This window comes from Salvia miltiorrhiza, chromosome 5, assembly GCF_028751815.1.
Source record: "Salvia miltiorrhiza cultivar Shanhuang (shh) chromosome 5, IMPLAD_Smil_shh, whole genome shotgun sequence".
In the NCBI taxonomy this organism is placed as follows: Eukaryota; Viridiplantae; Streptophyta; class Magnoliopsida; order Lamiales; family Lamiaceae; genus Salvia; species Salvia miltiorrhiza.
The window spans coordinates 7437855-7582033 of NC_080391.1; the positions used below are offsets into that span (position 1 = coordinate 7437855).

The 144179-nt window shown below is 34.4% G+C and overlaps 10 protein-coding genes and 2 long non-coding RNA genes across 19 annotated transcripts in view; 8 read left to right on the forward strand and 4 right to left on the reverse strand.

Moving 5' to 3' along the window:
• The first annotated feature begins 10637 nt into the window (after positions 1-10637).
• LOC130985644 (NAD(P)H dehydrogenase (quinone) FQR1-like) lies at positions 10638-12433 on the forward strand. Its single transcript, XM_057908714.1, has 4 exons — positions 10638-10872; positions 11453-11546; positions 11631-11893; positions 11968-12433. The coding sequence occupies exons 1-4, from the start codon at positions 10640-10642 to the stop codon at positions 12197-12199; spliced, it is 822 nt and encodes a 273-aa protein (XP_057764697.1). The 5' UTR covers positions 10638-10639; the 3' UTR covers positions 12200-12433.
• Positions 12434-14785: 2352 nt separating this feature from the next.
• On the reverse strand, positions 14786-17358 carry LOC130985645 (transcription factor bHLH112-like). Of its 2 annotated transcripts, none has more exons than XM_057908716.1 (7): positions 16838-17358; positions 16223-16613; positions 16032-16142; positions 15862-15927; positions 15708-15773; positions 15548-15601; positions 14786-15345 (listed from the first exon to the last, which is right to left on the reverse strand). In XM_057908716.1, the coding sequence occupies exons 1-7, from the start codon at positions 17080-17082 to the stop codon at positions 15202-15204; spliced, it is 1077 nt and encodes a 358-aa protein (XP_057764699.1). In that variant the 5' UTR covers positions 17083-17358; the 3' UTR covers positions 14786-15201. The 2 variants fall into 2 exon arrangements, with proteins under 2 accessions (XP_057764699.1, XP_057764698.1); XM_057908715.1 differs by having other exon boundaries at positions 16032-16145.
• Positions 17359-24061: 6703 nt separating this feature from the next.
• On the forward strand, positions 24062-25525 carry LOC130985646 (uncharacterized). The gene is made up of 2 exons (XR_009089040.1): positions 24062-24222; positions 25186-25525. It is a non-coding gene; the product is annotated as an uncharacterized LOC130985646 (long non-coding RNA).
• A 17246-nt stretch (positions 25526-42771) lies between these two features.
• On the forward strand, positions 42772-44870 carry LOC130985649 (DAG protein, chloroplastic-like). Its single transcript, XM_057908718.1, has 5 exons — positions 42772-43232; positions 43900-43997; positions 44105-44170; positions 44269-44452; positions 44626-44870. The coding sequence occupies exons 1-4, from the start codon at positions 42895-42897 to the stop codon at positions 44436-44438; spliced, it is 672 nt and encodes a 223-aa protein (XP_057764701.1). The 5' UTR covers positions 42772-42894; the 3' UTR covers positions 44439-44452; positions 44626-44870.
• A 1101-nt stretch (positions 44871-45971) lies between these two features.
• LOC130985647 (uncharacterized) lies at positions 45972-47439 on the forward strand. Its single transcript, XM_057908717.1, has one exon. The coding sequence runs from the start codon at positions 46119-46121 to the stop codon at positions 47082-47084; it is 966 nt and encodes a 321-aa protein (XP_057764700.1). The 5' UTR covers positions 45972-46118; the 3' UTR covers positions 47085-47439.
• A 2171-nt stretch (positions 47440-49610) lies between these two features.
• LOC130985650 (uncharacterized) lies at positions 49611-51372 on the forward strand. Of its 3 annotated transcripts, none has more exons than XM_057908720.1 (3): positions 49611-50139; positions 50651-51090; positions 51172-51372. In XM_057908720.1, exons 1-3 carry the CDS (start codon positions 50054-50056, stop codon positions 51213-51215), a joined length of 570 nt encoding a protein of 189 aa, XP_057764703.1. In that variant the 5' UTR covers positions 49611-50053; the 3' UTR covers positions 51216-51372. The 3 variants fall into 3 exon arrangements, with proteins under 3 accessions (XP_057764703.1, XP_057764704.1, XP_057764702.1); XM_057908721.1 differs by having other exon boundaries at positions 49613-50139; positions 50656-51090; XM_057908719.1 differs by lacking the exon at positions 49611-50139 and having other exon boundaries at positions 50253-51090.
• Positions 51373-57567: 6195 nt separating this feature from the next.
• LOC130985651 (transcription factor DYT1-like) lies at positions 57568-58978 on the reverse strand. Of its 2 annotated transcripts, XM_057908724.1 has the most exons (5): positions 58897-58978; positions 58442-58653; positions 58194-58367; positions 57934-58116; positions 57568-57794 (listed from the first exon to the last, which is right to left on the reverse strand). In XM_057908724.1, exons 2-5 carry the CDS (start codon positions 58613-58615, stop codon positions 57723-57725), a joined length of 603 nt encoding a protein of 200 aa, XP_057764707.1. In that variant the 5' UTR covers positions 58616-58653; positions 58897-58978; the 3' UTR covers positions 57568-57722. The 2 variants fall into 2 exon arrangements, with proteins under 2 accessions (XP_057764707.1, XP_057764706.1); XM_057908723.1 differs by lacking the exon at positions 58897-58978 and having other exon boundaries at positions 58442-58849.
• Positions 58979-67166: 8188 nt separating this feature from the next.
• On the reverse strand, positions 67167-69928 carry LOC130985652 (uncharacterized). Its single transcript, XM_057908725.1, has 3 exons — positions 67956-69928; positions 67711-67869; positions 67167-67575 (listed from the first exon to the last, which is right to left on the reverse strand). The coding sequence occupies exons 1-3, from the start codon at positions 68683-68685 to the stop codon at positions 67178-67180; spliced, it is 1287 nt and encodes a 428-aa protein (XP_057764708.1). The 5' UTR covers positions 68686-69928; the 3' UTR covers positions 67167-67177.
• Positions 69929-111005: 41077 nt separating this feature from the next.
• LOC130985653 (uncharacterized) lies at positions 111006-112384 on the reverse strand. Of its 3 annotated transcripts, XR_009089043.1 has the most exons (4): positions 111905-112361; positions 111472-111742; positions 111305-111356; positions 111006-111192 (listed from the first exon to the last, which is right to left on the reverse strand). It is a non-coding gene; the product is annotated as an uncharacterized LOC130985653 (long non-coding RNA). The 3 variants fall into 3 exon arrangements; XR_009089042.1 differs by having other exon boundaries at positions 111305-111742; positions 111905-112362; XR_009089041.1 differs by having other exon boundaries at positions 111006-111742; positions 111905-112384.
• A 2830-nt stretch (positions 112385-115214) lies between these two features.
• Positions 115215-117894, forward strand: LOC130985654 (exo-alpha-bergamotene synthase-like). Its single transcript, XM_057908726.1, has 8 exons — positions 115215-115429; positions 115551-115660; positions 115742-115997; positions 116095-116470; positions 116536-116754; positions 116833-116971; positions 117053-117298; positions 117377-117894. Exons 2-8 carry the CDS (start codon positions 115577-115579, stop codon positions 117668-117670), a joined length of 1614 nt encoding a protein of 537 aa, XP_057764709.1. The 5' UTR covers positions 115215-115429; positions 115551-115576; the 3' UTR covers positions 117671-117894.
• Positions 117895-124433: 6539 nt separating this feature from the next.
• On the forward strand, positions 124434-127039 carry LOC130985655 (exo-alpha-bergamotene synthase-like). 2 transcript variants are annotated; one of them, XM_057908727.1, is made up of 8 exons: positions 124434-124590; positions 124711-124816; positions 124905-125175; positions 125255-125630; positions 125696-125914; positions 125991-126129; positions 126214-126459; positions 126552-127039. In XM_057908727.1, exons 2-8 carry the CDS (start codon positions 124733-124735, stop codon positions 126843-126845), a joined length of 1629 nt encoding a protein of 542 aa, XP_057764710.1. In that variant the 5' UTR covers positions 124434-124590; positions 124711-124732; the 3' UTR covers positions 126846-127039. The 2 variants fall into 2 exon arrangements, with proteins under 2 accessions (XP_057764710.1, XP_057764712.1); XM_057908729.1 differs by having other exon boundaries at positions 124453-124590; positions 124720-124816.
• Positions 127040-143349: 16310 nt separating this feature from the next.
• The window catches only part of LOC130985656 (exo-alpha-bergamotene synthase-like), an 8455-nt gene continuing 7625 nt past the window's right edge, over positions 143350-144179 (forward strand). Inside the window, exons 1-2 of the mRNA XM_057908730.1 lie at positions 143350-143713; positions 143897-144158. Coding sequence (XP_057764713.1) covers positions 143633-143713; positions 143897-144158 — 343 coding nt within the window. The 5' untranslated portion in view covers positions 143350-143632. The remainder of the gene's footprint in view (positions 143714-143896; positions 144159-144179) is intronic.

Genomic DNA, 144179 nt, shown 5'->3' on the forward strand with positions numbered 1-144179 from the left:
TGGCGATTAGCGGCGGCCGATTGCCGCCGGTAAATACTGACGGCAAATGCCGTCGGTAATAAATAATATATATGTATATTAATATATATTTAAATTAGCGACGGCGTAACCGCCGCTAATTAGCGGCGGCCATTTTGCCGTCGGTAATTCGCCGGTAATAGTCAAAAGGCGGGTCGCCGTTTTTGCCGCCGCCGTGCCGTCGGTAATTGCCGGCGGCGGCGCCGCCGTCGGTAGTTTTCGTCGCTATTTGCGCGTTTTTTTGTAGTGAGAAGAACATGATACGTTATTGATAATACTCACTTTCATATGTTTTTAATGATCATATGATGTTAATTAATTTTGTAAAGAATAGAGTGTTTGAAAGTTGTTTTGTGCTTGAATTGCCTTAAATTATCTTGTCAAATGTGATACTTACTCGCACTTTGGTTAAATTTTAAAAATATTGAGGTTGAATTAGGTTGAGTGATCTGAATGAAAATTGTAGATCATCTCGATATGAGTTCGTAGGTGCAAATGGATCGCAAATCAGAGTTTGAACGAGTGAGATATGACCGAAATAAGAAAGTCGCATGTAGTATTGAATAGTGGTCGTGGAGATTTTCAGTCTTTTGCGAGATTTTATCAATATTTTCGAGTTATGTGTTGTAGTTACCCCATGTGTCTATATATAGGTCATTTTATTGGTCTATTAGACACATCTCTTATCCATCTTTTCATATACATTTACAGTTTTTAGCTTTAGAATTTATTTTTATTTCTTTCATAGTTTATAGTTCTTAAATTTATTTTCTACAAGATTGAAGATTTCAACTGTTATTCCGAATTATTTTCGAATTTTATTTATTTTAGTCTTTTTAATCATGTCTTCTATTTATTTATCTATGCCCGGTTAGTTTCGTTTCTAATTTTAGGGTTTATATGTAGTTGATTGAATTTGTGTGTTTGATTTATTAATACTCAATTTGCCCTCCAGTTCCTGATTCATGATGCTTGATTTCTTGTGAATTATCTGATCAATAATTTGCATGTTTAGCTGTTTAGTTTAAGACTTATATGTGATAATTGTTCAGTTGATTCAAGAATGCATGATGGTCGTCGTATACCACCAAATAATACCTGCAATACTATCAAGAATTAAGTGAGTATAATGATAAGCAGGGTCGAACCACAGATAACAGATAAAATCATCAAATTCCCCAAAGACCTAATTTTTTGATGTAGGCCACCACGCCTTAAGTTGAGAGAAATATTAATTGACTAAGAAAACAAAAAAAATCAACAAAAATAACTCTAAAAAAATAATCAATGAAAAGTAAATCGGCTCGAATAAATCCATACCAATTTAATAACTCTGTTCATCGACGCAAAGATAAATTAATCCCTATCAACCAACCAGTTATAGGATACCGTGAATGCAACGGACGTACCACAATCCCTACTTACTGTGTCGATAAACTGCTGGAGATACGCCAGATATGCTTATTTCCCATATTAAAATGCCAAACATAGATTTAATAAAGATGAATGAACCCAATTTAGACCAATTATCTTAGATACACTAGTAATAATTAATCCACCAATTTATTCTTACTACGAACACGGTAGCTTTATCACTAATCAGCCATATTCCAACAATTACGGATTGGGGGAACCAATTGACTGTAATCCAATTTAACCTAAGTTGACCAGACTTAAATTAAATTAGAACTATCTTTAAACACAAGGAACAAATCGAAATCAATAGGAATCAATTATATGAACAATTAGATCTCACAGATATTAAATCAGTATTTCATTATTCTCGCCGAATTAAGAATTTAGCTACTCATAATTAAATTAACAATAATCAAATAAATAAAAGCAATCATAAACTAATCGAACAAAAGAATTAAATTGCAAGAATAACAAAAAGTCACCACTATGGAATTAAAGAAGAAAAATCGCCTGCCAAGTATTTCCAAGCTAGCCGCCACCTTCCAAGCAAAATTGAAAAGAGTAATTAAAACTTAAAACCCTAAGCTTAGAAAATAAGTCAAACGTGTATATAAGAAACTAACTAATCCTATATATATATTTAAAAATTGGCAGCTACCAAACCAAGGGAATTGATTCCCACAAAACACAAACAGTCGGCTACTCCAAAATGGGCTGCCAAAATTCGAACAAAAAGCCCAAATACATAATTAATCAAAAGATTATAGTTTAATTAAAATAGAGCAAATATTCCAATCCCAAGTCCTCTTCCATCTTCACGAGTCATCCAAACTTCATCAAAATTCTCAACTTTTATCATCTTTCATCATCTCCCGACATCTACTAGCATTCATCTCCAATCCATCTAATTTCTGCGTCAAATACCAACAGCTTGGATAATGTCAAGGCAAAACCAACAACAAACGACACGAAAATGGATAACTAAATTACACACATCAATGCATGATATAGTTTTACATTCAGACTTGAATGTGATAGCTAGGTGGGCTAGATGAAGCTATTCTCCATGAGCTATTGTGAGTTAATTTATTCTCTTGAGAATTGAATGTGCATGATTGAGAATTTATTAATGTACTTTCATAGTTGTTCATTAGAGAAAATTATGAATAATACCATGATTTTTCATCGGGTTTGAATAAATTGGTAATTGAGTCAATATGTTAAATGTATAGGTTTAATTAACATCAATACATTTCCTTGGATCAGTATTTTTATTATTTATTTATTTTATTTTATTTTGCATTAGTTGAGTCCAGTTTTAGTTATTTATCATATTTTTGTTTGCTTGCTGATAACACTCATTTTTTCATGGTTTTTAGTGTTCATATAATGTCATTTTTATAAGGAATTGAGTGTTGGATGATTGTTTTGTGCTTTTATTGCTTTATCTTGTGAACTATGTTACTTTCTCGAACTTTGATGGATTTTACAGGATTTTTGAGATGGAATTTGGAAACGTTGTCAGAAATAGAAGTTTTAGTTCGTCTCAAGAGGAGTTCGTGAGTGCAAACGGATCGTAAATCGGAGTTCGGACGAAAAAGTTATGGCCAAAACAAGAAAGTCGCACGCAGCAGTGAATAGTGTTGATGGAAATTTCCGAATTTTCGGGAATTTTCGGGTTTTTTATATTTTCTCAGTATTTTCGAGTTCTACACTGTATTTATCTCCTGTGCCTATATATAGGTCCTTTCCCTGACCTATTAGAAACATCTTTTCACATCTCTTCACCTCCTTTCTTTTTCTTTTTTTTTTTCAGTTTTACATTCAGTTTTCATAGATTAGATTTATTTCTGCAGATACAAGCTGTTCATCCAGAATTTCTTCCGGGTTTTATCTATTTCATTTATTTTAATTGCTTTCTTTTTATTTATGCTTTTGATTTATTTCAGTATGTCTGGCTAGTTCGTTAATCTGAACCTAGGGTTTGTACATAGCTGATTAATTATGTGTGTATGATTTACTGATATCAATTTGCCCTCCAACTTGTGATTCATGATTCCTGGTGCTTAATTTCTTGTGAATTATTTGGCCAATAATTTACATGTCTAGTTGTTCGATTTGAAGACTTGAATGCGATAATTGTTCAGCCGATTCAGGAATGCATGTTATAGTAGTATATAGGCTTGACACTTGAATGGGATAGGTGAAACTATAGGGAGCTATTCTTTGTGTACGCTTGGGAGTTAATTTATTCCTTGGAGTCTTGAATGTGAAGGGGGATAAATTAATCTACTTTCATAGGTGTTCGTTAGAGAAGCTTGTGAATAGTTTTGTGATCTCTCATCAGGGTTGGATTAAATTGGTAATTGAATCAATAGATTAAATGCATGTAGTTAATTAGTAAAAGTACATCCCTAGGATCAGAGTCTTTTAATATTTGATTTATTTATCATTGTTTTTCTGCTGTTTAGATTTTATTTTATTAAGTTGAGTATTTGATTCACCGTCTTATTTGCTTTGCCTGTCTACTGTCAGTGTCTGTTTAGGGAATAGTTAGAGTAATTTCGTTTATCAGTCCCTGTGGATACGATACTCGGTTACCAATTTTTGCTACAATTGCACTGTGTTAATTGCGGTATTTTGTTGCTAATAAATTAGTGATCACTTGCCTAAATATTGACTTAGAAATTTATTAGGATTATTCATAGTATTTTTAATTATTCAGTCCATGTGGATTTAATATTTTGCTTACTACTTGCTATTAATTAGTTGTACCGTTTAATTACAATATGATTACTAGTATTTTAGTGACCAATCATGATCAAATGAAACCTCTAGACTTTTTACGGGGTGAACAAACCTTATTCAAACCTGCCCGTGTTCCTATTGACCAAAAAACGAATGTTGATCGCCGCGTTACACGAAGTACCTCGTAGGATTCGACGTTAAGCACTGACAACCACTTGGTGTCGAATATTGACAAAACGGGAGTCAGACGTTGTTAAAGAGAGACTTAAACATGCTAACGATGCAGGTCGTAGACCATGAGACTTTGTGATTAAATCAGATGATTCCGTCAATATACGCACTATGTCTCGCGTTGCTATTAAATGATTGGCAGACGAAATGGAAATGGAAAAAGCCGTTGTTCCATGAATATTTTAGTTTGGAACATCTGCGGTCTGATAGACGAGTATAAGCTTGTTCTTAGAGAACATGTTCGTTCATTTTCTCCCATGATTACTGGTTGCAGAGTCATAACTTCTGTTTGGCGGTTGTTTCACATATTATCAGAGAGGGAAATATTCCCGCGAATATCATGACAAGTCCGCACACGCCGAATGTTGGGGGATTCGACGCTTTCTCTTTTTTGCTTTGCATGGCATTCATCAAACAAGTTTCATGTTTGGATTTTTCCACACTCAGACTATGATTCCGACTTCATGGTTGTTGTTTGATTGTCTGTTTTATGTGGATTGATGAACAGACCTCAGAATGAGGGGCTTGAGGGTGTTCAACTTCTGTTTTTGGTTCGGCATTGTGCAAGACTTGTACGTTTGTTTGGCATTTCCATCAAGCTTTTTCTTTTTTGGAGCTTTCGTGTTTCGTGGGTCTCGCGCTTGAGTTTTATGTCCAGTAATGATTTTAATGGGAGTCATGCATGGGATTCTTGCTTTAATCCACCTACTTAATTTATTATGTTGATTAGATGGTTTTGGCTTCGTTTTTAAAATACATGTTCCATGGGGAGGGCTAGTGTATAAACACTTCCTAACATATAAAATACGAATTAGTTAAAATGTATGAATTCTATGTAGAACATGTGTGAATTTGTTGTGTAACTATATGAATTGCGAAAAATAATTTTTTTGCTACTTATGAAATTTGAACTAGGAACCATGAATTCATCCAATAAAGTGATGAATCAACCGTAGATTTTGATGATCTAAGTGCTGAAAATGATTTCTATTTTATATTCTAAGAGGTATTTTTATTTTAACCCCTCCCCTCCCCACACACATACAAACATATATATATATATATAGAGAGAGAGAGAGAGAGAGAGAGAGAGATTTACAGTGTGACCTTTACTTCACTTATAACACTATTAAATAGTACTCCCTCCGTCCCAATAAAAGTGGCCACTTTTATTTGGGCACGGAGATTAAGAAAGGATTGTTATGCTTTAATTAATTATAGTTCATCAAAATTAATGAGTTAATTCCTTCAACTTAACTTCTTCTTCTTCAACCCAACTTCTCACTGCATCTGGCCGGCGGCGACGTTGGCACCGGCGACGACGACGTCGGCACCGGCGCCGGCGACAGCGGTCGCCCCTCACCCAAACCAGACTTCACCTTCCTCCCTCTCTCTCTCAAACCAACCTTCCTCACCTAAACCAAACTTCACCTTCCTCGATCTCTCTCTCTCAAACCACCGATCTGCCAACAACCACCACAAACCAACTCTCCGTCGCCGGCGACCACCGATCTGCCAACAACCACCACAAACCTCTCTTTGAATTGAACAAAAAAACGAAAAAACCAGAACAAAAAAACGAAAAGAAAAAGGAATCTGCCGGCTCCCAAACCACCACCACCCTTAGATTCAGGAGCACCGGCCACCGCTCCTTCACCTTCACAGGCGAGCGTCGGCTCCCATCAAAAGCCCTAGCCCCCAAATCGGCCGCGGCGGCAAAGAGCGATTCGAGGAAAACCCAGAACGAGCGGCGGTGACATCAACGATCTACGCCTCGCTGTGTGCAATCTGTTTCAGAGAGAAGAAGAGGGAGGTTGAGGGAGATGACCGGCGGCATCACCACCGCCGGCAGAGATGAGAGACCGAGAGAGAGAGAGAGGGGTGAGCCGGCGGCTGGTTGCTGGCTGGGGAAAGGGCGGCGCCGTGGCTGGGGAAAGGGAATCAGGAGGCGGGGCGGCGGCGGGCGGCCGGCGCTGGCTGTCGTTCGCCGGAGAAGAAGAGAGAAGGGGGAGAAGATGAGAGAGAGGGGGGGAAGAAGGGAGGGCGACTCAGTGTGAGTGTGTGTGTTTTGTGTGTATTTGGTTAAAGAGGGTTAATTAATTAAACTTAATTAAATACTAAATATTTCTATTTTAGGAAAGTGATCACTTTTAATGGGACGCCCAAAAAGGAAATGTGGCCACTTTTATTGGGACGGAGGGAGTAGTATTTTATTAAAATTTGTGTTATATATAATATGACAAATTTTCCTAGAAAAACGGAAAAAAAATATTATGGAAGAGCAAGAATACACTATGCAAGCATCATCATTATCTATGCAAAATCATTTAAATTAGAAATACTCCATCCGTCTCATAAAAATATGCATTTTTTACCTTTTTCGTCCGTCCTATAAAAACATGCTTAGTCCATTTATAGTAATAATTTTTCCACTAAACATCACAATCAATATGCGTGGAACCATTTCTCCACTAACACTATATTTTATAGGATTTTTTAAAACTCGTGTCGTCCCAAATTATGCATATTTTTATGGGACGAGGGCAGTATCATGTAAGAACTTGTTTGGTTGAAGTTTTACTCGTTCAAATTCTTTGCCAACCATGCACTTAAAAGTTAAAATTAATACCGAGAGTGTTATAATGGGTAGGCTCAATTAATTAACGATAATCAAATTTAAGATCTAACTTTAGTTTTAGACAATACACCTAGCTAATTTACTAGCTAGAGGTGTAGTATTCGATAGTATAGGGGGAGAGGTTCGTTCAGTTCTATGGTCTTTTATTGACTAAGTGGCTGTAATGGAAAAAGTCGTTCGAATAGGGTATATTATATTTATAGTCTAAATTTTAATAAAATTGAATTTGACTTATTTTTTTATATGATCTGAACTTTAAAAGTTATTGAAGTATGACCACAATCACGTCAAAATTAAAGTTATAGTTGTTCTTTCTCAAAATTACACTTAAAACGGTGATTGATCGTCACGACAGTATATTCTATTATAAAGGAAATTCGAACGGTAGGTAATTAAATGACATTGGACCACCGATGTGATTGGGAGTCCCACTTGAAAGATGACTATATATTGCACTAATTTTTAGATGCGATTCTGCTCATACTGATGGTCCAATGATGATAAACTATCTACAATTGAAAATCCCTCTTAGTATAAAATACATGAGACCGCTGATTTTGTGAGGATCTATTACTCCCTCCGTCCCGCTTCAAATGACCCTAAATTTTTCGACACGAAGATTAAGGAATATGTGATAAAAGTGTAAAGTGGTGGTGGGATCATCCAAAAAGTAGTGTTAAATATTTGTAAATTTGGGTTGGGTCATTTGAAGTGGGACAACCCAAAATAGAAATAAGGTCATTTGAAGCAGGTTGGAGGGAGTATAATTTTGACAAAAAAAAAATAATTAGTGCAAAATGTGATTTTAATCATAATTAAACAATTTCTTAAAATTCGAAACAAATACTAAAAAATAATTTGAAACTAAAGCTATAAACTAAATTTCAGGCTATAACTAAGAACTAATTGTGACGGCCGGGGACGAAGTGCGGAGTCGTTGACGGTGCAAAAGAGGCACGGACAAGGAGCGGCTCCGATTAAGACTTCCAAGCGGAGGGGCGCAGGGATGAACCGAAACACACCCGAACGAGAGGGATTATGAGAATATGCAGGTATGGGACTGCATATTCGAGGAGAACTTAAATGATTTGATAGGTGCTACTCATATCAACAAGGTGCATCTTCTTTTTTGGTGCCCACATGAAAAAAACTCTAAGGTTAAGCGTGTTTGGCTTGGAGCAATTTCAGAATGGGTGACCCCCTGGGGAGTTTATCGGAGAGCGTACTAGTGAGGACAAAATACGCTAGAAAAGAATCATGTTGGTCTGTGGGGACAGTCGTCAAGTCTGGAGCCAGACTGTTACACTAATTTTCATACACTATTTGATATTGACGCTTTGTTTTATCTATTAGATTTAGATTTGTAGTTAGGAATATGTTTAATTGACATATTCACGAGAAAATAATGAAAACTAACATTGTGCATAAATAAATATGTAGATTTCTTTTTTTCTTTTTTGATTTGGAGGAGTTGGAGAGGGAGTAATGGGGTTTGAATCTGGAATCTCACTGTTCACATATAGGAGGTCGCACCGCTTGATATCCCCTAATAAAGTAAAAAAGTTATTTAAGATAATATCTCAATCCTAATTTTCTAAGTGTTATTCAGTTGTCCACAAGGGGACACCAAGCGATGTGAACTCCTGTCTACGAACAGTGAGGTCCAGGGATCAAATCCCACTGCTCCCCTCTCCAAAGTAAAAAAATATATATATTATTCAGTTTTCTCATATTAGAGGAAGAGAAAATGGGTTGTTCGATCAGTGGTGGCAGGAGGCGGCGTCGGCGGTGGTGGCAGCGATGGGTGGGGGGAGGGGAATTAGGGTTTGGGAGTGGGGAATGTTGGGGAAGATGATGATGTGGGTTGTTTTTTTTTTTTCACATGTAATAAATATGTTTAGGTGTCAATTCCGGTTACCACCGTGCCATTTTTGGTGCCGGCGTAAGAAAAAATCGGTCACGGACAAATTTGAGATAAAAACAAAAGATTTTGAATTTAAAAATAGAGCTTTAAAATTAGAAGCAAAAACTAATTTTGGATAAATGTTGTGGATTTACGGGCAATTACCCCTATACATTAGGTAACAAATTTAACTTTTTAAAATTTCTACAGTAAAAGACAACAAATGCTAAGGGTGCCTCCAACAATGATCCCAGTTTCTAGTTTCTAAATTGCCACATCACTGCCACGTCAGCTTTAGAAACCCACCTACTTTTTTCTCTCACATCTCCTCCAACAATAAACCAGTTTCTTACTTTTTCAGGGTCCCACCATAATACACACTCCCTCTATATATCTATATATATATTTCTCAATTCATTTTATTTGTATTATTATTTATATAGTTTAATTATATTTTTAAATTAAAATTCTACATTTTAATTATCGAATTTAATAAAATAAATTAAATTTAAAATTCGAAATTATAATTAAAATTACATTAATAAAATTAAAATTACATTGCAAAGAAATTAAAATTCGAAATTATGTCAGCTGAAGAAAACAATAAATGAAAAAGAATAAAAAGAAATAAATATGAAAGCTTTGAAATCAGTTGAAAACAAAATAAGAAAATAAAATAAAAAAGAAAAAGGTTGAAGGAGGGCCCGCACATGTCAGCAGAAGCTGGGTGCAAGAATGCACCTAGTTCCTTCGATTTCCGAGCCGCACCCAGTTCTTCAATTCTCCAACGGTGGTTCCCAAAATAAGAAACTAGAATTTGGTGCCGTTGGAGGCACCCTAACTAAACTAAAAATCAATGATAAACCGTAAATTAAGAGATAGAACGTTCGTGATTTGATGAGATTTATTATAATATTCATTATTAGTGATTTTTAGAACAATAACAATTTTTGGAGCAATTATACAGTTATTTATTAATGTGAATTAATGATGTATTTTGAAATGATAAAAAAATTAAATTTACATAAAAAATTAAATTTTTGAAGAATAATAAAAAGATTTTACCATTATATCACTCTGAATTAATATTCAACATCGACGAAGGCGATGTTGGCGGCGGATGTATTGAGTTTATGGATGCATTTCTTAAAATATTGATACTCACCGGGATCTTCCCCCTTGCCTAAGTTGCCTTCTCATTCATCTCCATCTCGGTTAGTCAAAGTCAACTTATAAGATGGTTCTTGATAAAAATGATGACGGCTACTGAGCATCAGTATTATGTATGCAAAGTCATTCACTAATTGTTTTGGATTAATTTAGATAGCTGAGCTTTACAAGCTTCATCAGCCAATGATAGTGTAAGTCTTTTTTTAACTGTGTACAAATATTAAAAACAATAATATTCATATTAACCGTAGTTCATAGTAATAATTTATTCTTAATGACATACTAATGTTTTAGTGGAAAATATAAAAAAATATAATGATGAGAATTAACGAGGGTAATTTTGATATCAAAATTTAAAACATCATTTAAAAAATAAATGAGTAAAAATTACTACTACAAAAAAGACTTGCATTGGAGTAATAAACTTAGGAATTCATCCGGAATTAGTAAAGTAATAATTGCAGCGATCATGATGACGATAAGCGTGACATCAACATCCGAGCATCTTGAGCAACATGTTAATTCAGAAATTCAAATTTGAGGAAAGACGAAGAATTAAATTTAGGCTTCGAGATCCAGAGTGTAGTCCTCTAGGCAAAGCCGAACAACACGACAAGCTTAGTTTGGTCAACGGCTGCTCATCCATTACACTTACATTTACAAATTATATATACCGCCCTTTCTTCTCATTATTCATATTCACCAAAAACACACCCTTCATTGCAATGGCGGTCAAGGTCTACATAGTGTATGTATCTCTGCATCTGCGATTCTCACTTTTCTCATATATATAAATATATGGAGTATTTATTTCAGTTCGATTCTTTGCCCAACTCTCCGTTTCCTGCAATTTATCTGTGCAATGTAATTTTTTATCGATCCACACTTACCAACTACTCCTACTTTGATACATGCTCTGTTATTTGACTTTCTCACTTAGTAAACATGTTAATTCTATCCAGAAATGAGTAATTACCAATGTTCTGCATATGTAAATCCGGGATCAAATGTGTTTAATTTGCCTTGGATATATACTGTAATATCAAGATTCTGAAATCTTTCTACAATGCATCCTGCTGTCAAGATCTTCACCTATTACCTAATGGTATCAGAAACAGTATTAAATGAATTAATCTACAATTATCAGCCAAAACCATGTTAACTTTTGAGCTACTTCATATATGGTCATATTCCAGTAGCATTTACTTATTAATCAGATAATGAGAGGCCTGCCAATTCTTTTTGTTTAAGTAATTTATGGACTTATCATATGGAAAGATTGAGAATCAAACTTAGCAACAAAATATAAAATCATGGTACATGTACAGTTACTATTCCACATACGGGCATGTGGAGAGACTCGCGGAGGAGATCAAGAAAGGAGCAGAATCTGTGGAAGGAGTGGAGGCTAAACTGTGGCAGGTTTGTGAAGAGCCTCATTCATTACTTATCCAATATGATTGCTATATGACTCAATTTGAGTGTTGTGTTGCATGAATTGAACAGGTTCCAGAAACTCTTTCGGGCGAGATTCTTGCAAAGATGAGCGCCCCACCAAAGAGTGATGTGGCAGTGATCACCCCAGATCAACTTCCTGAAGCTGATGGCCTCATATTTGGTTTCCCAACTAGATTTGGAATGATGGCTGCTCAATTCAAGGCCTTCTTCGATGCAACCGGAGGTTTGTGGAGGACTCAGGCGTTGGCTGGCAAACCTGCAGGCATCTTTTACTGCACCGGAAGTCAAGGAAGCGGACAAGAAACTACAGCGTATAGTTCTTGTATCTCTCTTCACTTGTATTAACACTCAAAATGGTTTGTTCATGTTTGATCATGTTATGCAGTTTGACAGCCATTACTCAGCTCACTCATCACGGCATGATTTTCGTCCCCATTGGTTACACGTTTGGAGCTGGTATGTTTGAGATGGAGCAGGTTAAGGGCGGTAGCCCCTACGGTGCTGGAACCTTTGCTGGAGACGGCTCCAGACAGCCCTCGGAGCTTGAATTGGGGCAGGCTTTCCACCAAGGAAAGTACATCGCCACCATCACAAAGAAGCTCAAAGCATCTGCCTGATTTCCTCATCTCATCAACTGTCAAAACTTGTTCTTCATAATTCTGTTTATGCTATATCTACGTGGTCATCGAATCAGTGTCGTGTGGTTACGTAGTATACTTCATTATTGTCATGTTTAGTCAGAAAACATGGAATTCTTACTGTATACTTCATTGGTTGCACCAATTGATTGTTACATTATCCTTATATATGTTGGAGATCATCTTAGATTAATAAAGTTTGTTTTAACCACAGATATCTAGCTCCGTCTTTCTTCGAAATGTGGAGTACTGATCATCAAAGATTGGGTACATATCCTAATCGTATTACTATATTACAAGTAGCATTATGATCTGCTAAACTTCCACTGATAACAGAAATAATAACTAGAGAAATTAATTTCACAAATATTCATGAATAAGTTACAATCATAATTCATATGTACTGATACAATTAATTTCTGAGTTAGTATATGATCATTTTCCGTAATACTATGATTGTAACAACTAGCAATGGGTTGGAAAATTTTATGCGTGGCTCGGGGCAAGGTTAAAACCAACATTGATGTAAGTTTTATCAAAGAAAAAGTGAGTATAAAGTTTGATATAAGATTTCACACTCTGCAAACTTCACAAAGAAGTCAAATAATGTGGTATGATTACCCAAAACAGCTGAAGCATTAATCAAGCTAAGTACCTAAGTAAGAAAGCAGGTACAGGAAAGTCTTGCATGCCTTGTTTTCTTTTATTTCTGCTTCACAATGACGCCTCAATGCTTTTACTTTTTAGGATTCTTTCCTTTTTTTTCTCCTGCATCATAAAGTAAAACATGCTCTATCTTATTCGAGTTAAAAATCTCCCAATAAGATTGAGAGTTCAATTTTTTGTTTTTACTTATTGAGAATTCAATTCTTTTGAGCAGAAAACGTAAGCTTATCTGTGATGCTTCTTGGTATGGTATTTTTTTGATCAGTAAAATTAAATTTTTATTGAGATGAAAAGCAAGGCACCAGAGATGCCAATCAAAACAAGAATGAAAGATTGAAACCCTTTGAGCACCACATGGTGAAAGGGATTCTCAACTCCAAAACTTTATAAACCTCATTCCAACTCCAAAGTCTACCCTTGATCTGTAAAACAAGTCTATCAATATTCCAAATCTTTCCTTGAAAACGACTCTGGTTTCTTTTTTCCCAAAGCGTCCAAACCGTTCCCACCCATAACGCATTTAGCAATCTGCTTCTTGGTATGGTATAATGCTGTCAATCAATCATATTTAAGTCGATCACAAAAAAGATTAGAAAGCACATGCCAGAGATACCACCAATAAAAGTTTGGTACCGTCAAAGTTTTATACCTTTTGAATGATAGTTTCAAAGCAAAGTCTCATTCACAAGAAAAAAAAGAATACACAAAAGGATTACTTGTCTTAAATCGTTGTGTTTTTTAAATTTTAGAGTCGCCGAGGTCTTACTAGGATAAACTTTTTTCATGTGTAGAGTTTACCAATATTACTTTAAAAAAGCATCCAGCATCACGTTCTTATGCAATTTGATTAGGCGAATAATGTGAAGCTCTGATAATTTTTTTTTTTCTTTTTGATAGGAGAAATAAATATTTTAAAAGACCGTGTGAAGGTGGATTCGAACTTAGAGACTTTTAACTTCAATCATTAACCACATTAACAGTGGTAGGCCAAGGCACGCACACTATTTATTTTCTGATTACATGCAGTCTGAAATGTTATGCAACACATGCCAAAGCTCTTTGTTGGACAAAGTACTAAAACTGTACTTTTAAGAATGAACATCGATCGATCCTCCACTAGATTAGAATCAGCATATGATTAGTTTACAATTTACTTTAAATTATATAAAAAATTAAGCAATTTTTTTTTTTTTTTTTCATGAAAGCTATTGAGAGCTAGATACCATGAGAACAAATCAATAAACAACAAAAATAGAATGAAACAGATGGCGTAGATCAGGAAATGTTCTATTCGGATAAAAAGTAATCAAAGGCGGATAATTTGACCCTGACATTTTCATTTATTCTTGTTTACATCCATCACTTCCATGGATACATCATTTCTTCTTTGTTTTTTGGTCAATGAACCTTCTTTTGTCTGAACGACCGAAACTCATACATGAGCTCTCAGCGCTGTTATGCAATCTGCAGAAATTTACTTTTTATGCTTAATTATAAACTATATAATCACAAGATTAAAAAAAAATGAAAAAAAAAACTATATGGGTTCTACACATATAGTATAATAAATTAATATATGGAGTATGAAGGTGTGATATCTTATAATGGGATTGTAGGTATAATCAGAGCCTACCCCATCATCTCAATGATGTTGGAAAAATCCTAAAGGCGTGGTATGCTGGGATGCTATCTATCTAACTCCCTTTACAGCCTCCACTAATAAATAGAACCAACTTAAATAATTAAATACAAACTCTTTGCTTGTCAACTCAATACATAAATTACTCTCTATATTCTCTTCTTTCAGTAGTGTTCAGCTTTTGCATAAACTAAGAGCTAGCTGGTGGATGATGCCCAACATATATAAATAATAAAACAAAGAAACAAGAACAGAACCTCTTAATAATTAACTAAGCTGCTAAATTCACCTCAAACCGATCGATAATGCACATCAATTATCTTCTAAAAAACTACTCCATATAAAGTACTAGACTAAAAGCTAAATTTAGCATCTGTTCTAGTTCCTTTTTCCTTAACCTCCTCTTGATGAATTGTAATACAAGTATTTTATTACAATTTCATGAAAATGTTACATTAATTAGTTCTATGCTATCATATTGGTTGTCTTTCTTTCCAAGATGTGGCCCAGCATGCGCTGCGCTGTCTTCCTTGGACAGTCACTTCGTTTTTTTTTTTTCTCCTTTTTCTCGCTTTCCCTTTTTCTTGCTTTTCTTCAATACATGTATATCACTGCCTTCATTCTTGCCGTATCCATATCTTACATTATTGTTTTTTTTTTTTTTGATGAAATATATCTATCTGAAGCTTCCACCGAATGTTGGTGTCCAGAAATCTGAGGTAGTCTCGGCTGCAACGGGGAAGGTGCTCGATATAGGGACGAGGCACAGTCCTCGAGTTTTGAGGTCCTTTTCTTCATCCTTATCTTTGTCTCCTGCAGCCTGCGTCAAAACTGCGATTATTCTATGTTCCCTTTTTGTTGGCACTAACACCAAATCCATCTTCTAACATTCCATTACCATGACAAAAAGTTTGTTTGAATAGAGTGTCCTATTATACTAGTACAATGCTAACTAACTTTTGCTAATTATTTTACAGGCCTCGTGAACATATGTAATCGCAATTAATTAATTTGGGGCGTACCTGCTGGCGCTGCACCGGTGGAGCTCCGTATTTCAAGTATGGCGTGCTTAATGCCTGAAATTAAATCACAGAAACATAATTAATTACATAAAATTCTGATAAAGATTTGATGATTTATAAATGCATGAGATTGGGCTTAAGTCTCAACTAATTAACATACATTGACTTGATCGTGGAGAAACTTGATGTACTCGATAGCTTCGTGGAGGACCGATGCAGTATCAGTCTGAAAGGGTAATTCACAAAGCTTAGTATAAAAACTTTCATAATGATGAAGAAATTTATTAATTTATTTATTTTCCAATTTAATTTACCTTTCCGAAAGGTGAAACTAACTGCTGTAGGGCGGTGATTCTATCACCAAGTTTTTCTTTTCGGACCTGTTGAAGAGAAAGATAAAAGCTATCATCCGTTTCTTTTGCACAGATGAAAATTAAGGCCAACTAAAACAATTATTCACAAAGCTTAATAGATCGAGTTGTACCTTAAAGGTTGGCAACGGGGACGGAGTTTCGATTCGTGGACGTTTAAATGCGGGTTCGTTGTTTGCTTTCTTCACCACCGTGGCGGCTAAGTCCTTGCTGCCTTGTTCATGCTGCTTTTTTTCAATTAATTAATTCAGCTGGAAAACCCAAAATCTGAATGATACGAATGCAAGCATTGTATATGTATTACCTTAGTAGCGATGCTGTGAATCTGATTGGTGAGAGATGACGGAAAGAAGTGATCAGATGGTGGGAAAGTGGGAGATGCATTCCATAAGCGATTAGCAGTGGGAGAGGGTTTAGGCAAGAATCCATTTGAATTAATCTGATGAGCATCTGCGGCAGCAACCGAGGAGTAACTCAATGCCGTTTGATGATCTAATAAAGATGGGTGGGGTTGAGAATCTGTATCGAACAGAGTCTGCAACAAGGATGAAGCGTAGCTATAGGATTCAGCTGAACCAAAACATTGATTCGCTTGCTTCATGGATGAATCTTCTCCACTGAAATTCTTTATTTGAGTGGTGGTTGAATCGAGCAACAAGTTAGAATAGTTGTCCTCTGATCTTCCGCTATCTCGGCTGCAACACGACAAGTAGAAAAATATGAGTCTCTTGCATAATTTCCATCTCCTTTTCCGGGTGATATATAACAAGTCCAAAAACACTCCGCTTTTTGAGTGCACCGCTGAATTTTCTATTAGGGTTAGCCATCCATTATTAGTGGGACAACACTACACCTTCAGGCTTCATCAATCACAAATTTTTACTAAAGAAAAGACAGAAAATTAAATATTACTACTCACAGCAAATCTTGATTCCAGGCGTCCGAGGGTGAAAGACCGAGTCCCATCATGGCGGCGTCGGGAGGCGGCTGGTGATCTTGTATTACTAGGGAGCTGCTTCCGTCGGAGGCGGCGGATTCATCGCTTGAGCGTACACTTGTGGTCGGCCAGCCGTCGTTGGACGCCAACGAGCATGGCGACCAACTGAAGAGATTTCGCGGCGAATTCCACCAGCTTACTCCCCCTTGGAGGAACTCTTCTGCCATATTGCCAACTGATTGAAATTTCGTCTTCCTTCTCACTAAAATTGAAATCTTGAGTTGGGCAGTGAATTGTATGGCTTGTGATGTGTGGCTCTATTATATATATATATATGTTGTAGGTACGGACGGCTGACTCAAACTAGCGGATGGAATCCGGTCCCGACACTTTAATCCTACTGGTTTTGATAGGCAATGCATATTAATGAGGAAATACATTCCCAGTGGTTGGTTTTCAGATTAGAAAATTCTGTATAACATTATTAATTAAAGAGAATTTCGGGTAGAATTCTTTGTCTGAATATGGTATTTTAGTAAGTGCATTTATTATTCATTTCTTTTTAATTTTTTTAGGTATTGTGTGTAGCGCGCGTTAAACATTCCAAGTTGCTTATGTGTATAAAGAAAGGGATATGGTTTGAGGGTAAAATTTTGAGCTCACTTGTCACGTCACTGTTAGGACGAATAACGTACTTTTCTTCCTTCTGCTACAATAGTTTGGTTCAATATCCTTCTTATTTTTATTTTTACTATTATTTATAGTTTTAACTGTGCATCTTATGTTGCCTAAAAAAATTCACATAATAAAACAAAAGGAGGGGTATATATCTCATGCGAACGTACGGACTAGATCAACTATTTACATATTCTAATAAAATATTTACATGAATTTTATTAAAATATGTGAATGGTTCTTACACACACGGACAATCACTCTGGAAATTTTGTGTACAATAAAAATCTTGTTTCGATTATTTTATTATTATTAATAATAGAAGTCATGGGGCAAGAAATATTACGTGACCAAACCCGATTTTCATGACCATTATACATGTCAATCAGGTCAACTTATTCGATTTAGGTTAATTTCGATTCAAATTAATTGAATTTTTTGTTTTTCGAGCTAAAATATTTTAACTGTAATTCTAGCTCACTCGATTTCTGACCAGCCCATCGGGACCGTAATTTTACGAATGTTTCAAATTTTAGCGTATTATATAAATATCCTAAATTTTTATTTTATTACTTTTGTAAAAAAATTCAAAAACTTCCAGTATTCATCACAAATTATCCCATTATACAAAACTCGGCAACATAAAGATGACTCATCTCATCACAAAATATCCCATTAACGAAGAAGTCTTGAATGATGGTGGTGTATGATTCACAACTTGACTCAATCAGTTTTGACAATATTCATCTTTCTGTTATTGAATTTTGTATATCGGAACATTTTATGGAAAACTCTAAAAGTTTGAAATTTCTTAAGGAGAAAATAAAAATTCGAAACATTTTATAGAAAACGTTGAAAATTCGGGACATAAAATACTATTCATTCTTATTTCAATAATATTTAGAATAAAAGTAAACAATATTATAATGTAATGAGACATTAATTAATTAAGCAAGTTCGGAGTTAAAAAAAAGTATATATTCTGATTATGAAACAACTAATTCTAACAATCAATTATTAATTTAGAATTAAAAACTACTTAAATGCTAAATAATAATAGTAATAATAATAATAATAATAATAATAATAATAATAATAATAATAATAATAATAATAATAATAATAATAATAATAATAATAATAAATTATTCTATTAATAAATGCACCCTAATTGACAATTGATGAAAAAGTGAGTACATTAATAATTTCGTTATGTCGTAACTACAAGTCAACATGATCAGTACTAGTTTAGGTACTTAATTTTGTATTATTCATAATATATGTGATTAGAAATGGACTTTTGTCCTAATAAGATATGCTCAATTGAGTCATTGACTAATTAGATTAGCCAAAGTGACACAATATTGCCTAATTGACGTGTACCTGCGTTGTCCCTGTCCTATTAGCAGTTCTGAGACCAAAGGTTTCTGGTTCGTATTGTCAATTAATTTTTTTTAATACAATTTTCTAAAACATTTATTTTTCTTAGGAAAAAAATCTAATTGACGGAGTGGCATGCTTAATTATATAATTTCCTAATTGATAGCATAGATATATGTACGTGTGTGTGTATATACGTATGTACGTATATACTTGTATACTAAATAATAATCAATCTAATTTTTTTTAATAAAGGTAGTAAACATTTGGACCCATTTAGGTAAAGAGTCAACTATTTTGTTGACCAAGAAACCATGCATTCTTTATAATGTCAAATATCTTAATCAGCAACACGTTTTTCGGTATTTCTTTTTTAAGACCATCGTTAACGTCTTTACTGGTACTTTGAAGCAATGGAGATGGAATTGGCTGAGGCTAATTATATATCGTGTATGACTTGTCCATACAAGTAAAATATTTCAAAGGCAAGTTAGGTCAGTTTCATAAATCGCAATTTTCTTTTCCTCAAAAAATTTAGGAAAGCGATGCATGTCTCTGATTATCTTATTACCTTGTTCGTGATTAGTGATTACTAATAGAATCATCTTTGCTCATAATTCAACTCGGAGGCTTGGAGCGTTGTGATTGACTTCCTTATGTACATAATCCAACATATGTATATATATATATATGGTCAGATTTATGTAGAATCATGTTCACAAAAAATTTGTCGTAATTTTATTTGAATTCATTCAAATTTCTTTATCATTTTTATTTATATATAATAGTAGGATCCACACAACTCTACACACATTTAAAGTGAGACCTTTAACTTTACTCCGCTCATAATTCTACTTACATTAATTTTATTAAAACTAATGTCGTTCATAATTAATATGCCATTTTTTTGTGAATTGAGGGAGTATATAGTAGTATTAAATTTGGATCACACATAATATACATGTAGACTATTTAGATTGTGTTATGTGAAATCACATATATTATTTCTATTTAATTATTAAATAAAGGGCAAACTCATAATTGGATAATTGCTTCAGCCATACCTAGCTACCGTCTTTCTTTCTCACTTCCTAACTCGTGCGCCAGTCATCAATGCATCTGTGCAGGCAGCATCGCCACGTTAATCGTGAGACGGCAAAAAATGATAAATGTTTATATTTTTTTGAGACAGGGGGAGTATTATTTAATATTTGAGCATTGCATGCATTGATTTCATTAATTGCTTAATATTTTACAGTAATTTGTTATATTAGTTTTTTAAATTTGAAGTATTTATTTTTGTCCCTTTTCGTTTTCTTAATTAATTTTCAATGCTGAATTTGAATCAACCCTCTAATTAAAGTAAGATTATGAACTAAAAATTAGTTTATTTTTGTAAAAGATGAAATAATTTTGTAAAAAAAAACATACAAGCCGCTCTTTAGGTATTTTCAATGTACCGGTTATTGAATCAATTTATAGGTAGCTCTTTGCTATATTATTCACTTTACTATACATCCCCTTTTTGTGTGTTGGTTCCTTCGCTCGTTTAGAGTGTTGACGTTTTTTGGGCGATGGCTTGTCTGAAGTTCAATTTTCGTTGTTGCTCGAGTCACGCTTGTAGCTTGAGATATGATCGTTTCCGCTTCTCTCATTTTTTTTTTAGGTTTGATACTGTCTGTTTCAATTGTATTTGACTCGTGATATGCATTTCTTTTACTGAAAATATTATTTGACACTTCTCTCCTGAATGACTGAATTTTTCTATATGGATTTTGTAATCGCCACAACAGCCATTTTTTCAGAGGGCTTCTTTGTATTTTGTTATTTCTCTCGTTGTGGTATCTATCTTGTTGAACTCAAATTTTGTGCTTTGCCACCCCAGAGATCCTTTCAAGTCCACTGCTGCCATGGTCGTTGCAGATTCGTCGCCAAGCGTGTTTTCGGAGTGTTTCTGGTGAGCTTGGCAAAGAAGAAAGGTGTGGGTCCCACCACCAATGAAATAAATTAAAAAATAAAATACTTAACAGAGTTAAACAACCGTTAGGGATAATGGTGTAATTGAACAAATTTGAGATTTTAGGGGTTTAGTTGAACCAAAGTCTAGTTTAAAAAGCCAGATGTGAAAAATGTGTCAATATTAGGAATGAATTTGATACTGATGAGGAGTGATAGATGCGGAGCAGAGGAATAAACACAGACAAGGGAATCACCAGAGTCAGAGGAACGGACCTCGCCAGAGGAATGACCACCATCAGAGGAATGGCTCTCGCCAGAGAAGTCACTAAAGAACAGAAGGGCGATTTGCCCATGCGCCAGAGCAGAGGAATCGCCCGCCTGTGAGAAAATTTACTATTATGCCCTCGACCACGCGGGGAGCATGTTTTTGGAGATGAAGTTACTATTTTATCCCTAGCATGTAATCTATAAATACTCATGCACTCGTATCTTGTAAGGACACGCTCTCTCTCTTAATACTGCAGCAATTTTCTTCAATTCTCAAGCAATGCAACCTTTTCTTTCGCTTCTCACGATCAAACGCTAGGTAAAACTTGTGGTTTAGATTAGGTGTTGATAAAATATTTTATCAGATACTTAATCCTTAAATAAAAGAAATCTAAAAAATAAAGAAAGAGAGAGAAAAGAAGTTGTTGCACGTTTCTAATACTGAAACACAATTGATGTTGTCATTTGCTACTTGCAAATAGCAAAAACATTTCATTGTATAGTGTACGTATACAAATAAAGGATCCATAGCTAAAATGGGCAAGGCGGCTGTAAGGGACGCCGTATGAGTGGGGTGGTGGGTCGGGGTCCCGCACGGGGCACGCGCAGCATGAGCATGAGTCACATATCGGGGCCCGGGTCAAAACCGACAGTTACAAAATTGATTACTAATTTAGTTATTACTACTTAATAAAACTTTGCAAGAAATCATCTTATCATATAAAAAGGGTAAATATCACATGAAAATGAAATTCTTAATTATATTTGTTATATCAAAAATATAATGAACTATAAGAAATATCATCTAAGACCACAAATTATTAAGTTCGTATCGAAAATATCCCGCGTCAAGTTTCAATTACCAGAAATGTGATGTGGCTCGTCAGATATCATATTATAATTTATATTATATTTTTTTAAATGACATAGCATAAAACGTTACGCCATATTATTTAAAAAAATTAAAAATCTACATTGAAATTTGAATACAATTGTGATTAAACAAAAAAAATGCAAGCTGATCAGTTTAAAGATCACACCACCTCATCTTCAACGCCAAATAAAAAATTACAGTAAATAGACGACAATACCTCGTGCGTGTAGTTCTTGAGAGGGACAGTATAGGCCCTCTCGAGACCGAGATCAACGATCTTAAGTGTCTCATTCTCCTTATCAAGAAACAGATTATGCGGCCTGAAATCGCAATGGAGAACGCTGTGGTTGCGGTAGTGCGCCACCCCCTTGTAGAGCTGGTACAGGAAGCTCTGGAACAGCTGCGACGACAAGGAGGGCCTAAGGTTGGGCCCCTTGTGGTGGGAATCAATGTTTTTCTTGATATCGGTGTTGAGATACTAGAAGACGAGGTAGATGAGCGGCTTGTCGTTCTTGTTCTCGACGTGGAGAAGGCAAACGACGTAGAGCGATTAAGAGAGCATCTGGAGGAGAGAGACCGCACGGTTTCGTCTGCGTTTTTGGGGCTGATATATCTTCTTGCATTTTTTTGTTCAATCACAGTTTAGTTCAAATTTCAGCGTGGATTTTAATTTTATAAAATAACATGGTACAAAACGACAACGTTTTATGCCGTGTCATTTAAAAAATAAATATAAGTTACACTATGGCATCCGGCGAGCCACATCTTGTTTCTGGTAATTGGAAAATGGACGCGAGATATTTTTGATACGAACTTAATAGTTTGGGGTTTTAGACGATATTTCTTATAGTTCTGGGTATTTTTGATAAAACGGGTATATATAGTTCAGGGTTTAATATGATATTTACCCTATAAAAAATGTGTTCATAAAATGTATGATCTTTTTATTTATTTTTTTATAATAATTATTATATTTAATTTTATTTTGACACATATATTTTTAACTACATTTATTCAATATTTACAAAAGATTTTCTCACAAACTATTTATTTCTTTGGTCCACGAAACATTTTCCGAATTTTTCATTTTCTTCTGTCTACAAAACATGTTTTTATTCATTTCTTGGACATAATCTCATTAATTAGCATTTTTAAAATTTGCACATATTTACATATATCATCATTAATGGACTCACATAAATCTACTATCACCAAAAAAAAAAAAATCAATTTTTTGGGAATCCTTCTCCACTAATCAGATATACACAACTAACTTTTTTTAAAACCCGTGTCCACTTTACCGATGAAGATGTTTGGTGGACGGATGATATTAATTGTCTAACAAATCAATTTTTATAGCTCATTTTATACATATATATATATATATATATATATATATAGGGTGTGGTTCTAGAGAGAACTACATTATTTGTGAGAACGGGAGAACCATCAAATCTAATTCATCCACTGTAAAAATTAATGCATTCGCTGTTAAAATTAATGCACTAAAAAAATAAAAATAAAATGCTCCCTTCAGGATTCGAACCCAGGATCTGCATTCCTCCAACAAGATGATGCATCCACCGTAGATCTTGATGATCGAATGGCTGAAAATGGTTCTCCGATCTTTTTTTATTTATGGTTCTTTCTTGAACCTCTCCATATATATATATATATATATATATATATATATATATATATATATATATATATATATAGGGTGAGGCTACCATGAAAACACTCTTAAGTGTATAAAATATGGATGAAATCCATCCATCCATTACAGTTAAATCAACGGCCCAGATGTTAGATTTAGAAGATTGATTATTCTTTGTGTTTACATTAATAATTCGTAATGTTATTAGAAATAAGGGTATAATTGTAAAACTTAAAACTTGACCTTCCGTCTCTAACTATCTTTTCCTATTCTCTTGGCAGTACATATGGAAATATTTAAGTTCCATATCATAAATGCTTTTTAGTGGGATTGAGCAAATTAATAGTAATCAACAAATTGAAGATCGGATATTTTAAATTAGGAGAAGATAACATTAACTCTTTTTAATTCTGAATTTTCAACTATATTTCTTTGATATTATCGAAAAGTATCTCTCTCTCTTAATTGAAAAGTATCTCTCTCTCGACATTGTGAAGGCACTAAAGTCAGGGGTTTGCAGAGACGCAATGGCAAAGACGAAGGGTGGTTCTGGAGGTTCGTAGCGGTGGATTACTTCTTGGTCTTTTTTTTTACGATTCGTAAGAGGGTTTTTTATTTTTTTTTTGTGATACACATCTTAAATCTCAAAAAAAATCGTAAGATTCTTCGATTTTTGTAAAAAATCGTTTGATCAGTTGAAGTATTAGTTAGTTTTTGCAAAGTTCACATTCTCTTTAAACTTTTTTGGGGTTTTTTTGAAATCTAGGAGTAGAGTTTCACGATTTCTGTTACGAATTTTTTTGGTACTTGTCGTGTGTATGTGGAATGTGTGGGGTTTACGAATTGTGGAACCCATCTTCAATCTCTAAAAATCTCTTAAGGTTATTCGATTTTTGTCAAGAAGTGGTTGAGTAGTTGTAGAATTAGTTAGATTTTTGAAAGTTCACAGTGTCTTTAAACGATTGTGGCGAATTTTGAGATTTAGGGGTGTAGTTTTGACGTTTCTGTTACGAATTTGTCATAGTAATCTGAAATATTTTTTGATTTTGAATGTGGGATTATCTGCGAAAATTGGGTGCGAATGTGGGATTATCTTCACAAATTGGGTGCGAATGTGGGATTATCTGCACTCTTTCTGTCACTTGTAAATTTCTTGAATTGTTATGAGAAAAATCGATTTCCTATGTGAAGAATCTGTTAGATTTTTATAGGGTTTTTGTGTATGCATTCGATTTTTTTTAATGCTTTACAAGAATCTCTTACGAATTTTTAAGTTTGTATTACGAATGACATGGTGATGCATAGTTCTAAGAATGTCAAACCGTAGATTACGAATTTTTGAATGTGTCGTGTGTATGAAAAATGAGTAGTTGTATTTATCACGAATGTTTTAGCAAACTGTTGCGATTTTTTTTGGATATGTTGTGAATTAGAACTCATTTGTTACGAATTATTTTTGGGTAATGTTGAATGGTAGTTGGAACGAATTTTTATGTATTTGTTACGAAATTTTAGCAGGCCTTAGTATATTGTGTGTGAAACATGAGCATCTATCGAATTTGTTGCAACTGAGTTTTTTGGCTATGTATTGAGGTCTCGAGGCCGTCGCCATCGGCAAAGTTGGCGAAGATGGTGGAGGTTTATGTGAAGAATAGTGATGATATACTACGTTTTATAAACTCAGTTGATGTTGCGCTACTTGAGGATCATATGCTGCGTTTTATAAACTCAGTTGATGCTACGCTACTTGAGGATGAATGTTTCATATTATAAACTCAGTTGATGCTGAAACATTTGATTTGTACTGAATAAATGAGTTTTTGTTAATTATTGGTGGTTGATTGTTTTATATTGATTCCTACTGAAACAATGAAGGTTATTTTATTATTTCAAACGGTGAAAATTATTCCATAATATTGTGGCTTTGAGCAGTTAATGAGATTATTCATTTTTACTAGGCTGTGAGTTGCAGTATAAATTATACGTCATGTTACGAATTACGCTATATTATGTAAATAATTTTACGAATGGTTTGTTAGACTAAATTATTTGGTACTTGTGTTTCCTGTAAACAGCTCAAGTAATATGTGATAATTATTTTAATAAGTGTTACGAATTTCAAATGTTTTTGTACGAATTGGTATGATAATGTAACATAATTAAAATTACTGTTGTATCTTGTCAAACGAACTCCATGACTATAGAACTATAAATCGACATAGTATAAATCAAAACAATATAACTACTAAAAATCGATATTCATAGTAGTAAATAAACAATTATAGAATTTATAAGCAATTAGTATATAACTCCATGACATAAAAATGCCAAGAGAACTCCATGACTTAGTCAATTTCCATGAATTAAAAATGTCAAAAGAACTCCAAATAAAATTCAAATCACATGAAAAACTTAAAAATTCGAGAATCAAATTGGCAAGATTTGTTTCTCGTCATGGAGGTGCGAAGTTGTTAATTTTATTATAATTCATGAAATTTTTTAATTCTATGCACGAATTGGAAGTATTTTTGTTACGAATTTAATTAAATTTAATACTTTGCAAATTTAAGTTATGTTGTAATCATGAATTATAAGTACTTTTGTTACGAATTGAACGAAAATTTTTGTCGTGAATTCGTGCATAGAACGAATTTTTTTGTTACGAATTGAAAGTACTTTTGTTACGAATTATATTTCCATTTAATAAGGAAATTTATCGTTCTATGCACGAATTATTTTTCATGTTTGATATTCAAAGAAAACTTTGATTAATGGTGTTTCACCTTTTTTGTACTTTGACAATATGAAAGATTGTGCTTTAGTTTTATTATAGTTTTACGTTTATTGTTAAAGATTAAAGATTTGATTAGATATGGAAAGATCTTTTATATTAATTAAATAGATACTAAATTTTGTGAATTACTATGCTATCCTTCAATATTGCAGACGTGATTTTGGAGTCTTTAATTTAGGATGATTACAGACCATTAGATCTTGTATATCCAATGGATGAGATTTGTCCATATTTTATACACTTAAAAGTGTTTTTATTATAGCCCTCCCCTATATATATATATATATATATAGGGTTGGGCTAGGGTGAAAACACCCTTAAGTGTTTAAAATAGGAATGGATCATAACCCTTGGATTATCTAATCTAACGGTGTGGATTTAATATTATTGTAATATTCAATTCTAATCTAAACTGCTGCTAATTCACGCATATGCATCGAAAATGGGCTAATTGGTCATTTTAATTTTGGTTGTATATCTTCAATTCTTTAATTGAAACGGACGCTGAGATTCATGATGAATAGAAAAGGAAGCAGATCTTTAAATCATTTAATAGGAGAGAAGGCGGCACCTAAAAAGATTTCTCCCTTCCAATCAAAATTAATTAAAAAATTAGACAAAATGGAATGAACCCAATAGAGTAGGGTTAATTTTATTGTTTGCCCATTCTCATTGTCTTGTCTCACTTCATCGGTGTAATTTCTGGACTCTCTCAAACTAGGGCAGAAATTGTAACCCAGAAATTATATGAACCACAGTACCTATAGCATGAATCGTATGAACCACGTTGTGCGAGTATGATTCATTCTGTATTGTCGTATGAATCGTGGCCGCATAAGATGATTTATATGTATGAATCAATTGGTTTCCGTATGACCCAAAATGTATGTGTGAATCAGTTATAATATTGTATGAACCAAAATAATGTATAGCATGCATCTTTTATATTAATTCTATGAATTCATATGTGGTAAATAACAATATCATTATCTAACGTTATGAAATTTCATGTGAATTGTAGCGTATATTGCACATAATACGGGAAAATGTATAACCATTGGCAAGAGAAACGATGATGCCGATGAAAATAGAAGGAAAGAAGGTTTCAATCAAAATATCATGTATTAATTTTTATATTTTTAAGCGTAGTAAGAAATACAATTGTTCGTCTTGCTGCAGCACAGACAAATCATAGAAATGATGAATTCCTGAAGGATATGAAGCGTGCTATGATGGAAAGTATGTTACAAGGTATGTAAACACATAATTTTAATTTGCAAAGATTAATGTATAATAGCATTGCTGGAATTTTGAATTGGCCTTCCTTATGATTTAGGGGTCTTGAATAAGAGGAAGAAAATAGATGTTGTGGAGAATTCTGAGCAGGAGACGTCAGATGATTCGATAGAGAATGGTAGGTCTCCTGTTGTTGTCGTCAAAAAGACTAGGTATGAGAAACGCAAGGCATGGATGGTGAACTACAAAGAATGGGTTGTCAGACCGTATGAGGATTATCCGACATTGTTCACAAGGACCACTCCTTCTGTGTTGGTGAAAGCTGTGGAACAGATGAACGAGCAACAAAAGCATGAATCACATAGTTCATTGCATGAATTATTTTACATGATTCGGAATTCATACATTTGATTCGTGTTGTATCAACGATTGATTCATGCAATGTATTTTTGATTTGTACAATATCAAAACATAATTCATGCAGTTTACTGTGTATGAATCCAGACTTTGTTGATTCGTAGTATTTTTGTTCACGAGAAATATTATATATCTATCCCATATTACATGTTACTAATTGAACGTTCTTTCTCCCCAAGTAAAATAATGATGAACTAATTATTTGAATGAATCCAAACACTTATTACAGAAGCAAGTTTTTGTATTCAATTCTATGTGATGTTGTCGAATTAATCTGGAAAGCAAATAAGTAGACATGGATAGTTAGAAGAGAGAATTGAGGAGATTAACATACTAGACAACTCCATGCGAAGCTGAAAAATTACGAATTGATTTCTGGATTCAAAAGTGTTCTGTAATTTGCGTGTATGGAAAAGATAATCTCAAAAATAAGTAGGTATTTTACGTGTAGGTTAGGATTCAATTTGCAAAGATACATTCTAATCTTTTTGATGATGTAAGGATATGTTTTGATAAGGAAGAAAATAATGAATATATGGTAACTGATTATGATAACTTAAAATGACAAAATAATCCTCTCATCTAATAGGCGTTAGTTTTAAGGCTTATATCTAGGATGAAATCAAGCCATATGATCTAGGAAAATGAAAGGGTGAGATCCATTTTTATTTTATACAAAAAAATCTGTTTTTATTTTAGCCCACCTCTATATATATATATATATATATATATATATATATATATATATATATATATATATCTCCCAACTAATTATTACTAGTAAAAAAGCCTTCAAACTACAACACACTGTTAATGCACGGATTAAATATTTATATTAAAATCTAAATCTATATTTGATAATATGTTGTTAATTTTTGTATCCTGATTTGGTACTATGTGAAAGATCTCGTCGGAGGTCGGACGAGCATGCACAAGACTGTGCCATTAATTATTAATTTGTCTTTAGCATATAATTATATCTTGCTTCGCTCCATCAAATAGAACTGTAATTATGATGACCGCAAGGATTTAATATGAATTGAAAATTCATTTGGAAATATAGGATCCTAAGCCTCTCGCCGTTGAGCAAACATATCATCTTAATCCTTATCTAACGACCTTTACGACGCATAATTATGCTCCTGGTTTCTTAATTAGGCGCAATGCGTACCAGGATTTGGATAGACATAAATTCTTTCTTTCTGTTAGGGTTAAATGCAGAAAAAAAATCCGTGTAAATCTCGGCGTATAAAAAATAAGCTCCGAAATCAGGAGAATTTCCAACCATTAATCTAAATTAGTAATGGTCGATGCATAATGAAGAGCACACTGAATACAATTATAGACTCGCGCAATTTTATTTTATTTTCGAGAAGGACTGGCACAATTTTTAAAGAGTTTTTTTAGTTTTTTTTAGGATAAAAGTATTGAGCCCTATTGACCCTTCCAGAATCAGGCTTATATCTTAATATATTCAAATTATTTTACTTAATTTGTATGATATACAAGTCTACAGCCATCCACTCCTCTGGATTACCTATTTGTCTTATTGCAAAGGTGGAATTTCAGTGTGAAATGACAAGTTGACCATGTCATTGCTTATGACTTTAATTTCCTACTACCCACTGTTGTTGAAGAATGTTTTAATAATGACATCTAGAACACAAATGTATATAGTGTAGCTCTAGCCCTCCATCTTAGAAATTCAAGATTTAACTACACTCGTCAACTCACCCACAACTTGCATAATTACTATCATGATGAAAAAACCACCATACATTTTATATTGTAACGGTGTTACATTTCATACACGTTTATTAAATTATGACGTATTAATTATTTGGTGGAAAAAGAAACTTAACTCAATCGAGTTCGCCTACTTCATTTTTGGTCAATTCATTTAACTTCCAGCTATTTTCAGTTCGGTTTAACGGAGCCGAATATGTTTTTTGAATTATAAATTTTCGGCTATAAATTTAAAATTTTAGTTTCCAGAGTTTAAATTTTTTTATATGTATATTTTTTCTTGATAATATATTCTTGTAACAAAAAATAAGTCTGTTTTCTCAACAGGACACTCTGCGTTGTACTACATACAAAAATAAGTTAATATTTTAATATCAATATACATAATGTAATTTTATAAGAGATTATAAGGAATACACACACATTTAATCTAAATAATCATCTTTCAATAATTTTCATGTCTCAAATCTATTTATTAAACGTCGGAAAAAAACTAAAATAAATTTTACAAGCATCAATATCTTATTATTAAATTCAAAAATAAAGTAATGAAGTTTGAAACTAAACAATAAGAATTTTTTTGATCAACCGAGCTAACCCATTTAATTTTGAATTGGGTCGATAGAACTAAATTGTTTTTTGACTTGGGGGAGTTGGGGAGGGGGAGCCCAGTGACGTTTGAACCCGGGACCTCACTGTTCACACACATGAGGTCGCACCGCTTGGTGTCCCCAACCTTCAATTTTTTTCTATCTATTCAAATCGGTCCATAAATTTCAACCTAAGTTGATATTTTTAATAAAATTCACTAATATTTGGATGTGTTATGAATAGACTAAACTATACAAGCGCAGTCCGTAAATTAATTATGAGTGATATAATATAAGCCATTAATATAGACTAGCCTCGTGTAAAAAAACAATTTAGAAGGATATGCATTCGTGTATAAATAGAGAATGGATTTTGTCCCATTAGAAATCATGATTTAGTGGAATGGTAAAAAAAAAATACTACTAAATATTACTGATTTAATGGTAAAATAAGTATTTTTTTTACAGTAAAATAAGTATTATTATTAAGATCAAATTAATGTCTTAAATTCGAATTTTACCAATAACCTTTAGATTCCATAAATAATGGAGTAAGTAGTAAAACAATTATAATTTCATTTTGTTTAATAACGTCAAATTGACATCATATTGAGGTGTAGAAATTGACAAAAAGAATGGATCGGATCGGAATATGAAAAAGAGAGATATGTGCAGATTTGCAACAAGAACAAAAGCTAGGTACAAGTTTGTCACGTGCCATTCAGGTGGGAAATGTGATGGATATGATATGATGTCCACAGAATTGACACCAGTCAACCACATATCTCATTTCACCTATTACTATTATCTACCACTCCCTCTCTTCCACTCTAACAGACTCATTTTTCTTTTTAAGTAAAAAAATTGTACTTAATTGGTGTAGACCACACCACTTTACTACCACTTTCCTACTAAAAATAAATTTTTTTAATTTTTGTATAAAAAGAAATGAGCCTATTGGAATGGGACGACGGAAATAGTACTATATTCTATGGTAAATGTAAGAGGCGTAACAAGATTTTAATCCGATATAAAAACTTTTATGGAGTATTTCGTATTGGGATATCTACCGTATCCATTTTTTTTTGCTTGTTCAGTTTTAATTATGCTACCCTATAATTGCTCTTATTAATATTTTGGTTAGCGCATGTCGATGAAATTGCGAAGTCTTGTAATCCTAAACGGCTAAACCTGTACTACTCATGCGGCACTCATTCGCTAATACTAAAATACTTGTTTATTTGACGAGTAAAAACACTAGTATAAGATAAATCATAAATGTTTACATGTTTCAATCAATTTCATCGAAAGAGAATTAACACTGTGTAAAAAGGAATACAAATAAAAAAATAGAACACAATTAATTTTTGATTTTATGTATATTAGTAATGTTTTTAAATTTTTTGAGGGTACAATTATAGCCTATTATATAGTATCACATTGGATCTGTCAGTGCCTGGGGGCAGTGGGGTCACTGGGTCTCATTGAGATTTATCAAAAAATTATGAATGTTCTTTTATTCTAATGTATTATTGGTCTTTGTTTGATAGAGAAATTAAGTTGGTATTATTGTAGGTGTGAAGTGTCCTAGCAAATGTTATAGTACGCCAATAAGAGTATATTTAAATTTATTTTTTATGACGTTTAAGTATGAATAATACAATTTTCACTTGTATGCACAGTATATACATATTCCGTAATTAAAATTAATAATTGTCTTTTTTTTAAAAAAAATATACAATAAATTAGCTTGTAGCTAAACTGAAAATGATGCAGGCTAGGCCCAAGAATATATTCTTAAAAGAAAACAAAAGGAAAATAGATAGAGAAGGCGTAAGTATGTTCAGAGTCATAGACCACTTCTAGAGAAGGTGATTAGTGATTACTGATTAGGGCAAGGATTTTATATTATCTTCATAATACGCGAGGATAAAGCAAATAATCACGCTTATCCATATACTATGTCCTGGCTACTAACCTCCCAAATGGGGAACTTTTGCCATTCATCGCCTCAAAAGTCAATTCTTAATTTTTTTAAATCTCAACATTTTTAATCTCTTAATCAACTTTTTACGCGTTATTTAGACATAGACGGAAAGAATTTTAGTACTTTATAGTAAGCTGGTGTTTTGTCAAAACAGGTCACACTGATAATGAAAATGAAACCTTTTTTTACCAAATTACGCAATGTGTGTAATAAACATTATATATTTTAATTGACTTTAAGGAGTTGAAATTCCGTGAACTCTTTTTCCGCCTCTAAAGAAGTCTTCCTCATTTCTACATGATTTACGAGTTATTAATCATAGGACTGGCTGACTTTTCATATGTAAAATGAGTAGTGCTATTTGGACAAAATTTATTCAGACAAAAAAATATCAATTTTGTTTAAAAATCAATTTATTTAAATTTTTTGGTTCAAAGTTAAAAAGGGTTTAGTTAGTTTTATTGTTTTGTCCATATTGTAGTTTTTTTTATTTATTATTTTTCAACAATTTTTTTAGTTTTTGTTAATATTTTTGTAGTTTTTATACTTCAAAAATAATAAAAATTAAAAAAAAATATTTAAAAAATTACAATATGGAGAAAACAATAAAACTAGCTAAATTCATTTTTATTTTGAATCAAAAATTTTAAATAAATGTATTTCATAAAATATTTAACCATATTTTGTCCGGACAAATTTTAACCAAATAGCATTATTGATGTAAAATTGTTGGCCGTGGGATTCAAATGTACTCCCCCCTACATAAAAAATAGTCCTAAAAAAGGATGGCACATGTTTAACGAAAATGATTTAATTTATTGTAAGTGAAGAAAAGGGTCTCACTTAAAATGTAGTGTTAATAATAATAATTAATTATATTGTAAGTGAAGAATAGGGTCCACCATGTGATAGATAGTTTTCAAAAAATAAAAAGAATTTATTTTTATGAACATTACAAAATGACAAAAAAAGATACTTTTTTATGGACGGGGCACATTTTATTATTTCCAAATTATTAATAAAAACACACACACATATATTTTCTCTCACCCAGAGAAATCTACAAGTTAATATGTTAGTTATATTGAAGTACCGTCTTGATTAGTATTATTTTTCATAAATTTGATCAACTAATTAAATTGATACATCATCACAAAATTTCCTAAAGTAAAACCTTTGTGTTTTATTTTTAATAAATGTGGGAAACCTGAGTGAATATGATTTTTTTTTTTTTAGAATTACAAGATGTGTCTATTATATAATCAAATAAATAATCTGCCGCACGCACGTGTGATCGAATCCAAAATCTCTCACAAATGACAGTCTTTAGGTGCATTATTTTTGTTACTTGAACTAGGCCTTATCCTTAGCGAGTATGAATTTCAATCACGCCATCTCTCAATTAAAAAAAACATCTAAATCATCCCCTAAATATACGGAATTTTCTTCTATCAATTTGAACAACCCCTCTTATATATAGATTATCTAAAATAAGAGTGAAGCCAACGTAATTCATAAGAATTGATGATATGATTAAATTGAGTAACGAGGTTTGTCTTCTTCTCTTCTGGGGACCCAACACCAATCAACTGTTGATTGTGATTCACATAAAATGAATTTGTGTATTATTTTTTCGTTATTGACACAGTTATTGCTCCTTAATTATAGCTTGATACCATAATAATAATAATAATAATAATAATAATAATAATAATAATAATAATAATAATAATAATAATAATAATAATAATAATAATGTGTTGCCTATCAAGCTTAGGAAATATTACTAATCCAATGAGAATTGAACTATTGAAGCGTACTAGATGCAATACTTCATTTTTCTACGTCGAAATTAGGCCTCTGCAGGAACTGATCACATCGCTAATCCTATTCTTCCCATAAGAAGAACAGCAAGTAGCTATGCAAGATTAGTGATAGATATAAATTCAATAATATCATACTATATAATAAATGATGAATATAGTTGAGTATTAGAGTTGGCATGTTATGAGGATTGAGGAAGAGGATGTCATTTGTGTAATGATTATTTTAGTGGGGAACTGTTAAATTGGCGTTGGATTGGGTTAAATCGATTTTGGGATAATGTGACAAAAGACTTAATGCCTCCAAACAAAAAAGAGCTCACACGAGGATGCTATATTTCTCGTCCTTTTAGGGCGGAAGTGGGTATTCTTCTTCTTTCCTTTTCTATATCATTGCTCGCAATTATAAAGTCCCCATTACATGATTTATTTATTTCAATTTAATCGTTTTCTAAATTTTCTTACGGAAAATAAGAAAAACCAAAATAAAATATTTAGTCCCCACTCGCATATTTTTGCGGACTCTCTCCGTATTTCTTTCCGACATTTAATTGACTTTTGATATTTTATTATATCTCGGAAAGTGATAGCCCAACAACCGAGTGCTTGCGTAAAGAATTGTAATCACGAAAATTTTGATTTTATTTATATGGTTCCGATTTTTCTTTCAATATCTTAAGTATTGCAAGGTTAACTTTGAAGTATCTGGTAAAACTCAACTTTAAATTGACTTTCAAAATTGTGAATTTCGATAAATTTGTCTTCAGTTTAATGGTGAAAGAATATTTCACAACATATTTTTCGAGAGAATAAACTTTAGAAACGGATAATGAAAAACATGTCGTCTCGATGGTTTGTTTCTCTATGTTTAATTTACAATCGAATGCATTCAACTTAATTATGCAAAATAAAACCAACAACCCATTAGTACACCGCAAAATTCCCTATGCGGTCAACCGCATACCATGCGGTAGGTTTGAAATATTACATTTTTTTAAAATAATATTTATTTTTATTTATAGAAATTTTACTTTTAATTATTTTTACTCGTTAATATTTTTATTCTTAATTATTTGATTAAATAATTATTTTTGTAATAAAAAATAATTATTGTTACAATGAAATGTAATATTTCTAAATTATTACATTAGAAATATTACATTTATTCACGATAATTGTTACATTTATTCATAAGAATTTGTATTACTACATAAATATGCATTTGTGCGAACAAATGTATATCTTATACTTATTAAAAGTAACCCGCCGCATGGGGTGCGGTCAACCACACAGGAGACCAACCCTTAGTACACTAACAAACTAATTATAATAATTATTTATAATAACTTTGTTTAAAATAATATTAATGATGTGAAATATCCACTTAAGATAATGAAAACCAATAGTTATCAATTCAACATTATTTTAATAATATCTAAATAATTTTAATTATTTCGGACCAAATTACCCTCGAATTATCTTACCAAAAAACATGATCTCCCTTTCGTCTCCTCACTTTTGCTATTCATCTCTATGTGAAATCCAACTTTCTCTGTCGCACCATCGAGTTGCTTTTTTGTTCGTCTCCAGTGTCACAAGTAACTCACTGTCAACATCCTCTTCTCGAGATATACATCCATTCGAGATCTAAGAGAATTATGAGATGCAAATACAGATCTAAAAAAATTTGAAACGAATAGGAATTCGTACAAAGATATGTCACGTGATAGTTGGTCAACACGACAATTAGCATCATCCATAATATGTGCATGTGGAGTCTACTTGAACTTCAATATCGGGAATTTGTATCGAAATTTTGTAAGATTAGTATTTGTATTTATAGTTGAATTTGTTGTAAAATACATTAATAAAATATTATTTTTGAATTCATGCTATTTTCAAACTAGTGTTATTATGTGTTATTTCACACTTCTGTCGCGCAAAACATGAGATTAATGGTAAGAATATTTTATTTCGCACCAATCGTCCCAAATTTTGTTCTTGCCAATTGTTGGAAAGAATGGTGCAAAATGCTATATTCAAACTATTTGTCCCAGTTGTTGTCGTGCCATGATATTGAGACGAATGATATGAAATGACGTTTCGCACCATTCATGCTAATGTCTTTCACGCTTGTATTTGCACGAGTAGGCCATTTCGTACTTCGTACATTCATCTCAATATTTTAGCACTTGAGATTGGGCTGAATAGTACGAAAATGCTATTTCGCATCATTCGTGCCACATACTTGGCGTAACCGAGAATAAGACGAATGGTACGAATATGCTATTTTGCACCATTCGTCCCAATGTCTTTATTGCCAAGTGTTTGATACAAATAGTACTAGCATTCCATTTAGGGACATTCATATCAAGGTCTATCACATCAAATGTTGGAACGGATGATACGAAGTGTGAAATAGCCTACTCGTGCCAATACTATCGCGAAAGACTTTGGGAGAATGATGCGAAATATCATATTCAAATTATTCATACCAAACACTTGGCGTGAAGGACATTGGGATGAATCGTTCGAATATGCAATTTCGCCATTCGTTAATAAAAATTGACGCAATAAAAAAAATAATATACTTGCAGTTTGTTCAATCAATCCTAACTATAATTGATGTACAAAATTCAGATCAATGTTTTATTCATTTTCCAAATAATAGAATTACAAATCATAATGGCAAATCAAATGAGAAATATTAAAACAAACACAAAATAGAAAAAAAAATTCCTAAGCTAAATCTGCATTTTCATCATTTTCTTCACTTTCTTGCACTGGAGGAAGGTATCGTGCGATGGCGGCAGAGATGAACTTCCTCATTCCAATCATATGCACTTGGCACATATAGAACAAATTCTTCTGTGACTGTGCACTCTTCGTGGCTTGGAACAAATTAAAATGTGTTTTATTTGTATCAGTCCTTGTCAAATCTCGGTACGGACGGTATGTACATACGAGGCTGATGGCGTATTGGCCTCATCCATTCATCCACTTGATATGACAAATCTTGGAACGGATGGTACGAGTTTGTAACAAGAATTTCGTTCAAAATCTTCTTATAACTATGATGAAATAAAATGTAATTTTTGAACAGATTATATGTATCCTAAATTCCTAATCCACCTACCTACTATCAAAGCTTTTCAGCCGCCCCAGAGGATCGTCGCGATATTTTTTCCGTTCTTTTTTTCTTTTCTTTCGGTAACCAAAAAAACAAGTAAACGTAATTACATATATTGTGCAAATTAACAATTCTCGATCGAGTAGCAGCAAAATCGGCAACATCAAAATCAATGTCAAGAAATTTGAAACTATGATGTATTATTGAAAGAAAAGCAGATTCTCAATCAATAATACAATTATTACGAGAACAAATGATCTTGGTTATCACACAAGTTTCTTTGTTTTTGTCCGGCTCATGCATACATTATGTAACTAGTATTTGCATCCCGTGCAATGCACGAAAAAATATTTTTTATTTTATATATCTATACAAAAATTAATACTAATTCAATTATCATACTCATAAATATAATAAAAAATAAATTTTAATTAAATATAGTTGAATTGAATATTAATAATAAAAAATAATGTACAATTATAAAATTTGATATTATGAAAAGCAAAAAAAATAAGTTAAAAAAATAAAAAATACTAATAAAAAAGAATTTAAAATGCAGTACATTTTTTTCAAAAAGATGAGAGAGGAGAGAGAAATTTATAAAATTTTAATATTTAAACAAATTTAATTTGTACATTTTAACTCAAATATTTGTATAAAATATATCAAATTAAAGCTCTTATTGTGATCTTTAATTTGATATGCATATTAAATATTTTATAATTAATCGAATTTCACAATTTTGGAAATAAATAAAACAACAAATAAGAAGTTAAAAAGAAAATATAGTTTAAACATAAACCTTCAATTTTATTATAATTACAAAATTGCCACTCAATTTTGAAATTGATTTCAAATTGAAAACTGCTTTTTTAATATAGTATAGATTATGCAGTCTTGTTCACTCATGTATAGTTTTTATAATTTTGCAGCAGATGCAAAACTTCGATTAAACATTGTACTGTTACAAATACTTCTCATTCCTTAAGTCGAGAAATTAATTATTTGGCAATATTTTACCTAAAAAAAATGGCAATATTTGTGGAGCTTGAACCAAGCATAATTTTATTTTTTTCTTTTAAAAAAGGAAATACAACTCAATTGTTATTAACATATATATGTGAGGATTGAATCCTAGACCTTTTATGTGCACAATGGGTCTTCTTTCACCGAATGTTTTAAAGTTTACATGAAATAGATAATATCATAATACAATTAAGCGAGGGGCCCTTATGCATGATTATCTTAAAAAGTACAAATACTAACATTTTGTGATTATCCAACAGAGGTTGGTTGGTGCCAAATGATTAAATGCCAAACTGCCGTAAGTAAGGGAGGTTAAGCTGCTCTACTCAAATCTACAACTTACGAGATTAATGAAAATCTTCAAGAGGTGAGAATCTCATAAATAGTTATTTATGTATAACCGTTATATACGTCACGTTTTACGACAGTGCAAGTGAACTGCAACACTTATCCCTATCCAAATAGAATGACTTTTAGTTTTAGTAACATACCATAATTAATCGCATGATATGCATACCACCTAAACTTTTTATTATTTAGTGGGGTCTAAATCAATTAATGATTTATGTCTCAAGGGGCACCAAACAGTGCAAACTCCTGTCTACAAACAGTGGAGGTCCATGGTTCAAACCCCACCGCTCTCCCTCTCTCCAAAGTAAAAAAAAATAAAAAAAATAATGATTTATCGAAGTTATATATATATATATATATCTTTAAATTAATAAAAATTAAAAATAAATAATATAATATAATCACACCACTTTGCAAATTATATCACAATTAAATCACATTAATCACATCGTTAGTTAAACACGATCACCTCATAACATGTCTCTTATTATCTTTGAAGTTAGATAAGTTTAGGTTCATTAATGATGAAGATGAAACATCTACCATAGATGACACTTTCGTATAAAAACGTTTCATTTATTTAAAATGATAACAAAATTCAGAGTGCACTATAATTTTCAATCTTCTAACTTAAATGGGAAGAACACTGAATAGACCTGTTTTGAATTTGGACTTTAGTTCCTCATCGTGCAATGATATAAAATTATTTGAACTTATATATGATGCTCTTAATGTAAACTAGCTAGTTTCCCTTTTCTGTTAGCTAGGAAGCTCAATTTATTTGTTATCAAATGGGATTTTATATTGACAAACTCCTATAAATTTGGCCTTTTACTTCCGAAATTGATAATCTTATTACTTATGCTTAGAATACATCAAATTATCATCTTATAAAACAAGTATAAACGAACACGTACGTTCTTCATTTTTTAGGGTAAACACATTCTTCAGTTATATATCATCCTGAAAAATCGATTTGGTGTTTTACCAACTCAAGTCAACCATCTTACAAAAGTTTCTGGTATTAAGTTAGGCTTTTAAAGATTATTATTTAGGTGGGCTTCACTAGTCTCCAAGATTTGCTATATATGAAGACAAACTTCTGTTGAACTACTAATTAAACCTGAGATTTGGTCGAATCAAAGAAAAAGGTTTTATCGCTTTTACAACGAGTAGTTTGCACGAGTAATTGATTTGGTATAATTAAGTCAAATGATTTATTTTGTTCGAAAAAAAGTCAAATGATTTATTTTTTCTATTTCCATTGTGACACTAAATCATAATTACCTATGCCATTAATTAACCAACGATCTTTCCTCGTGCTGGAATTTCACCTAACCGTGTAATGTTGTCTACTTCTTTTGAATTTTGATTAAAGTATATATATCTCTCGTCAATGCTCATGAGTCATGACCTATGTAACCCACAAGCTTTGGGCCAATTTTTCTTAAACATACATTAATTCTCTCTCAACCTAAATTATTAATTAGCGACTAATGGAATGGATATGTTCTGCCCATATTTAATTGGCACACTTTCTTCAGTTTATATTAAATATTGGTCAGTTTTAAAATATATTCACGGGGACTAGAAACAATTGGTCAACCACTTTTTAACTAAAGAAAGTCATGGAATATATAACTAATTATTAAATTAATATCGTATCTTTCCCCTTAAAAGATAAAATAATATCGTAGTTGTAACTTTAATTTTTAGTGATACTCCCACAACAAGTATTGTCAGGTATGTAGGAATACAATTACTAAAACCTTTTCAGTCGAGGTCTCCCTTAATTTGATTAAAATTTCGAGTACCAAGGTAATAATTATTTGCCTTGAGCATCTGATTTCACAATATCAATGCATTTCAAAAGAAATTCATTATGATAATATTGATCAAGATGAAATATTCTTTTCACTGATGGCTAGAACAACTGATAAGTCATCTTTCTCCTTGTACTTGCATGTGAGCGGAATTCGATGGTTAATGAAAGTCCATTAAAATTGAAAAAGTTTATCTTAAAAACATTATGACCTTATGCATTTTTCAGTATTAATGTAGACTACTCTAAACTTAGTAAAACAGTTGCAATTAAAGTATGAATGCGAATCAGATAATAAAGATGGTTAGATGCACGATATAAGTAGAAAGTAAAATAACAAAGAACACAAAATATTAACGTGCTTCGGTGTTCTTTCTTCTATGTTCACAAATATGATCATATCAAGTGAATTCCTTTCACCTTGAAATCCACTGAGGCTATAGCCTATAGTGATCAACTGCACTTTTAGTACAATACCCAATTACAGTGTGATTAAGTAACGTGCTTCGAATAATTCAAAAAAAAAAAAGTAACATGCTTTGAAGTTCGTTTTCATCCTACGTCCACATGAATTATGACGTTGGGTCACTAATGTGGTAACCTAGCCAATCTATAATTAGAATTAGGGCTGTCTAAATGATTATCGGGTATCGGGTATCGATTAACTCGATAATCGATCCAAATCAATTCGAATTTGGTTACTCGAAATAATGAAGGTTTGTGACATTCCAAAGTTTTAATCCATCAAAGTAAACAAGGAATTGATCTTGTTATTTTTATCTATCAAAGTTAATCATCCAAAATAAACGTCTCCTAAGAATTTATATCTTATTAAAACCTTTATAGATTTAAGCTTGTCACATATTATCTTTTTTAAATATAGTTAATGCATATAAGATACATACCTTGATTAATCTCTCCTTTACATATAAAAGAAATACCAATGAGCTACGAACCTCAAGTAGAAACTCTATTACTCCTTACTTACCTCAAATATCTTCATATATTTCTATTTTGGTCTGTTTCTAAAATATCTTTCTAACAAATTTTTGAAAAACAATTCCACTAATTATTATATTTACAATTTTCATTTTTTTATGGAACTCATTCTCCACTCATTAAATACACAACTAAATACGTGTCATCCTCCTTTAGTAAGATGTTTGAGGGAGGAAGGGAAAAAAAGAAGAAGTATAATTTGATTTTCTTTAGGAGGCGACCTAACCTAACGTACCTACTCCCTCCGTCCACGAAAGAACTTTCTATTTTTCTATTTCGGGACGTTCACGAAAGAACTTCCTACTTTTTCCTATTTTGGGACAATACCCCACCACTTAAAAAATACTCCCCTTTTAAGACAATTCACACCACTCAAATAACATTAATTAAAACAACACAATAAATTATTAATACTTTTTCACAATTCCCAATACACTTTACAACTTTTTCTTCACTCTCAATACACTATACAACATTTTATTAAAACTCGTGCCACTCCCTCCTAGGAAGTTCTTTCATGGACGGATGGAGTATAATTTTTTTTAAGGGGCTTACCTATAATCTTAGGACTAAATTTCATTTTACTAAGAAAAGCTTCTAATGGGCCTTCAGTTAAAGAGTTTGAAACCCAACTCAACCTAACATACAAATAGGAGTCCATATAATGGATCGAACGGTATTCTTACTTTTAAGAATTTGTATTGATTGTAATTTGTAGAGAATTGCAACTATTAGGATTCTAAAAAAGAAAAAAAAGGAAAAAAAGAGAGAATTGCAACTATAACATGCGGATGCAATATGCAAATTAAAAGACCTCATCCCCGAATAATAAGGAAACTAGAACTAACAAAATCACTCATAAAATGTGTGCAACTGAAGCCTTTATATACTATCTTTGATTTTCTTGGAAAGATGAATATTTGGATGCCAGTCGTAATGGAGCACTAGCGAGTAGCGAAGTTGCATTCATGGCCGTTAGAAATATAGAGTTCCATTGTAAAAAACATATAGATTATATATTTAGTTGCTAATTTTAATAAATGATGTTAAAATTGTAAAATGGATTTGATGATATATTTGACAATTTTAAAAAGAAAAAAAAATGTGTAAATTTTCTAAACTACCACACGGATGTAAAGTTGTAAACGATACTTTGATGGGCCTAGAAGAAAAATATCATCCACCAAAAATAACACTAACCCACAAAGTAACTGAGAAAAAAAAAAAAAGTTGTCCCATTGCAGGCAGATTCTTAAATCTTATCATCTTCTCCATCGCTGACACTACCATCCCGACCAAGAAAGACATGGCAACTTTGAATCTCTCTTTCTTTTCCAAAACCCTAAACCCTATTTCCCAAACCCTAACCCCTATTCTTTCATACCCGTCCACACTATCCATATCGTTCCTTCGCCCGTACCCAACCAAATCAACAACTGCCGCTTTGCCGGCCGTCAGAGCTTTGACCGATGGCGAATACTCCACCAAAAGGAACAGCGGCGGTGAAGAAAGGGAAACGATATTATTACCGGGATGTGACTATAATCACTGGCTTATCGTCATGGAATTCCCCAAAGACCCTGCTCCCACCAGGGACCAGATGATTGACACTTACCTCAACACTCTCGCTACCGTTCTTGGCAGGTCTCACTGAGTGTGTGTGTGTGTGTGTCCTTTCTTCTTTACTGTTCTCGTTGGCTTTTTATTTGGTAACGCTATCTTGGCCAATTACGAAATATAATGATTCTGATATTCTTGTGGCCAGTTGGTTCTGGTAGATGTGGTTACTGTAATTATATCCATTTTCTCTTTTGCTGGGTCACATTACAACTTAGACTTTATTTACTATAGAGTGTAGTTTTTATTGTTGCCGAAAGAAAATGTTTTTGATATGTAAGTAATAGTATGCTTTTTTTGCAAAAGTATGTTAAAAACTTTGCCCCAGAAATGTTTCTACTTAGAATTTGGTATATACTTCTGATAGTTGATACATTGAAATTGTTATGTGGCATTTAGTATATTGAGTACTAGTCACTTAAGAATTGCTTTTAGTTTTGGCATTGCTTTTAGTTACTAGAGCCCCAGTGGATTGGTGGCATATCTTGAGATTGGGAGTCATTTAGTGAATTGTATGATACTATCTCTTGTGGAATCCTAAATGTTGGCATTGTGGAGATATCTGAAAAAAAAGAAGGGATTGTATTCTACTGTATGCGCATTGAAGTCATAAATAGGATATAGTGATGCCTTAATATCCATCTGTTTCAGCAATGTCACACATCTCACGGTTGATCTAAATTCTCTGTTTCAGCATGGAAGAAGCAAAGAAGAATATGTATGCCTTTAGTACCACGACTTACACTGGTTTTCAATGCACTGTATCTGAAGAAACATCTGAGAAATTCAAGGGTATGTTATTGTTGCAATCTCTTCCTGTTGTCTCCAATCTCCAAACTGCAGTTTCTGTTTCTGGTCCTAATAAGTTGTTTGTCTGTTAATTTTTTTGCTCACTGTAGGCCTACCTGGTGTTTTGTGGGTCTTGCCTGATTCATATATCGATGTTAAGAACAAGGATTATGGAGGTTGGTCATTCTTTTATATTTCTTTTATGATCTGACATATAAATGATTACATTTTATCATTCTCTATGCATGCTCACTTTTTTTTTTTATGGTTTTAGGTGATAAGTACGTAAATGGAGAGATAATTCCCTGTGAGTACCCAACTTATCAACCAAAGCAGGCTAGAAGTTCGAAATTTAAGAGCAAAGCTTATGTAAGAAAGAGAGATGGCCCTCCTGCTGAACAAAGAAAGCCAAGACAAGAAGCAGCACCGGAATCAGCTTCCTAATGAACTTTTCCGAGGTATGCATATGGTTTTATGATTGGCTAATTTGGTTGTAACTTTATAATTGTTGAGGAAATTATATCCTTAAGATCTGTGCTTCATTAGGATCTCAAAAGTATTTGGTCCCGCTACTGCTAAGTGCTTGGTCATTCTGTCGATCCAACTCGATTCTTGTTTCCTGTTGTTCTAGGTTGCAAATTGCTATGCACGGATGCTGTTCTATCATTTATAGCTTGGACTGGAGCTTATGAGAGCTTTGTTTAAGTTACGATCCTTACATTTCAAATCTCAAGGTAGTTATGAGGCTGCTCGCCAGTTTTCAGTACATGTATCCAGCTGAACAGCTGTGTTAGGACTGTGACCAGTGCTATGAGTATGTAGTTAAAACTCGTTAGTCATGATTCTATTATCAAATGGCTTGTGTTGCTTCTCTAATAGTGCTAATTATTGTATTTACCTTTGACCCTGGTGAAAAGATTCAGCTTAAGCTGTTAAGTAGGAAAGATACTGGACAAGAGATCATAGTGTGAGAACATACTAGATTGGAAGACAGGCTAGCGAATTACAGTGGTACCCTGACAATTCTGCTCATAATTACTTAGTCTAATTAATCCACCTTAATTAGTCTACAGATTTAACTGCCTTTTCTAAATGTTAGGAACTATTGTGTATTTTGGATTATGGATTATGTATGTACCTACTGTGAAGCTGATATAATATTGATATGGAGCCATGCTTAGTCTACATTTCTTTGAGAAATATACTCAGCTTGCAGGGAAACTAATACACCCATCTGGAGGGACTGATTATAGTATTTGCTATAGCATTAATGCAATTCCTTGCCGGAGGATATTTTTTGGCTGGACGAGCAGCTCAAGGTCCACTCCACTGGAAGGACTCAAAGCATGTATGTATGAGCTAATAAGCCACGCATCTGGTACTCTAGGGCAACCAAGTGACTGAAGTTAAGTATCGACAAAAATCAGAAACTGCAAGCATGGTATTTCTTAGCTCTACTATCTACTACATTAATCACGAAGATCAGATCCCAGTAGACCTAGCTTGCTTCCTAACTGATTTTATGAGCATCTGGAATGGGTTCCCATAGGGAAAGGTAATAACTGTGAAACTCTTGGATGAACTTGGGTTTGGTTCGAGCTGAGGAACATGATTACATAAACAAATTTGTGGCTTGTTGAGTGGCTAGGAGCTTAGTTTTCTGATACTAGAGACATGGAAGATCCAAAATTGATTTGGCTTATGACTTGAGAGTTAGCAGTGCCTTGATGATTTGTTCTCCTCTCCCAGGTCATAGTTGCTTGCATTCAGTTTTTATTTTAACTTTGAAAAAGAAGAAAAGCTAAAACTACTTAATAGCTACCAACTTACAGTAACTGTGTAGAGTAGTAGCTCCGTCGTTGATAATTAAGAATTTCTGGAAAATGAGGCTGAAAGGTGTAGTGTCACTATCATGATGTAGACGAGTTGGGTGTGGGCACATGCACTCTGTCACTCACTCCCCACTTAGTACACCATTTTTGTTTCTTTTCCAACAAAAACAATCAACAGTTCCAATTCGGCAATCGTACGAGTGGATAAGGATCAATTGGTTGATATCAGATCTATTTATCACCATTCACACCTTTAATTCTCCCCAAACTGGGCGATCCATTTTGCGGCAGAATGGCCTTCTATGGCTACAACGGCGATGTCCACTGGGGTGCTGCCGACCATGATTTCGAAGCCGCATCCTACTATTCTCCTCCATACCTTCTCAGTGAGCCTAACCCAATCCCACTCCCTATTGATTACTACAATCATGATTATTACTCTGTATCTACTTATTCTGATCCGATTAACTATGCTTCTTCTTACGATTACTACCAATATTCTGTAAATCAATCGGAGACGAACTACAGCCAGCCGAAATATCTTCAGTACGACCCATCTCCTCCCTATGAAGCCTATTTCCCTACCCAGACCAAATCTACAGTATCATACTCTAAAGTGCAGTTCAGTATGCCTGAATTCGAAGATTATGACCCCACTCCTTACGGTGGAGGTTATGATCAGGCAATGACCTACGGCAAGCCTCTTCCTCCTTCAGATCTCACCTGTTATCCTCGCTCGCTGCCCCAATCCGACGCCCCGCCTTTGGATAATTTCTCTTTTGCTTCAATTCCTTCACCCTATGGCAGAGATGAAGATATTATTGCAACGAAGCCTCCCGATGGAAGCAAACCCACAGATACCAAAACTGAAACAGGAAGCCGTAGCGGTGTGGAAAATGAAGGTAAGATTATCGATGATGGTAAGGATGTTGAGCCAATCGAAGTGATCCCGATTGTTGAGCAAAGCGATTATCCCAATTATGAACATCAAAATGGAAGGGTCCCTCAAATTCCATATGGTTCTGGATTGGAAACTATGGACCTGTGTGAAGGTTTATTTGGTTACTGGCCGTGCTTAGCCAAGAAAGCGCAGCAGCAGAGGAACTGCTGCCAAGTTTGCGACCCAGATCAGAGAATCGATCCGTGGAAATCTGCTGCAGATTATCTTTTTGGGACTCCACTGCCGTATGATTACGACAATTATCATCATCATCACCAGTCTCTGTACCAGTCCGATCAAATTTCTTGGCTGCACTAAATTGGAATAAAGTTATTGGTATGATTCTCCTGTTATTTTTCATACCAAATTCATCTCTGCTTGAGAAATTAAGCAAAATACACATGTTGTATAATTGATTAGTACATTATAGAGGATGGGGCAAAAATGAGTGAATTGTGCATCAACCATGCCATTGCCATTGTCATCCACAGTTAAGTTATTATTAAAGCATTGTGCAAATAAATGTCTAAGTAGTCGAACATTGGTGGACGGCAAAATCATGCCAGTTTTGAATTATCTTCTTTTCTTATTCTTGCTATCTTCTTTCTAAAGGGATGTATAACCCACCTCTTAGAGACTGTAATAATGCCATTAGACACACTTTATTTGCAAATCCTTGGGTTCCGACAATTTCCCTACATGGACACTTCTGCCATGAAAATATGCAACTGTTTCAATCTTTCTATCTTTAATTTCGTTTCACCATTAATCGGTCTTCAGACTTCTATATCATCCTCCTCACAATTTCATAAAGCTAATGCGTTATGTAATACTCTACCACAAATTAGTTAATAAAAATAAATAAATAGACAGATACAAAGAGAACCTAAACAAAAGGAAAGAAAGGAATAAAAAAATGCAGAAGAAATGAACAGGGAGGTCAACTTGAGAATAGGATACAATGAGTACTACATGTACGAAAATGTTACTGGGAAAAAAAAAAGTCATAAAGCGAAAGCTTGACTCTCTGAAAATTAATTTTATATTCTACCTCTAATGTTGTGTGTTGGTTTTGAGATAGTATAAAAAATGAATAAATTTTATTTCATTCGTCTAATCTATCTCGAGATATTTTCTTTTTTGAGTCGTTCCTCCTATTTTGATACATGTTTTTTTATTTGACGAAAATTTTACCCTTCATTCATATTTTTCACCTATCACACTTAACACACTAAATATTATTCATTCATCCCAGTTATCTCAGCACATTTGTTTTGGGAACAGAGGTTTAACAATAAAGGGTTAAAAGTGTAAAGTACACAAAGACTACTTATTTTATATGTGTAAAGATGATAGGGACCACATACTATTTTTAAAAAATATCATTATAAATGGGACAAACGAAAAAAGAAAGTGTGTCAAGATAAGCGAGATGAATTGATTAGTTTCTTAAATTTCGTGTCCAAAATTTTTGTTTTAAGATAGATGGGACAAAGAGAGTATTTATTACATGATCAAAAATTCAAGTAAGTTGCACTCCCTTTGTCCCGCCGAGCTTAAGTCGTTTCCTTTTTTGGCAAAAATTAGGGAAATTAATATCCTAGTTAAAGCTACTAATTACATCCTTATTTTCAACCCATTTTCACTCTCCCTCTCTCAAAACACATTATTCACAAATCTACAAAAAATAAAAAAAATAATTTAATTAATTATATAAATAATTAATTTATATATAAAAAATAATTAATGATTAATTTAGATTTAGATTTAATTAATTTACTAAATTTTATATTAAAAATTATTTAAAATAATTAATTATATAAATAACTATTTATCCACAATTTACAAACAAACTTAAATAATTAAATAATTCTTAATTTTCGGGCTCAAAAGAAATGCTTCAAGCTCGGCGGGACGGAGGGAGTATAAAATTTTAAGCACCACCTTTTTCTTATGATTAGGTATAAATTTTATAAGTAAGGAGAATATTATACCATTTTTTATGATTCAGAATAAATGAGGTATAAAAAATTATGATTCCCATGTTAAATGATGAAGTTATTTATTCATTATATCATCTATCTCTTTTATAAGGATAAAAACGAACACACCAATAGAACCTTAATAAATGGGTGAAGAGTGAAATGCATATAGCTGCTGGTAGTGCAAATTCTGACAACAAGAATCTTTGGGAAAGGTATATGACTGCATTTTTTTTAAGGATTCGTTTATTTTGATAAAAAAAATATAAGAAAAAAATATATTTATATTTTTTTATAATTTTCACATGTTTATTATATTAGAATTTTTTTTTTCTGAGCAGATGAAATATTTTCTCAGCCAACTCATTTTCTCCTCAATGTTGAATAAGAGTATTATTTTGAATAATAGTGTGAAAATATTTTTCAATATATTTTAATATTTTCATTTCTAATAAATATATGATAAAAAATGAGTAATATTTTTTTATCCATCATTCTTTAATATAAAAATTTTACAATAAAAAAATAAACTGACTTTAGTCAACTTTGTTTGTACCCATTTACGACAGTGAAATAATTTTCAACCGAAAAACTTAGCCCAACTCTAAATGTTGGCGGCGCTTCTTGCTGCGATTAGGGTTTCAAAGCTATATCATTTTTCTCAGCGAGGGGTATTTTAGTCTCCTCATATTTTCTTTTTACCTTTTTCTTTTAGTATCCTCACCTTACACAATTTGGTAAAAAAATCTACATTCCTACCTTTGTGGGTCCTTTTTTTTTGAATATGGGTTTTTGTCCATATTAAAAATGTGCAAAATTTTCGATTACCCGAACAATATATAATAAATTATTAATTAAATATTTCGGTTAATCTAAATAATTGACCGGGTTAATCGATATCCAAAATTTATGAAAAACTGATAAACAAACTTGAATCAATATCCGAAATTTTTGGTTATTGGATAACCAAATGCGAACGGTTCTATTTGGTTATTGGATTATCCAAAATCCGATATCCATTTAGACAGCCGTAGACACCATGTTGAGATATGCGAGGTTTATATAACATATTATTTTTTTGAAAAAAAAAAAGATTCTTATTTTTTATGTTGGGGCAATGTGAGTTGTGTGACTTGATCCCTATAGCTATATGTTAATACAAAAGGTATGGATGTTATCGAAGAGACAATAATATATAGATTCTGAATAAACAGAAAAGCAGCAGAATAATTTTATTTGAGATGAAGGGGAAGAAGCGAAGAGGAAAATTCCAAAAGTGGGCACAGGATCCTCGTCAATTCCGTCATGGGACTGGCTGAAAAGAAATGCCACGCAATTGATACCGCGCATCATCTTTCCTTTTCGCATGATTTCCTTACCACCCTCTCCAGGTATATTTATGACTTGTATTCAAATTTTTGCAAATAAATGATTCTATATCAGTACTTATATTTGGTGTATTGCATAATCTTCCTGTTTGGTACACTAACCAAGTCACAATCACTAGTAATTAGCATCGTGTGGATCATTAGCTACGTTGTACCATGTTGACACTTTGGTAATTTTGATGTCTTGTAATTGGAATAACTTGGCTGTCAATGTAGACATATAGTACGACGTGAATCGAGACACTGCCTCTTGCCTCTTCAATAAAATAATCATTCACATAAATAAATCACGTATTGGAGTATAATATGTCCAACAATCATTGGTTCTTAGGTAGATCTCCCCTGGCAAGAAAAAACGCCAGCTTTAGTTTAATCACATTAGACCCATAAAACAAAAAAGAAAAAAACATTTTGGTAATAAGATGAGGCTAATATGGGAAAAAATTCATGACGTAGTCCCCACATTTCTTCACACCACAATTCTTGCTCCTTTTATTTCATCCTTCCTTTCCAGAGCAGCAGCAGCAGTGATGGCTATGCTACACAGAATAATTATTTCTGTGAGTGTGATTGTTTTGTGTTGGACGACGGCGTCGGGCTCCATTCATGAGCTGCTGAGAAGCAGAGGGTTGCCGGCGGGGCTATTTCCGAAGAACGGCGTGAAATCTTATGAACTGAGTGAAGATGGGTTGCTGCAGGTGTTCCTGGAGAGCCCCTGCGTGGCCAAACTGGAGACGAGGATATCGTTCGAGAGCGTGGTGAGAGCGAATCTTAGCTACGGCGGGTTGATGGGAGTCGAGGGATTGTCTCAAGAAGAGCTCTTTCTCTGGCTGCCTGTCAAGGATATCATCGTCTACGATCCTTCCTCCGGCCTCATCTTGTTCGATATCGGCCTCGCTCACAAACAGATGTCTCTCTCTCTCTTTGAAGATCCTCCTCTTTGCTATCCTCGATGTACTCCACCTTTCTTCTTCTTTGTTAATATTATTATCGTTATTATTTTTCCACTGCTCATTTTTTATGTTGCCATTGCAGTTGGGTTGATGGACCGCCGCTCTGGGTTTCGAGTCCAGAGATGAATGTCTCATTTCTTTCCCCCCTGTTTTGGCGTTGTTCGAATTGAAGACTGCGTTTTCTAATATACGTACGTCTTTGTAGAATTGTAAAAACATGGATGATGCTAACTGCACATTTTTTTGAGTTGAATGAAAAGATTCTGGCTCTGATTTTCATCTATGATTAATGTTTCATCAATGACTGATTTGAAGCACGATCACAACCTAAAATTTCCCCCTTTGTAGTTGACAAAATCTGGATAAGTTTAACGAGTCATTCCTTGTTCACAGAATCATGATATTTATGCTACTATATAAATCAGATTCAAAAATAAATGCCAACTATTTGAGAAACATATAGTTTGGTTTCCTAACTTGGCTGTGCTACTGCTAAGTATATAGTACTATATATTTCGCAGTTTATTTCATTGCAAGGCACATTATTTTCATAACTAGACAGGCAGCCGTAGCAGTACAATACGAAACAAAATTTCTTTCAACGAGAGAGATGACTATGAGAATCGAAATGGATTAATTTGTGGCATCAGATGTATATGTATCTGATAGATGTAAGATAGAATGAGCAAAGCAGTGAGCTAGTTATTTGAGGTGGGCCCCCGAAACTTGGTTTCATGGTCAAGCTTTCCAACAGACCATTGGCTTTGGGTGCATATGATCTGTTTCAATGATGAAAATGACTGCCTCGGGGTCCACAGGTTTGGTTGGAAAAGAAGATTAGGATTTGGTTAGAAATGAAAATTTGAAGAGGAGGAAGATGTCATAAATCAGTAATTGGACAAATTTAAGGATTATAGTTGAGGAAAAAGAAAGGTCTTTCATATCTGGTTGAAAAGCACATTTCGAGCCACAAATAATGGTGAGGGCCCAATTAAATATAATTTCAAAATTAAAAAAAATTTGAAATACAATACTTTTTTTTTTGGAAAATAGTATTTTTATCATTTACCAAAAGCATGTCAAACCACAACTTACAACAAGAAAACATAGAATAAACGCCTTAGTTCACAAACATTTTGTGAACTTTAGGGTTCAACTCTCCTCTCACCACCATCATCAATTGACATTGTCTAACTACACTCTCTTCATGGGAAGCCTTGCTGTTAAATCTTCGTTCATTCATTTCTCTCCATATGTGATAGACAATTGTTGCCACCAAAAGTCTATACATAAGCTGCTTTCCCGTCTTCGAAGCTCCTTGTCTTTCTAAATACTCCACTTCATCATCCCAAGCTCCAGCTTTCCTTTGAACACCACACCACATAGCAAGCTTATCCCACACATTGGCAGAAGAAAAATAAGTGATTAAGTGATTCATTCCCTTGTGAACACAAACAACAAGCTTGGTCACATTGAATACCAAATTTCTGCAGTCGATCACATGATGTCATCCTCTTCATAATAGCTAACCATAAGATGAAGAGACACTTTGGCTCAGCTATGCTTTTACTGATCATATGATGCCAGTAACTTTTCTCCGGAGTGCCTCTCAATGCTATATAGAGCTTTTTGATGGAAAAGTTGTCTTGCTCCATCAGAGTAACACCGTTAGGAAGTGTAGCCATATAGTCTCTGGCTCCCAAAATTTTCTTCACCACCCAAGCCACTTGAGATGGAATCGGCATAGTTTTCCAATCTTGTTGTTTCATATAATATCCATGTATCCATCTTACCCAAATCTTATCTTTCTTTTTCAAAACATTCCAAAGTTGCTTACATATTGCAGCTTTGTTCCAGAGCTCCAAGTTGATAATATTCCATCCACCAGCCTCCTTGGGATATCACAGTTGTTCCCATGAAACTAGATTTCTTTTAGTAATGGAAGCTCTCCCAGACCACAAAAAAGATCCGCAAGCTGCTTGAATGGTCTTCACTACCTTTTGAGGGAGTAGAAATACAAGACTCCAGTAGATTTGAATGCTAGTCAACACAACTTTAATAAGTTGGAGTCTCCCTGCATATGACAACATTCTAGCTGACCAACACTCAATTCTTGTTAAGATTTTCTGAATGAGAGGTTGGCATTGAGCTATGGACAACTTTTTAGAGGACGGAGGAACACAAGTACTTAAAAGGTAGCTCACCTTTCACAAGACCAAATTCCTGCAGAAATACAATATTAATACAATCGCAACATAATTTTATTATATATCTAAATATTAAAAAAAAAAACAAAAGTTAAACACGACCACCTTATAATATTTCTCTATTGTTTATATTTTTAAAATTTTATATAATTTGTTAGCAAGTATAGACTATAAATATTTTACAATCAACTCTAAAGATGTGCTAAAAACGTTCGTAATAAAAAAATAGAAGAAATTGTTTTCAACTAAATTCAGTTCACTTGCACGCCAACAAATTCATATTAATTAAAGGGTTAAGGTGCAGATAGGCCCCTCAAGTGAAGGCCCTTAGAGCATTTCACTCCTCTTACTAACTGTGTGTGCAGATTGGTCCTCGAAGTCAAAAAAATGGTGCAGATCGCCCCCTTTGACTTAACACCGTTATGGGCCATTAGTCAGAGGGGGCGATCTGCACCGTTTTTTTGGAGTTCAGGGGCTAATCTGCACCTTTTCCCTTTTTGGAGTTCGGAGGCTAATCTGCACACCGTTCATTAAAAAAAAATCACATCTCATCTTCTCCGACCAACTTTTCCGGCGTCAATCGCCGTCAGATGAGGAAAATAACGAAATCAAGTTCCCAAGCCCCAAATCGGGAATTCCAAATCGGCGTCATTGCTCCCGAAAATCACATAGTCGAAATGGAAACTCGAATTCTCCCTCGAACGTCACCGCCCCCAATTGCAGAATCACCCCCAACGAATCGAACTTCGCCTCGCCGTAGGCGATGATCGTGACCCCAATCGAGATCGAGATCATGTTGGCCATGGTCTCTGATTTGAAGGCGTCCTTCTTCAACAACTCGCCGATAGTGTAGATGGCGACGGGCATCGTCGGCCTTTATCACCGGATTTCGCCGAATTTGAGAGAAAGAGGCGACTCCTTATCGAGAAAAGCTAGGCGACTCCTCATCGAGAAAAGCCAAGCGGCGGGTTCATCGGATATTGCGGCGGCGATTTCTGATGGAATGGGAGAATTAGGGCTCGTCCTTGACGCTAAGCATGTGCAGTCGAGCGAGCTCCGAGGTTTAGGGGCCAAGAGAGAAAGAAAGGGGCGGCGCCCTTCGCCGGCCTCGCCGGAGCTTGAATCAGCGACAACGACGATCAAATTTTGAGCAAGAGAGATGAATTAATTAAAAAGTTAAAAGATGCAGATTAGCCCCTGAACTCCGAAAAAACGGTGCAGATCGCCCCCTTGACTAACGGCCCATAACGGTGTTAAGTCAGAGGGACCGATCTGCACCGTTTTTTTGAGTTCGGGGGCCAATTTGCACACACAGTTAGTAAGGGGACTGAAACGCTCTAAGGGCCTCCACTTGAGGGGCCTATCTGCACCTTAACCCTTAATTAAATGTCCTTTAACAATGTAACAAAAGATCAAGGTATTAAATCATAGATCTTACAAAAATAAATTAATTTAATTTGTTAACATATAATATAATTAAACAAGCCGTCAAAATAGCCTATAAATTAAATTAAAACAATAGAAAGTACGTTAGTTATAAATTTTAATTTAAAGATTAAGAAAACTCGCTCCACTATCCATCATGGGCACTAATATGACCGTGACCACGTGAGCAGGGGAGTCAAATTTGACAAAATTAAAATAACTCTCTAGTTTATAGAAATTATTAATGTTCTGTCTCATTATCATAAATAAATAAAAAATATTCTTAGCAATCTAATAGATATTACCCTAATAAAATATATTCATTCCGTCTCAAAATAGTATGCTCACTTTCTTTTTTCGTCATTCCCAAAAAGGTATGAATAACCCATATTTGGACATGACCCCACTATTAACTCTTGATTTTTTTTTTATCATAATTTTAATAATTATTTATAACTTTACCAATATGAACCCCATCATTATTTTTCCACTCCGCTCACAGAATTATAATTTATTAAACTCGTATCGAACAAACTAATCATACTCTTACAAATCAGAGGAAATATTATATACTAAACAATTACCTTAACAATTTCTTAAGAAATTCTTTCACCACGACTTCTCCGCTAAACACTCGAAGACAACATCTCAAAAGGAATCCAACAACACGTGCATGAATTGAACATCCAAGATAATACCAGAGGCGAACGATTTTACGACAGTAACAAGACCGCACTCCAAGCTGAGGGCCGGCCTCGATATAGTGCATGGCGAGCGACATGCATATGCCGATCATGTTCGTCGCTAGGATGGCCACGATTGCGATAATAATTCACGGCAATGCCATCTTCTTGTCGTAGCAGCCGTCGCCTCACACTTGAGCGACGGGTTGAACCTCCCCGGAGAGGTGCAAGAGACTGATGAAGAAGACAATGATGATGTGTTTTAAATCATGCTTCACGTTTTCAATTCAAATTTTTTTTTTTCTGTTAACTCTTTTTGTAAGCGAAATTTGTAATTTAGAAGTGAATAAACCGTTAAAATAGATACTTCCTCCATTTCCACAAGAGTGTGTACTTTTCTTTTTTTGGACCCTTTCTTTTAAGTTTTAATACTAATAAAAATGGCCCCCTTATTTCATTAATAACATACCCACCTAATATTTATTAAAATCTATTTTATTAACAATCATGCACACTGTCATAGGGGATGAAGTATATTTACAGGGGAATCCTTTGAGATGCACATGTATCCGGATTCCTCGTAGAAATGTTTAGCAGAGAAGTCGCCGCATAAGAAATTGTTGCAAAATTGTTCAGATAATTAATTGTTTAGGAGATAATATATTTGTTAGATTCTATATTATAAATGTGAAGAAACATTTTTATATACAATAATGAGACAACCCACTAATAATTTCTATAAAATTGAGAGATAATTTCTACTCACGTGTCGTACATCATATTAACCGTGGTATGTAATGGAACAAGTTTGTCTACTAAAAATCCACAGTGACTTCAAATCGAAATTCAATTTTACAACGATATATAAATATATCAACTAAAATAAAATACTTATAATATAATTTTATTCTTATTGATAAATTTATCTATTGGAAAATAAATGGATAACAAAAATTCATGGCATGTCTTCTTTCTTTTCTCACATTTTACACAAAAGAGAAATTCACAATTTTTCTTTTTTTATTTTCACTTCAAGGATGAATAATATTATCCCTCTATTTTTGAATGTTGAACTTCTCTTTTGTGTAAAATGTGAAAAAAGAAAGAAGACATTTAAAAGCATAAATTTTAATTTGTTATCCATCATTTTCTATGCATAAATTTATCCATCAAAATTAATAAACGCACCCTAATAAAAATTAATGAAAATGATGTAAGGTCCCGCTGCCCCTAATGTAAGTTAATTCCACCCAGGTGATGTAATTAAGGGTAAACACTTTGATGTTTGCTCTCTCTCACGATTCCTGATAATTGTTCACGGGTCCAGAGACATGCATATGTGGACAAAGTTATGCCTGTAAATCATATCTGCTGGTGCTTAATGTTTCTGGAAAGCACCATTAGATTAGCATATCTTGCTTCCTCACGGTCCCAAATTAGTCTGTTGTATTCTTGTCATTATTGTTTTTTTGTTCCTTATGTTTAACCAATTCTGGATCTTTTTGGTTAGTCTCACATTTCAATAGGGCATTGATGTTATTATATATAATCGTTTAAAATGCATAAACAGAAAATTTATTTCACTTGGTAAAATTCACAGATTGTGTGGCATACTAATAGCGGTTAAAAAGAGAGAGATTAAGAAATTTGTAGAATATTGATCATCTGGATAATATTATGCATAGAAATTGTATATCAACAGTCAGCTAGTTCGTGGTGTCTTTTGTATAAGTGATAAAATGTATGAATGGTCTGCAAGCCCTAGAGTTACCTAGACAATACTGATATAGATTCTCCTCATTATATATATTGGCTTGTAAATGTAAAAATTTGAGTAGGAAGGAAGCAGTTAAGATAGTGATGCAGAATTAGGTGAGTTTGACAAGAAAAACAGTTTCTGGGAGTATAAAATAATGGAGATAGAGGAGAAGAATGGGAATCTAGTCCTTGCAGTTTGTTAGGGACTTGTTGCACAATAATCATTTCCTTTCTTCGGCTGAGGTTGTGTTGTGTGATCAGTTGAGTATGAGTTCCCTCTTGGAAATTTGGTAATGGAATGAGAGGCTGTGACGTGAGAGAGATGGCCTGTTAGTTTTGGGCCTTTTTGGCATGCATACTGAGTCCATAATAATAGAGCTACACATTTGGCACATAAGCCCAGCAAAGAAGATTTTGTTCGCTTGAAAATCTTGAAGAATACAATGTCCAGAATTAGTGTTCAATATTAATGTATCAAATTGCTATAATATAGTTGTTCACCTCAACCTCAAAAATTCATTATTGGACGGGATTAATGTGAATTAATCGCCATAATATCTCTAGATGCTCCTTATGATCTCCAACAGGTACTTCTTCATCTGGTCAGCTTCCGGCAGTCCACCACGAATTCCCTGCACATTTTGGATCAAATAAAATTAGAAGCTCTTCGTTTTCGAGTTGATTGTGAAGAATGTTACTCATGTTTTCTACTTAATACAATCTATCATAAAAGATCCATAGGCCGAGTTGATGTTGGGAGAGTAATTTTACCTCACCAAATGAGGTGAAAAGAACTGCTCCTCTGGAAGTAGTAATGGTGGTATCATTGAGATCAATCCCGAGCTTGCCAATGGCTTCCATGAGTTTAGTAAGCGCGCCTTTCTTCTTCTGGAACACAATCCTTATCCATAGCTTAGTCCCACAAATATGGTTTACCTCCACCTCCACCTCCACCTCCACCTGTTAATAATGATAAGAGCAATTAAAGTGATGATCGGAAAACAACAACTTGATATTGCATTGAATACTACTTTTATTCCATGCTTCTTTATCTCTTGTTCATCATCCATCTCTTTCAGTTTGATCTTCTCTTCATCAATACTAGTTGCTTCCATTTGCAGGAGTTGGTTGCCTAGTTCTTCCACACACATTTTTAGCTCTTCAATGTAAGTGATTGCATCAGTGATTATGGTGGCTTTATTCATCTGCAGCAGCCAACTCTCTGTTAGGAATAACCAGACTAAAATGCAATTTATTTTGAGAGGTTTTGATTTCTTGCATTTGTAATGATAGGGACTAAGGCGCGTAGCTCTAGTTGTCTATCAGAGAGTTTCTTCCGCCTTCTCCTCTCAGCTTTGAGGTTCTTGGATTTGAACTTTGAATCGTCGTCGCCGTTGTCGTTGTCGTTGTCGTCTTGATCAGTGTGCTTCCTATCGTCCATGCTGCTCCCCATCGTTTCACTCTTTTTAAGTATGCTACCTAGTTTTAATACTGGATAACAGACATGAATGTCACAAAAACAAATGTAAATTTTTGTTTGAAATGATGGAAGGGAATTCCTATTTATAAGTGTCCTAACACTAGAGGAAAGAAAAGAGAGGCAATGGGAATCTTCTTGTTGAAGTTTGTTAGCATCCATGGTCAACATACACAAATGGTCAGTGTCTTTGGGCGTTGAGAGGCTCATTTATAGCATGAGAGAGAGAGGAGAGAGAGGAGATAGAAGTTGTTCACCTTAATGCGAAAATCTGTTATAATCAGTTTGAAACCATTTGGAAAATGAATTTGTGACCCTTTATCAACCGTAATATCAAACTACTCGTCGCATTTTTCTTTATATACATGTAAAATAAGGGTGCCCTTGCTAAGATATATGGTTGAAAGTGGCAGAGTACAATAGAGTGAGGATAGCTGTCAAAGCATGCAGAAGTTACAAGTACATTATTCTCTTGTCAAGTGCTTTTTCTTCTCTTATCATTCTTTAATCATTCTCTCTCTCCTTTGAGTCTTTGCCTTCGCCATCATTTATGATTGTTAATGTCTAGAATTATCTAATATGTTATTTTCGTCCCTTCATATTAATTATATTCAGTCTATTTTTGTTAAATTTTTTATTCACATTAAAGTAAAATCCTTACTCCACTTACGATACATTCAATAATTTTATGAAAATTTTTTATTCACATTTATGATTGTTAATGTCTAGAATTATCTAATATGTTATTTTCGTCCCTTCATATTAATTATATTCAGTCTATTTTTGTTAAATTTTTTATTCACATTAAAGTAAAATCCTGTAATGGGCAAAATTCGTATAGCCCATTTAAATGAATATTCGTAGTCCACATAATCAGCCCAGTTCAAAAATCGAGTTAATTCCAATTAATTCGGCCCATACGCCAAGTCAGTGAGGCCCAATCGCATTAAACCCTACAAAGGGCAGCGACTTGAGGGAGAAGACAAGTCAAGGAGATGATCCCGGAAATATCGGAACAACTAGGGTTTCACGGACGTCCCGGAAAAACCCTAGCCGTCAAGACACCATACTATATAAGAAAACCAACTAGGTCATTCGACCTATCCAATCATTCACGCCTTAACGCATTCTCTCCGCCTTCTCTCCTCACACGCAGTACTCCGTCTTCTCTCCTCACACGCAGTACTCCGCCTCCACGCTCTCAATCTAGGAGATCCCAGCGACCAGTTGATCCAGGACGCCACGGCGACCCCGACTGACCGCTGAACGACTCTCTGATCCACTAACCCGATCGATCCGATCTAGTCGTTCTTTTTAATATATTTTGATTCTTTTCAATACGTTTTCTTGTACTGTTACTGACTTGAGCGTCGGAGGCCCTTCCATCGACACCCCCACCGGTGTTCCTAGAAGGGCTCTAACGTATCTGTGGTTTCAGGTTGCTAGTGCCCACCGTCCAGGACGACCCCGACGTCCCTATACGTAGTTGTTGGACGTACCCCCAACAATTTGGCGCCCACCGTGGGGCCCTAGCAATCGAGCATTCCGAGCAACTGTTGAGATCTACTATGAATACCCAAAACGAATCACGTGACGCGACCGACGCTCCGTCCCAGTCGGAACTACTAGCCCAGGTGGAGATGAACGCGAAGCTCAATGCTTTGATAGACCAGATGGCCCAGGAAAAGGAGAGTAGACTGATGTTGGAGAAGCAAAACCTAGAGTTGCTAGCCCGACTGAACACTCTCACCCAGATCCAAACTCCTCCGTCAATTCGAACACACCATCCGGACCGGTTCCAAATCCCCGTCAATTCCATGGTGGACATCGAGGACATCCCTCTCACCCCTCATGGAACTGAGATCATCCCAGACGATCCATCATCTTCGGTAAGAAACACTGGATCTGAGGTAATTCATCCTAACACAGGTATTGCTCTTGTGAATGCATGTGAAACACAGGTCCTGGACCAGACACCTGGGATACCTAAGACGACTGGAACATCCGGGACGACCGGGATAGCCGGGACAACGGTAATGGGAACCCCAACCCAGATCAACTCAACGCCAGGAGAGGTGGGTCGATCTCTTCCGATAGGTCAGACCGACACTACCCAAGTGCAAATAGTACCGCCAGGCCAACTGGAAGGTGATCACGTGCGCAACACCTTGACGTGTCAGCCAGACGGAATCTCAAGGCAAATGATTACAGCCGGTCAAGATAACAACACGTCCGATCAACCATTCCATATCAACTCAAGCAAACAAGGCACGACCAGTACCCATCCGAACATGGACCCGGCCCTAGCCATAAGATTGGCCGAAATGGAGGCGTTGATCCAGCGAATTCCTGGTGTCCCGGCACCTATCCACAAAAGCTCAGAGAACTGCTATGCCGACTCCCCATTCGTGGATGAGATTGCCTTGGTGGAGATGCCCATCAAGTTTAGCTTCCCGAGCATGCAAATGTTCGACGGCACGACGGATCCGACCGACCATATCGCTCAGTACAAGCAAAGGATGTTCACTGCCGCAATTCCTCGTGGATTGAGGCAGGCCTGCATGTGTAAGGGGTTCGGTTCTAGTCTGACAGGACCGGCCCTCCAGTGGTACACTAACCTTCCAAATTATTCTATTTCAAGTTTTGCTCAACTAACAGATATATTTGTGCAGCAATACGCTAGTAGCAGGAAACTTGAAAAGATATCGGAGGATCTTTATGCTGTGGTGCAACAACGTGGCGAGTCTCTCCGGGACTACATCAGCCGATTCAACAAAGAGAAGGTGTCCATCACCAATTGCAACACCCAAACGGCGGTCACCGCCTTCCGAAAGGGTCTTCTGCCCGACTCAGACCTCTACAAAGATCTCACCAAGTACCCTTGTAGAACAATGGAGGACGTCCTTGCCAAGGCATGGGCGCAAATCAAGTGGGAAGAAGATCAATACAGTCACCACCGATCTTCACCAAGCAGAAACAATAGAAGAGAATCCAGGGTGGAAAGGAGGACGAGCGATAGGCGATCTGAACCTTACCCACCTCCACGACAAGAGTATAGAAGGAGAGAGTATGACCAACCTTACGAAACACGACCACGAGAAAGAGCCAAGATACCAGAATACAACTTATCTATCTCGCCGGCCGAGGCGGTCTCAGCTCTCAGGAATCTAGGCAACAAGGTCAAATGGCCGGAAAAGATGAGGGCACCAGCCGACCAGAGAGATAGATCCAAGTGGTGCGAGTTCCATGCCGACCATGGACATCGAACAGAGGACTGTATCGCACTGAGATTGGAGGTGGCGCACTTACTCAAAGGAGGTCACCTCACCGAATTTCTAACAGATAAAGGCCAACACACCTTGAACCAAGGAAGGGAGAGACGGGACGAACACAGAGAAGCCACTCCACCAAACCCGCCTAACCATGAGAGGACAATCAACGTAATTTCCGGGGGCTCAGAAGTTAGTGGAATTACACACTCTACTGCAAAGAGGCACACCAGACAAGCAAGATCTAACAGGGCGGAAGGAGACGTACCCGGTCGAGCCAGGACAGACCTGCTAACCCAGACAATCAGCTTTCAAACTACAGAATCAGACAAGCTTCTTAACCCTCATCACGATGCTTTAGTTATTTCTATCTATATTGCCAATTGTCTTACAAAACGGGTATTGATTGATAACGGCAGTTCCGCCAATATCATGTTTATTAGTGCTTTCAGGGAAATGGGTTTGAGCGAATCCAGCATAACAAAGAAAACCGCCGTCCTTATAGGATTCAGCGGCGAGAGCAAAACAACCGTCGGAGAGATCGACTTACCCGTCTACGCCGAAGGAGTCAATTTGTCAACAAGATTCTTAGTAGTTGATGCCCCCTCCGCATTCAATGTTATCCTTGGTCGACCATGGATCCATGACATGGAGGCAGTCCCTTCCACCTTCCACCAAGTAGTGAAGTTCCCGACCAAATGGGGCATCAAGGAGATCAGGGGAGAACAAAAAGACTCTAGATCCTGCTATCAAACTACCATGAAGTCCAAGCAGGCCTTATAGCAATTACAGCAAGATCGTCCTTCTTGCCTAAGAACGGAACAACCTCCCCAACCGACACAACAGATGCAACCGGACCAACCCGAAGAACCCGACAAACGGAGGCGGCCCGCTAGTTTTGCAGAAGAGGAAGCCGTAGAGATAGATGAAATCCAAGTCGACATAGACCACCCAGATCATAGAGTCCGGATAGGAGCTCAACTCGATCCTGAACTAAGAGAGAAGCTTATCTCATTCCTCACTGAGCACTATGATTGTTTTGCCTGGTCCCATGAGGACATGACAGGAATTGATCCAAATATTATTGTTCACAGGTTACAGGTAGATCCGGACTACCCGCCAAGAAAACAAAAGCGAAGAAAATTCGCTCCTGAAAGGAACCAGATCATCAACGAAGAAGTCACCAAGCTCCTCCGAAACAAACTCATCCGGGAGGCTTATTACCCCGAATGGCTTGCCAACGTGGTAGTAGTAAAGAAGAAGAATGGTAAATGGCGGGTGTGCATCGACTTCACGGACCTCAACAAGACATGCCCGAAAGATTCATTCCCTCTACCACACATCGACATGCTGGTAGATGCGACAGCCGGACATGAACTACTGAGCTTCATGGATGCATACTCGGGATATCACCAAATCCGAATGCACCCTGACGACGAGGAGAAGACGGCATTCCTAACAAGCCTTGGACTTTATTGCTACATCTTCATGCCATTCGGCTTAAAGAATGCAGGAGCTACATACCAGCGCCTAGTCAACAAGATGTTCAAGAATTTAATTGGGCATACGATGGAGGTCTACATCGACGACATGCTCGTCAAGTCCATCCATGCACAAGACCATATCGACCATCTCCGACAGACATTCAACATCTTAAGGGAGTATAATATGAAGTTAAATCCTACTAAGTGTTCATTTGGTGTAACTGCAGGCAAATTCCTAGGCTATATGGTGACGCAAAGAGGCATAGAAGCCAACCCCGCCCAGATTGATTCAATCCAGAGGATCCCATCTCCTACTTGTGTGAAGGACGTCCAGAAGCTCACCGGGAGGATAGCCGCACTCAGCCGTTTTATATCAAGGTCATCCGAGAGGTGCCACCCATTCTTCAACACTTTGCGAAAATCCAAATCGTTCGAGTGGACGGAGGAGTGTGAAGCCGCCCTACAGGAGCTCAAGCGGTACCTAACCAGCCCGCCTCTTCTGGCTAAACCTAAGGACCACGAAACCTTGATGGTTTATTTGGCCGTATCTGACACAGCTGTGAGTGCGGTGTTGGTCAGGGAGGACGACGGGAAGCAATCTCCCATTTACTACGTGAGCAAGTCTCTATTGGATGCGGAAACACGATATAGTCAACTAGAGAAGCTAGCCCTCGCACTAGTACAAGCCGCAAGGAAGTTGCGACCTTATTTTCAGTGTCATCCAATACAAGTCATAACCACCTATCCCCTCAAGGCCATCCTCCACAAGCCAGAACTCTCAGGCCGTCTAACCAAGTGGGCCGTGGAATTAAGCGAGCATGACATTACATTCAAACCACGCACGGCCCTCAAATCTCAGGTATTAGCAGATTTCTTGGTTGATTTTACTCCTAACATTACCATGCAGGCCGACAAGGAACTTTGCTGCATGACCGAACAACCCGACCAAGCTGAAACATGGAGACTATATGTGGATGGATCCAGCAATATGCGAGGTAGTGGATTGGGTCTTGTCCTCATATCGCCACTAGGCGACGTGATAGAACAATCAATTCGATGTGAGTTCAAGGCAACCAACAATGAAGCAGAGTACGAAGCCATGCTAGCCGGACTCGGACTAGCAAAAGAAATGGGAATCAAGCGAATCAATGTATTCAGCGACTCCCAGCTCGTGGTTAACCAGGTACAAGGCGCCTACCAGGCCAAGGACACCAAGATGGTTGCCTATCTAGGCAAGATCAAAGAGCTTCAATCCAACTTCGAGGAGTTTACTGTAACTCAAGTGCCTAGAGGCGACAACAGCCATGCCGACGCCCTTGCCAATCTCGGGTCATCCATCCAAGCCACAAAGCCTAAGACAATACCAATCATTTGCCTCAAATGGTTAGCCATTCAGAAGGACAAGGAGGACCAGGTGGTGGAGGTATCATCTGAGCCAAATTGGATGACTCCCATAATGGAATACTTGGAGCGCGACAAGCTACCGGATGACAAGAATGAAGCTCGTCGGCTTAAGGCCCAGGCCGCCAGATTTTCTATCATTCGAGGTAAGTTATACAAACGTTCTTTTACTGGTCCATACTTGAAATGCATTAACCCTGCAGAGGCGAGATACGTCTTGTCCGAGCTACATGAAGGAGAATGTGGAAACCACTCAGGAGGAAGAAGCCTAGCTCATCGAGCCTTAACCAACGGTTATTATTGGCCGTCCATGAAGGCAGACTCGGCTGATTATGCTAAGAAATGCGACAAGTGTCAACGGTTCGCTCACGTATCTCATCTACCCCCGGAGCCACTGACCGCCATTACATCACCATGGCCATTTATGAAATGGGGGATGGATATCGTGGGTAAACTACCTACTGCACCCGGACAGAAAGTATACATGCTAGCGGTGACAGATTACTTCAGCAAGTGGATAGAGGCGGACTCATTCCACCAAGTACGAGACAAAGAAGTGAAAAGCTTCATATGGAGAAACGTCATATGCCGATATGGAGTGCCAAAGGAGATCGTCACGGACAACGGGTCACAATTCATCAGTGCGGACTTCCAAAATTTCTGTAAGTTCTGGAATATCAAACTGAGCTTTTCCACCCCAAGGTACCCTCAGGCAAACGGACAAGCAGAGTCTTCCAACAAGACCATCATGAATACGCTAAAAAAGAGACTGGAAAAGGCTAGGGGGAAGTGGGCGGACGAGCTACCCGGCGTACTCTGGTCGTATCGAACAACCACAAGAAGTTCGACAGGAGAGACCCCCTTCTCGTTAGCCTACGGAATGGAAGCGGTAATACCCACCGAAAGTGAAGTGCCTACCGCCAGGTATGAGCTCACCGGAGATGTCGACAATCCAAAGGCTATGTGCCTTGAACTAGATCTACTTGATGAGAAGAGAAACAAGGCGAGCATCAGACTGGCCTCGTATCAACAATGCGTCGCCAAACACTACAACAAGCATATTCGTACCCGGACATTCCAACCAGGTGATTGGGTACTCCGCAAAGTATTCCAGAACACGAAGGAAACAGGAGCAGGCAAACTCGCCCCGAACTGGGAAGGTCCCTACTTGATCACTAAAGTAATTGGACATGGGGCATACAAGTTGCAAACGACAGACGGACGCGACATCAATAATAGCTGGAATGCCATCCATCTCAAACAGTACCACGTCTAACTCTACACTCCGTTACTTTCTTAGGTCTCACGAGACCCGTTCGACATGCTACATGATTACTGACCTTTCCATGCAGGTCAGAACTACATCTGGGCTTGATCCCCTAACAGGGTATGTAGGCAGCTCTGAGGAGCGCAGCCCCCCTCCCCCCCGACTCTTCCATCCCTGACACGTCTGCCATTGATAGAAATTCAACCCCAGAAGCGAATAACTAAGTCCTTCATTCCTACTACCACTAGAAACTACGCCTCAAAAAGTTATGAGTTAGTTTAAGTTTTCATACTACATGCCCTGCCCAAACTAGGGAACATATATACCCGACCTTCAGCTCGAAGTATATAACTACTATGGCCACCCCCGCCACTTATCTTAGCAAAGATGTCAACTCCACAAGTTTGTCCACACTGAAAATATACCAAAACAAATGCCACAATCACATAAGACATAATACTCAAGGGCATTAACCCCCGACCAAATCGCCCATACCAGAAAACATCAAATAAAAATACATAAGTCTTAGAAAAATCACCAAGTCAAACACGAATAAAACATAAACAACATCGTCTAAGGGCACAACCCGCCCATACATAGTCGAATAATATGAAGACAGACGATGCAGTCACTCGCCACCAACATCATCGTCACCCTCGGACACAGTGCCCTTCTGGAGATCCAAGTACTGATGATATTCATTCACCCACTCATCGATTTTCCAATGGCTCGTCTTCCCGTCGCGGAACTCCTCGGCCATCTCTCCACGGGAGTTGACGAGAGTCCCGGCACAAGCATCCGTCAGTTCCTGCGCAAATGAGGCCTCCCTCGCGGCCATAGCAGCCTTCACCTCCGCCAATGAGGCCCTCGCAGCCTCAAGCTCCTGCTCCTTGGCAGACAACTGGTCACGAAGAAGACGCTCCAAGGAGGACCACTCCTCCCGGGCCTTCTCCTTCTCCAAGGCAAAAGAGGACCTCTCCCTCTCCAGCTCGGCAACCCTTCTCTCGCCCTCCTCCAAGGCGTTCATCATGAACAGAGAGTGCTGATAGCCCTGCACATAAGGAAATAGAAGCAAATATAACAAGTATGTTAAGGAATAAATTAGTATTCTAAGAACTTAACATACCATCATGGCATGACCACAAGCCATGCGCGCCATCCTGGACGGCGTGGAGAACCCGGCCAACCGAGCCCTATCCTCATCCAGCAAGAGTTGCCCGAGCTGCCCGAACAAAGCGTCATACCCAGTGTGAACAGAAGCATCGGCAGGAATGCTAAAGTTAACGGATCCATCTGTCCAAGCGGGCTCGCTCGACTGAGCAGTCCGCTTTCCACGTTTCTGGACAATCTGAGTGAGCGGCAGCACATCATCACTTACAGTCTCAACCTCGCGAGAACTGGAAGTCACAACCTGTTTCTTCTTCTTCTTCTGCTGCTTCTGTCTTTCCAGAAAGCCCTTGTATGACTTGTCATTAGTGCATTCAACTTGATATTTGGGGTTCGACATCCAACGATCTGCATAAGCCCGCTCATCCAGTGTCAATTGACCCAAGGTGGGATGATGGAGAATTTCCCCGTCATTCATGATTTCTAAAGCCCTATGACACAATACAACAGTAGAAGCATGGCGGGTAGGGGGAATATAGGTACCTTCTCCACACCCGGCCTGATGGTCCCAAATAGATGTCCGGCGTAGGTTGTCGTCGACTAGGATAGCTTTCCACTTACGCTCGGCGATGGGAAAGCTAAGAAATCGGTCAGCCCGTTCGGCTAGTCCTAACGAGACAGGCGGATCTTGCTTCACTCGACCTATAAAAAAGAAGAACGAAGGTGTTAGCATCACGAAAATGATAAACATGATACTACAAGCAACTAGATCAACTAGAAATACTCACTTCCATCGCTCCACGCGGACGGAATAGACATGTCAGCAGGCACACCCAAACTATCATAATTCACAAAAATATACTTTGATGCCCAATTTTTCTCACCATCACCCAACGACGCAATAAGAGCGTCCTTGTTGGGTCTTACCTTCATACAGAACCTACCCGTACTACGATGTTCGTTTACAGCATATGAGTATAACACATCGTATACGTTGACATCAAAGTTGTGTAGCTCTGCAAATACTTGGATACACAGCAGTAGTCGCCATGCATTCGGCATGAGTTGGCCTGGAGACAGGTGGTGATAATCACACAACTCCAACACAAGTCGTGGTAGTGGGAGCCGGCTCCCCTGCACGAAGATGAACTCGTAGAGACACACCATGTTCTCAACATAATAGTTGGCGAGCAGAGTTGCATCCGGAGCATGCAGTGTAACCCAGTCAGGTATCATATATTTTCTGCGAATCCTCCTTACCAGACCAGCCCGATTTATGTCCGATGTCGGATTCTCAATGCTAAGAAACGAAGCCATAGGAATAGCATTCAATATAGGTCCCTCACTATCAACCCCGAGGCCCGAGCCTCCAGACGTCCCCTGACAAACAGAGCTACTTCGTCTCATCCGACCACTGGGGATACCCGACGGAACTTCTATATCGTCATCCCCCCCTTCATCCACTAAATTATACATTCCGCTAGCAGACGCTGTCGACCATCCCCGACTTTGCGACATAGTGGTTTGACCCTAAAGTATGGCAACATCTAGGTTTAGTCAATCCAGAGCATCCAGTTCCAACCCGACAGTACAAGCATATCAAGCGAAAGAGAGGATAAAGTGATCTAGACTATCCCGATTCAACCCGTCGCATTATCAAATAGGCACGCAAGCTAACATGACATACATGCTAAGTATACACGACCAACAACATTGATAAATAGAGCATATATGATTACAAGAACAAAGAGGTCCATCAGTATCTCTCCGACAACCCGGACCACCCCGACAAAGCATTTAAAGGTCTAGATAAGCATACTCCAACAAACATCATATACACAAACAATGAAACACATACGAATCAAATCATCTCTTACAAAAACGGTAGATCGAAGCTATCCTAAAGCAACACATAACATGCGACATAAAATCATGATCGAAGATATGCGAAGAACAGTCGAAGAACAGTAGAGAGAATACCAACCTTCTTCGAAGCCTTCAAAAATGCTCTCTCTACTCTTGACCTCTCCAAAGCTCCAAGCTTTCCAATCACTTTCAAAGTGTTGTGAAAAATGAAAGGCAAGTCCCCCATTATATAAATGAATTAGAGCCCCGGATTTGCGACACTTGTTGACCATCTACAACGAAGCACAAGAATTGAGCTCTTCAAACTAGCACAAACATGTCGAGATGACCCTAGTTATCTAAACCATCCAGGACGTCCAGGACATCCCGGATAGCTGAGAATCCAACATAATTTTAGCTTAGTAGAGCATCCAGGACATCCAAGACGTCCATAATTTCAGTATATCACAATGATTCTAGCCATCTAGAGCGTCCAGGACATCCGGAATAGCTAAGACTCCAACATCACTCTAGCCATCCAGGGCACCCAGGACGTCCAGAACACCCAAGATAGGTAGGATTCCAGCATAACTCTAGCCATCTAGAGCATCCAGGACATCCAGGATGTCTAGGACTTCAGTATGTCTCAATGACTCTAGCCATCCAGAGCACCCAGGACGTCCAGGACATCCAGGATATGAGCATATTAACGCTATGTTAATTGCCCAGAGCATGTATGAAATTTCATCCAGTACATCCAGGACTACCCGGATGCACCAGATACTACACTCCAAATTTCATCTAGTACATCCAGGACTACCCGGATGCACCAAGTGCTATACTCCAATTATGCGAAATGGGGTGACAAGGCATCCATGACATCCCTTCCATCCCGGACTACCCTGCCATCCCTTCCATCCCGGACTACCCTACCATCCCAAATATCCCCAGAACTATACAAACACATTTGGTGACTGGGCATCCAGGATCACCCAACCATCTCGGACTGCCCGGACATCCCGTAAACATCTACATTGCAAAACACGAAATTAGAGTAAAAGGAAAAATAGTCCATCCATTCCATACCAACACCTTTTATGAAATATTGAGTCAACTTCTAATATCCACTAACAAAATACATCTTCATGAACAAGCTAAACAAAATCGACAAAATGCAAGCAAATTCGGTGGAAATTCAGTAACAAACGAAAGAAGAACAACAAATTTTTTAGCTTCATATATTCTTGATTATTTCCAGAACACTTATCAACACCTTCCCTCAAAACTGGGAAATACACCGGTAAAAGAAGAAAACATGAACAAGAAGAAGAAAATCCTCAATTTCCCAGCAACTTTCAGCCGTTCTTCCAGCCAAGTTTCCTCCCCTCTGCAGCATACAATTCTTTTCCCCGATTTTACGACCAAACTCCGACATTATCAACCACACACCTCAATTCCATACAGAAATCTCACAATCTCCAAAAAAAAAAAAAAAAAAAAAAAAAAAAAAAGAAGAAGAAGAAGAAGAAAGGAAATCGAGAAATCTGCAGAGAATCTGCTGTTTCCTCGCTGCTCTCGGCGGTCTGCAATATTACGACTATGCTCTCTAGATTCCAGCGAACCACCGGCCTCTCCTTTCGTTCAAAAGACTGAGCCCTAGCCCCCTTTGCAGTCAAAGGTTCGCTCACCGCCGCCTCTGCTGGAGATCTTTTCCTCGATCCAACAGCCGCCACCCTACTGAAGAAGCGGCAATACCATCTCAGATCAGTGTCCCCACGGCGCGACCAACCCAGATCCGCCACCACTTCAGTTCGGCGGACGAAGGGCATTACTTTCGTTCAGTCAAGCCACGCCGAGCTCCGCCTCGTTTGCGCCACCGACGTCGGCTCTGAGTTCGCCAAAGTTCCCGCATCACACCGCCACGCCACCGGCGTCGGCTCTGAGTTCGCCAAAGTTCTCCAGTCATCGTCGCCGCCTCTGAAGACGCATGGAGGCCGACTACACCTCAAGCCATCTCTTCTCCCTCTCATCTCGTCTAGCCACGAGAGAGCTGCCTGAGATCCGCGGCGAGAGAGCCTGCCGCCGCTCTCTCCACCGCCGCTAGACCATCTATCGGTCCTTGCCGCCCGATCTAAGGCTGCCGTCGAAGCAACCACCACCGACAGCCGCATCGCAGGGGCGCTCCATTTCAAAACCCGCCGCTGAAGCGGCGCCCTTAGGGCTGCAGCAGCCTTCCTTCTCTTTTGTGAAACCCTAACTCCTAAAGGAGATGAGGTTTTGGGCCAAATAAAGCCCAACTAATTTCATGGGCCACGCCCCATACATTGAACTTGGGCCCACGAATTTTGTTAGCCCAAAATGATCAACATACGTGCCATTTAATTCAATTGCTATACATAATCGCATTCAGTTACACTAGTAATATATATCGAAATAAGAAAAATCGACAAGATACTTCTCGGCCCTAAATTAATACATCAGCTCGATTTCATAAGCTCGGAGAGCCCTACGCTTGAAAGATTATAAGCAATATCTTCATGAAAAATTTGATTAGTTTACTACTCATCATATTTAGTAATCATACTCTCTATTTGATAAAATCAAACTAGAGAGTGGGGGACAAACTGTAATGGGCAAAATTCGTATAGCCCATTTAAATGAATATTCGTAGTCCACATAATCAGCCCAGTTCAAAAATCGAGTTAATTCCAATTAATTCGGCCCATACGCCAAGTCAGTGAGGCCCAATCGCATTAAACCCTACAAAGGGCAGCGACTTGAGGGAGAAGACAAGTCAAGGAGATGATCCCGGAAATATCGGAACAACTAGGGTTTCACGGACGTCCCGGAAAAACCCTAGCCGTCAAGACACCATACTATATAAGAAAACCAACTAGGTCATTCGACCTATCCAATCATTCACGCCTTAACGCATTCTCTCCGCCTTCTCTCCTCACACGCAGTACTCCGCCTCCACGCTCTCAATCTAGGAGATCCCAGCGACCAGTTGATCCAGGACGCCACGGCGACCCCGGCTGACCGCTGAACGACTCTCTGATCCACTAACCCGATCGATCCGATCTAGTCGTTCTTTTTAATATATTTTGATTCTTTTCAATACGTTTTCTTGTACTGTTACTGACTTGAGCGTCGGAGGCCCTTCCATCGACACCCCCACCGGTGTTCCTAGAAGGGCTCTAACGTATCTGTGGTTTCAGGTTGCTAGTGCCCACCGTCCAGGACGACCCCGACGTCCCTATACGTAGTTGTTGGACGTACCCCCAACAAATCCTTACTCCACTTACGATACATTCAATAATTTTATGAAAATTTGTATCATTTAAAAATAAATAAATAAACTATAGACGAAGAAAGTATTTTTTCTAGAATTTTGGTCAGATAATTTTACTCGTCTAGGAATGGCAGGATTCATAAATCACTGGGGAGATTAAGGAATGAGAGATTTGGGAAACTAGGGCTCTGCAAAACTGAGGGCAAGGGCGGTCCGGTGGGCGGCTCTTCGCCGGAGTTCAGAGAGGAGAAGACGGGGGCTAGAATTTGAGGTAAAACGTCGTCGTTTAACGCCCAACTAAACGACGTCGTTTTGGTTCCCGTCCGGCGGTGCCATATCATTTTTCAGGTCACTCAAAAATGTCATGTCAGCACTCAATTTGGGGATTTTTGAAAATCATGGAAAAATTGTTCAACCCCTTAAGTTCAGGGAATTTTTGATAAAAAAAAAAAGTTCATGGCAAGTTTGGAAATCCGACCAAAGTTCATGGTTTTTGGCGTAATTAATCCTAAATTATATATTATATATTGGGGTTATTGTTGAAAAATACATGTAGATTGTCAATTTTTTGGTTTATAACATGACCTTATAATTTGATCAGAAAATACATTAATTTTCAATTTAATCGCAATTATAACATGACTTTACAGTCTGACAAAAAAATACACAAAGTTTCAATTTGATCTCAATTATAACATGACCTTATTTAGATCATTGTTCATCATAGATATATTAATATTTATGATTTCATATTAAATTGTTATGTATAAAATATTGTTAATTGATTTATTTATTTTTATAAAAAATAAGTTAGATGATTAATTATTTTATATTAATTATTTCATAATATATATATATATATATATATATATATATATATCAAGATATTATATTGATGATTTAAAAATACATAAAAAATACACACTAGCACACATATAATATATATATATATATATATATATATATATATATAATATACATTTTCAACACACACAACATATATATAAATTTGATTTTAATATTTTACACGCAATTATATATTTCTAATTTATTGGTTCTAATACTTTTTATAATTTCATAATTTAAATAGATAAATACTTATTATATATGTAATATATTAAAATAATGTTAAAATCAAATTTATATATATGCATTTGTGTGTCGAATATATATATATATATATATATATATATATTATATGTGTGTGTGTGTTTTTTATATATTTTTAAATCATCAATATAATATCTTGATAAATATATATATATAATTAAATAATTAATAGTATAAAATAATTAATCATCTAACTTATTTTTTATAAAAATAAATCAATCAATTAACAATATTTTATACATAACAATGTAATGTGAAATTACAATAAATATTAATACATCTATGATGAATAATGATCTAAATAAGGTCATGTTATAATTAAGATTAAATTGAAACTTTGTGTATTTTCTGGTCAGACTATAAGGTCATGTCATAATTGCGATTAAATTGAAAATTGATGTATTTTCTGGTCAAATTATAAGGTCATGTTATAAACCAAAAAATTGACAAACTACATGTATTTTTCGGCAATAACCTCTTATATATTTATAAGAATACATTAGTTTATTAGATAATACACTAAATTTATTTGATATATATTTAGATTCTCGACCTCATGCTATGTAACGCCCCGCTTTTCCCTAGCTAAATTTAGAGTAGATTTCAAACTTAGAATTTAAGATGATTCACGCCGAATAAAAGAAAATGAATTTATTTTAATTCCAACAAAAATGATTTACAAAAACTTTGGTAAATTTAGTTATTAAATTTATATGCATTGCATATTTATTTAATTTAACATTCAAGCATTTTCACGAGCTTTTAATTAGCCAACCCTGAAGAATTTTTACAGTTTCGACAATTTTATCCTGAGGGATTATATTTGTCAAATCAATAACCTCAACTACCCATACCCCTATGATATCCATCAGCCACCCTACTTACCTACTACAGCCCAATTCCAGCCCCCAAAAGTCAGGCTGTCAATCCCAACTTTTCTACCAAATCAAATGCGCCATATTAGTTTGACATTTCCCACAACTCAAAGCTCTCTCTTTTATACCAAGAAAAACACAACCGAACAAGATAAGCTGTGAACTTTGATTTCCTTCCATAGTCCATCTTTCAGATTTCAAAGAAAGCAATATGTGAGATCCTTTTTCAGGCTCCACAACCTCAACCGAAAGCTCTCAATGCTTCATCTACAAGTCACTCTGCCCATTTTATCTCTATTCACGGTTAGCACCCCAAATTCAGTAAAGCACTTTTTCCAGTATTCAAATCTCTAATGGATAGCAGGCAACAATTTTGCTCTTATGTTATATTCACATATGGATTGAAAGACTTTTGAACAAATGACATTTACAAAAATACATATGCATACATATTCTGTGCATACACGCATTTGTTTATATCAAAGTGTCAAATGATTTTACATATTCGGTGAATGCATAGAAAAGAAGAAAAGCGAAGAGTCGGAGTCTTGAACTTGTTTGTGCTTGAGCCGTTGATGTTGTCGGGTGGGAGTCGTTGTCGTGTGTCGGGTCTGAAAGGGATCGAGGGAGGCGGAGGCGGTTCTCTTGCTGCTGGGCCGTCGGATCTGTTAACGGGGGAGATTTGAGAGAGAGCTGAGGGAGAATCGGCGGCAGCCTGCTCCATCTACTGCTGTCGGCCGGAGAGAGAGGGGGGTGGAGAGATATGGGCGGCTGTGGGTTCAGCGGAGGGAGGCAGGGCACGGCGGCGGTGCCGCTGCTGCCCGGCCACGACTGGAGAGAGAGAGAGGTCGGAGTCACGGTCGGTGGTAGCTTGCTGCTGTCCGGCCAAGGGCGAAAGATTGGGCAGAGGGGAAGTCATGGTCTGTGTGTGTGAGCGTCCTGTGAGCCGGCAGACGGCGGTGGTAGCGTGAAGCTGCTGCTGTCCATCTGGTCGAGTAAGGAAATAGATGAAAGCTAGAGGGTTGGAGATGAAGGGCACGAAGGCTTCATTTACCACCGGAGAGAGAGAGGGGTGTACTGGGTCCGAGCGGAGGACGGTGGAGCGGCAGCTATTCGCTGCTACTCGTCGGAGTCGGGGAAGAAGGCAGCTTCCGCTGCTGCTCGTTGGCGGAAGAGCAGTCGAGAGAGAGAGAGAATGATATGTGTGTGTGCGCGTGAATGATGAAGGAGGGGGAGAAAAGGGTGTTGGGTTAGGGTTGGGCTTTGAGTCTTGGGCTTTGGGTTGGGCCGATTTTTATGAGTGTTGGGCCTGTTTTTTTTATTTAATTAGTCCATGTCTATTCATTTATGTGGGCTACGAATTTTTAAGAAGTTGGGCCTGACATTAAATTATTTTGGGCAGTCCACATTTTAATTAATTTGATTATCAGTAGTTGATTAATTATTTTAAAAATGATTTGCATAATAATATTATATTATTATTATGTGCATATTTTAAGTGATTACTTATTATATGCTAAGCATGAAATGCATTTTTGCAAATAAAAGTACTCATGATTTAAATTGGTTTATTTATAAATCCAATTATTTAAGAAAATCGAATAAGGATATTGTTGGTGTCCTTAACTCAAGAATTTAGTTTTCAATTATTTATTTACTAAATTTTGAAAACCCGGCTAAGTGAATCATAGAATGTTAAGCACATCACCACGACGTAAGATTAGCTTCACGAGACCTATTAAGAATAGAATTTCTTGTAAGCTTTGTGACCAGGGGGATTAGCGCTGCTTTCCCAAGACAGGTTTTTATGTGTATGATCTTCAGGCTTTGCCTATCCAGGTGGGCTTACTTTCCAAATGTATAAAGTATGATTGAGTTATTAAGCTCTAAATGTTTCAATGAAATGCAAATTGTTTATTCTATTAAATGCAAACTGTTTATCCAATAAAATATTTTGTGCACTCTGCTCCGTTTAAGGCTCGCAACAATGAATCGATCGAGGTTCTCTCTTGACCTAACACGTTATTTGAGAATTGTGTACACCTATTAGCTGACCTGGTGGGTTGATCTCCATCGGGCACTAATCATGTATGAGGCGTTATAAGGGTGCTCGACGGGATGTGTTCCGGAGCATTGGGTCCCAAATGGGAACTTGACTGGGTTACGCCCTCAGTTCAAGTAAGAAGGATAAATGGATCCGTCGGTGGCTAAAAGGTCCGGGATCACAGCGAGTAACGGAAAGGGAGTGTGACATGTGCGCACAAATGAAAGAAAATGTTTTAACATGCTTAGAAGTTATTTCATTTTAAAACCTTCTAAGTTATGTCAAGTATGATTGGATAAACTGTCTTTATTAAAATATGAAATATTTATGAAAATGCATGCCCACTAAGTACATTAGTACTTAGCCCAAAAATACTTTCAAATGTTTTCAGGTTGGCTGGCCGGTGCTGACGGGACGGAGCTGAGGCTAGCGATAAATTCCTATGTTAGACTTCCGCTGTAGCAATTACTCATATCAGTCTTTTGTTTTCCCAACTTAAGATCTTCATGTTAAATTACAAATGATATATCTGACCGAGCTTAGACTCTTCACTACTAAATTTATGCTAATGAATGTCGGTTGTCAGAAGCATGAAACAAAACTTGTGATCCAAAGGGGCCTAGCCCGACTCGTTATCTTATTATTCGAGTTTTAACAAGGTTGTTCCTTGTTTATTTCTATGAATTATTCACACCTCGATTATATTTATTCATTCAAGAATTGGGGTGTGACATGCTATCATTATCTTACTCCCTCCGTCCTTCAAACATCTTCCTCTCTTTTCATTTTGGTTTGTCCCTAAAACATCTTCCTAACCTATTTTTGGAAATAATTGCACTCACTATTACTCTTACAATTTTCACTTTTTGTGGGACTCATTTTCCACTCATCAAATACACAACTAACTTTTATTAAAACTCGTGTTGCCCCCTCCCTTAGGAAGATATTTGGGGGACGGAGGGAGTAATTTTTTTTTTTTTGAGATCAAATCTATTTATAACCATTCAATAAGAAATGTGAATTCATTAACTATAACTAAATTAATCTTTCAATTCTACATTAAAAAATATATTTATAGTCACGCTTCGCTTTTCTACTAAAAGAAGAAGAATCAGATTATAAAAATATTGTAACAATATATTAATTCATTAAATATACATTAAAATTTTATCTTCAATTTTATATTGACCATGAAAAGAATAGCTTTTCAAATTTTTTGATATTAATAAATTATTATATATTATGAAATTTAATATAATTATTCAACTCTAATAATTTACTAACGTGAAGTTTATGGATTGTGTGCAATGCACACTCTCTACTAGAAAAAAATAAAGTATTTCAATTTGGTCAACGATCAATAACACCTATAATGTACGTTCTTTCTACTAGTTAGTACAAATACTCCTTAAGGTTAGTACAAATAATGTATTTCAATTTGGTCAACGATCAATACCCCCTTCACTTTACGTTGTAACTTTTTTTTTGGCGTAGGGGTTGGTGGGGGGGGGGGGGGGGGGTTGGGGGTCCGGGGGTAAGGGAAGGGGGGAGCATTTTTTTGTTTTGTTTTGTTTTTTTAGCTTGGGAGTTGGGGTCGGAGGGCTAGGCAGGGTAGGGGGGACCTGGGGGAGTAAAAGAATTTTTATTTTTATTTTTTAACTTTTTTAATTTTAGTCTTAGTTAACATAAAAAAATGGACAATTTTTTAAATTTTTATTTGAGTGGGTAAATTTTAAATTTACTAAAAAAAAATGGCTACTTTCATATACTCTATAATTAATGGTTCATTGACTGTAATACCTGAGTTGCCGTGATTCTAATGATTTCCCAATTTAATGGTTTATTCAATAAATTTCTGATTGGCAGTGATAAGTATTTTTCCATTATTCCGTGTGTTAATCATGAAATAATATGCATCTTTTGCAGATAAATATAAGTATAAGTATGACTAGGTGTGACAACGAAAACGAAAAGACTGCAATATTGCTCTGAAGAAAAAATTAGTCTATGGTTGGTGAAATATCACTCTCAATTAATACATACGAATGGGTCGAGTTGGGTCAGTGCGCACCGACTCACCAAATTTTCAAATTATATTGCGTCAGATCGAAATCTGATCGGGCTGTAAATAGCAAGCCCAACTCAGTGACCGGGGAACCAAATTTGCCCAATTAATTTTTTTTTCTTTAAATCCTACATTTTTGCTACAAAAATAATAAAAAATAAAATAAATTAGATTTACTAACATAAAATCAAATCATCAATTCACAAACATAAATAAAAACAAAATAATAATCTTAAACCATATCATTATAAGTCAAAACACAATGAAAATTAAAATAAATGAAAATCTCATAATATATAGTTTACTAAATAACACTTGAAAATATTTAATTTAAAGTCCTAATAGGTAAACATATTAAGAAAACTCAAAATTAAAAAAATTGTATTCAAATCAAGAAAACACTCATTTTGAACTACAAAATTAGCAAAACAGACGTTCACATTCCGTACTGCACTAATTATAAGAAAACTAAATTTGTAATGAATAAGTTATTGTTGGGAACTTAATAAAACATCCTAGCCCTTGTTTTGATGACACCAAAATTCTTAGGTTTTGTTTGTAATAGACTAGAACCTTTCGAACTCAAGTGTTGGAGTTCACCTTCTAGTTGTTTAGTGTTCTGAAGACTGAAGACTGAAGACGGAAGAATGAAGAATGAAGAACGAAGGACTGAAGACTGAAGACTGAAGAACTCAACTGATGATTGACTACACGAGTTTCTCAACTGAATAATCAGTTATGACTGATTCATTAATGCAGGTCACGTGGATTTAGTGGACTGATACTAAAGTCAAGTATCAGTTAACATTCTTCCTTGTACTGAACCTTCAGGGTTCTAAAAGGAAGCCACGCACTTCAAGTACAACCGCATTAAATGCAGAGATTTTAAGGATCGTCATTTCTCTGCAGAGCATTCCTTTATGGTAATTACCTTTTCAGAAGCGCCTTACCTCTTGTACCTGAGTAATCGTTTCTCACCAAACACGGAACCTCGAAGATTGAAGCCCCCCAGCCAAATTCGAATTACTCTCCAACGGATGAATTCTTGAACACCATCTCCGCCAACGGATATATTCAAGACCTCTCTCCTATAAATAGAGCTCGAGGATCACTTCAATCTTCACCGATTCAAATACACAAGCTGAAACGCTGCCGAAATCGCAACTCAGCCAATCAAAGCCTTCCAAAGTTTGAATCGAAGAAGAAAATCCTAAAGCCAAAATCAGTCCATTGCTGATTACAAACATTCTCTTAGAACCTTAGGCAAATACTTGTTTATCCAAAGCCTAAGTTACCGATTATAGAGAGCCTGTTCTCTGTGATCTAGTTGGTATTCGAACCTCCTTTCAACTGACCGAAAAGAGAGTTTGAGTCGAGAGGAGTTCAGACCAGTGTTCTGACTCCAAGAGATCTTAGCCAGCGCTAGCAAAGGCATTGTGGTGTCTTAGCGTGCTAAGAGTGTTTGAAAAATCCAACCCAGTGTGTTGGTACTGAAAATTTGATTTTCAGTTGTAAGGTTTGCTGTACACCCGTAAGCACAAGCCTAGAGTGTTTGTCAGTGTGATCAACTGACCGTGGATGTAGGAATTAGATTCTGAACCACGTAAAAATCTCTTTGTCGTTTATCGCTTTCAGTCTTTACTTTTTTTATCTGCGCACAAACTCTTAATTAACTAAAAATGATTAATTGCAAAGTAAAACTAAAATCTTGACAACGTATTAATCACAAAGGCTATTTCAAAAGAAAAGTTTTCCGCTGCCAGTGTTATTAGTCTAACTGATCAATCTTCAGATAGTTAGTAAGATTCATAACACTCCTCTGTTTTACAACAAGACTGAAGCCTCACACATATCAGTTAAAGTTTTGTGCTTAACTGATATCTCTTTATGAAGAGTGATTCAGTATCAGTCTTCAACCTTTGTTACTATAAAGTTTTCTTTAACATTTCATCAGTCAAAAGGTTGTGCTTGTTGTTTTGAAAAATAGCCTATAGGTGTATCCCCCCCCACACCTATTCAGACCTTCCGGGACGTAACAGTTATGGTCGTTTAAAGTGTCAAAATTAATTTTTGTTCACTCTCATTTATCTCTAACATTGAACGTCATACTCTTTTTCCATTTTATTTTTGTTTCTTGGTGAAAAAAATAAATAGATGTCATTTTTTACTTTTAAAATATTTACATGATTGTTCAATTATAATTATTTTAAGGGAAAATTGCACCTAAATACACAAACTTTGCCAAAAATCCATATTTGACGCGAAGTTAGGATTTTACATTTTAATACACCAACTTTCGTTGTTGTCCAAATTTGACACGACTTAATTCTTAAAAATTCAAAAAACAACCCATTTTTGTAAATAATTATACAAAGACCCACTTATGTTATAATTTGGGACATTTAAACAAAAAAAAGATATTTCCTTATGATGTTTTCTTTTAAACCATTTTAGGCGCGGATCAAAGATTAAAAGAAAACATCATAAGGACATGCGGCCCGGTCGCCGGCTCAGTCACCAGAATGGCGAAGGCGTTGGAGGTGATAGTGCCACCAACCGGCATTGTAGTGTCAACTAAAAAGCACTGTTTGTAGTATCAGCTAAAAAACACATTTTGTCATCTTATTCAAGTATAAATATCAAGTGACATCACTTCCAATTTTCATCAGAATCTCTTAGATTTCTTTTGCTTATCTTCTTCCTCAATTCTTTCTTATTCAATCTGCAGCTCTGCAACATTGAGCTCCTCTGGCAGATTTGAATTTATCAACTCTACAGAGCCTTTAGTTGCATATCCTATCTTATTATTATTTTTCATTTTCCATGTCTTCTCTCGGCTTAACCTCTTATCTGAACCAACTCGACTTTGAGGGATCTCTCGAGCCTTCTTTTAGATGGCCCTTCATCATCCTTATTATGCTTGATCTTGGGTATTTGGGCTTATTTATAGTAGATAAGGTGGGCTCTAATACCATCCTCATCATGATGATAAACATCCTATAAGGAGTTCGAGTTTCTAAGGTCCATTTTTATATAATACACCAACTTTGGGTCAATTTTGATTTTTAACACAAACTTTAAAAAGTGTCAAAAAATACATCAATTTATGGATTATACTCCCTCCGTCCACGATAAGTGTGGTGTGGATGAGAGGGCACGAGTTTTAAGAAAATAGTGGGAGATGTATATAAAATAGGTAAAGGGTCCCACCAAAGTTGAATTTTTAGGTAATTAATAAATGGTATGTGAAATGACCTTTTTGTAAATATTGTGTGTGAATGGGATCAAAGTATAAAGGTATATGTCCTAACATGGAAAGACTACACTTATTGTGGACGGATGAAAATGACAAAAAGACCACACTTATTGTGGATGGAGGAAGTAGTAATTTTAGCTTGAATTCGATTTTCACCCAAATTGAACTGATGTGGTATGCCAGAATGTCGATTATGGACAAATCAGACGTTTACAAAAAATAACATCGTGGGCAGATCATCTCAACGTCGTCGTTTCTATAAAAAATAGTTATCTGTTCAAATTGCCAGATATCAAGTTGAGATATCGACGTTGAGGTCAATTGTGAATCCTAGACGACGCTACTATTGTAGTCCAATATGGAAGTATGAAATTTTGTTCTATTTGTTGCTAAGGTAATTCAAAAGTTGAAAATTTTAAAGTTACATTTAGGTTTAATTCATATCGTTAATTTTAAAGTTAATTTCAAAGTCGATTCATTCAAATTTCAGAGATAATTCATCCAAGACAGCTTTAATTCGGTTAGAACTAGAATCCGTGTTAAAATTACTACGATCAATAAGTTGATATATTTTAAAGTTCGTGTTAAAAATTAAAATTGATAAATTTGACACGTTGGAATTTACGAATGAATTAACTCACAAATATTAATGAGCTAACTTTTGAGATAGCCATATTGAGCAATAGAACTCAATATTTGATCATCCATCTTAAAAACACAAGTTTTGGCCATTTTTTGCAATTTCGTGTATTATCCTTAATTTGGACGGATCGGATCAGATTGGGTGCGCGGGTTTGAGTGAGACTTTTGGCACTAATGTTATAATTTGTGCCAAAAGTATCAAATTATTTAGAACAAATGAGAATATTAGTGCCAAAAGTACCAACAGAGAAAAAAAAATATTTGATACTTTTGGCACAAATGACAATGTTAGTGCCAAAAGTACCAAATTACTTGGTATTTTTTTGTTCTAAGTAATTTGGTACTTTTGGCACAAATTATAATATTAGTACCAAAAGTACCACTCGAATCCGCGCGCCCAACCCGATTTGGTCCGTCCAAATTAAGGACAATACAGTTCAAAATCATAAAAAATGGCCAAAATTTATATTTTTAAAATGAAAGGCCAAATATTGAGTTCCAATCCTCAATATAACTATATGAGTGCATATTCTCAAAATTTATACTATTTTTACAAATGAAATGTTATAAATTTTAGAACTCCAGGATGTATATGAATTTTACCGGTATTGAATTAAATTATAAAATTAATAAATGAATATTAAAGTTGGTATTCCTTTATTTAATAAGTAACTAGTGTTATACTACAGAAAAATGCAACGACGAAACAATCGTTCTGAAATTTATTAAAGGAAAATTATCGTAAAATACACAAAGTTTGGATGAATTCTGGTTGTGCACACACAAGCTTTGAAATTTGAAGTATAATATATCAAGTTTTATTTTTTCTAAATTTAAAACTTCGTAATTCAATATGCAAATAAAGCTTTCCCTCGCAATCAAACATTAATCCACGAGAAATAAAAATGTAATTTAAATTTTGTTTACAATCTTTGAAATTTGAAATAAAATACATTAAATTTTAAACTATTAGGAGTACAATTTATTTTCATTTTTTTGTGAGTTATTATTTGATTACGAAGAAAAGCTTTATTTTCACATTGAATTGTTGAATTGCGGATCTCATTAAATGCATTATATGTATAAGTAATGGGCTTCTTTGTGTTAGGTTGTAGTAGCATTTTTTTTATATAGGGGAATGTTAAATCAGAGGGGAAAAAAACTTGATGTATTTTATTTCAAATTTTAAAGATTGTGTGCAAAATCAGAATTCATCAAAACTTTATGTATTTTAGGACAATTTTTCCATTTATTAATGACAGATTAATGACGAATTAAGAATATTATTAAATTAATTGTGATAAACAAGGTTAACCATGAGAATTCTTTTGTATCCCAAAAAATTAATCAAGTACAAAAGTCGCTTCAAAAGCCTTTTCACTAACTTTTCGATTTCCGCCGCGGGTTAGATGATCTGAACTTAGATAGGGAGAGTCAATCTACATAAACGAAATAGATCAGATTTGTGAATGGTTAATTCGATACCTATTTTCTAGCTGTCCACGAAAGATTTACTTCAGATCTTCCAGCTCACATATCCAGTAAAATAATTTTGTAAAGTAATGAATTAGTGAATATGTTAAGAAGATAGTGGTGTTTTGTTCTCTTTTGTTGGGAAGTGGAGGGCACCGGATGCAATGTATTACTGAAACTACATTTTTATACTATAAGAAATTCCGTCAAACATGTAGTCTGATAGAAAATCCTTAACAGCCTCGAATGGTTGTGCGATTTTAAGAGCACTCCTAATGGAGAGCGTGTATGAGTTTTTAAAAGTGGTTTTCATCATTTAAGAGGTCATCAGGGCTCTTAATTTTTTTTAATCATTATTTTTAATATTAAATCAACAACATAAATTTTATTAAAAATAAAATTTTATATTATTAATTAAAGATAAGAACACTGGCTCTCGACCGAGCCAAGTGCGCACTGGCTCTCGAGTCCTCGACTACGGATGTTCTAAGAGTTGGGCACTTAGAGGAAATGTGGGGCACGTGTATAGCACACCCCAATTATAATATATCAATAATGGTATTTGGATAAATTTGTCCGAACAAAATATAGTTAAATATTTTATAAAATAAATTTATTTAAAAATTTTGGTTTAAAATAAAAAATAATTTAGCTAGTTCTCTCTCTCTCTCTCTCTTTATATATATATATATATATATATATATATATATATATATATATATATACACACACACACACATATATATCTATTCGTCGGAAAAAGAAAACCAAAAAGGACTAGGGGCCAGGAGCGAGGGCTGGAATTGGAAGGGAGTAGGCGACTGGCGGCGGAGAGGAAAGTGAGTTGTGATGCAAGTTGGGATGGAAGCCTGGGGCTGCAATTTGGAGGCCTAGGGCTCCGTTTGGGGGTCTAGGGCTTTTGATGGGCGCCACGGCTGAAAATCGAAGCTTGAGGATCTAGGGCTCGGCCAGGGACGGAGCCAGGAATCAAGTTCAGGGGGGCTGAATTTACTACGGGGGTTCGGGGGCGGTAGCCCCCGGGAATTTTTTTTTTGGGCTTCCGTATATTTAAGGCATTTTTTTATTATTAAAATACGAGCATAATAATAATAATAACAAACAACATTTTCATAGATTATATAGTTTCAATATATTACAAATTAGTTTCAATACATTACAATTTTTTTTTTGAACATTTCGTATATTTTAGGCATTTTTTTATTAAAAGACAAACATAATCTAAATAACAAACAAATTTTTTTTGGGCATTTCATACATTTTCTATTAAAAGACAAGTATAATAATAATAGTAATAATAATAATGAACAATATTTTCATAGATTATATAGTTTTAAATAACACGATTATCCTTAAGTATATATGAGTGAATATAACAAGCAAATCAATTTTTGTATAACCAAGTTTCACTATATTTTATTAAATGAATTTTGTTTAGTTCAACTTATTAAATTGGATTTTAAGTAGAAATTATATTGGGCTCGATCATAGAATGGGCCACTAAAAAATTGTATACACATATATAATTAAATAAACATTTATATATATTTATATATTTATGCATATATATACATAGAAAAATTTAAAATTTTGAGGGGGGCGGTGGCCACTACCAGCCACCCCCTGTCTCCGTCTCTGGGCTCGGCGGCAGCGGTCTTTCGACCGTGCGGTCTTCCAGGCGGCGCGGTCGCTTGAAATCTGAGCAACTGCGAATGGGACTGAGCGGTGGAAATTGAGGGAGACCGGTGGTGGCAGCTCCTACTGTTGCTCGCTGGAATTGAAGGAATGAGGCTGAGCGGTGGAAATTGAGAAGAAGATAGGTTGGAGAAATGATTAATTAACTCACTAATTTTGATAGATTGCATACAATTAAATCATAACAATCAATTTTTTAATCTTCGTGCTGAAAAGAAAGGGGTCACTTATATTGGAACGAAGGGAGTCGTAAGACGTAACAAGTAGCCAATCGTACCAAAAATACTCTTCAATTGGCCAATAACATAAACATGTCAATTTTGAAATGTTACATGAATATATTAGAAAATACTAGTTTACTGTAGAATTTGATTCAATAATTCTCAATCAAGAACACTGAAAAGTAAATGAAGACAAAGATTACGTGGTTCGGCCACAAGTGCCTACGTCCACGGAGAAAAACAGATGGATTCTTTATTGATGAAGAACAAGAGATTACAGCAAGCTTCGAGCTCAACACCAATGGCTACGCCTAGCTTTACAACACTCTCTTCTCTCTTCCCTTTCTAAACTCACGAATGAATGTAGTTACACCTCTACTGTGGGATACAAAATAGTGAATATAACAGACAGCAGCAACGGTGAAGATTAAAGCTATTCAACGGCTGAGATGATCTGCTCATAACTGCATAACAGAACTTAACACCTTAAGTTTAGTATTTGCAGATGAGTCCCTCCTCTCTCGGCCTTAAGCTGAACTACCCCATTGAGCTTATTCATGATCACCATTTTACATTTACTAAGTCAGATAAATCACATCTCACACGTGTTTTAAGAATTTTAGTCAATTATTCACGTTTTTGGGACGATGGAGTTGAGTCCACATTCATCAATAATAGACAAATATGATTATTGCAAATAACATCATCGTGTAATATAGAGTCCAAAGGTCTTTTCGGGTTCTTAACTTTGACTTTAACTGTTTTATAAATATAGGATAAATTTTTTCGGATTTATAATTATAAGATAAATTTTCAAAAATTTAGTGGTCGGGCTCAATTTATCCTACAAATGTTGAATTTTTGAAAATTCATCATGCAAGTGAAAGCCAAAAAAAATTTATCCTACATTTTTGCAAAATATTATAGGTCTAAAAAAATTTTGGGCTCTCAAATTTAATTTAATTCATTATATTTTATTTTCTTCCCTAATATATTATGTTCACATTTTAAAGTTCATTATCTCCCTTAAATATATTTCCTACTATTTTTATATAAATATGATAGAAAAAATAATTTAAAATAATTTGTCTAAAATATAAATTTAAAAAAGAAAAAAGAACTATACTTTTTGTCATATGGTGGTAGCATTCCAATTAGGAATTTGTTTAAAATATGCATTACTTTTATTATTATGTGTATGGAATTACGCATATAGTGTGAAATTAACAAAGTAAATAACCCTTAAATCTCAAATGCTGACCAAGTTAAATACTCCCTCCGTCCCGGCCAAGACGCTACATTTACTTTTCGGCACGGGATTTAAGGAGTTGTAGATTAATGTTTTAAGTGTGTAATAATAAAGTGATAAAGTAGGAGAGAGAAAGTGATAAAGTAAGAAAGAGAAGGTAATAAAGTGATAAAGAAGGAGAGAGAAAGTGATAAAGTAAGAAATAGTAATAAAGTGATAAAGTAGGAGAGAGAATGTAATAAAGAAATACTTAATTAGTGTTAATTAAGTATTTAAAATTCCTTATTTTTGCCAAATATAGAATTGTAGCATCTTCGTTGAGACGGCCCGAAAAGGAATATGTAGCATCTTGGGCGGGACGGAGGGAGTATATAAAATACGTTGTTAAAGTTCTTGGCTCCACACGCAACAAAGGGGGGGGGGGGGGGGGAAGCAAAAGAGTTAAAGAAATACTCCCCCCGTCTCAATATAAATGTCCCTATAGCTTTTGGGCACTATTAAAAAATATGTAGAAAGTAGATAAAGTGAGTTAGTGAAAATTATTTAAATATTAAGTATAGAGAGATAATATATTGCCAAAAAAAAAATGAGACATTTATATTGAGACGTCCCATTATGAAAAGTGAGACATTTATATTGGGACGGAGGGAGTATTATATATGCATTATGTTGGGGTCAAAACACCCACTTAGATCAAAATCTATACTATATTAAAAAGTCAAGATTTTCAATTTGAAATTAATTTAAATTGATTTCAAAATTGAGTGACTATTTTGCAGTTATAATAAAATTGAAGGTTTATTTATAAATTATATTTTCCCTTTTTATTTTCTTTATCTTTTTTATTTTATTTCTTTCTAAAATTGTGAAATTCGACTAATTATAAAATATTTAATATGCATATCAAATTAAAGATCACGATAATAACTTTAATTTGATATATTTTATGTAAGTGTTTGATTTTGAAATGTGAAAGTTATATTTATTTAAAGATTAAAATAAAAAAAATTCTCTCTCCTTTCTCATCTTCTTTTTAGGCCCGTGATAACACTCACTTTTCCATCGTTTTTAGTGTTCATATGATGTCAATTCTATAGGAAATTGAGTGTTGGATGATTGTTTTGTGCTTATATTACTCTATCATGTGAAACATGATTCTTGCTTGAAATTTGAAGGTATTTATAGGAATATTGAGTTCGAATTTGAAAAAACGTTCTGAAATAGAAATTGTAGTTCATCTCGATACGAATTCGTGAGAGCAAACGGATTGTAAATCAAAGTTCAGACAAGGAAGATATGACTGAAACAGGAAAGTCGCGCGTAGTAGTGACGACCCGACGGTGAGCGTCGGGTGAAAAAGGATTTTTGCACGGTGGGCGGCGATCCAGCCGGCGACCGCCGGCCAGACCGTTGAAAACTCAGCGACAGCGGCGACCCAGCCGGATACCGCCGGGAAGGTCACCGAAAAGTGGCAGATTTTGGCCTAGAGCGCAGCAACCGCCGCACGTCTGAAAAACCTTATTTTTATGCTTTTTTAAGTGTTTTTCAAGCGTTGGACTGTATTTTTCTCCTGTGCCTATATATAGGTCATTTATTTGACCTATTTAGGGTTCCAACCTTAGTTTTTAGTTATATAGCTTTTATTTTTCATTGATTTTCTAGTTTTTAGAGCTTGGATTGAATTTCTGTAGAGGTGTCAAACAGGCTGGGTCGGGCCAGCCCGGCCCGAACCCACTGGGTTTTGTCTTTTATCGGGTCGGGTCGGGCCGACCCGAAATTAAATCGGACTGCCAAATTCTAGGCCCAACCCAGCCCTTATCGGGCCAAACCCGCCCATTATTTTTTTTCCTGAAATCATATTTTTTTGTTACAAAAATAATGAAAAATAAAATAACTTAAAAATATATATATATATATATATAAGATATTTTTTGTGATATTAAACCAAGAAAAAAATTATAACTTTTGTGTACATTAAACGAAGAAAAAAAAATTAATTAATCATTTTATTTGTCTATTTCCTATATATACAATCACATTATTTTTCTTACTTTATCCTTTAAAAATGCATGGTAGAATAAAGAAAAAAACAAAACATGATGCATGAGATGTCTACATTAAAGACGCAGACGCCCAAAACGTAACCATCATATGAATTGCATTTAGAATTTCATTTTAAAATTATTTTTCTTATTTTCCCTTAAAAATGCACGGTAGAATAGCTTTTTAGAATTTAATATGAAAATTATGAGTTTTAAAATATATAATTTAAATATTAATTAATTAATTTCGGGCAGGCTAAAAAGCCCGAAAACCTCGGACTTTTTAGACCGAAAGCCCGATCAGCTCGGAGGGTTCATTGGGCGGGCTTTTTAGGCCCGATTTTTTATGGACCTCAATTTTTAGAGCCCACACTACAAGAAAACACGCGTTTAACGACCGAAAATTTCGATCGTTAATTTTTCGGCCTTAACGACCGATTTACGACCGTTTAACGACCAATTTTATTTTTTATTTATTTTTATTTTTTAACGACCGAAAATTCGGTCGCTAATTATTTTTTTAATATTCTAATATTTAATTTTTCTTAACGATCGAATTTTCGGTCGTAAAAATTATTTTTTTATATTTTAATTATTTTTTCAATTTTAACGACCGAAAATTCGGTCGTTAATATATATTTTTTTATTTTTTTATTAAAAAATTATTTTTTTTAAAAAAAATAATTTTTTTTTAAAAAAATAATTTTTTTTAACGACCGAATTATTCGGTCGTTAATATTATTTTTTTATTTTTTTAAATTTTTTTTATTTTTTTAATATTTTTTAAATAAAAAAAATATTTTTTTTAATTTTTTTTAAAGACCGAATTTTTCGGTCGTTAAAATTATTTTTATTTATTTTTATTTTTTTTATTTATTTTTTATTTATTTTAATTTTTTTATTTATTTATTTTATTTATTAACGACCGAATAATCGGTCGTTAATTTTATTTTTTCAATTTTAAAAATTTTAAATTTTGTTTTTATTTTTATTTATTTTTATTTTTTTATTATATATAAATATATATATTTAATTATTTTTTATTAATTTTCTATTTAATTATTATTTTCAAATTATAGAGAATATTTTAAAAATGATTGTTATTTTCATAATATTATTCTATAAAAATAGATAATATTGATTATTAATAAAAATGTGATATTATTTGCAAATAATAATAAATTATTAGATTTATTATAATAAATTATTAGACTTATTATAATAAATTATTAGATTTATTAGATTTTCTAAATTATTAGATTCATTATTTTCAAAATATTAATAATTTTATTATTTTAAAATAATAAAATTATTTTTCAAATATTAATTTTATTAATATTGATTATTTGATTTAATATTGATTTTGTTGTATATTTGATTGTTATTTTTTTTTTCGATTTTGTTGTATATTCGATTATTTAATATTGATTTTTCTTTTTGATTATTTAATATTGATTTTGTTGTATATTCGATAATTTTCGCGAATGAATCTGAGCTTGCTACGGCAAAATCTAGGGCTACTTGGAAATTGAGCAAATGTATTATTCGAATCAGGGAATGGGTTCCAGATTTTGACCCATACAAAGAATCATCTGCCCTCTCTCAAGTCTGGCTGAGAATCTATTATCTTCCTCATGAATACTGGCATCCGGAAGTGATAATCGGCATCGCCAGATATGTCGGTCTTCCTATTAAACTTGATGGTTTTGCGTTTTCTGGGCAAGTGGGACACTTTGCTCGTGTTCTTGTCGACATGGATGTCTCTAAACCTATTCCCGAATCTCTCACGGTGGATAAGGGGACGCGCTCTTTTGAGGTTGAATTCGTATATGAAAATTTGCCGCATTTTTGTGGTTTTTGCAAACTTGCAGGTCATGACATTGCACAATGCCGCCGCAAGAAACAGCAGGATAACAACACCGACATCACAAATCCTACAAGCTCGGATCAACCTTCTCTCAAGACCAATCACAACAAAACTATGGGGAAAGAATGGCAGAAAAACAAAGAGATTCCTATCGGTAATTCTTTCGATGCTTTATCTCAAGAGCCTTCCGGAGATGAGGACGTCAACCAGGAGCCTCTTCTTGAAAAGGAGAGGACTTCCAGCGCTCACACCCCCGCTGAGAATCTTCATGAGGAGACTCCTCATGTCGCTCCTAATGAAACTGGGGAAAACGTGGCTCCGGATCTTGGCATCTCGACATCAAATTCCTTTGCTATTCTTGAGACTGAGGTTCCTATAGACAATGGCAAAGGAATGAACTTGCAATCTGTGGATCATGGCAAAGATTTTCGAGAGGGGATGGTGGAAGAAGTGGATGAGGAGACGAGCTCTCCGCCATCACCTCCTCTGGACTTGACTTCTCCCGCCCCGAGCTTTAGTGATGTGACACCAGAGAAGGAGTTGCCGGTGGTTCCTCCTCGCGGTCGAGGGCGACCGAAGGGCGCTACAAAGAAGGGGAAGGTTTCTGATTCATCGATCAAGCACCGACTCCGAAGTATTATAGAGCGTGGCCATGCTCTTTCAGCTGGCCGGGCTACTGGTGTTTTGCAGGAGGCCGTTCTTAACTCTACGGTGCCGGTGGAGTTCTTGAATAAAGTACAACATGCTCAATCTGGAGGAGCGATTCTGCAAAACTTTGTGATTCACTCCTCTTCCGATGCTGCCCGTGGTCGGCGGTGGCCAACAAGAAGAAATGGGGTGATATGTTGGATGATGATGATGTTGGGGACGAGAATGTTTCTTCTTAGCTTTCGTTTCCTTTGTTTCGTCTTCCCGCGGTGCTTTGTGGGGAGTTCTTACACGGTTTTTGTTTGTCGGGTTTTTTTGTGTTTCGACCCTGTTGAGTCGGTACTCTCTTTTTTTTTTTTTTTTTTTCTCTTAATAAAACTTCTATTTCAGCAGATTGTTATTTTTCTTTTGAAAATTATTAGACTTATTAGATTTTCTTTTCTTTTTTTTTAATTACGATAATATTAATTTTTTATTATTTTAAATTCGATCGTATATTTATCGTCAATGTTTCGCCGACACCACAAATCTTAGTTATTATCTCGACACATTATAAGGTTATGAATGATTAATGATATTTTATATTGAATTAGAGTTTAAATGAATTAATAGGTACTATATATATCAATAATACGAGTGTTCTGTACTGGTGACTACTCGAAAGAACTTCAAGGTTAAGCGTGCTTGACTTAGAGCACAAGTGAGATGGGTGACCTACTGGGAAGTTCGTCAAATGGTATGCAATTAAAGTCAAAATACATTAGAAATACACTAAAAATACTTGTGGGATACAAAGATAAAAAATAAAAAAAATAAAAAATATTTTTTTCGAAAAAAAAAATATTTTTTTTATTAATTTTTAACGACCGAATTTTCGATTGTTAAAAATAAAAATTCGGTCGTTATTTAAAAAAAATAAAAAAAAATAATTTTTTTATTTATTTTATTTATTTTTTTTTCTCTTTTTAACGACCGAAATTTCGGTCGTTAAAAATAAAAAATCGGTCGTTAAATTTAACGACCGAAAAAATGGTCGTTAAAACTCGGGCGACGATGCAAACAACGACCGAAAAAAAACGGTCGTTAAATCGGTCGTTAAAAATATTAACGACCGATTTTTGGGTTTTAACGACCGAAATTTCGGTCGTTAGAGCCGCATTTTCTTGTAGTGCCAGCCCAGCCCTAAACCCGGGCGGACCGGGCCGGTCCATCGGGCGGGGTCAATTTTGACAGCTCTAGATTTCTACAAGGATTGAAGATTCAAGATTGTTCATTCAGTTTTATTCAGAGTTTTTATTTAATTTAGTTTTTACAATTGCTTTCTTATTAATTATGTCTATGTTTATTTATATTATGACTGGCTAGTTTCTTTATCTGATTTTAGGGTTTGTAAATAGTTAACTGAATTCAAATGTTTAATTTGTTAATACCTTTTTGCCTTCCAATTTATGATTCATAATCCTGGTGCTTGAATTCTTGTGAATTATCTGATCAATAGTTTGCATGTGTAGCTATTCGGAATTTGAGACCTGACGGAGATAATTGTTTAGCGAATTCAGGAATGTATGATATGATTTTAACCTTGAGACCTGACGAAGATAGGTGGATCATAGGGAGCTATTATTAGGAACTATTGAGAGTTAGTAGATTGTCTTGAGACCTGACGGAGATAGATAATTTACTAATCTACTATCATTGCTGCTCTGACGAGAGTAATTGATTAAGTGTGTGATCTTTCATCATAACTGGATTAAACTGGTAAATAGAATTAATAGATAGATTGTGTGAATTTAGTTTATGAATTTATTTCCCTAGGATTAGTTGTTTTATCATTTAATTTTCTACTTGAATTTTATTCGCTTTGTTTTAAGATTAGCTGTTTATTAAACTTTTCATACATCTTTATGCTTTGCCTGAATATTGCTAGAGTTTTCTTTAGGATTATTTAGAGTAATTCGTTATTTCAGTCCCTGTGAATACGATACTCTGCTTACTATTTTCGTGCTACAATTACACTGTTTAGTTGCAATTTTTATCGCTAATAAAATAGTTATCAGCCGGTGACTTTGGTTGTTTTGCAAATGTAGGACAATTTTTTTAGGTTTATAATTGCAAGATAAATTTTCAAAATTTCAATGATTGAACTCAATTTATCCTAGTTATATATGCCTAATTTTTAAAAAATTATCCTGCAATTGTAAGCTCAATTTTTTTATCAATATTTATAAAATGATCAAAGTTACGTGCCTAAAAAAACTTTGGACTATCTAATACATGCATCAAGTTGTCTCGTAATATTTCGAAAATACTTGTTAATGAATACAATTGATCGCGAAATTGTGTGGGGATTGAACTCAACATTCTCAAGGCTATGCCTACCTATTTATATGTGAGCAAACTCAACAACAAATTAATCATAACAACTTAAGACAAAAAAATGTGTAGGATAATCATAACAACTCAAGAACAAATTAAACTTAACAACTCACGACTAAATAATCATAAAAACTCAATACAAAAATGGGATAATATTAAGGGCACGAGCAAGAATTAATATATATAGAAGAAAAGTCATCTGACTAGCGGGTAGCCTCCATCCAACTTTGTGTCGTTGTTGTTCCATCCCAATCATCCGAATGATCGAATCAGAGACTTGCCAATTATCCACGAAACAGTCATACGAACCGGGTGTAGCCCGATTCATCTTTTTACTAAATACATCGTAATACCAATAAGTTTCACACGCTCTCTGTTCATAAAATAAATTTTGATAAGCATAAGAGAACAAAAAAAAAAAAAATAGCTTCATTTGAGGATATGCCACCTAGGATAGAGAATTATTGTGGTGCTTCTAATACATTTCTCTTTATATAATTAATAGTAATAGATAGAGGTGTCAAACGGGCCGGGTCGGGCCAGCCCGGCCCGAACCCACTGGGTTTTGACTTTTATCGGGTCGGGTCGGGCCGGCCCGAAATTAAATCGGGCTGCCAAATTCTAGGCCCAACCCAGCCCTTGTCAGGGCAAACCTGCCCATTATTTTTTTTTCCTGAAATCATATTTTTTCGATACAAAAATAATGAAAAATAAAATAACTTAAATATATATATATATATATATATATATATGTGTTGGAATGGGATCATATAGATCCCAATGCTTATAATAGATCCCTAGATCCAAATCTTGACCACACATTTATAACATGTGGCGCATCAAGATGGTGACACGTGGCAAGGATTCCAAGGTAAAATCTGGAGGGGTAAAATTGGAATGTAATTTTCGGATTTAATAATTAAAAAAATATATATTTTTTTTAGATTTTCTCAAAATAGATATATATTAGATGCATATAGTTTCACACAAAGATGCATAAAGTTTTCACATGAAATGCATAACTTTGAACAGAAAAATGCATTTAATTTTTCCAATTTTGGTATTTTCACCACCCCACCCCATACCACCCCCCAATCCAGCCCACACCACCCCCCAACCCTCCCCATTACCACCCCCAAAAATAGGCATGTTTGACATGCATATAAAATCAAACAAAAATGCATAAAGTTTTCACATAAAAATGCATTAAATTATACAAAAAATGCATTTCATTTTAATAAATCTGGTAGTTTCGCCACCCCACCCCTGCCCCTGCCCCCCCCACCCCCACCCCCACCCCCCAATAATTTTTTTTTTTTTTTCAAAAACTGATTTTCTGATTGCTGGCCCACCCCACCCACCCCCCCCCCCCAAATTTTTTATTTTTTTATTTTTTTCAAAACTGATTTAAAAAAAAAAAATTTGGGGGGTGGGGTGGGGGGGGTGGGGTGGGGGGGTCAGTGGTCAGAAAATCAGTTTTTGAGAAAAAAAAATTTGTGGGGTGGGTGGGTGGGTGGGGGGTAGGGGTGGGTCAGTGGTCAGAAAATCAGTTTTAAAAAAAAAAAAATTTGAGTGGGGGGGGGGGGTGGGGGGGGTAGGGGGTGGGGGGGGGGTGGGGTTCAGGGGTGTGGGGGGTGGGGGTTGGGGTGGGGTGAAATCTTATGCATTTTTATATGAAAGTTTATGCATTTTTATATGAAAGTTCATGCATTCTCGTATGAAATTTTATGCATCTAAAATATACCTATTTTGAGAAAATCTATTTTTTTTTTTATTTCGAAAATTACATTCCAATTTTACCCCTCTCCAGATTTTGCCTTGAAATGTCTTGCCACGTGTCACTATCTTGATGCGCCACATGTCATAAATGTGTGGTCTAGATTTGGATCTACGGATCTATTATAAGCATAGGGATCCACCGGAACCCAACCCTATATGTGTTTATATATATATATATATATATATATATATATAAGATATTTTTTGTGATATTAAACCAAGAAAAAAATTATAACTTCTGTGTACATTAAACGAAGAAAAAAAAAATTAATTAATCATTTTATTTGTCTATTTCCTATATATACAATCAAATTATTATTTTATTTTTTTGACTTGTCAAATTATTTTTCTTACTTTCCTTTAAAAATGCATGGTAGAATAAAGAAAAAACAAAACCTCATGAGATGTCTGCATTAAAGACGCCCAAAACGTAACCATCATATGAATTGCTTTTAGAATTTCATTTTAAAATTATTTTTCTTATTTTCCCTTAAAAATGCACGGTAGAATAGCTTTTTAGAATTTAATATGAAAATTTATGAGTTTTAAAATATATAATTTAAATATTAATTAATTAATTTCGGGTGGGCTAAAAAGCCCGAAAGCTCGATCAGCCCGGCGGGTTCACTGGGCGGACTTTTTAGGCCCGATTTTTTATGGACCTCAATTTTTAGAGCCCAGCCCAGCCCTAAACCCGGGCGGACCGGGCCGGCCCATCGGGCGGGGTCAATTTTGACAGCTCTAATAATAGATAATAGATTTTAAAGGATATAAGCAATTAATGGATGGATGGATGGATGAGATGCCACCTAGGATTGAGAATGAATATGGTGACTTCAATATGTTTTCTTTTATATAATTAATTTTTAAATAAATAAGAATGAATAAATATGAAAATGCTTGGAGACTTAAGATAAATAAAAAAGCATCCATGGAAGATCGCAAGATCAAAGGAAGTTCGGCCCAAATTCACCGATATATAAACAACACTGTTGACCGCCTAGCAGCCCTGCAACCCTCTTTTTCCGGGATTCGACTATATCTTGAAGATTAAGACGTGTTCAACAAGAAAAGAGATATCTCGAAGATATGGATAAATATGAAGAATTATAGTTCTATTATAAGTACAAAAGGAATCCTATTCCTACTAAATTCTTACTATTTTTAGCTTATAAATACATGTAAAGTCTCATCGTAAAGATCATTATTCAATATCGCTCAATATTACTCATTTACGCACAAAATCAATGCAAAACCCTAAATTCTATATCATTCTTGTGTTCTTTTAACTTGCCGTTGGAGCCGTTATTTTTAGGCACAACAAAAAATTAATATGATGATGCCATATCAGACTATTTCATTTCCTTATTATATATGTGATGATTTCAATACTCGTTCTCGTCCTAAACCCATATAATGATATCCAATTAGTTTAATTTTATATAATGTGTATGTAATTAAATAAAACTTAAAACAATAATTGGTTAATAATCTCAGTAAAAATTTAAAAGCTACTTATTTCAAATGCATCTAAATATCATTTATTTTATTTTTTTGAAGTTAAGTATCATTTTATTTAGATTTTCAAATGGTATAGTTTAATAATCATTTTATTTAAATTCTGAATTGTAAAGTGTAATATAAATTCAATCTGCTAATGTATTATATCAATGCGAGAATGATGATTTATTTGAAATTATTTTTCATGACATAAATCAAATTGATTAACCTATTTATTTGAAATACATATATCTCAAAAGTATAATTTTATTTAGATCTTCCATGGCGAAACAATAAAAGATCAATATGGGAGTGTTGATTTAATTGAAATAATTTTTCATGACAAAAAATTAAATTAAAGAAGCTATTTATTTCAAATATTTATATCAATATCCTTTTATTTATTTTATATGATCAAATTCATTTATACTTAATTATATTACATCTATATATAATTTTTGATGAGGATGGAATTCGGGGTCTTGGTTTCTTGCCTCTGAAAAGAACCCAAGACCCGAATACCTCGTCTATCCCGGAAAGGAAGGGAAATTTGCTGGAGCGGGACCCGAAGAGGATCCGGGAGAGGAACCCAGAGCCGGGTGGGGGGGTGGGGTGGGGGGGTCAGTGGTCAGAAAATCAGTTTTTGAGAAAAAAAAATTTGTGGGGTGGGTGGGTGGGTGGGGGGTAGGGGTGGGTCAGTGGTCAGAAAATCAGTTTTAAAAAAAAAAAAATTTGAGTGGGGGGGGGGGGGGGGGGTAGGGGGTGGGTGGGGGGTGGGGTTCAGGGGTGTGGGGGTTGGGGTTGGGGTGGGGTGAAATCTTATGCATTTTTATATGAAAGTTTATGCATTTTTATATGAAAGTTCATGCATTCTCGTATGAAATTTTATGCATCTAAAATATACCTATTTTGAGAAAATCTATTTTTTTTTTATTTCGAAAATTACATTCCAATTTTACCCCTCTCCAGATTTTGCCTTGAAATGTCTTGCCACGTGTCACTATCTTGATGCGCCACATGTCATAAATGTGTGGTCTAGATTTGGATCTACGGATCTATTATAAGCATAGGGATCCACCGGAACCCAACCCTATATGTGTTTATATATATATATATATATATATATATATATATATAAGATATTTTTTGTGATATTAAACCAAGAAAAAAATTATAACTTCTGTGTACATTAAACGAAGAAAAAAAAAATTAATTAATCATTTTATTTGTCTATTTCCTATATATACAATCAAATTATTATTTTATTTTTTTGACTTGTCAAATTATTTTTCTTACTTTCCTTTAAAAATGCATGGTAGAATAAAGAAAAAACAAAACCTCATGAGATGTCTGCATTAAAGACGCCCAAAACGTAACCATCATATGAATTGCTTTTAGAATTTCATTTTAAAATTATTTTTCTTATTTTCCCTTAAAAATGCACGGTAGAATAGCTTTTTAGAATTTAATATGAAAATTTATGAGTTTTAAAATATATAATTTAAATATTAATTAATTAATTTCGGGTGGGCTAAAAAGCCCGAAAGCTCGATCAGCCCGGCGGGTTCACTGGGCGGACTTTTTAGGCCCGATTTTTTATGGACCTCAATTTTTAGAGCCCAGCCCAGCCCTAAACCCGGGCGGACCGGGCCGGCCCATCGGGCGGGGTCAATTTTGACAGCTCTAATAATAGATAATAGATTTTAAAGGATATAAGCAATTAATGGATGGATGGATGGATGAGATGCCACCTAGGATTGAGAATGAATATGGTGACTTCAATATGTTTTCTTTTATATAATTAATTTTTAAATAAATAAGAATGAATAAATATGAAAATGCTTGGAGACTTAAGATAAATAAAAAAGCATCCATGGAAGATCGCAAGATCAAAGGAAGTTCGGCCCAAATTCACCGATATATAAACAACACTGTTGACCGCCTAGCAGCCCTGCAACCCTCTTTTTCCGGGATTCGACTATATCTTGAAGATTAAGACGTGTTCAACAAGAAAAGAGATATCTCGAAGATATGGATAAATATGAAGAATTATAGTTCTATTATAAGTACAAAAGGAATCCTATTCCTACTAAATTCTTACTATTTTTAGCTTATAAATACATGTAAAGTCTCATCGTAAAGATCATTATTCAATATCGCTCAATATTACTCATTTACGCACAAAATCAATGCAAAACCCTAAATTCTATATCATTCTTGTGTTCTTTTAACTTGCCGTTGGAGCCGTTATTTTTAGGCACAACAAAAAATTAATATGATGATGCCATATCAGACTATTTCATTTCCTTATTATATATGTGATGATTTCAATACTCGTTCTCGTCCTAAACCCATATAATGATATCCAATTAGTTTAATTTTATATAATGTGTATGTAATTAAATAAAACTTAAAACAATAATTGGTTAATAATCTCAGTAAAAATTTAAAAGCTACTTATTTCAAATGCATCTAAATATCATTTATTTTATTTTTTTGAAGTTAAGTATCATTTTATTTAGATTTTCAAATGGTATAGTTTAATAATCATTTTATTTAAATTCTGAATTGTAAAGTGTAATATAAATTCAATCTGCTAATGTATTATATCAATGCGAGAATGATGATTTATTTGAAATTATTTTTCATGACATAAATCAAATTGATTAACCTATTTATTTGAAATACATATATCTCAAAAGTATAATTTTATTTAGATCTTCCATGGCGAAACAATAAAAGATCAATATGGGAGTGTTGATTTAATTGAAATAATTTTTCATGACAAAAAATTAAATTAAAGAAGCTATTTATTTCAAATATTTATATCAATATCCTTTTATTTATTTTATATGATCAAATTCATTTATACTTAATTATATTACATCTATATATAATTTTTGATGAGGATGGAATTCGGGGTCTTGGTTTCTTGCCTCTGAAAAGAACCCAAGACCCGAATACCTCGTCTATCCCGGAAAGGAAGGGAAATTTGCTGGAGCGGGACCCGAAGAGGATCCGGGAGAGGAACCCAGAGCCGGGTGGGGGGGTGGGGTGGGGGGGTCAGTGGTCAGAAAATCAGTTTTTGAGAAAAAAAAATTTGTGGGGTGGGTGGGTGGGTGGGGGGTAGGGGTGGGTCAGTGGTCAGAAAATCAGTTTTAAAAAAAAAAAAATTTGAGTGGGGGGGGGGGGGGGGTGGGGAGGGGGTGGGGTTCAGGGGTGTGGGGGTTGGGGTTGGGGTGGGGTGAAATCTTATGCATTTTTATATGAAAGTTTATGCATTTTTATATGAAAGTTCATGCATTCTCGTATGAAATTTTATGCATCTAAAATATACCTATTTTGAGAAAATCTATTTTTTTTTTTTATTTCGAAAATTACATTCCAATTTTACCCCTCTCCAGATTTTGCCTTGAAATGTCTTGCCACGTGTCACTATCTTGATGCGCCACATGTCATAAATGTGTGGTCTAGATTTGGATCTACGGATCTATTATAAGCATAGGGATCCACCGGAACCCAACCCTATATGTGTTTATATATATATATATATATATATATATATATATATATATATATATAAGATATTTTTTGTGATATTAAACCAAGAAAAAAATTATAACTTCTGTGTACATTAAACGAAGAAAAAAAAAATTAATTAATCATTTTATTTGTCTATTTCCTATATATACAATCAAATTATTATTTTATTTTTTTGACTTGTCAAATTATTTTTCTTACTTTCCTTTAAAAATGCATGGTAGAATAAAGAAAAAACAAAACCTCATGAGATGTCTGCATTAAAGACGCCCAAAACGTAACCATCATATGAATTGCTTTTAGAATTTCATTTTAAAATTATTTTTCTTATTTTCCCTTAAAAATGCACGGTAGAATAGCTTTTTAGAATTTAATATGAAAATTTATGAGTTTTAAAATATATAATTTAAATATTAATTAATTAATTTCGGGTGGGCTAAAAAGCCCGAAAGCTCGATCAGCCCGGCGGGTTCACTGGGCGGACTTTTTAGGCCCGATTTTTTATGGACCTCAATTTTTAGAGCCCAGCCCAGCCCTAAACCCGGGCGGACCGGGCCGGCCCATCGGGCGGGGTCAATTTTGACAGCTCTAATAATAGATAATAGATTTTAAAGGATATAAGCAATTAATGGATGGATGGATGGATGAGATGCCACCTAGGATTGAGAATGAATATGGTGACTTCAATATGTTTTCTTTTATATAATTAATTTTTAAATAAATAAGAATGAATAAATATGAAAATGCTTGGAGACTTAAGATAAATAAAAAAGCATCCATGGAAGATCGCAAGATCAAAGGAAGTTCGGCCCAAATTCACCGATATATAAACAACACTGTTGACCGCCTAGCAGCCCTGCAACCCTCTTTTTCCGGGATTCGACTATATCTTGAAGATTAAGACGTGTTCAACAAGAAAAGAGATATCTCGAAGATATGGATAAATATGAAGAATTATAGTTCTATTATAAGTACAAAAGGAATCCTATTCCTACTAAATTCTTACTATTTTTAGCTTATAAATACATGTAAAGTCTCATCGTAAAGATCATTATTCAATATCGCTCAATATTACTCATTTACGCACAAAATCAATGCAAAACCCTAAATTCTATATCATTCTTGTGTTCTTTTAACTTGCCGTTGGAGCCGTTATTTTTAGGCACAACAAAAAATTAATATGATGATGCCATATCAGACTATTTCATTTCCTTATTATATATGTGATGATTTCAATACTCGTTCTCGTCCTAAACCCATATAATGATATCCAATTAGTTTAATTTTATATAATGTGTATGTAATTAAATAAAACTTAAAACAATAATTGGTTAATAATCTCAGTAAAAATTTAAAAGCTACTTATTTCAAATGCATCTAAATATCATTTATTTTATTTTTTTGAAGTTAAGTATCATTTTATTTAGATTTTCAAATGGTATAGTTTAATAATCATTTTATTTAAATTCTGAATTGTAAAGTGTAATATAAATTCAATCTGCTAATGTATTATATCAATGCGAGAATGATGATTTATTTGAAATTATTTTTCATGACATAAATCAAATTGATTAACCTATTTATTTGAAATACATATATCTCAAAAGTATAATTTTATTTAGATCTTCCATGGCGAAACAATAAAAGATCAATATGGGAGTGTTGATTTAATTGAAATAATTTTTCATGACAAAAAATTAAATTAAAGAAGCTATTTATTTCAAATATTTATATCAATATCCTTTTATTTATTTTATATGATCAAATTCATTTATACTTAATTATATTACATCTATATATAATTTTTGATGAGGATGGAATTCGGGGTCTTGGTTTCTTGCCTCTGAAAAGAACCCAAGACCCGAATACCTCGTCTATCCCGGAAAGGAAGGGAAATTTGCTGGAGCGGGACCCGAAGAGGATCCGGGAGAGGAACCCAGAGCCGGGTGGGGGGTGGGGTGGGGGGGTCAGTGGTCAGAAAATCAGTTTTTGAGAAAAAAAAATTTGTGGGGTGGGTGGGTGGGTGGGGGGTAGGGGTGGGTCAGTGGTCAGAAAATCAGTTTTAAAAAAAAAAAAATTTGAGTGGGGGGGGGGGGGGGGGGGGGGGGTAGGGGGTGGGTGGGGGGTGGGGTTCAGGGGTGTGGGGGTTGGGGTTGGGGTGGGGTGAAATCTTATGCATTTTTATATGAAAGTTTATGCATTTTTATATGAAAGTTCATGCATTCTCGTATGAAATTTTATGCATCTAAAATATACCTATTTTGAGAAAATCTATTTTTTTTTTTATTTCGAAAATTACATTCCAATTTTACCCCTCTCCAGATTTTGCCTTGAAATGTCTTGCCACGTGTCACTATCTTGATGCGCCACATGTCATAAATGTGTGGTCTAGATTTGGATCTACGGATCTATTATAAGCATAGGGATCCACCGGAACCCAACCCTATATGTGTTTATATATATATATATATATATATATATATATATATATATATATATATAAGATATTTTTTGTGATATTAAACCAAGAAAAAAATTATAACTTCTGTGTACATTAAACGAAGAAAAAAAAAATTAATTAATCATTTTATTTGTCTATTTCCTATATATACAATCAAATTATTATTTTATTTTTTTCACTTGTCAAATTATTTTTCTTACTTTCCTTTAAAAATGCATGGTAGAATAAAGAAAAAACAAAACCTCATGAGATGTCTGCATTAAAGACGCCCAAAACGTAACCATCATATGAATTGCTTTTAGAATTTCATTTTAAAATTATTTTTCTTATTTTCCCTTAAAAATGCACGGTAGAATAGCTTTTTAGAATTTAATATGAAAATTTATGAGTTTTAAAATATATAATTTAAATATTAATTAATTAATTTCGGGTGGGCTAAAAAGCCCGAAAGCTCGATCAGCCCGGCGGGTTCACTGGGCGGACTTTTTAGGCCCGATTTTTTATGGACCTCAATTTTTAGAGCCCAGCCCAGCCCTAAACCCGGGCGGACCGGGCCGGCCCATCGGGCGGGGTCAATTTTGACAGCTCTAATAATAGATAATAGATTTTAAAGGATATAAGCAATTAATGGATGGATGGATGGATGAGATGCCACCTAGGATTGAGAATGAATATGGTGACTTCAATATGTTTTCTTTTATATAATTAATTTTTAAATAAATAAGAATGAATAAATATGAAAATGCTTGGAGACTTAAGATAAATAAAAAAGCATCCATGGAAGATCGCAAGATCAAAGGAAGTTCGGCCCAAATTCACCGATATATAAACAACACTGTTGACCGCCTAGCAGCCCTGCAACCCTCTTTTTCCGGGATTCGACTATATCTTGAAGATTAAGACGTGTTCAACAAGAAAAGAGATATCTCGAAGATATGGATAAATATGAAGAATTATAGTTCTATTATAAGTACAAAAGGAATCCTATTCCTACTAAATTCTTACTATTTTTAGCTTATAAATACATGTAAAGTCTCATCGTAAAGATCATTATTCAATATCGCTCAATATTACTCATTTACGCACAAAATCAATGCAAAACCCTAAATTCTATATCATTCTTGTGTTCTTTTAACTTGCCGTTGGAGCCGTTATTTTTAGGCACAACAAAAAATTAATATGATGATGCCATATCAGACTATTTCATTTCCTTATTATATATGTGATGATTTCAATACTCGTTCTCGTCCTAAACCCATATAATGATATCCAATTAGTTTAATTTTATATAATGTGTATGTAATTAAATAAAACTTAAAACAATAATTGGTTAATAATCTCAGTAAAAATTTAAAAGCTACTTATTTCAAATGCATCTAAATATCATTTATTTTATTTTTTTGAAGTTAAGTATCATTTTATTTAGATTTTCAAATGGTATAGTTTAATAATCATTTTATTTAAATTCTGAATTGTAAAGTGTAATATAAATTCAATCTGCTAATGTATTATATCAATGCGAGAATGATGATTTATTTGAAATTATTTTTCATGACATAAATCAAATTGATTAACCTATTTATTTGAAATACATATATCTCAAAAGTATAATTTTATTTAGATCTTCCATGGCGAAACAATAAAAGATCAATATGGGAGTGTTGATTTAATTGAAATAATTTTTCATGACAAAAAATTAAATTAAAGAAGCTATTTATTTCAAATATTTATATCAATATCCTTTTATTTATTTTATATGATCAAATTCATTTATACTTAATTATATTACATCTATATATAATTTTTGATGAGGATGGAATTCGGGGTCTTGGTTTCTTGCCTCTGAAAAGAACCCAAGACCCGAATACCTCGTCTATCCCGGAAAGGAAGGGAAATTTGCTGGAGCGGGACCCGAAGAGGATCCGGGAGAGGAACCCAGAGCCGGACCCATGGACATGGGAACTTCGTTTATAGGACCTTAAGAGAGATAAATTCAAAGAGTTGCTCCCTTGTACCAGAGCGGAATAGTACTCAGTCTGAACTAAATCGGATATCAAGTTAGTTCTGTTGAATATATCTAAGGATAGATATCAGAAAATGGACACCTCGTATGGATCCAGATCTGAAGTAGTTGTACCAGAGCGGAAAAATACGAATGAAAAGTTAGTATATACAGAAAAAAAGAGGTGCGCCTGCAGGCACTTAGTCTAACTCAATTGTAGGCGGTCATTTTTCCCTTTTTTGCAGGAGCCGTCTCCATAACTAACAATTTGCCGGCTGACGTGGAAGATGCTCTAAAGTAGAAAAAGCAATTTCACCCTCGCCTATAGTGAAGAGGAAGAACAAAAGGTTGGAAATATCCCCATGCGCCAGGATAATGAAATTACTAGATTACCCTTTAGGTTATGCACACTATAAATAGCGCCAATATCAGTATGTGAAGGACCGAAGTTCAAAATATTTACCCAAATTCTATAGGAAAAGCCGAAAGAAAATATTCTAGCCTCTCTCATTCGAAATATCCAACCGTTAGAAAAGAAGAACGAAGAAGTTAAGAGACAATAATCAAGGAAGAGGAAGGGAACATCGAGAAATTGCATATTTCACTCCATCTCATAAGTTCAAAACCAAGTTAAATCCAAGAGCTAAGTCTAAAAACTAGTGTTGGTAAAAAGTAAAAACCACCTTCACCAACATTTTAGGTTTGCAAATGCTGAGATTTAGTGACAATTCTATATAGCTTTTGAATTGTGGAGTTTAATATATTTTCAATGTGGGACACTATTGTTATTATGAAAAAAAAATATGAAAAACTATTTATTTGAGATGCATATTATAAGTATCAATTTAACTAAATTTTCTCATGAGATGAAACTTAATAGAGTTAGAGGGTTTTTTAGGACAATAACTTAGGTTGATTTGGAAATTAGGACAACAACTTTCGGACTTGTAAAAATAGGACACTAATTAATAAGCGTTGCACCCACAGGAGTCCGAAAGTTCGATAATTGGCCGAGAAATGTCATGTGGATGCAACACTTATTAATTAGTGTCCTATTTTTACAAGTCTGAAAGTTATAGTCCTAATTTTCAAATCAACCTAAGTTACTGTCCTAAAAAACCCTATGACTCAAACTTAATAGAATATCAATGTGGGAATGATGATGTACAAATGTATGAATTGGGGTTGGGCCTATGAATTATGAATACATGAAGTATTATATAAATTCAATGTGGGATAGGGAATCTCTAATATGTTTCTCTTTATATATTATTTATGTAATCATCGGGACGATATATAATTATTTATTTTTGAAGCTGTATTTTGTATATTTTAATTGTTGCAGCTAATATTTGACTTTACAATAATACAAGGACTATTTTTCAATGTTACATCTTTCTTAGTCACACATTTTTAATATGTATATTTATGATGTTATGAGTAAAGCCAGGGGCGGAGCCAGGATTTTTTTTGGGGGGGGGGGGGGGGCTGAACTGTTACGGGGGTTCGCCCCCGATTTTTTTTTTTGAGGGCATTCAATACATTTTAGACATTTTTTACTAAAATACAAATATAATCATAATAATAACAACATTTTTATAGATAATATAGTTCAAAACATTTACTAAATTTTTTTTTGGGGCATTCAATACATTTTAGACATTTTTTTACTAAAATACAAATATAATAATAATATTAATAATAATAATAATAATAACAACATTTTCATAGATAATATAGTTCAAAACATTTACTAAATTTTTTTTTGGGGGCATTCAATACATTTAGACATTTTTTACTAAAATACAAATATAATAATAATAATAATAATAATAATAATAATAATAACAACAACATTTTCATAGATAATATAGTTCAACATTTACTAAAATTTTTTTTGGGGGCATTCAATACATTTAGACATTTTTTTACTAAAATACAAATATAATAATAATAATAACAACAACATTTTCATAGATAATATAGTTCAAAACATTTACTAAAAAAAATTTGGGGGCATTCAATACATTTAGACATTTTTTACTAAAATACAAATATAATAATAATAATAACAACATTTTTAGACATACTGCTCTTATTAAGGAGCTCGATGCGTGCTGCCGTAATTTCCTTTGGACTGGCAACATCAAGCAGACGCCATCTTGTTCCGTGAGTTGGAAGAGGGTCTGCTCGATTAAGGAGGAGGGAGGTCTCGGGGTTAGGTCGTTCGAGCTCATGAATAAGAGCTATCTAATGAAAATGGCGTGGAAGGTGGTTGGTGGGCGCACTACTAGAATATAAGGGTTTTAGCCACACATAATTTGTGACACATAATTATGTGTGGCAATATACCCACACATAATTAAATATGTGTGGGTAAATTCATTAGACAGTTTTAGATAGTTAATGACATTTAATTATGTGTAGGTAAAAATATTTAGTCACATTTATTTTTTTATTTTTTATTTTTCGTTTAACTCTTAATATATTTAATGCTGACGTGGATGTTTTAGCCACACATAATTTGTCACACATAATTATGTGTGGCAAAATACCTACACATAATTGAATATGTGTAGGTAAATTCAGTATACGATTTTAAATAGTTTAAGACATTTTATTATGTGTGGGTAAAAAGATTTAGTCACATTTAAAAAAAAAATTGTTTCTCTTAATATATTTGTCAAACAAGTTTCTCAATCAGAATTAAAATTAATTTTGCAAATATGAAACTTAGAAAATAAATATGAATATAATATCATATAATAAATATGAATTTAATATTTTTATTTAAAATTGTAAAAAAAATGAATTATCATTTAAATAAAAATGATTAATATTTATTAATCATTTAAATATTTAGCAACTATGAATTTTTTTGTTATAAATAAAAAATAAGAAGGATTAATATTGTATAATGATTTTTATTCAAAAGTTATTTAAATAATATAAGTAAGATACATTTTGTAATTTTTTTATATAAGAAGTAATTTATAATATAAATTATTATTTTTATTTAAAATTATTTAAATATTAAAAAAATTATATTGCATATAAATATATAAAACCATTAAGAACTTTTTTTTAAACTTATGATAAGTAATGAGGATTAAACTCATAACCAATAAAAATATAGATGAAAACTATCATTATATATTTACATTACATTTTCATTGATTAATTTTATATCTGTAGTGTTCCTAACCGCACTTAGTAAAATTTCAATTTAGAATTACTCCTGCACACCTCGAACTCTAACCGCCCTATCCCTCACACCCACTCTCTCTCAGGCGTTGTCACGACGGACAAATGAGAAGGAATCCTCACAATCTTCACCCCTCTGCTCGGCTATTCCGTCTCCCGTCCTCTACCTCACCATTCAATCGAAAATCGTGGCGCCGCCTACTTCTGCTCGACTATTACTCAGTCACTGTTCTCCCAGCCGCATCACCACCACCACCGATCGTACGTCGCGGCTATTGCAGCCGCCTTCAACCGCGCTCTCCCTTGGACAAAAAATCAAAGCTACTTAATTGTATTACTTCTCGTTTTTGACAATCATGATTAAATTTCCTTGCTTCGCTCGTCCTTTGTGATTGCAGGTTTTCTAGGACATGCATTATTTGGGTAAAGATTGGGGGATATATTTTTGTGATGATGATAATGGGGATTCTGCAGATCGGAAAGTGATCTTAGAGGTAAATAATTATAGAAATTATTAACATATAAGGTTATTTTGAAACATGTTGATTATGCAATTTAGGCAGAATAACTTTCTTGTGACTCATTTCATGATTGGAGTTTGTGAGCTAACTTCGATGGCTATTATACTGAGATATATTTTGATGATTGTCAGGTTGGTTTTGGTTTTGGAGCTGGTAATACTATTTTTTCTCTGATTAATTGTTGCCTATCCCATGTTCTTTTGCTGACTTTTTCTGTAAGATCTGTATTATATTGAGAATAGATGAAATGATAAATTTAGGATTCAAGCTCAAGTAATTATCCACTTATACTCACTCTTGTTTCTTCTAGCTTGAGAATCGATTCTTTCAATAACTGAAATTGATTGATTAAACTAACAATTGGATCAATTATAATTTTTAAGTTATTTTTAACTTTGTTATTTGTACCTTAAAATATGTTAAATTGTGTATGTTGACTAATATCTTGTTTCTCTTATCTTGGCAGGAGTCATTGAAAAAGTTGTCACGATGATTAATCAATGTTCAACTCTTCCAATGTACAATGGAGTGACTTTTTGATCAAGAGCTTGAAGAAAAATTATGAGTCCTAGATTAAATGCTTAGTAATTTAGACATTTAAAATTATATGTAGTTAGTAATTTCATACTTGTACTTTGATTTTGTTAAATATTTTTTTATGTAAATGTTCTGTATGATATTCTTGTTACATTTAATGTGTTGAGTATTTGATTTTTGATTTTTTTTATAATTATAATTATGATTATAATTGACTAATAAAAGGTTATAATATTTGAAAATAGTAATATTTTTTCTAAAATTCAATTACTAAAAAAATATTTTTCTCCACACATATAAATATACCTTTAGTGACATATATATGTAGGCAAATATTTGATGACTTACCCACACATAAAATTTGCCACGTGTAAATGCCATGTCATTTCCACATCATCGCTGCAGTATATCATAAATATCTTTTCTCACACATAAAATGTATTATTCGTGACATATATATGTGTAGGTAAATGTTTGGTGATTTACCCACACATATACATATGTGTGGATAATACCCTTTCTTTACAAAGTTTTACCCACACATGTTGACATTTGACTTATGTGTGGGTAAAAAGAAACAGTGACACATAAATATACTTTTAGCCACACATCCATGTGTGGCTAAAACCCTTAATTTCTTGTAGTGGCGTGAGTTCGGATATGATTTGATTAGAGATAGATATCTCGATCGCTTTGGGCGTTGTAAATCTCTGGTGGCTGCTTCTTCTGTCTGGATGAGCTTACGTGAGGAAATTGATGGTTTGGTGGCGGATTCGTACTCGTATATTTATGACGGCGCTTCTACTTCATTCTGGTATGACGACTGGCTTGGGTATAATCTTATGAATAAATGCGGTATTCCGCATTTCATGCTTCCGTTTCTTACTCAATCGGTGGCTGATTATTTCTACGATGGGCTCTGGCATTTCACGCAAGCCTTTGTTAATGCTTTTCCTGAGATAGTGTGTGATATTTTACTCACTCCTCTTGGTACTGAGGGAGATGTGCGTTTCTGGAAACCCTCGTTGCACGGGAATGTCACTACTGCGCTGGCATTCAACAAGCATTGTCATCATTTTCCGAAGGCGTCTTGCACTACAAGAATTCGGATTTTCAGCCACACACATAAATGTGGTTAAAAGTAAGGTTATGTGTGGGTATAAATATTTACCCACACATAATGCAAATGTCAACATGTGTCACTATAAAAGTGTAGAGAAAGGTTTTTACCCACACATATATTTATGTGTGGATAAATCTAATAATACTACCGACACATATAAGTGTCTCTAAAAGTGTCTCATATGTGTAGATAATTATATTTTTATCATAATACAATGATGATGTGGAAATTACGTGGATGCTGATGTGACATGTACACGTGGCAATTTGTATGTGTGGATAAATACCTAACTTATGTGTGGCTAAAACTATTTAGAATTTTTTCAATTTAATTTTTATTTTATATATATAAATATATATTATTATATTATAGTTAATCTAAGGTATATTCCTAACTAGTTTAGAAACTCTTAAATTAAAAATAGTATGTACAACAAATTAAAATATAACATGATTATATAAAAATATTTACTTTATTAATAATATCAAAGTACACATTATTTATGTCACAACTATAAAAAGCATTACATAATAATACTACACAATTGATCAAACTATTCTAATTTTCTATGAAGCTTCGTTGACGAAAAGTAATCCAACGTATTGGTTAAACTGCATATTGACATCTGCTTCAGTTATTCCTGTGAAGATAATAAAAACACAAAATTATTCAAGATACACATCTATATATTAATTAAACACAACTTAATTGGATTCAATAAGATGAATACATATGCCACAAAACACTCTTACCTGACAAAAACAGAGAGGGTGCAACTAAAGTTAAGAAAATAAAGTGTGCTTTCTGCCAGATCAATCATATAAAAAAATCCTTTAGACCTAGAAATTGCAAGAATTGGAAGGGCAATAATAAATGAAAGCAATAGAAATCCTTCAGAAAATATAGCATTTTCACTCACAAGGTAGGCAATACTCGAACTTCTTTTACGCTCTATATTGAGATGTCTTAGACCAGCCCTGCAAGAAGTAGCAACTCTTGGACACAAGTGTTATAAGATCAATGGAAAAGTTGTCAACAATATGACACACGAAATGAGCAGGAGAAACTTTAAAGGAAATTCTGATACCTTTTCTAAAGAGACCCAATCCATTTTCATCTCCTTCATGGGCACAATTTCTTTAGTCACCCTCTGAACTGATTTCACACCAACTGGATGAAGATTATACCTTCTGCAATGTCATGAACAGTTTAATTTTTTTAGCTATTGAATCTTCTGATGAAATTAAGATCTACATGAATCAATTAAGCTCACGACAATAGTGTCTCATGTTATTTTAAAAAAGAACTAACATGAAAGTTTAGACTACAATGTATTGTATAGAGGAGACAACCTTGGCAGCTGAGGTCTTCTGATGGCGGGGAAGGTTGGAGGCGGCGCCGCCGCTTAACATTCCTAGGAGAACTTGATGCATCTTCCCACAGGCGCCCTCAGTTTGATCAGCTCCGCGCAGTTGTCTTAGCGGCCGGAAATTGACTCAAAGGTGACTCTTTCGGAGCATTTGGATAGGGTAGTGGGGATTTACCGGAGCAGAGGACTTGGCAATCTAAACTCCACTAAGATTGTGGCAATGAGAGCCTGAAAACTGCCCGACTTCTTAAGATATAGTTTTTTGAATGTAGGGCGGTAAAATGAAATAGTTTCTTGAATGCCTTTTTGGGTGTAGGGCGGGAGAATGAAATTTCTTTCTAATCCGACATTTTTACGAATTTAAATTATATACTTATCTTATTTAACACTTATCTCTTTTTGGCTAAAGCAATATACACAAATATTATTTAAATCCAACACTTTTAGTTTTGTGTAAGTAATGAGTTCGACCACAATAATTCTATGAAAAATTAAAATCCAAATGTTTTGATTATGCTGAGCGATTCTAAAATAGATGTATTTTGTATCATATTTTAATAATATTATATTATAGTTACAAATATTTATGCAAGTAATGCTAAGCTATTAATATTTGTAAGATTTTGTGTGGTGCAACATATATAATTATGAATTGTGATATATTAAAATGATAACTTTATATTTAAAATTAATTTGTAATTAATTTTAAAATTAAGTGATAATTTAGCGATTATAATAAAATTAAAAATTTATTTATATTCTATATTTTTTCTTTTTATTTTATTTGTATATATCTTGTTATTTTTCTATTTCGGTAAATTTTATTCTTGGATATTATGGTCGAGAAATAAAAAGTTGCTTCCCTGCAACATAAATTTCTATATTGATTCAGCAAATTTTTGTCGATATTTTCTTTACAAAAAAACATAATTAAATTGAGTGAAGGCAATATAATTTTCTTAACTATATATAAATGTTGACATATGGATTATCAACCACACATAGATATTCGGTAAAATGTGTGACTAATATTTTACATATATTTTTCATATTAAATAAAGTTTGAAATAAAATTATTTAAATAAAATCAAATAAAAAAATAATTAACAAAAGAATATACGTGTCACTAAAATGTTTATGTCACACTTATTAATTGTTAATAAACTAATGTTTAAATATGTCATTAACCACACATATATAATCCTTAACTATGTGTGGGTAATAATGTTTATTAATTTGCCACGTAAACACATTAAATATAAAGAGTTAAATAGAAAATAAAAAGTTAAAAATAAATGAGATTAACTCTTTTTACCCACACATAACTAAATGTCATTAACTGTTTAAAACAGTCTAATGAATTTACCTACACATATTTAATTATGTGTGGGTAAACTGCCACACATTATTATGTGTCACAAATTATGTGTGGCTAAAACCTCAAATTCTTGTAGTGTTGGGGCTCTTGGCTTTGGGAATCTTTTATTCCGATTCGACGTTCTTTGATCTGTTGGCGTCTTCTTCATAATAGAGTACCGACTTATGATCGCCTTATCCGCTACGGTATGATCACGCCAAACGTCTGTTTGCTTTGCTTAAAAGGAAGTGAGTCTCAGGATCACCTTTTCTGGAATTGTGAGCGTGTGCAGAATATTTGGGCTACGTTTCTTGGGTGGTTCAATTTCACGCAAGGGTTGCAAGAGAATGATATTCATAGTTTTTTGGTGGCAGCTTGGCAGTATAAACTTAGTCCCCTCACCGGTAATTTCTGGAAAGCTGGTATCATCACGGTCATCTGGGCCATCTGGATGCAGAGAAACAATTGTATCTTTGATAATCAAAAGTTCGAAGCAAGTCGTGTCATCCACACTGTGAAAGTTGCTTTCAAAGAGATTGATGATAACTTTCCTAAATTAGGTTACATGTCGAATTCTTGGTCAAATTATCTGATTCTCCGGGCAGTGGGTGTTACTACCAGGAGTGCTCCTCCTCCGGAGTTTGTTGAGGTGCATTGGTGGCCACCGGTGGCGCCGTGGATCAAAGTAAATACTGATGGCTCAGCGACGGGAGCTCCGGGAACTATTGCTGCAGGTGGGGTGTTTAGAGATAACTGGAATGTAGTGCGTGGTTGTTTTCACTTCAAAGGTGGCTCGGGTTTTGCCTTTGAAGCGGAACTCCTGGCTGTTATCTCGGCGATTCAAATTGCTCACAATCGTGGTTGGCACAAGCTTTGGATTGAAGCCGATTCCACCTACGTGATATCAATTCTTAATACCCGTTCTTTGAATGTGCCTTGGCATTTTAAGGCGGCGTGGAATAGGATTTTAAAGATGTTAGATGCTTTCTCGCTGCAGGTTTCTCACATCTTTAGAGAAGGAAACAAGGCGGCAGATATTATGGCTAACCAACAACGTTCAGAAGGGTGGTGGCCGCACGAGATTGAGGAGATTAGGGCTGCGGTTCGCCTTGACATGGCTTCGCATAGCCATCTGCGTAAGAAACGGTAGTTGGGACTGATGGGTGGTTGTTTTTTCGTTGTTATTCTGAATCTCGGAGTTGTATCTCCTTTAGCTATTCCCTACTTTCGTCTTGTGTCTAGACGAGTACTCTTTTTCCTATTCACGGTTTTTACCACTGGGTTTTCCGTGAAAAGGTTTTAATGAGACTCGGCCCTTAGTCTGCTCTTTCTGTGCTTTCAAGGGTTTTTTTTAGGTTTTTTCTTTTCTTTTTGATATAAAATTGTCATTTAATAAAAAAAAAAAAAAAAAAAAATCAAAATCAAAATTTGGGGGGGGGGGCTCTAGCCCCCCCTAGCCCCCTGGCTCCGCCCCTGAGTAAAGCTGATGCGCAAATGGATACGAAACCGCGATTAATAACAACACAAGCAAAGATCGTTTAGAATCAACAAAACCAAGATAGCAAGAACGTTGATACGAAGGTATACCGTTAGTTGCTATGAAAATGAAAAGCCAATGTTTAAAACTCTCAAAATCATGCACCGTCCCCAGAAGTCCCTAGCAGAGTGTTTACATAATATGCAATTTTTGAAGAAATTGCAGATCAGTCCTCAAAGAAAAAAGAAAAAAAAGTAACAGAAGGAATTATTTGAAATAAAAGCTCATGAACATAATTAATGTTGGTGACTATCAAGCTTCTCCAAAAGCTCTTTGATCTACATCAAAAGCTCACAAATCACAAGATGTATATCGTGTCATAAGAAGAAAATAAAAGATAAAACAAAAAAAAAGCCTGTGTAACCCACTATATATCTGGAGACTATAAACAGTAGAAGCATTCAATCTTAGCCTCACACCCCTTATCATCACTCATAATTAAATCATTAATTGTATACGATGATCCCTCCAACAATCCAACAAATTAACTTCACGTGTCTATGTTTTTGAACATCGTAACTTGATTGGCCTCTCACATTTCGAACAACTATATAGCAATTAGCAATCTTTCGGTATTTGTGAAATACTGATCTCCACATCTAATCACATCACAGGTCCGCAAGAAATCCTTACTTATTCTCTATTTAACTCGTTGTTATAATTTCGAAAGCACTTACAACATTTGATTCGTTTATTTAATTTGAGTCGATAATTAAGTTTCTGATTAATTTTCAGCTTGTTAATTAAGATCGAAATTGTTCATGGAGGAGGTGAGGAGGTCAGCAAACCTTGGAGCCAGTATCTGGGATGACGATTACATTCAGTCTCTCGCAAGTTTATACACGGTGAAACCACAACCATTTCAAGCCTTTGTATATAATCTAAATTTTATGCCATGTTTCTCAATTTGTTGGACATGCATGCAGGGGGAAAAGTACGTAGCTGAAGCTGAGAAACTGAAAAATCTGGTGAAAATAATGATAGACGAAACCGAAGACGAGCTGGACCAACTTGAGCTTATCGACAGTCTGCAGAGGCTGGGTTTATGTAACCACTTCGAGGATCGAATAGCTAAGATGTTAGACAGCATTTATGAGGCGGAAAAATGCATGGAAGAAGACTTGCACGTCACAGCTCTCAAATTCAGACTTCTCAGACAACATGGATACCATGTTCCTCAAGGTTAAACATGTATATTTTTGAACGGAACTAATTCTAGTATTTACTTGACAATTAATTGATTAAGCCAGCCTTATATAATATTAATATATTGTTGCAGAGGTGTTTTGTAGTTTCATGGACGATGTAGGAAATTTCAAAGCCTCGCTTTGTGAAGACGTGAGAGGAGTGGTATCTCTATATGAAGCTTCGTATTTATCCATGGAAGGGGAAAGCATACTGGATTTGGCCAAAGATTTCTCACTGAATCATCTTACTCGAAGAATCGACAAAATTACAGAGCCACGTCTAGCGGAGCAAGTGAGGCATGCTTTGGAGGTTCCTCTACACTGGAGAGTGCAGAGGCTGGAAGCCAGGTGGTACATCAAAGCTTACGAGAGTAGATCTTCAGCCAACCTTATCCTGGTTGAGCTGGCTAAGTTGGATTTTAACATGGTACAGGCAACATACCAGCAAGAGCTCAAGCGCATGTCAAGGTAAAATTAGTAGCTTTGGTTTTTACTAAGACTAAGATTGCACGCTTTGATTTACAATTACGCAGATGGTACAAAGAGACTGGTCTCACCGAGAAGTTGGGGTTCGCCAGGCACCGACTGGCGGAGTGTTTCTTGTGGGCTATGGGATTCGTTCCGGAGCCTCAACTTGGATATTCCAGGGAGATTTTGATCAAAATTGCAGTGCTCATCACCATAATAGATGACATATACGACGTATATGGAACCTTGGAAGAACTCCAATTGTTCACCAACACAATCGAGAGGTAATTTCATTTTATACTTAATTCATTCACATGTAACATATTCCTATGTATGTTACTACCACTACCTATTATCTTCAGGTGGGATATTAATTCGCTGGACAACCTTCCAGAATATATGCGGATTTGTTTCTTAGCTCTCTTCAATTCCGCGAATGAATTGGCTTATCATATTCTCAGGGACCAAGGTTTCAACGTTATCTCAAATCTGAGGAAACTGGTAAAAACATGTGTATTTATATACTAAGATTTTCATAATGTCTGAGGAATCTTAATTGGAATGGTATATGTTGTTTTTTAGTGGGCGGAACTGTGTAGAGCTTACTACTTAGAAGCGAAATGGTTTCACAGCGGATACGTCCCTACCACAGATGAGTACCTAAATACAGCATGGATATCCATTTCGGGTCCTCTACTTCTGTTTTATGGCTACTTCTCCACAAATCCTATAAACAAAAAGGAACTGCAGAGCCTAGAACAATATCCTGGTATCATTCGCTGGCCATCCACGGTTCTTCGTTTGGCAGACGACTTGGGAACTTCATCCGTAAGAAAGCTATATATATACAAACAAGCTTTGATAATAATGATAATTGTATTTAAGTATGTGTTCCTAATTAAACAGGAGGAAATGAAACGAGGGGATGTTCCGAAATCAGTTCAGTGCTACATGACTGAAACAGGATGCTCTGAGGAGGATGCTCGCAAGCACATAAAGCATTTGATCGAGACGGCACTGAAGCGCATGAACAAAGAGATACTAATGGAGAAGCCCTTGAAGAATTTCGGCCACATTGCTATGAATCTTGGACGAATCTCACTCTGCATGTATCAACACGGAGATGGCTTCGGCCTTCCCCATTCCGAAACCAAGAGAAATTTGGTCTCGCTCCTCGTTCAACCCTTCCCTATGCCTTGAATTAATCCTACGCACCAGCTTTAAGTAAACCAATAAAGAGATGGAGTCCCCATGCTCTGAGTTTATTAGATTAGTTATAAAGTTGTTAATCAAGTTAGTTAAGTGTTGATGTGGCAGCTGATTAGGGAGTTAGTTAATTATGGTTTAACCGCCTATCTTAGGCTTATGTAATTGCTCTATAAAAGAGCTCAGTTTATGGAATGGAGATTAAGCTTTTCTTATCATTTTCATTTTCTAGTTTACATTCAACATGGTATCGAGCTCATTTTTTTCGATGCAAAACTAATTTTTTGCTTCCGCTAAATTCACATCTTCTTCTTCTCTTTCATCTCCATTCCACACCATGAATCAAACTACCCAAACTTCATCCACACTACCTGCTATGCACCCTATTACACTCAAATTGGACAGATCCAATTACAGTTTCTGGAAAATTCAAGTAATAGCTACAGCTCGTGCTTATGGATTTGAAGATATACTTCTTCACCATAAATCTCCTCCACAATTTTTGAAATCAGAATCAGCAACAACAACATCCGAGTCAAATCCGGAATATCTCAATTGGCTGCGTCGTGACCAGTTCATGTTTAGCTAGTTACTTTCCTCCATTTCTCCCCAAATGATGGGGTACATTAGTCGCTGCACTACTGCGGCTCAGATCTGGAGCATGTTTGAGACACTTTTCCATTCTCAATCCAAGGCGAGAGCTATGCACTTGCGTACTCAACTGCAACTCATGAAGAAAGGCGATTCATCCATTGATGAATATATTCTCAAATTCAGAGAACTCTCCGATCAACTCTTCAACATCGGTAAACCGATCTCAGAATCTGATCTCATTTCCTATATTCTTCAAGGCTTAGGTGCAGAATTCGAAAGTATAAGTGTCTTACTATCCTCCAGATCTGATGAGATGTCTTTACATGAAGTGCAATTTGCATTGCAAACTCATGAACTACGCCTGCAGAATCAGGCTTCTGTGATGACTAACGCCATTTCTCAGTCTATTGCTCCTCAAGATAATGTTACTTATCAAAATTTTGGAGGAAGAGGAGGTAGATCTGGTAGAGGATCTAGCAACCGCGGCAGAGAAGGAGGTAGGTAGTAGTAGTACTCTTCAAACAACAAGCCGATCTGCCAACTTTGTAGAAATTGATGTTCACTTTGTTCGGGACAAGGTCTTGAAGAAAGAATTGAATGTTCGTCACATATCTGCTGAAGATCAGCTTGCCGATATTCTTACTAAACCTGTTACTTCTTTTATTTCAGAAACTATGTAGTAAACTTCCTTTTGATAAAGGATATATAGTCTATGTTCACTGGGGGTTGTATTAGATTAGTTATAAAGTTGTTAATCAAGTTAGTTAAGTGTTGATGTGGCAGCTGATTAGGAAGTTAGAATTAATTATGGTGTAACCGCCTATGTTAGGCTTCTGTAATTGCTCTATAAGAGCTCAGTTTATGGGATGGAGATTAAGCTTTTCTTATCATTTTCATATTCTAGTTTTCATTCAACAGAGTTCAATGCATCAGACCTGAATAAGGATACTCGTTGCTCTTACTTTCCACATTAATTTTCATGTCATGCTCCTTAACTTGTACTCGGCCCTTGCCATACTATAGACTGTAGTTTCTCTTGTCGCGTGAATTAAACAAAAATCTTTTATATGAAGAAGATTAACTAGTAGTGCAGCCTTGCTATACTGAATCTTTCGTACGTGTAGAATTCTCTCAATGTCACCGCTCATGTTTGAAGTACTACTCCATTTTAATTCTATAATCTATACTTATTGTAAAAGAGCCTTATTTTACAAAATTTGATTTGCCTATTATATCCCTCACACACACATACACACATATTTTTTTATATATATATATATACATACATACTTAATTTAAGGTCAATTGTGTAATTTAATATATTATACATATAATATATCTATAAATATATTATGGTTTATCCTTTATATTTTAATATTATTTAAGCAATAGTATTCATTAGAACTCTTCATCATATAAGTTACTATTTTTTATTATATAATTTTAATAATTTAGAATTAAAAAATACAAAGAATTACAATTTTAATTTTGCTAGAATGATGAAACCTATAAAATAAATATGAAGACAAAATTAGGTGATGTTTAATTAAATAAAATTAGTTCAATAACATTATACTTTTAAATATTAATCAATAATTGGTTCAAAAAATACATTATATTTCTATAAAATGAAATAAAATATAAATTTACGCTCATAACAATTTATTCATTAAAATAATTCTTTTTTTTACGTGCGAACGCACGTCATCTCTGCTAGTTATAGTAAAACCTCTTTAAAATAATATTTATATAAATTAATAAACTCTATAAACTAATAAATTTCTTTCGTCCCGACTTAGGTCAGTTTAAAAAAATCAATTTAAATAAAATAATTAATTAATTTTTTTTATATAATTCCTTTATAATATATAGGTCTTGTTAAATTGGATTTGCTTTGTCGGTTTTTGTGGTGAGCGGCAGTGGGTTCCAGATGCATTTAAGGGCGATGGTCAGGCAGGAGCTCTTGAAGATGCATCCACCCTTTCTCGCTGTGTGATTTGCAGCTGTTTTCTTGAGCTGTTAGACGGGCACTCTTTTTCCTTACTAATTGTTTTTCCCACAGGGTTTTCCTTAGCAAGGTTTAAATGAAGATCGGCCCTTAGTCTGCTTTTTTCTGTGCTCTCAAGGGTTCTTTTTTAGGTTTTCTTTTTTCAATAAAATCTCATTTTAATATAGGTCTCATTAAATTTCTTATTTAATACTGTTAATTTATATATATATATATATATATATATATATAGGTCTTGTTAATATTATAATTTATTAATTATTAAAATATAACAAATTGAATATTATATGATAACTTATTAAATATGAACCTAATAATCTTCAACTTTATTATCATTACGATCTCTAGTAATATCGGCCACAATGAATTGATAGATACATGTATTTATTTAATTTAAATAATATCTCTCATATATTTTTTGACGGGGTTATTGCCTGAAAATACTCATAGTTTGCCAATTTTCTGGTATATAACATGACCTTATAATTTGATATAAAAAAAATACACCAATTTTCAATTTAATCGCAATTAAAACATGACTTAATTTGTAGCTTGACCAGAAAATACACTAATTTCATAGATGTTATAATTGAGATTAAATTGAAACTTGGTGTATTTTCTGGTCAGACTATAAGATCATGTTATAATTGCGATTAAATTGAAAATTGATGTATTTTCTGGTCAAATTATAAGGTCGTATTATAAACCAGAAAATTGACAAATTATATATATTTTCCGACAATAACCCTTTTTTGATAATATATTGTTAATTTATCGATATATTAATATATCTGAATTAACAAAATCCTTGAGTCCGAATTTTTTTCATTTATCTAAAGTCAAATAGAACAACCACAGTGTACCGAACAAGGAAAGAAGGGTAGTGGCTACAGCTGTTAAAGTCAAAATTAACAACTAAAGTCAAATCGTATGGGACCAGATGGTACCCTAACTTTTATTTTATATTTGTATATATATTTACAGCACAAGTCAAGATTTTTATACATTGCTTCACCAATTTAAATTCTATAGAAAACAGATAACCTATCGGACCATTTATATGTTGTTCATGTTGATTATGTAAATTCTAATAGAAAACAAACGTATCGGACCGTTTGTATGTTGTCCATGTTGATTATGTTGTCTTTTGTATCTTTCATAACAACACTAGGTTTAATCATCAATGTATTTGTCTACGTAATTAGCTCTCGGACAGCTTGCTTGGTCGATTAAGTAAAAAAAGTCATTAAAAATTTTCCAATTAATTTCATAACTTGATTATGTGTCCAATTACTCCTGCTGACGCGGCAGGAGTTTTACGAATGAAGTAACACATAATATATAATTTATACTTTCTTTTACGAATGAAATTTAACATTGTAAAACTCCAGGACGTTATATAAACTTTACCGACATAGATTTAAATTAAAAATATAGTAATTAATATTAGAGTTCAGTGGTATTCCTTACTTTAAAGAAGCTCAGTGACTAGAATTACAAATCTTGATCCCTCCCCAGAAATAATCAAGTATAAAAGTCGCTTTGAAATTGGCCTTTTAACTAACTTCTCGATTTTCGGCACGGATTAGATGATCTGAACTTAGATTAAAATAATATAGGGAGACTCATATACGAAATTTATCAGATTTACAACATGGCTAATTAAGTTGAGATTACTAGAGTATATAGTTATAGAGAATTATATTTTTTGAGAGAATGTAGAATAACGAACAAATTAATAATTTTACGAACAAATCAGCATAATTTATGAACAGACGTATCTAATAAATATGGTAAAAATCTCGCTCTTTCAAGATTCGAATCCACTCCAAAATGCTTATTCATATGACATTAATTTCACTAATATGGTCATACCATTCGTGCAACATTGAGTATATATATGATACTAATGACCATTGACACTAATAGTGCCATGTGTGCCTAACCCGCGCGCAAATCCGAATTCGATCCGAATCTAATCCGCCTAATTAAGGGGCAAAATAGTTCTAAAACGTAAAAAATGGTCAGAATTTGTATTTTTTCAATTAGAGATAAAATATTATGTTTTCTTCTTTAAAATGGTCATGCGAGTATATCGCTTTTATATAAAGATACATCACAACGTATGGAGTTAATAATAAAGTTTCAACAATTTCAAATGTTAACGAAACCAAATTTATTAGAATATATATAGCAACTTGAAGTAGTCTAACCAAAATTCATTAGGTATAATTATGATGTTGATAACAAAATAAAATTATAAAGCAGAAAGAAAGTAGAGAGAGAAAAAAAACAAAAATGAATAAGAATTAGTAAGTGATTCGTGGAAATTCGATGGGGTCTATTAAAATATAAATTTATAAAATTATTAATGTATTTTTTGGTTCATGAATTTTTTCATTAAAATAAAGAATTTAATGAAATTATTTTAAAGTAGAAAATTATAATATTTATTTGAAATTGACCGACCTAATTTAAATATCTTATGAAATTTATATGTAAGCAGAGTTTCAATCCAACTTTATTGTGATTTTTAAGGGATCTGTAGTATTTTTCTATAGTAGTAGTTTTTTTTATTCCTAATATACAGTTAGGGGTGAGCAAAAAATTCAAAACCGAACCGATCCAAACCGAAATTAAAATATGGTTCAATTTTTTTGATTTTTCGGTTCGGTTCGGTTTTTTTTCCATAAACTTTCGGTTTTTCGGTTCGGATTTTTTAAAACTGAACAAAACCGAAAAACCGAATTATATTTATAATATATATATATATATATATATATAATATTTTAATTATAGTATTATAATATCTAACTTCTAATATTTTTTTAATTTTATAGTTTTTTTTTTTGGAATTTTCGGTTTTTTCGGTTTTCTTCGGATTAATTCAGTTTTTCGGTTCGGTTCGGTTTTAATTATAAAAATTTTGGTTAATTCGGTTCGGTTTGTTTGGTTAATTCGGTTCGATTAGGTATTAAAATTTAAATATAAATTAATTTAAATATTTTTGATATTGTAGAGCGATTATTTCTTTCAACAACATAAAAACTGACATTACATAATACTCTTAGAATTAAATAACAACTCTAGAGTTTATTAATTTTATTAGTTTAATGTTATTGTATTTTTATGTTGTAATTTTATGCTATTGTCTTTTTATAATGTGATTTGTATTTTTATATTTTTATGTTGTAATTTTATATTCTTGTGTTTTTATAATGTAATTTATATTATTGTATTTTAAAATTTTATAAAACATCTTTTAAATTTTGTATATATCATATTATTTTTAAAATATAAACAATACACAAATTAATTAAATTAAATCTAACATATTAAATCAAATACTCCCTCCGTCCCGCGAGTCTTGACACGTTTGGGTTCGGCACGGGAATTAAGAAGTTGTAGATTAGTGTTTTAAGTGTGTAATTAATAAAGTATAAAATTGATAAAGTAGGAGAGAGAAGTTAATAAAAGTGATAAAGTAAGAGAGAAAATATAATAAAGGTGATAAAGTAGGAGAGAGAATGTAATAATTATTGCCAAAAAAGGAAACGTGTCAAGATTCGTGGGACGGCCCAAAAAGGAAAATGTGTCAAGATTCGTGGGACGGAGGGAGTAAAATAAAACAGTTTTCTAAATGTAAAAGACAAGATAAATATAATAAAAGAAAGAAAAAAAAAATTAAAACTTACCGGGTGAACAGTGCCCACCACATGAAGCGGTGCACTGTTCACCAACTCTATTTTACAGTAGCCGCCAGGAGACTGTTGGAGAATGCACCCACGCCAGATTAAAGTTAAACGCCACAATGAAGTGTCCTTTAGAGTTGCTCTTAGAGAGCTAGAAACTGCGGTATCTTTAATGGTGTTTCATCGGATGTGGATAAAATTGTGGAAGGAATCAAGATTTGATCATGGAAGTGGATCCGATCTTATTTTTTCTCTTCTTTTATTTACTCGGTTCATGATTGGTGCTCTCAACCGCTTGCTTGTTTACCGTCTTAATCCGGGTGATCTTTTTGTTAATCCTTCATTGTAAGGATTTGAGTACCCCTTGTACTCACTTTTTATATATTTTCTGACTTTTGAAAAAAAAAAAACATAGCCGCCCCTTTGACTAACATTAACTGGTGTAACCCACATCTGGAGACTATAAAGAGTAGAAGCATTCAATCTTAGCCTCAAATCGGTAATCAGTCGTATATATATATTCAGGCGATTCTCATCTCTCATACTCACATTTCGAACAACTATGTAGCAATCTTTCAGTATTTGTGAAATACTGATCTCCACATCTAATCACAGCACAGGTCTGCAAGAAATCCTTACCTATTCTCTATTTAATTCGTTGTTTAAATTTCGAGCGCTTACAACATTTGATTCGTTGTTTTAATTTGAATCGATATATTAAGTTTCTAATTAATTTTCAGCTTGTTAAGATCGAAATTGATCATGGAGGAGGTGAGGAGGTCAGCAAACCTTGGGGCAAGTATCTGGGATGACGATTACATTCAGTCTCTCACAAGTTTATACACGGTGAAACCACAACCATTTCAACTTTCAAGCCTTTGTATATAATCTAAATTTTATGCCATGTTTCTCAATTAGTTGGACATGCATGCAGGGGGAAAAGTACGTAGCTGAAGCTGAGAAACTGAAAAATCTGGTGAAAATAATGATAGACGAAACCGAAGACGAGCTGGACCAACTTGAGCTTATCGACAGTCTGCAGAGGCTGGGTTTATGTAACCACTTTGAGGATCGAATAGCTAAGATGTTAGACAACATTTATGAGGCGGAAAAATGTCGAGACGATGAAAACATGGAAAAGGACTTGCACATCACAGCTCTCAGATTCAGACTTCTCAGACAACATGGATATCATGTTCCTCAAGGTTAAACATGTATATTTTTGAACGGAACTAATTATAGTATTTCCTTGACAAGTAAGCCCTTTTTAATTTATTGTTGCAGAGATTTTCTGTAGTTTCATGGACGATGTAGGAAATTTCAAGGCCTCCCTATGTGAAGACGTGAGAGGAGTGGTATCTCTATATGAAGCTTCGTATTTATCCGTGGAAGGGGAAAGCTTACTGGATTTAGCCAAAGATTTCTCACTGAATCATCTTACTCGAAGAATCGACAAAATTACAGAGCCACATCTAAGGGAGCAAGTGAAGCATGCTTTGGAGGTTCCTCTACACTGGAGAGTGCAGAGGCTGGAAGCCAGGTGGTACATCAAAGCTTACGAGAGTAGATCTTCAGCAAACCTTATCCTGGTTGAGCTGGCTAAGTTGGATTTTAACATGGTACAGGCAACACACCAGCAAGAGCTCAAGCGCATGTCAAGGTAAAATTAGTAGCTTTGGTTTTTACTAAGACTAAGACTGCACGCTTTGATTTACAATTACGCAGATGGTATAAAGAGACTGGTCTCCCGGAAAAGTTGGGGTTCGCCAGGCACCGATTGGCGGAGTGTTTCTTGTGGGCTTTGGGATTCGCTCCGAAGCCTCATTTTGGATTTTCCAGGGAAATTTTGATCAAAACTGGGCAGCTTATCACCATAATAGATGACATATACGATGTATATGGAACCTTGGAAGAACTCCAATTGTTCACCAACACAATCGAGAGGTTTCATTTTATATATATTCATGTAACATATATTATTCCTATGTATGTTAACTATACCACTACCTATTATCTTCAGGTGGGATATTAATTCGCTGGACAACCTTCCAGAATATATGCGGATTTGTTTCTTAGCTATCTTCAATTTCTCGAATGAATTGGCTTATCATATTCTCAGGGACCAAGGTTTCAACGTTATCCCAAATATGAGGAAACTGGTAAAAACATATGTGTATTCTTATACTAAGAGTTTCATAATGTCTGAGGAATTGTAATTATATGTTAATTTGTTGTTTTTTCAGTGGGCAGAACTGTGTAGAGCTTATTACTTAGAAGCGAGATGGTTTCACAGCGGATACGTCCCAACCACAAATGAGTACCTAAATACAGCATGGATTTCCATTTCGGGTCCTCTACTTCTATTTTATGCTTACTTCTCAACAAATGCTATAAACAACGAGGAACTACAGAGCCTAGAACAATATCCTGGTATTATTCGTTGGCCATCCGCGATTCTTCGTTTGACAGATGACTTGGGAACTTCATCTGTAAGAAAACTATATACATATATTCGACAGTACAAACAATCTCTGATAATAGTGATAATTATATATAAGTGTATGTGTTTCTAATTAAACAGGACGAAATGAAACGAGGGGATGTTCCGAAATCCGTTCAGTGCTACATGATTGAAACAGGATGCTCTGAGGAGGATGCTCGCAAGCACATAAAGCATTTGATCGAGGCGGCACTGAAGCGCATGAACAAAGAGATACTAATGGAGAAGCCCTTGAAGGATTTCAGCCACATTGCCATGAATCTTGGGCGAATCTCACTCTGCATGTATCAACACGGAGATGGCTACGGCCTTCCCTATTCCGAAACCAAGAGAAATTTGGTCTCGCTCCTCGTTCAACCCTTCCCTATGCCTTGAATTCCTACGCACCAGCTTTAAGTAAACCAATAAAGAGATCGAGTCCCCATGCCCTGATGATTTCAATGCATCAGATCTGAATAAGGAGACTCTTTGCTCTTACTTTCCACATTAATTTTCATGTCGTGCTCCTTAACTTGTATTCGGCCATCGCCATTCTATATATTTATAAACTTCTGGTTCATGAAGGTATACTCCTTATGTGCTCCATCCGTCCCATTACAAATGTCTCACTTTCTTTAATAGGATGTCTCATTACAAATGTCTCATTCTTTTTACGTCAACATATTCTCTCTCTATATCTAATATTTAAACAATTTCCATCAACTCACCTTATCTACTAATTATATTTCTCAATCTACGTGCTAAAAATAATACTTACTCCGTCCCGGACCAATAGTCCTCTTTATTTTGGGCACGGAGATTAAGGAACTTGCCTTTTGAGTGTAAAAGTGTGTAAAAGTGTGTGAGACCATATATTTGTAGTGTAAAATTATTACCAAAAATAGAAACAGGACTATTGGAATGGAACGTCCCGAAAAGGAAAATAGGACTATTAAAGTGGAACGGAGGGAGTATGACACTTTATCTATTAATTACGCATTCATTAATCTCATTGCCCAAAAGTAATTGGACATTTGTAATGGGACAGAGGGAGTAAATAACAAGGAAAAATAGTAAATTGATACTTATTTTATATTATTATTTAAATAATCATTGCTATAGTTGTCACGCCCCAATTTTTGAAGGAAGGCACGAATGCCGAGACATGACTAGTTGGATTTAAGAAGCGAGAGCGAAAGGGGAATAATAATAATAATAATAATAATAATAATAATAATAATAATAATAATAATAATAATAATAATAATAATAATAATAATAATAATAATGGATAGCTTAATTAAGTAGTAACATATTTAATATTAAAGTTGGAAAGCTTGGCTCAGCACGCTGGTGGTTTAGAACCAATCTACAAATACGTGCGGCTAAGCAGTCGGACATTTAATAACAATTTTAATAAAACAATAAATGATGGGGTAACCGAGTCTAGCTCGCCAAAAGGAGTTGACCGACCAGCTCACTCATGAGGTTGTCATAGCACCAACATGTTCATGAGGGCTTTAGTCAAGCGTCCAAGAGGGGCCGATTACATGCACTCTCCATCAAGTGATAAATAAATAAAGAAATAAATGATAATAATACCAAATATTTTATATAGGGTTAAGGTGCAGATAAGCCCCTTAAGTGTGAGCCCTTATAGCGTTTTACTCCCCTTACTCACTATGTGTGCAACTTCCCCCCTAAACTACCAAAAATCGCGCATTTAGGCCCCTCTGACCCGACGGCCGTAAGTCAACGTTTGTCTAATTTTTTTTTATTCAAATAGTGAGGCCGTCAGTCAACCTCATAGCTGCAGCCGGAAAAATACTACAGAAGGAGTATGTATGATGGAGCGAAGTCGCTGTCACGAGCGGAAAAGACTACAGAGGCAGTGACGAGAGCTTTTTATCACGCACAGCCATGAGAGAGATCGAGAACGAGAGGAAACGGTGTTGAGATTGTTCACCGACGTCGCTTCGCCGGAGGGTATTGCGGCTGTTGGTTCGAGAGATGTAAAGAGTTTTTAAGCTTTTCGATTCTTGTCGGTGGTAGCCTGAAGATGGGTGAACGGCTACGCGTTGCCGGTTCGTGGCCTAGTGGTCGATCGGCGATGAAATAAACCTGTGAAGAGAGCCCACTTGAGCTCTTGTTCAAGTTTCAGGTAGGTGGGCAGGGGCTTTTTTGGCGTCTCCCTTGCGATTCCACGGCCTCCTTGGCTGGTTTTGCGAGGGTGGCGGTGTAGGAGGATCGTGGCGGCGCGACGAGGGCGGCTCGGCCGAGTTCGCGCGCTGCTGCTGCTGCGCTCGACGGCTGCTGCTATTTCACTTTCTAAGATAATGAGATTGATTCAATTAAGATTGCCGGTGTTTTGCATTTTCCGATGCACTAATTCCTCAATTTACTTTGCTAATTATATCCCAATTCTCTGAACTAACTAATCAATTACAAAATTTCTTTTAGGGCTTTTCTCATTCCATGCGTTTTAGACATCTCCACACCACCTGTTCGGCTGTTGCGGTTGCATCGTGGATGAGCGGCTGGTGGCGGCGGCGGTGGAGTGGCCGAGAGAGAGAGAGCTGAGCGAGAGAGATGTCTGAAACGTTGAATTAAAAAAACAATTTAAACAAACGTTGACTGACGGCCGTCAGATCAGAGGGGCCTAAATGTACAATTTTTGGTAGTGAGTAAGGGGAGTAAAACGCTATAAGCGCTCACACTTAAGGGGCTTATCTGCACCTTAACCCTTTTATATATAATCTTTAACTAGCACTTTACATACTCAAAAGTATAACAAACTTTTTATTATAGTATTTATTTCAAAATATTGCAGCCAACCCTCCACAGCTGCTTCCATCTCCACCAACTTATTAACCTGAAAAGATTAAAAGAATTGTGGGCTGAATACTAACTAACGAGATGATTATTCGTGTAAATTTTATCGATATTATTTACCAATTATTGATTTATATGCATATTTTATAAATTTAAATAAATTCAAGAAATTAATTGGTATTACACACACACACACACACACACACACATATATATATATATATATATATGGGTTTGGGACGATAATAATATTAATATCAGCACATATATAATTAAAAAATGGAATACTCCTATGTAGCATCGCCATATTTTTGCATTTGTATCTATCCTATTTCTCAAAAAAAAAAATCATATTTATTAATTCTTATTTATCTAAATCTTCACATCCCACATTGATTTTTTTATGAAAATTTACCAATTGAAATACTAAATAAATTGATATAATATAATTTGAATCTCGTATAAATTATTTTAAGCCTTAGACGAGATGATTCTCAAAACTTGGTTATGGTCTTTCAAACTTCAAACAAGATGATGCTTACTAGCCAGTTTTATTCTTTCAAACTCCAAACGAAATGATGCTTGAAATTCAGTTATTCTATTTGAAGCTCAAAATGAGATGATGCACATAACTATGTTATGGTTTTTCAAACTCTATACAAGATGATGTTTAGAAGTTAGTTATGATATTTTAAACTCCAAATGAGATGATGCACATAATCATGTTATGGTTTTTCAAGCTCCATGCAAGATGATATTTAAAAGTTAGTTATGATCTTATAAGCTTCAGATTGTATAATATCACAAATCAATCCTGGTCTTTCAAGCTCCTAATGAAAGTAATGTTTAGAAGTAAGTTATGATATTTAAAGTATCAAATAGTAATGTTCAAACGATTGATGCATAAAAGTCAGATATATTATTTCAGGGTCCAGACGAGATAATCCTCAAAAGTTTGGCGTTCAAAAGTTAAATATTGTCTTTCGAGTTCTTGATGATCCTCTGGTCTTATAGAGTTGAGATGGGATGATGCTTATATGGCATATGAAATCTTAAATTAATTTTCATCCGTCAATATAAAAAAATTGTACAAAATTTATATCAAAGAGTATTTTTATTATTCTAGAAAAAAATGAACATTTAATTGACGAATATAGTTGAAATTAATATAACGTAAACTCTATTACATCAAGTTAAATTAGTTAAAAATAATATAAATAATTTAAATCAAAATTTAAAATCTCGTAGAATTTCGACGGGTTATACACTAGTAAACGATTAATTGGTACTAACGTTAACCATTCACAAATTAGGATGTATGTTCTATTGTTTCCTATACTTATTACAAGTCAAATAAACGATTAATTGGTACTAATGTTAACCATTCAATTCCTCACATCATTAAATGTATTGGGGTAAAAATTTCACGTGTGTAATAGATTTTTCTATACCAAGTAAGTAGCGGTCTAATGTTATTATTTTTTAAAAAAATTAACAAAAAAAGATTAAACTGTATATTTTGCTTAAAAATTTTGCGTTAATCATGAAATTTAGAGATGAAAGTATTAGTCTACAACCAAATAGTACCAAATTTTAATAAAGTAATTTTTATAGAAATTCTCATATATAGATGTTTGTGCAGTGAGATCATTCACATACTCTAATAAAATACTTATATAAGTATCATATTAAATTGCCTTACAAGTTACTATAGTACAGAAAACTTCCTTATATTCTTAATCCTATACGTGCACCAAGTATATCTCTTTGGTACTTGGAAGGGCGTTTGGTAGATTTCCACAAACAAAACTTTTAATTGTCATAATGCATCATAATAAAGACACAGAAACAATAGGAACACTATTGTATTGTGCAATTTGTGCTATATATCAAGTTGGACAACTAGGGTTTGGTGCAGCCAACATTGTGATAATGGGGCAAGGGGATTGGAGGCCCGCCTGATATTATTTTTTCTTTAATATTGTAGTCTATTGGAAATTAATGGAAAATATTAATTAATAGTATTAATAAAATTATTAGACGCAAATAAGTAAAGAGGCTGTTCACTAAAAATCACAACTTTCTAAAGTTAAATTTTGGAAAATTTACAATCTAGTTTAAATTAGTTCTTTACAATATACAACACAATCAATTTTAGAATAATAAAAAATTATATATATATATATATATATATATATATATATATAGGGAGAGGCTAAAATAAAAACACATCTTATGCTATAAAATAGGAACACTTATAAGCCGTTGGATTGAAATGAATCAATGGTCAGTTTTTCGCCCATATTACTAAATATTCATATTCGCATGTTTTGTAAAGGGTCATTTTAGTACTTATAGTTTTGACGAAATCAACTATTCCATGAATTAAGGGATTAGGTGATTAATTCTAGGAATAGTTAAGTTTTAAATTTTAATTTCTTATATTTTAAAAGAATTGTCAGAAAGATAACTTTCATTTTACCGTGAATTTAGATTTTTTTTTTCGTAATTTATGATCTTTTTTTTTGTTCATCATGTTTTTATTATTTTGTGGAGTAATAGTTTGTTTAATTATTTTTCTTTTCATATTTTATATTCTATCAAACTTTGACGAATTCAGTATATTATAATATGAATTCACAATCGTTTATGTATGAATTATTTGTTTATCATGAATTTTGGCCAAAAAAAAAGTTAAGCTATTATTTTTATGTATGAATTATTTGATTATCATGAAATTTGGCAAAAATAAAATAAAAGTTAAGCTATTATTTTTAATTTTTCAGACGATCCAATTCGGTTGGGTGGAGCAAAAGTTCATTCAAAAATACAAATATTTGAATTTACCTTTTTATTTTAACAAGTGTGTACTTGCGTATCATTTTTAATTCAAAATCTATAAACTTTTATATAATGGTACGTTCTCATCATTCGATCGCGATTACTTTCCATTTCTTTTTCGAATTTACTTATACACAATTATGAACTGATGTCTTATGATTACAAAATTAATTTTTGAATTTAGTATATGCGAACGAATTCACTTATTATATGGAATGAATTATACTTACAATACTTAAGAATTAACTAAATCAAAATTTATTAAATTTAATATAATGGTATGAACTCAGATTTCGTGATTACGCTCCATTTTATTTTCGAATTTACTTGTACACTGCTAAGAATTGATACTTCACAATTACGAATACACTTTTTCTCAATCATTATATGTGCACGAATTCACTTATTATATGCGATGAATCATAATCACAATACTTACGAACTAATAAGCTATTTGACGAATTCAGTATATTATAATATGAATTCACAATCGTTTATGTATGAATTATTTGATTATCATGAATTTTGGCCAAAAAAAAAGTTAAGCTATTATTTTTATGTATGAATTATTTGATTATCATGAAATTTGGCAAAAAAAATAAAAGTTAAACTATTATTTTTAATTTTTCAGACGATCCAATTCGGTTGGGTGGAGCAAAAGTTCATTCAAAAATACAAATATTTGAATTTACCTTTTTATTTTAACAAGTGTGTACTTACGTATCATTTTTAATTCAAAATCTATAAACTTTTATATAATGGTACGTTCTCATCATTCGATCGCGATTACTTTCCATTTCTTTTTCGAATTTACTTATACACAATTATGAATTGATGTCTCATGATTACAAAATTAATTTTTGAATTTAGTATATGTGAACGAATTCACTTATTATATGGAATGAATTATACTTACAATACTTAAGAATTAATTAAATCAAAATTTATTAAATTTAATATAATGGTATGAACTTAGATTTTGTGATTACGCTTCATTTTATTTCGAATTTACTTGTACACTGCTAAGAATTGATACTTCACAATTACGAATACACTTTTTCCCAATCATTATATGTGCACGAATTCACTTATTATCTGCGATGAATCATAATCACAATACTTACGAACTAATAAGCTATTGGAATGAATCAAATAAGTTATAATAGAAATAACTACTACAAAACATCCCCAAATAAAACAAAACAAAAAATTATTCAATTCAATCACAATAATCATATAATTCATGAACATTATTGGAATGAATCCAATACATAAAACTATACATAATTGTTCCAGAATGAATCCAATACATAAATCTATACATAATTATTCTAGACTGAATTTTATTTTAGTTTCATAATTTCTACCTTCAGCTGTTATAACACCTTGCCTCACCATTGAGAGATGCATCAATGATTTCTTTCCCTTTGCATTTTGATTTATCTTTGCTGCAAAAAAATACATTAAGCATTTAGGCATAAATTACAACACATTAAAAATATGAAATTTCCACGAACCGCTAGCACCACACTATATTGATTCATTACACAAACACATAAATTCATATATAGAGAAATCCATGAAGGTCAGAATTATACTGCTCTTTAAGCAGTTTGATTCATAGAGAAATCCATATAATTCATGCTGGGGTTTATTTTGAACCTTTGAACCACAACCCTTCAACAAATCAACCATTTCGCAGAGAACATAAGAAGATTCATTTTTTTACACAGATGAATACTAAATTTTGTGTATAAAAACCCAAAAAGAAACAAGGTCGAAAGTTACGAACCTTCACTTGCATTCTTCATCCTCGCCATGTTAAAGCCCTAGTTTCGTCTTCTTCATCAACATCATTGTGGTTCACTTGATTAAAATCAGCAACCTCCGATCCATAGATCTATGTGGAATGAATCTGCAAATGAAATCTGAAGAAGAAAATCGTCTACAAAAAATGGTAGAAACTAAATCCTACAATGATTGGTTCGAAAGATTTTATTGATTTTAAATTATTGTTCAAATTCGAAGAGTAATCAGTAGTTGATTCACATTCATTGCATAATGTATTTTATTTTATTCGATTGTTTCACTGCAATTCTCCATACTAATAATTTCAAATATGATTTTCCTTATTTAATTGCACAATTTTCGGGGAAGAATTGTTGCAGATAATTAGTCGAAAAAAATATACCAAAAAAGCCCTTGTATTAAAAATTGGTGTGAATTATACGTATTTGGCCTTCGAATTGGACAGTTAATTAATTTACAATCTCATCCGTCCAAATTTAAAGATTAAGGGTTAAGATTAGTTCCTATTTTATACACTAAAGGGTGTTTTCACCCTAGCCCTCCCCTATATATATATATATATATATATATATATATATATATATATATCTAAATTTTGTTATAGTCACCACAGAAAAATTAACCAAGAATTCACTTGGATATTGATTTTAATGGCAAAATCTATTTAATTATTTAGTTTCAAATACAATGCAATAAATTAATCGTATATATGACAATTATTTGATCAATAAAAATTAAGATAATATTAAAAAATAATGTTGAAAAAAGGATTAAATTAAAATAATGTTGAAAATAATTGTTGGCACGCTGTTATTTTCCTTTTAATATATAAGTCACCATCGAAAATCCACAGGAATCATTAGTAGTTAATAATAGTATTAGTAAAATTATTAGACGCACATTAGCAAAGAAATCGTTCACTAAAAGTCACAGCTTTCTCAAGTTAGTTATAAATTGTAAAAATAAATGATTAAAACTAATTAAAGGTATAAGTTTGAGAATTATATATAAAATCATTTTAGAAATTATTTACTCATAGTAGTCTCAAGCACGATTAAAAATTAATTTACTATTTGTCCCTTCCCAAAAATTACAAAGTTCAACTTTTAAATCCGTTTAGAATTAATTTATTAAGGGGACTTAAAAAAAATATATCTAAATTGAGATAGTAAAAATAAAAAGTATTCACTCATAAAATATAACCATAGTTACGTTGTTACCCCTGTAATTCACAACTTATAATACTCTTTGGTTGTGAATTCATGTTTTTATCATTTTATGCTATAATTCGCAACTAGGAATTCTCTTAGTTGTGAATTCGAATTTTTATGTTAATTCACAACTCAAAATACTATTAGTTTTGAATTCAAATTTTTATACTATAATTCACAACTCAAAATACTTTTGACTGTGAATTCGTATTTTATGATATAATTCGCAACTTGAAATATTCTTGAATATGAATTTAAGTTTTTTATGCTTATAATTCACGAACAATATTCAAGTTTTAAATTAATTGTAAATTTAAAAATTAGTTGTGAATTTAAGAACATTAACAATACAAACAACATAAGACTCATCATTACAAAGCCATTAGAGCATCTCCAGCAGGCGTGTCGAAGGAGGCGTCGATCCGGGTCGCCAAGGTGGTGGCCGCGCTGGAGATGCGGCGTGGTTCGAAGCAGTGGCGAAGCGAAGACTCGGGGCGAAGGCCGATTTTGTGCGGAGCGTTATATCACGCTCTGAAATAAAAATAAAAAATGAAAAAAGAGAGACAATTGCAGAAGGGAGGAAGAAGAAGAAGAAGAGAAAGAGAGGCGGTGGGAGACAGTTGCAGAAGGGAAGAAGAAGAAGAAGAAGAAGAAGAAGAGAAAGAGGCGGTGGGAGACAGTTGCAGTAGGTAGAATTTTTTATTTTTGTTTTTTGAGTTTGATTCGATTTTTTATTTTGATTTTTTATTTTTTAAAATTCTAATTTTTTTGTCATAATTTTTATTTTTTTATTGTATTTTAATTATGTCTTTAATTTTATTTTAATTATTGTAATGTTGAATTTTAAAAATAAAAATGTAGAAATGTGAATTTTGTGGAAATAGAGATTTAAGACCCCCTCTATGACACAATGCATTGGAGAGATGTATGTCTTAGGTGAGGACCACCATCTAAGACCCCCTCTAAGACCCAATGCATTGGAGATGCTCTTAAATCAAATGCAGGATCGATAGAACTCACAAGGAAATTTGCAAAGAATTTTCTTGACATTATTCTAGCATAAAACACTTAATAGAAAATTAAGCAAATAAATTTCACAATAAGAAAATAGAGGAAGAAGAATAAAAATTTGATTTTGTTGATGAAATCGAAAGAAGTCGTTTGTGAGCATGCATGGCTAGAAAAATGACGCCACTAGAAACAACCATGAAATATTATAAGAAAAAGTAAGGGGTTATTGCCAGAAAATACATATACTTTGTCAATTTTCTGGTTTATATCATGACTTTATAATTTGGCCAGAAAATACATCAATTTTCAATTTAATTGCAATTATAACATGACTTTATCGTCTGGCAAAAAATACACCAAATTTCAATTTATTCTCAATTATAACATGACCTTATTTAGATTATTTTTCATCATAGATGTATTAATATTTATTGTATTTATATTAAATTTTTATGTATAAAATATTTTTAATTGATTGATTAATTTTTATAAAAATTAAGTTAGATGATTAATTATTTCATAATATATATATATATATATATATATATGTATATGTATGTATTTTTAAGCCATCAATATAATATCTTGTTATATATATATATATATAGGGGAAGGCTAAAATAAGAACGCTTATTAAAATATAAATTAAGAACCATTTTCAGCCCTTAGATCATCAAGATCTACGGTTGATTCATCACCTTGTTGGATATATTCATGGTCATGAGTTCGAATCCCAAAGGTAGCAAAAAATTATTTTTTCGATATTCATACCTTTATACAGTTTATTCATGCGTGTTATACATAAAATTCATGCATTTTTGCTGGTTCGTAATTCTTAAAATAAGGGTGGTTTATTGAATAACCGCCCCCTATATATATATATATATATCTACATTTTCAACACATAAATGCATATATATATATATATAAATTTGATTTTAATATTCTATTAATATATTATATATATATATATAATAAGTATTTATTTATTTAAATTGTGAAATTATAAAATATTAGGACCAATTAAAAAAATTAAAAATATTTAATGTATTAAACTTGATATTATTATACTAAATTAATTACAAGGTCATGTTATAATTGAGAATAAATTGAAACTTGGTGTATTTTTTGGCCAAACTATAAAGTCATGTTATAATTGCAATTAGATTGAAAATTGATGTATTTTCTGCCCAAATTATAAGGTCATGATATAAACCAGAAAATTGACAAAGTATATGTATTTTCTGGCAATAACCCCAAAAAGTAACATTAAAGAGCGAATTTAAGTCAGTCGTTAAGATTAAGAGGGGGGTTTGGCTAAGGTTATAAGCTCTTTAAAATAATTTATAAATTCTTTTAAAGTATTTGGCAGAATAAGCTCCTAAAGAGCTTATAAGCTGTAAAAATAAGGTCTAAGAGCTTATAAGCTCCCCAAAAAATAAATTTCTCTACTCCAACTTATTTTCTCATTATCTTATAAGCAACACTCATTTTACAAAAATAATTCAATTATGATTTTTTTATTTATTTTCATTATATATCATTCTAATTTCATTTTTTTTCGATTTTCTCTCTTTAACTGAAAAAATTTCTCTCTCCAACTCATAAGCTCTATTACCCAAACATTTTGACAACTTATAAGTTTTTAAAAAATTACATCTTATAAATTCTTAAAATATTTTATAAGCTCTTTAAAATAAGTTAGCCAAACACCCTCTAAATATTAACAATTGATTAAAGGTCAAAATAATTTTCAATTTTCTTTACGAACAAAAATTTCAATAGACATTTTTTTAACAATCGAAAAAGTTAATTTTAACAATCGAAATTTCGATTATTAAAATTAATTTTTTTTAAAACATTACTATGTTAAAATCGATCATCATTTCAATCGTTAATATTAATTTTTTTTCAAAAAAATATTTTAATTAAAATCGATCGTTATTTCGGTCGTTGATATTAATTTTTATATTATTTTAAAGTTTATCATTATTTCGATCGCTAATATTATTTTATTATATTAAAATCTATCGATATTTCATTAATCATTAATATTATTTTTTAATTTTAGTTTATTAAATTAAAATAAGTTGTTAATATATTTTTTATTAAAATTGATTTTTAGTTTGATCATTAACATTTTTTTTCTTTAAATAATTATTTTAAAATCAATCGTTGTATCGATCTTTAATACTCCCTCCGTACACGAAAAACTTCATACTTTTTCTTTTTGGGACGTCCACAAATTACCTATTTTTGGACTATGCGCCACCACTTATAAATATCTCATTTACCCTTACTTTTCACATTTTCACCCCCCTCAATATTAATTAAAACACTCTTTCATCATTCCCAATACACTCAATAACTTTTTCTCCATTATCAATACACTCAACAATTTTTTTTTAAAGTTTGGGTCACTCCCTCCTAGGTAGGGCTGGTAATCGGTCTGATTCGGTTTTAACCAAACCGATTTACCGGTTAATCGGAACCGATTATCACTCAAAATAGTAATCGAAAACCGAACCGATTTACTGTTCGATTAACCGTTTAATCGACTTTTTTCTCCTCTGCTACTTTTTCCCCAATTAAATTATTCCAAAAAAGAGCTGCAAAAGCCAAACACAATTTCATGATTTTCGAGTTTCAACTCACACTTGCAGTCATCCATGTTTCTTCAAGCAATTGCCCACAACTAAATTAAAAAAAAAAAAAAAAATCACCCAAAAATCCCCTCACAAATACCTACCAGACTCAGATCCAGGCTGCAGCCGCCGGAAAAACCGCAGCCCAGAACGCTACCAGACTCAGATTCAGGCTGCCAGCCCAATCCCGCGCACATTTCCTCAAGCCCGTGGCCCAGCACCAGACTCGCGTCTGGACTAGGATTGTGTGCCGCACATCCTCGATGACTAGGGATGCCAATCTAGCCCGAAACCCGTGGGCTGACCCGATTAACCCGCCACCTGAGAGGGTTAGGGTTGAATATTTTCAATCCGATAAAAGTTACAACCCGATTAGCCCGTAACCGAATAGCCCAGCACCCGATAGGACCGGCCCGACTAACCCGATGGGCTAGCCCGAAACTCGAATACTTAATACTTCCTCCGTCCCACGGAAAGTGGTGCATACTCCTTTTTGGGCTGTCCCACCGAAAGTGGTGCATTTCTTTTTTTGGCAAAAAATTAGACACCCCTTATTTTTCCTTAATCACTCTCTTATTACATTCTCTCTCCTACTTTATCACTTTATTACCTTCTCTCTCCTACACACTTAAAACACTAATCTACAACTCCTTAAATTCCGTGCCCAAAAGAAGCGCACCACTTTGCGCGGGACAGAGGGAGTATTAAATATTTAGATATAAAAATAAAAAAATAAAAAAATATTATAAAGTCTTATCATTTCACTTTTCTGTATTTTTGAGATGATTTGCTTCTATGAATTCAAACTATTGTTAAATATTTTATTGTTTTTTCGTTAACAAAGTTGAACACTTTATTGTTACCAACTTATTTTATATATTATGCAATCTTGATGTTTTTTTCAATATCTTATATTTTTGCATTTCATGCTTGCTATATAATTTATATCTTTGATTTCTATGTATATTTTATACATTATACATTAGATCATTAAAAATAACAAAATACAAATGATTATATTATTTTACGCATTTAAGCCGACTAGCCCGATGGGCTAGCCCGGAACCCGAACATTTAGGGTTAGGGTTGAAAATTTATAACCCGACAAAATCCCCAGCCCGATTAACCCGAAATCCGATAGGGCTGGCCCGATTGACATCTCTATCGATGACGCCTCTGCCCCTTCTCTTCTCCAGCCGTCCACTGTTCGCTATTATTTTCACCACGCCGCAAGTATACGGTGTAGTTGCAACATAGGGAAGCAAGGTCGTATCCCACAAGGATTGGTGAATTCAAACTTCTAAATATTATTAATAAGTTGTTTTCAATCTATTTAGACAAACCAAAGATGAAGAGATATTGAGAACTAAAACAAAGCTAAATAAAGCAAGTAAATAAAATAACAACAAGATAAACTTAGTTAATAAATTGGGGAATGACTCGAATGAAAGTTATCCTAGGGACTAGATTTCGATGGATCGTAATGAACTTCAATCTAAATCAATATAAATCTTGATATGGCCTACTTATCTAGGGCGATCTCCCCACTAGTTTTAGCCCCCTCCCGGACGACTAAAACAGTAGATTACGGGTCATAATTGCCGTCCCCGGTCAATTTCTAACCTATAACTCCCAAGAGCACAAAAGATCAACAAGCCCTCACCCACCTCTCAACCTCCCGGTTTATTGAGATGATATGTATCAAACTCCTAATCTATTGTAATTATCCTCTCCCGATTCAAATCACAAATTAGAAATGCACAAAAGGTGGCCAACCAATCATACAAGAGATAAATCTAGGACTTGAAAAGATAACAATAAGCACAATCAAAATATATATTGAACAAAGAAATCAATCCATTACAAATCCATCTAATCTAATCCCTAAGATAAGAGATTTTAGCCAAGCATATTCATAATAAAAGCAAATCTCAAGTCATAAGAAAACATAAATAAAGATATAGAGAGATAGAGATTCATAGACAAATCCTATAATCTTGATCTTCAATCATGTAGTCTTGATGAGCTCCTTTCCAAGTCTTCCCCTTCTTTATTTGATTTTGGTGTTGTTTTTGTGTGTGGAAGAGAGAAAAAATGGTAGAGAATGGAGGCTAGGGTTTGGGATTGGAGAGTTGGGGAAGATGAAGTGGGTGTGTGTGGTGAATGATTGGGGAAAAGAAGAGAAAAATGGAGTTTTGAGGCTAAAATCGCGTTTGGGGTCCACTTGGGGGAGCCCCGCCCTTTTCCCGCGGTCACGGCCCGCGTTCGCGGCCTTCAAACGTGGGGGATGCTCAGGGGACCCGCGGTCCCGCCCCGCGGCCGCGGGTGGTGACCGCGGGTGTCTCCTGAGTCGGGAACAGCTGACCCGCGGTCTTACCCCGCGGCCGCGGGTGGTGACCGCGGGGTACTGGGCGTTTTGCACAGTCCGCTCGTTTTGCTCCGTTCTCCCTCGTCCGGACTCGGATTTGGTCGCCGTTTGCGCTCACGGATTCCTCTCGAGACGTACTTCAATATCATATCTTCAAAATCCTCCAATTAATCCTTGATTTGTCCTGAAATTACTCCAAAACTACACAAAGATATCAAATCTTCATAAAACTAAATATTCGGGCACAAACAAGCATTCACAAGCAAAACATGAAGGGAAATGACAACAAAACATGTGGAATTGAGGTACGAAAACCATGTTTGTCATCCACCTCCGATTGAAGGTCCGGCATGAGACCAGCACTGGATAGGGGCGAGAGGAACCGCTATGAGGCCTCCTTCCTCCACCCCCAAAAACTCGGCCTCTGCTAGGGTTTTGAAGCCACCGCCGCCTCTTTTGATTCCACTGCCAGCCTTCGAAACGCCTCCCCGCGTGGTCGCCGATCAGGTCAGAAGCAGGACGCCAAGAACCAAAATCGCAACCGCATAGAAGTTGGCAGCTGGAGATGGAGATGGGCAGCAAGGCACAAGAGGCTGCGAATTGTAGTGAATGAAAATATGAAATTGAAATCTGCCCTACTAATTAGGATTTTTGGGTATTTTAATTATTTTTTAAATTCTAATATAATAAAATATAAATGAATTAATTAATAAATTAATAAACCGGTTAATTTGGTTTAACCGGTTAGCCGACCTGTTAAACCGATTAACGAAAAATGCTATAATAAAAAATCGAACCAAACCGATAAAAACCGGTTATCGGTTAACCGATTAAGCGGTTTTCGGTTCGGTTACGGTTTTAACCAGATAATCGGAACCGATTTACTAGCCCTAGTCCTAGGAAATTCTTTCGTAGACGGAGATAGTATTATTTTCTTATTTTAAATTCAGTCACAACTTTTAAAACATTTTTAATAATCACTTTTCTTTAACTTTTATAAGGATTAGAGATCCTATTTTTTGAACTAGGCCATTATTAATGAGACATACGAAATAAAAAATAGATCATTATTAATGGGATGGAGGGAGTAATAATTATTCTTTCAAAAGTTGTGGATACTACCATTTTTAATCAATTTACATATTTTTCTTAATTTCTGAATCAGAAGGAAATGGGACAAGTAGAATGGGATGGAGGAAGTATTATTTTTCACTACTTATTTACTCCCTCAGTCCCAATATATAATAACTTTCCAAAAAAAATGAGGCACGCAAATTTAGAAAATGCAGATAAAGTAAATGGAGAGCGAGGGAGCAGTGAAAAAGTAAGAAGAGAAATAGAATAAATGAGAGATAGATAAAGAGAGTAAATAAAGTAATTTTTTTTTTGAATTGAGACATTATAAATAGGGCGCCAAAAAAAATTAAGACATTATTATTAAGACGAAGGGAGTATATTTTAAACCAATTTATGATACTTGACAATTACTGTGCAATGGATGAGGAAGAAAAAATTATTGTGCAATGGTCAATGGTGCACAGTAAAGAAAAAATTAGGAGACGGAGAGAGTATATTTTAAACCAATTTATGATACTTGACCATTACTGTGCAATGGATGAGGAAGAAAAATTATTGTGCAATGGTCAATGGTGCACACTGCACAGTAGAGGAATCAACTCTAATCCCACGTTTTTATTTTTCTAGAAAGAACAAAAGATACTTTCATTCTGCAATCGTGTTCACACCTAATACCTAGCTAAGACATACATTCCTAAGATTCATTAGAAAAATTGAATAAAAAAGAGATTTATTAGAAAGAGTTTTATTACACTTGTACATATAAATACGAGCACAAATGGGAGCATTTTAAGCTCACCGTGATTTGTCAGTTTATGAGCAAGCCTAAGGGAACCAAGAACACCGAAAAACCTATTTTTCTGTATAAGTATACCAAACTCTCTCTCTAGCATAGAACAGTATCGGAGGAGTAAAATAGGAGATGGAGTTGGGTGGTTGAATCTGAAAATTAAGATTTAATTTTTAAATCTTCGATTTCAATCTTGAAGATGTGTGGTGGTAAGTGGGGATAGTTCGGAAAAGTAATGTGTGTTTGTGGCGCATAACTGGCTAAGGATACTGAAGTCTGTTCGGGAAAGTACTCTTTTGTGCGCTACATGTCTGTTTTTGTATATATATATATATAGGATCGACATTCATGTATAACTTGTATATCTATTTTCTTTACGTATCTGCTTCGCAACATGTATATTTATCAAATTTTTGGTAATTGTGAAAAATAGTGTACAGGTCTGCATGCAATCGCTACGGACTACGGTTGCTCTGTTGAACTCATTGTTAATTTGCGTTAACGTGATTATTTACAACATTAATAACATTTGCTTCAATTTGACTGAGTTTAAGGTTTTTCCTTTCTTTCTTTTCTAATATTCAGCTTCGGGTTTGATCATGGAGGCGAGGAGGTCAGGAAACTTTGAAGCCAGTGTCTGGGATGACGATTACATTCAGTCCCTCACAAGTCCATACACGGTAAAATCAGAACCATATTCATGCCCTAACTAGGCCTCAAGATCACGACTTGTTATTTTATTTGTGAGAATCTTTAAAGCTAGATATAATTTAAGTTAATTACTAGCTAGGACACTGAATTAAACATGGATACGTATTAACTTGTGTAGTCGCACCTTAACAACGAATGACTTGGACATGCAGGGGAATAAATACGTAGGTGAAGTTGAGAAGCTGAAAAATCAGGTGGAAATAATGATAGACGAAACCGCAGATGAGGCAGACCAACTTGAGCTTATCAATAATCTGCAGAGGCTGGGTTTATGTAACCACTTTAAGGATGGAATAGCAAAGATGTTAGACAACATTTCTAAGGCGGAAGATGACGAATACATGGAAAAGGACTTGCACGTCACAGCTCTCAAATTCAGACTTCTTCGGCAAAGTGGATATCATGTTCCTCAAGGTTATATATGGACGGAAGTCA

Coding starts and splice junctions, on each gene's coding strand:
- LOC130985644 (XM_057908714.1), top strand. CDS start 10,640: ATGTTAATTCAGAAATTCAAATTTGAGGAAAGACGAAGAATTAAATTT. Junction 10,873..11,452: donor GCGGTCAAGGTCTACATAGT/GTATGTATCTCT, acceptor GTACATGTACAG/TTACTATTCCACATACGGGC. Junction 11,547..11,630: donor TGGAGGCTAAACTGTGGCAG/GTTTGTGAAGAG, acceptor TGAATTGAACAG/GTTCCAGAAACTCTTTCGGG.
- LOC130985645 (XM_057908715.1), bottom strand. CDS start 17,082: ATGGCAGAAGAGTTCCTCCAAGGGGGAGTAAGCTGGTGGAATTCGCCG. Junction 16,146..16,222: donor TTCACAGCATCGCTACTAAG/GTAATACATATA, acceptor ATTGAAAAAAAG/CAGCATGAACAAGGCAGCAA. Junction 15,346..15,547: donor CACCGGTGCAGCGCCAGCAG/GTACGCCCCAAA, acceptor GTTTTGACGCAG/GCTGCAGGAGACAAAGATAA.
- LOC130985649 (XM_057908718.1), top strand. CDS start 42,895: ATGGCAACTTTGAATCTCTCTTTCTTTTCCAAAACCCTAAACCCTATT. Junction 43,233..43,899: donor CTCGCTACCGTTCTTGGCAG/GTCTCACTGAGT, acceptor TCTCTGTTTCAG/CATGGAAGAAGCAAAGAAGA. Junction 44,171..44,268: donor TAAGAACAAGGATTATGGAG/GTTGGTCATTCT, acceptor TTATGGTTTTAG/GTGATAAGTACGTAAATGGA.
- LOC130985647 (XM_057908717.1), top strand. CDS start 46,119: ATGGCCTTCTATGGCTACAACGGCGATGTCCACTGGGGTGCTGCCGAC.
- LOC130985650 (XM_057908719.1), top strand. CDS start 50,559: ATGAGGCTAATATGGGAAAAAATTCATGACGTAGTCCCCACATTTCTT. Junction 51,091..51,171: donor TCCTCTTTGCTATCCTCGAT/GTACTCCACCTT, acceptor TTGCCATTGCAG/TTGGGTTGATGGACCGCCGC.
- LOC130985651 (XM_057908723.1), bottom strand. CDS start 58,849: ATGAGCCTCTCAACGCCCAAAGACACTGACCATTTGTGTATGTTGACC. Junction 58,117..58,193: donor TAAAGAAGCATGGAATAAAA/GTAGTATTCAAT, acceptor TAACAGGTGGAG/GTGGAGGTGGAGGTGGAGGT. Junction 57,795..57,933: donor TTTTCACCTCATTTGGTGAG/GTAAAATTACTC, acceptor CAAAATGTGCAG/GGAATTCGTGGTGGACTGCC.
- LOC130985652 (XM_057908725.1), bottom strand. CDS start 68,685: ATGTCGCAAAGTCGGGGATGGTCGACAGCGTCTGCTAGCGGAATGTAT. Junction 67,870..67,955: donor GTCCGCGTGGAGCGATGGAA/GTGAGTATTTCT, acceptor TCTTTTTTATAG/GTCGAGTGAAGCAAGATCCG. Junction 67,576..67,710: donor TCAGGCCGGGTGTGGAGAAG/GTACCTATATTC, acceptor GGGCTTATGCAG/ATCGTTGGATGTCGAACCCC.
- LOC130985654 (XM_057908726.1), top strand. CDS start 115,577: ATGGAGGAGGTGAGGAGGTCAGCAAACCTTGGAGCCAGTATCTGGGAT. Junction 116,972..117,052: donor TCTCAAATCTGAGGAAACTG/GTAAAAACATGT, acceptor GTTGTTTTTTAG/TGGGCGGAACTGTGTAGAGC. Junction 117,299..117,376: donor ACGACTTGGGAACTTCATCC/GTAAGAAAGCTA, acceptor CTAATTAAACAG/GAGGAAATGAAACGAGGGGA.
- LOC130985655 (XM_057908727.1), top strand. CDS start 124,733: ATGGAGGAGGTGAGGAGGTCAGCAAACCTTGGGGCAAGTATCTGGGAT. Junction 125,915..125,990: donor TTCACCAACACAATCGAGAG/GTTTCATTTTAT, acceptor TATTATCTTCAG/GTGGGATATTAATTCGCTGG. Junction 126,460..126,551: donor ATGACTTGGGAACTTCATCT/GTAAGAAAACTA, acceptor CTAATTAAACAG/GACGAAATGAAACGAGGGGA.